The 124,877-nt window shown below is 44.8% G+C and overlaps 2 protein-coding genes and 1 long non-coding RNA gene across 17 annotated transcripts; 2 read left to right on the top strand and 1 right to left on the bottom strand.

Moving 5' to 3' along the window:
* Positions 1-25,420: 25,420 nt before the first annotated feature.
* LOC146352452 (uncharacterized) lies at positions 25,421-32,029 on the bottom strand. The gene is made up of 3 exons (XR_014787729.1): positions 30,819-32,029; positions 27,158-27,236; positions 25,421-26,214 (listed from the first exon to the last, which is right to left on the bottom strand). It is a non-coding gene; the product is annotated as an uncharacterized LOC146352452 (long non-coding RNA).
* On the top strand, positions 31,345-83,051 carry SPIN1 (spindlin 1). Of its 15 annotated transcripts, none has more exons than XM_084834068.1 (7): positions 31,345-31,420; positions 62,318-62,532; positions 66,089-66,183; positions 67,539-67,587; positions 69,229-69,482; positions 72,861-73,094; positions 76,405-83,051. In XM_084834068.1, the coding sequence occupies exons 4-7, from the start codon at positions 67,562-67,564 to the stop codon at positions 76,602-76,604; spliced, it is 714 nt and encodes a 237-aa protein (XP_084690194.1). In that variant the 5' UTR covers positions 31,345-31,420; positions 62,318-62,532; positions 66,089-66,183; positions 67,539-67,561; the 3' UTR covers positions 76,605-83,051. The 15 variants fall into 15 exon arrangements, with proteins under 15 accessions (XP_084690194.1, XP_084690193.1, XP_084690179.1 ...); XM_084834067.1 differs by having other exon boundaries at positions 31,345-31,566; XM_084834053.1 differs by having other exon boundaries at positions 31,345-31,566; positions 66,044-66,183.
* Positions 83,052-94,881: 11,830 nt separating this feature from the next.
* Positions 94,882-106,018, top strand: NXNL2 (nucleoredoxin like 2). Its single transcript, XM_084832114.1, has 2 exons — positions 94,882-96,146; positions 105,398-106,018. Exons 1-2 carry the CDS (start codon positions 95,848-95,850, stop codon positions 105,564-105,566), a joined length of 468 nt encoding a protein of 155 aa, XP_084688240.1. The 5' UTR covers positions 94,882-95,847; the 3' UTR covers positions 105,567-106,018.
* Positions 106,019-124,877: the final 18,859 nt, after the last annotated feature.

Here is a 124,877-nt window from a genome sequence, read left to right as displayed (position 1 = left end):
GGCGCAATGTAGATCTGCCCCCTGTGGTATAGTCAATGTCTGGAGTCATTTTTCCAACATGATGCCCTCCAGAGTACAACTTCCATCAGCCCCATGTAGTATGGCCAAAGACCAGAGATTATGGCAGTTGCAGTCCAGAACAACTGGAAGGCACCAGATTGGGGATGACTGTTCTAGGGACCCTGAAGGAGGAAGCTGAACCTCAAAGAATGACAATTCTAACAATCTACCCAAAACAACTTAACAAGGCATCCCAAAAGGTGAAAATAGAGATAGTCTTTTACCAGGAACAAGGTAACTCTAAACAGGGTCAGTTTGTCACAATAATGAAAAATATGGGTTTGACTGACTTTTGGCCTAGTTAATGTTTGCCTTATTTGCCCTTGCACTCCTAGTTACCTCTTGACTTGGTTTTCCTGCTATCAGAAAAATATGAACAATGTCCACCTGTATCTCAGTGAGTTTAAAGAAAGAACAATGTCTTAGATAAGAGGGAGCTGGTAAGTGGTCTCCGTGGAAGAAGAAGAAGAAGAAAAAGAATAGTCCTGTTTGGAAATAATGGTGCTGGAATGAATAGGGCAGAAAGAACTTGATTATAAATCTAAGCAAGCAATCCTAACCCCCTTGGATGCCATCTGAGGGGTGTTACGAGGGGACAGAAATGCCCTCTACCAGTGGAAAAGAGCTGTAATGAGTGGGCATCTCCATCACAGAGGGCCCCAGTATGCCCACCAGTGGTAGGTCCCAAAAGAGGCTTCCAGGGGGTGGGGCAGGGCAGAGGTATTCTCACATGAGGCACTAGGATCAAGCCCTACACTGGTGTGGTTATTTCCCTCCCACTTGTCAGGAGTGCCCTGGCGGCCTCTTTCAGTAGATTCCAATAGCCAACTCAAGACACAGATGGAAGGTTTCTTTTCAAGATTTTAATCCATTTACAACTTAATGACTCTTTCAGATGCTAATCACCAGCGACTAAAAGGAACAGCAGGGTAGCCTAAGCTTCAAGTAGTCAGTTGATCCCCGTTTGAAAGAGAGTCACTTGAAGACCCTGAACTTATGGGCTAGGGAGAGATCCTCCCTCTTTCTCTTGGGTCCATGGGAGGTGGCCGTTGCTTGCACGCCAAACGGACGCTACGCCTCCTTTCCGCCCCCTCTATCGCTTGTCGCTCTTTGCGTCTGCGTCGAGCATCCAGCAAGCCCCCCTCCCGCACTAGCTCACTGCCAGGGTCACTATCTCAGGAATGCTGGCAGGAGGAATCTGTGCCAGCTGCTGTGCCTGTGAGGGATGAGCTGGCTCCTCTCCCACAGATTGCTGATCCTCCTCAGAATCAGAACTGCTCTGGGGTTCCATCGGCTCAGTTTCCACCCTGACACCACTAAAAGCAATGGAAGCGATTAAGAATGCTTGTGATTATTTTTTTTTAACAGGTAAGCCCCCACGCCCTTGCCCTGGCACAGCACAAGCGGGCAGGGCTTTGGGAATGGCAGACAATTCCCCATTTCATCCCTCGCCCCCAATTTAGGATTGCTCTTCCCTTTAGGAAACCTATGGATCAAGGGTGCACAGCCTGCTGGGGTGGCAGGGGCTGCACATTTGTACACATATGCGCACACGTGCCTGCACATTCACATATAATTCTCCCTCACACACACACCCATTCACTTACTCACACTGTACTTGTGTTGTGTACATTCTGGTATTAAAAAACCTTCAGCTTAAGTCAGGCATGGTCAACTTGTGCTAAATTCCCTTGGGGGTATTCTGGAAGGGCTTGGGTTCCCCTATGCTCCCCACACACAGAGACTATCCCCACTCACATCCATTCACTTCTCCCCTCACTCACAGTCGCTTTGCCTCTCTCTCTCTCTCTCTCTCTCTCTCTCTCACACACACACACACACACACTGCTACTCACTCACAGCTTTAAACCTTCTCTTCCTTCTACCACCAAAAAAAGAAAAGAAAAAGAAAAGAAAAGAAAGAGAAAAAGAAAAGAAAAGAAAAAAGAAAAGAAAAAAAGAAAAGAAAAGAGAAAAAGAAAAGAAAAGGAAAGGAAAAAAGGAAAAAAGGAAAAGAAAAGAAAAGAAAAAAGGAAAAAGAAAGAAAAAGAAAGAAAAAGAAAATAAAAAAGAAAAGAAAACTCTCTCGGAATGGGCTCTATGGATCCTGCCATAGCAGCCTTGTTCTTAAAGCAGCTCCACAGCATCCTATGAATCAGGCAGGAATTCTAGGCTGCTCTAGGAATGAGGCTTCTATGGTAGGAACTTATGACCCTGTTCTGGAGCGGGGGGGGGGGGAGGGTTGTTTGTTTTTCCCTCCCCCGCTTTTTTTGGGGGGTGGCAGCAGATGCTGGGGATTTCGAGGGGCAGCATCAGGCAGGCTCAGAGGGCTGCCTGTGGCTCATGGGCTGCACTTTTTGCACCCCTACTATAAGTCAAAGTATATAATGTATACATTACCTCAAGTCATGAGTAGTTAGTGGAACTTTAAATAACATGGAACATAATTTGGAAAGGTGTATTGTTAAAAATCGATGGTGTAGTGGTAAATTTTGAAGTGCAGGTGCTCATCATGACAGTCCCTGGAGCAAGGGAGGAGAACCAAAAGTGTGTGGGGGCTAGATGACCCCTCACCCAGCCCTCCAGTGGCCTAATGATGTCAGTAGTGTGGCCACACCCCCTGACATCATTTGATTCTTGGCAGGCACAGCAGAACAATGATCCTCCTGACGCGACTGCCGGGAACCACCTTGGCTGCACATGGGCCTTCCCATTGGGGAAGGCCTGTGTACAATGAAGCTGCTTTGCCTGCCCTGCGCCCTCTCCCACTGAGGAGGGGATGAGGAGCAGGCAAAACCACCCAACTGAGCCGGAGGCTAGAGGAGCGCTGCCAGGTGGCTTTGCCAATGGTTTGGCGAAGCTCCCATGCGGGTGAAGCATCTGGTACTCTGTTCCAGACGCTTCAGCAATGCAGAGGCTTCCCCAGATGGGAGGTAACAGCTGGGGATCCTCCAGTGGGCAGGGCTCAGCCTCGAAGGGCCAAGGTGGGACAGATGGAGCAGGAGGAAATGTGCACCTTTGCTTCCCCTGACCTGATTCTGAGGCAGCTTTTAGCAGCCGTGGTAAGATTCTGAGATTACGCACCTTAAAATTGTTTCTTGTGTGTTGTGCTTTGATCCCCATACTATGTATTACTCTACTTGTGGTTCCCACCGTGCCCCCGGTACATGTTTGAGAGAGAGAGCACTAAAAGGGGCAAATTTAGCTTGAAAACATGCTAAATTTAACCCTTTTAGTGCTACAGAGCTGTTTTCCACCCAATCTTGGTGGCAACCTGCTGATTTCCCCCCAATTTTTCTTTTGGGGGTGCCCCGTGGGCTGTGCAGCCCCCAACGGAGTGTGGTGTGCCCCATGGAGTGTGGCCTGTGCGGGTGTCTGGGGGTATGTGAAAATGGCTCCTGAACCTCCCAAAGTTGCCCACCCCAGGTCTAAAAGAAAGTAAAATACTTGTTAAGAGGTTTGCCTTTTGAGTCTTGACAAATTTAATGTTAATATAATACCTTTGCTGAACTCCTGGGAATTGGTGTGTTCTCATGATAGGAACATGCGTCTAAGGTTCCCGAGCAACTTGAAGTACATGGGGGGTTCACATGTCACAATAAACTTATCATTTACAGTGTGCTAGTAATTGCTGCCTGATTATTCCTGCTGTAAGAGGGAGTAGCTAAAGAAACCATAGACCTATGGTTTGTTTAGCATGACATGTGAACCTGAACCTCTGGCTTGTTTCTCTCCCAACAAGCCAGAGAAATAACCCAGCAACAAGCCACTGGTTTGCATATCATGCTAAACAAATCATGGACTGAAGGTCTGTGCTTTGTTTAGCCATGCCCACTTGCAGTGGGACCAATTGGGCACCATGTACCAGCATGCTGGTCATATCAGGTCAATCTACATACTGTGAACCAGGTCAACCTAAATTTGGGGTGGGTGGGAGGACCTGCCAATAGGAGGAATCAGCCACAGGTTTATGCATGCGGAAGAAACCCAGGTTAATCCCTGCTCATTTACGAGGCTTAGTAAGTGTCTTCTTGTATGGGCTACTATCTCTTAGTCTAACCTACCTAAGAGTATTTTTGTGAGGCTAAAAATGTTTTGCTGAGCTCCTGGGAAGAAGAGTGGGATATAAATATAATGAACAAACAATAGTTGACATTCAGTCTGAACCTTAAAAAAAAGTATTGAAAATCTGGGGAAAATCTGACACTTCACTCGGTGCCTGATTTTCCTCTGCAGTTCTACACTTGTGTTCCGACAGTGCAACATTTTCTGTACTGTGATGTTCTATTATTATTATTATTATTATTATTATTATTATTATTATTATTACTTTGTCCACGTGGAGAGAACAAGATATGAAGTGCAAAAGGCTTGCTTAAGAAGTACAACTGTTGGTCACAGTATCAAGAGAAGTAGAGCAAGAAGAAAATCAGAGGCCCAGAAGGATATTACAAAAAATGAGTAATTACTTAATTTTAAGTAGTTGCCTTTAGGGTTGGCTTTGAATCCAGGAAGTGCGCAATGTAGGATTCTTGGAAGGTTGTGTGGCTTGGCCACACTCACAGCCAGACATGCTGATGGGCCCTGAGCTATTTCTTGTTAGCCAGCCATTCTGGAAAAGGTTGAATTAGACACAGGTATTGACTAGTTCTGTACAGGCCAAGTGCATAACTTTCCTTCCTTTGGAGACCCTTCCTAGATGGCTGTAGGAGACTACTTTATAAGGATCATTGAAAGCCTCTTGTGTAGCCCTATTTGATGCATGTCTATTCAGAAGTCATTCCCATTTCATTCAGTGGAGTTTTCCCAAGTAATGTACATAGGAGCCTTAATTCATGAGCACAGTGAGTGAATCATCCAAAACCACAACCCCTGTCCATGTTAAATATATTTATTATGGGGAAGACACAATAATCAGAAGTATATGAAATCCTAAAATTCATCTACCAGTATGTGGCCTGTGCATTGTTTTGATAGAATCCAGGGCACATTGCCTCATTACATATTTCAGCTTAAGTTATCTCATATATTTTAGTCTGCTGTGCTCAAAGGACCTGAAACCCTATCAGTTTATCTCCCTCAGGTGGAGACTTCCAATTATCTCAGCTTGGGGCTAGAGTACATAAAGGAACATTTCCTCCCATATGAACCTGCTCGGAACCTTATGTCACCTTCAGAGGCTGTCTTCTGATGCCCCCACTGAATGAAGTTAGGCGGATGGCTGCAAGAGAGAGGGCCATCTCAGTTGTGATGCCCCACTTATGGAATACCCTCCTCAAGCAGGCTTACCTGGCACCCACACTGCAAATTAATTCCTTTTCTCTCGGGAATTTTAGACTTTAGATACTAGAGCTTACTGTTTAGATTTACCCATAGAGTGCTGGAATGGCTGCTTAGATATAGATATATATTGTATTTCCTGTGCTGATTGTTGTGTAATGTTTTTATTTATTTTACTGTTTTTATTCTTTTATCGTGTAATCTGCTCAGAGAACATTTTGTTATTGGATGGACTTAAAGTATAAACAAACTAACTCTGAACCATTAGCTTCTATCAACCAACTTATTCTATGCAATTAAGCAGAATAGGTAACCCAACCTTTCCCAACCTGGTGCCCTCCAGGTATGTTGGACTACAATTCCCAATATCCCCACCCAGCATGGCATAAAGGAATGGCCAACTAGTAGCCATAACCATATAAAGAAGCCTTCTACTAAGCCAGACCATTGATTCAACCAGTAGCAGCAATCCAGGAACTCAGATAGAGGTCCTGGCAAGCCTTGCTGCCTGAGATTTAAACTGGAGATCCTGGGAATTGAACCTGGGATGTCTGTTTCCAAAGCATGATCTCGGAAGCTAAGCAGGGTCACCTTCAGAGGCTGTCTTCTGATGCCCCCACTGAATGAAGTTAGGCGGATGGCTGCAAGAGAGAGGGCCATCTCAGTTGTGATGCCCCACTTATGGAATACCCTCCTCAAGCCTGGTTAATACCTTCCTGGTTAGTACTTGGATGGGAAACCACCTGGGAATCAGGCTTCCTGCAGTCTGGGGTTCTAAAGGCTCCCTGGGCCCCTGGGTTTGTGGGGGTACACCTGGTGGCAATGCCTCAGCAGCAACGGAGCATGCACGTTTTCCGCGGTTTCCCAGGTTTGCTCACCTGGCCTGTACCCCTTCCAGTCCACTAGATATTGCAGGCAGCCGCGAGAGAGGCGGGAGTCCAGAATCTCCACGACCTCAAACTCCTCCTCCTCCACCACCAGCACTGGCGCTTGGTCTGACCGTCCATCTGTGGATGGTGGGCGGAGGAAAGATGGAGTGTCACATGGAGAAGCCCAAGTAGCTCCCTCCAGAAATGGGCAGTGAATTGGGCCCCCCTATCCGAAATGAGATCCTCGGGCCATCCGTGGAGCCAGAAAACATGCGCCAAAAACAGCTCCACTGTCTCCCTGGCTGTGGGCAACCCAGAGCAGGGGATGAAATGGGCCATCTTAGAAAACAAATCCACCACCACCAGAATGGTGGCCTTACCGTGTGAGGGAGTCAAGTCAGTGATGAAGTCAAGGGAGAGCAGCTTCCAAGGTCCTGAGGGAGTAGGCGGGGGGTGAAGCAAGCCTGTGGGCTTCCTGAGGGGGCCTTCACCCGCTGGCAGGTTGGACAAGAGGCGACATAGGTTTTGACATCCCAACACACATGAGGCCACCAAAAATCCTGCATCACTCCGTGCAGGGTCTTGGCGAAGCCAAAATACCCAGCGGTGGGGGAGTCGTGGCACTGATGGAGGACCTTCTTGCAGAGGGGTCTAGAAGGCACATAGACCCGACTGGAATGGTAAAGCAGGCCACCTCGCAAAGAGAAGGGGGTAGAGTGGGGGGGGCAGAGGCTAGCCCCAATTCCTCCACTTTTGTGTGAACAAAAACATCCTGAGCCTGTGCAGAGTGAAGGAGCTCCTCCCAAGAGCGAGGCACCGCAGCCACCGCCACGCTCTGGGGGGGAAGAATCAGAGAGGGGGGGATTTCCCTCACCCCCTGGCTGGAGGTCCGGCTTACGAGAAAGAGCATCTGCTTGTAGGTTGTCGGAGGCCTTCACATGTAGGGATGTCAGAGAATTCCCCCACAGATCTCGGTGAGGCCGAGCGCCAGTGCATTCGGCCCCCCAAAATCTGTGGCGGAACGGCCTGCCACTCCCCCGCCCCCCCCGCGGATCCCCCCCGGGATGAGACTTACCTGGGGCGGATGTTCCGGGAGGTGGTAGCTCCAGCAGTGGCTTCGGCGGCGGCGACTGGTCTTTCGACCAGCTGCCGCCGCCGCCATTTGCAGTCTTGTCATTTTGTGTGTTTTTTTCCCATAGACGTGATAGGCTATGTAAAGACTTACATAGCCTATCATGTCTGGGTAAAAAAAACCAAACGCGTACGCAAATGGCCACCGCCATTTGTGTTCCTTATTTTTAGCCATCTTAGTCTACGTAAATATTTACGTAGACTTACAGCGAAAATAAAGGGGAACACAAATAGCGTAGTGGGCGCTATTTGCATCCCTTTTTGATTCGCCGTTTTAGCCTACGTAAATATTTAAATGTAAATATGTAAATATTTATGTAGGCTAAAACGGCGAATCAAAAAGGACGCAAATCGCGCCCACTACGCTATTTGCGTTCCCCTTCATTTTCGCCGTAATAGTCTACATAAATATTTACGTAGACTAAGACGGTGAAAAATAAGGAACGCAAATGGCGGTGGCCATAGCCGCCGACATTTGCGTACGCTTTTTTTTTTTTTTTACCCAGAGCCCTCCGCGGCCGGAAATCCAGCTGCGGACGGCCCTGGCCTGGGCCTGGCCGGCTGCTCCGTGGAGCTGCCATGGAGCACAGCCGGCCAGGCAGGATTCTGGGGGGGAGGACTGGATCGCCTCCCCCCCCGTCGAGGATTTCGGGGGGAGGGATGGAGTGCCTCCCCCCCCATGAACATAATCCACGGAAAGGTAAGTGACTTTCGTACATCCCTATTCACATGGCAAATCTTAAGGTGGAACCGGGGGGAAAAAAGCAACCACCTAATCTGCCGCTGGTTTAAGGCATGGGCTGTCTGAAGATGTTCCAGGTTGCGATGGTCGGTTCTAACTTCGACTGGGTGCTGTGACCCCTCCAGCAGATGACACCAGGTCTCCAAAGCGGACTTGATGGCCAACAGTTCCTTCTCCCAGATGGTATAATTCCTCTCAGACATGTTCAGCTTCCTGGAGTGGTAGGTGCAGGGTTGCAACCCGCCACCTGCCCGATCTGGCTGAAAAAGCACCGCCTCCACCGCAAAGTCAAAGGCATCAGTTTGCACCACAAAAGGCTTCCTCGGGTCGGGATGTAACAGGATTGGCTTAGAACTAAAAAGCTTCTTAAGTTCCTCGAAAGCCTCATGGGCAGATGCCGTCCAATGAAAAGGAGATTTCCTGCCCTTAAGGAGGTCTGTAAGAGGAGATGTCAGCTGAGCAAAGCTGGGCAGAAATTTTCTGTAGAAATTAGCAAACCCCAGAAAATGTTGCAAGTCCTTCTTGGTGGATGGAGCCTGCCAGGAGAGGACAGCCTGGACCTTTGCAGGATCCATCCTGATACCATCAACTGAGATAATGTAGCCAAGATAGTCCAAAGAGGTTAGGTCAAACACACATTTCTCCAGCTTGGCATAAAGATGGTGCACGCAGAGGCACTGGAGGACGGCAGAGACATGGTGCTGATGGGCGTGGGGGTCCTCAGACAATATAAGTAAATCATCGAGATACACAATGAGGAAAGTGTCCAAATAGTCCTGGAAGATGGCATTCATAAAACGTGAAAACATGGGGGGGGGGGCCCCCGCAGGCGAGCCCAAACGGCATCACTAGTTATTCATACGCTCTGTACTGGGTGCCGAAACAGGTCTTCCACTCATCCCCCTCCCAGATGTGAATCAGATTGTAGGTGCCATGCAGGTCCAACTTCATGAAAATCTTGGCTCGCCTTGAGGCGCTCCAGCATCTCAGGGGGAGGGGGTACTTGTCAGGGATCGAGACCGAATTGAGGGCTCTATAGTCGTGCACTGGGCAGAGTTCTCCAGATTTCTTGGCCACAAAGATGGTAGAGGCGCAGTCGGGGGAGGAGGAAGGATGAATGAAGCCACATTTGAGGTTTGTGTCCAAAAATTCTCACAGAGCTCGAAGTTCCAGCTCCAACATCGAATACAGTTATCCAGTGGGGATGGTCGCCCCCAGAATGAGGTTAATAGCACAGTCAAATGGGTGGTGGGGGCGGGGAGATGGTCGGCCTCCTTCTTGTCGAAAACATCCCCAAAAGCTGCATACTTCTCTGGGAGGATCACAGTAGCTGAAGAACTGCCAGAAGCAGAAGCGAGGAGGGGGGGAAAGGGTTAAGGCCTGGGCTGGGACTGGCACCTCGGTTGGGAGGCAATGCTCCCGGCAGTAGGGAGATGCAAACTCCACTTGCTGAAGCTCCCAAGAAATCTGAGGATTATGCTTAGAGAGCCAGGAAACACCCAGAATTGGGTACTGGGGAACCTTGGCCAAGTGAAACTGAATCTGCTCAACGTGCGACTGGGCGCGCAGAGTGAGCAGAGCTGTAATCCGGGTCACCGCACCCGAAGAAAGAGGACACCCATCAATGGTCTCCACTGCCAAGGGAGACCATTGCAGGAAGAGGCAGGGTAGGAATCTTGTGGGAAAGGGCGAAGGTTTCATCCATGAAACAGGTCGTAACCCCCGAGTCCACTAAAGCCATGGCCTCCACCCCACCCCACTGGGAGGAGCGGAGGTGAACATGCAATAGGAGATGGGAGGGTGGGGGGGTTACAGAAGGCACCCACCAGGTGTGGAACCGCCCCCCACACTGGAGACCCCCAACAGGCTTGGGGGGCAGCCTAGTCAGGCCTGGGGGCGAGGAGGAGGGGGGGAGGAAGGAGAGGAGGGGGAGGCAGAGGAGCTGTGGGTCTAGCATGGCAGGTTTTGGCAAAATGTCCCAGTTTTCCACAACGAAAGCATCGGCGCTCAGCATGCTGCTGCTCTAGTTCCTCCGGCGGCAGTGGGGCTCGGGTAGCTCCCAGCTGCATTGGGGTCTCCTCCACCCCCACCGCAGGGGTGGGGGGTGGGGGAGGGGGCAGGAAATAGGGGGAAAGGGAGGAGGGAAATCTCGGCCCCTGGAGCCTGCCGGATCTGCTGGTGGTCTTCCAGCCAACTATCTATCTGGAGGCAGGTCTGGATGAGGTCCTCCAAAGTAGGCGGGCTAGGCATGTGCACCAACTCATCCAAGATCTCGTCTTTCAAACCGTCCAAAAACTGAGCCACCAGCACAGCATCATTCCACTGTAAATCCTGCATCAGCAAGCGAAAAGTTGTCGCATATCTGGAAACTGAGTCCTTGCCTTGCCTGAGGCAGCGAATCTCCCGAGAAGCTGTCTGCGTGCAGAGGGGGTCACTGAAAAATGTGGCCATAGCTGTCATGAAACCTTGATAGTCCCCGAGCAGGGGGTCATTAGCGAGAAGAAGTCCCGAAGCCCATTTAGCTGCCACGCCTGAAAGTAGGTTAATGATGAAGCCCACACGAACCTGTTCCATCAGGAAATCCCCAGGTCGAAGGAGCATGTACTGCTCCGATTGGGCCCGGAAAATCTGAAAAAGTCCTTTCTCACCAGAAAACTTCTCTGGCAAAGCCACCAGGCACTTGTGGTGGGGGTGTCAAGGGCTCCTTGGAGGTCTCTCTCTGTCTAAACCAGCAGCCAAGTCCAGACACAGACAAAGGAATTCCTTTCAAAGCTTTATTCTTCTTTTACAACTTAACAACTATACCGATTGCAACTAGATCTGAGCAGCACAGTACCTATGCCCTAAGTTGGAACAGTTGGTCCCCGTTTGAAAGGGAATTACTGGAAGACCCCTGAACTTAAGGACTAGGGAGAGTCCCTCCCCTTTTCCCTTGGAGCCTCTGGGTGCAGACGTTGTTTGTGCGCCAACCTGGCACTTCTCCTCCTTTCCGCGCCCTCCATCTGGCGCCGCTCTCTGCGTCTGCGTCGCGCATCCACCAAGTCTGCTATCTGTGCTTGGTCACTCCCTGGACTGCTAACTAAACTAGGAATGCTGGTGGGAGGAATCTCTGTCAGCTGTTGGTCCTGGGAAAGAGGAGCACGCTCCTCTCCCAGGAGCGACTGCTCTTCCTCAGAATCAGAACTACTCTGGGATTCTATGGGCTCAGTGTCCACCCTGACAGGGGGGGAATCGGAGGTGGTGGGGGTTGAACCGCAGCTTGTAGATTCTGTATGGCAGTCATCAGTTGAGCCACTAGATCACGGAGAATCTGGTTCTCTTGCACCAGACCTTGCACTGCTGGGTCCCTGGCACCCTCCATTCAGCAGTAGGAAAAGAGAGAGAGAGAGAGAAAAGGGGGGGGGAAAGAGTAACGGGGATCAAGCTGTCAGGAGTGCCGTGGCTGCCTCTCTCAGTAGACTCCAATAGCCAACTCAAGACACAGACGAAAGGTTTCTTTTCAAGACTTTAATCCTTTTACAACTTAATGATTCTTTCAAGTGCTAATCACCAGCGACTAAGCAAGGAACAGCAGAGTGGCCTATGCGCCGAGTAGGCAGTTGATCCCCATTTGAAGGAGAGTCACTTGAAGACCCTGAACTTATGGGCTAGGGAGAGATCCTCCCTCTTTCCCTTGGGTCCACGGGACACGGCTGTTGCTTGCACGCCAAATGGGCGCTACGCCTCCTTTCCGCGCCCTCCATCGCTTGTCGCTCTTTGCGTCTGCGTTGAGCATCCAGCAAGCCCCCCTCCCACACTTGCTCACTGCCAGGGGCACTATCTATCTCCGGAATGCCGGCAGGAGGAATCTGTGCCAGCTGCTGTACCTGTGAGGGATGAGCTGGCTCCTCTCCCACGGATTGCTGATCCTCCTCAGAATCAGAACTGCTCTGGGGTTCTAACGGCTCAGTTTCCACCCTGACACCTGCACTGAGCAGGGGTTTGGACTTGATGGTCTTGTAGGCCCCTTCCAGCCCTATGATTCTATGATCTATGTGCTTTACTACCAAGCTGTAGCTCTCCCTATTTACAGGACAAAATATAGCTGATAGGAAACATCTGATTCTATGCAGGAAATACCTCTCTGAAACAAAAAAGTCATCTAATAATAAGTGGAATCTTAAAGCATCTCCAACCCACTGAGCCAAGTGTTTTTAAAGAACATAATAAAATCAGAACAGTAGTGACAGAGAACATTTATTCAGAGATGGTACTGAGTTTGATACCATTAGGAACAATTTTTATAAATATGTCCAGATGTATAAAAACACAGGTGTACTTTTAAGACTTTGTATATCTAAAGTGTAAGTCACCAAACATCTGAAACAATAAAACATCTAAATTATATCAGACAAACCTGATTTAAAGAGGCTTGTGAAATGGGAAAGAAAGATCTAGCAGCAGTATACAGTGGTGCTGCCTCAATGAAGTTATAGGTTTGAGGTTGAGGAAGAGAATAAAATAGGAAGCAATGTTAATAGCTCTCAACACAGGAATCAAAATAGCTTACAAGACTAAATGCAAAAAAAACAACTGATTTGCCTCCTGAAATTGGTAAAAATACCATGTACGTGAATTCTCTCAGAGCACTAGACTTCATTAACTCTATATTGAGAAAACACAATATATTGACCCAGGTAAAAGTAGTTTATGACATCACTTATGCATTACCTTGAATCATAGAAGCAGAAATTGGAAACCTGTGGAGTCAGTATCTCCTTGTGCCACAGGAGTCTGATGCAACAACAAAACAACTTGTGTAGTGCCAATCAAAAGCAATTCTACTGAATCCAGAAGAAAAAAAGCAATGGCATCTCTACAGAACCCGCCTGCCCACCTCCCAAATGAAGAAATCAAATCCTACACGATGGAGATCTGATCAGTATTGATGATTCACAATGAAAATGCTGCATGTCCTCCAACCATAGCTTCTAGAAGTAATAGCATGAATGATATGGAAGAAATAATAGAAGAAGAGGTCAGAGTGAAAAGCTCTAGAAATGGTCAAACAACCAGAATTATTGGTGGAAACTTTTACAAAGTACTATGACAAACTGGTACGTCTGCACTTCTGGCCTTGTGAGGCAGAACAGGTTGTAAGACACCCTCTATATTCCTCAAAGGTAGTGTCACCACCACTCCTGTATATTTTTAATATCCCTTAGCCTGTGAATGTGAGAATAGGAGTTTATGCCTTTTCTGTGTGAAGGACAGATCCCACCACCCCACCCCTTTTTCTTTTTTTAGTCTTTATTTAATTATATAAAATAAAAATTAAAAATTAACATAAATACTCACCCAATAAATGTGTACATATCTTTCAACAACAAAAAATCAGAGTAGGGAAAATGGGCGAACATTGTCTCTAAAGGTATCGTTTCAAAACATGACAAAGATACCCCATCTTTCAATAAACCTATCTTCAAACATTTGGTCTTCTCTAGCCCTTATATAATAAGTTAGTAAGTCATTGGCACAATCCAGATCTGGAAAAAAAAATCAGACAAAGGAGGAACAGTACCTTTTTTCCAAATAAAGTTCTTGATTGCCATTGTCAAAAGATTCATTATTTATTTATCTCATTTCATTTCTATACTGCCCAATAGCAGAAGCTCTCTGGGTGGTTCACAAAAATTATTTATTATTATTAATGCCACATTCACCTTTTCCACACAGTCTTTTAAATAATTAAGGAGTATCTTAAGGTGATCCATTGGAAGCTTATAACTTGTTATCTGCTCAGTATAAAACACAACCAGATTCCAATAAGATTTAATTTTAGCACAGTGCCAAAACTGTGCATATAATCTGCTCCACAAGAAACACATCTCCAACATCTATCATGCCCTAAATCATATCCTAATTTTGTAAGGTGTTAAATATAATTGAAGTAATGTTTTAAAATAATGTTGTTTCAAATTCATTGTAATTAGGCTTTTTGCCATATTTTCACCAATCCATTGCCAAATGTCTGATGGTAATGCCAGCCCTCAATCCAATGGCAAAAATAGCAATTTATGGACACTTAATTTTGACCTAAGTAGAGGCACAAGACAGGGTTGTCCCCTATCTCCAGCTTTATTTGTTATGTGTATGGAACCTTTAACTGTTGCTATTAGAGAGCTATTCAAGGGCTACATTTTCAAAAGAAAACATCTAAGGTTATGCTATGTGCAGATGATATGGGAATTTCTTGTTTAAATTGAGGGTGGGGCCTTGTCTCATTTAGGGAGCAATCCTATGGCTGCTAGACAGTGGCTAGGTGGGCATAGGATATCTGGTTTTCTGGGAACTGACCTCGCAGCCCGCACTCCAATGTTGGTTCCTGGAGAATCGACCTCCCCCCACTTCCGTGCTGCCTCTAAGGCAGCACAGAACAGCCCTGTCCTCCGCGCTCACAGGAGGAGAGTGGAGCAGCTGAAAAGGGGCGTTCTGGCCTGGGGGGCGTTCTGGGGCAGGGAGGGTGGAAATGCCTGTATGACACATCCAATGTGTCGTACAGCAGCCTTCTCCTGCGCTCAGCCCACAATCAGCTGTTTAGCTGAAAATGCAGGGCAGGAGAAGCACAGATGGAACAATCCCCTCCATGCTTCTCCTGCCCGGCATTGGATAGGCAGTCGCCTCCAAGTTCGGAGGCGGCCGCCTATCTGAATAGGATTGCACCATTAGTTCATCTTTCAAATGCTTTTTCAGAGATTTTAGGTTATAAAGTTAATAATTCAAAATCAGTTTAGATGGGTTTTATCAGAACAAAGTAAGATCAAGCTATCTAAACAGTTTAATATACAACAGAAATCTATAGGAATTAAATATCTTGGAATCTAGGTAGCAGAGGACATAGAGGAAATACTAGAACTGAAACATAAGAAATTACTTCAACAAATGCAGGTGGATATGAAGAGGTGGTCAAAACTGATGTTGTCATGGATGGGGAAGGTTTCTGCAGTTAAAATGGATGTTCTGTCAAAAGTTATTTTCCTATTAGCTAATATTCTACTGCTCCAGCAAAGGAGATCGTTACCTTGTTGTGGTGCTGGAGCTTGAGCACCTCAGTGACGTCATGAGCTAAACCATGAAGGGAAGGTCATGGCACCCAAGACGGGAAGGTCATGGCAGAGAGGTCAGACTAAATACGATCCCTGGGGAAGGTAACGGCAACCCACCCCAGTATTCTTGCCATGAAAACTAAATGGATCAGTACAACCAGAGATATGTCGGTATACCATTGGAAGATGGGACTCCCAGGTCGGAAGATGGTCAAAATGCTACTGGGGAGGAACAGAGGATAAGTTCAACTAGCCCCAGATGTGATGACGCAGCTAGCTCAAAGCCAAAAGGACGGCTAGCAGCCGATGGTGCTGGTGGTGAACGACGAATCCGATGTTTTAAAGATCAACACTAGATTTAATAGATAGGGTCCTGGAAGAACTATGGACAGAAGTTTGCAACATTGTTCAGGAGGCGGCAACAAAAAACATCCCAAAGAAAAAGAAAACCAAGAAGGCAAGATGACTGTCTGCTGAGACACTGGAAACAGCCCAAGAAAGAAGGAAAGCAGAAGGCAACAGTGATCGGGGGAGATATGCCCAATTAAATGCAAAATTCCAGAGGTTAGCCAGAAGAGATAAGGAATTATTTTTAAACAAGCAGAAGCGGAAGAAGATAATAGAATAGGAAGGACAAGAGACCTCTTCCAGAAAATTAGAAACATCGGAGGTCAATTCCAGGCAAAAATGGGTACGATCAAAAACAAAGATGGCAAGGACCTAACAGAAGCAGAAGAGATCAAGAAAAGGTGGCAAGAATATAGGGAAGATCTGTATAGGAAGGATAATAATATCAGGGATAGATTTGACGGTGTGGTCAGTGAGGTACAGCCAGACATCCTGAAGAGTGAGGTTGAATGGGCCTTAAGAAGCATTGCTAATAACAAGGCAGCAGGAGATGATGGTATCCCAGCTGAACGGTTTAAAATCTAGATGATGCTGTCAAGGTGATGCATGCCATATGCCAGCAAATTTGGAAAACACAAGAATGGCCAACCAATTGGAAAAGATCAACTTATATCCCCATACCAAAAAAGGGAAGCACCAAAGAATGTTCAAACTATTGAACAGTGGCACTTATTTCACATGCCAGTAAGGTAATGCTCAAGATCTTGCAAGGTAGACTCCAGCAATTCATGGAACGAGAATTGCCAGATGTACAAGCTGGGTTTCGAAAAGGCAGAGGAACTAGAGACCAAATTGCCAATATCCACTGGATAATGGAGAAAGCCAGGGAGTTTCAGAAAAACATCTATTTCTGTTTTATTGACTATTCTAAAGCCTTTGACTGTGTGGATCATCACAAATTGTGGCAAGTTCTTGGTGGAATGGGGATACCAAGTCATCTTGTCTGCCTCCTGAGGAATCTGTATAACGACCCAGTAGCAATGGTAAGAACAGACCACGGAACAATGACCTGGTTTAAGATTGGGAAAGGAGTATGGCAGGGTTGTATACTCTCAACCTACCTATTCAACCTGTATGCAGAACACATCATGCGAAGTGCTGGGCTTGATGAAGCCAAGGCTGGAGTTAAAAGCGCTGGAAGAAACATTAACAATCTCCGATATGCAGATGATACCACTTTGATGGCTGAAAGCGAGGAGGAGCTGAGGAACCTCATGACAAAGGTGAAAGAAGAACGTGCACAAGTTGGGTTGCAGTTAAACCTCAAAAAAACCAAGATTATGGCAACCAGCTTGATTGAGAACTGGCAAATAGAGGGAGAAAATGTGGAGGCAGTGACAGACTTTGTCTTTCTAGGCGCAAAGATTACTGCAGACACTGACTGCAGCCAGGAAATCAGAAGACGTTTACTTCTTGGGAGGAGAGCAATGACAAATCTTGATAAAATAGTGAAGAGCAGAGACATCACACTGACAACAAAGGTCCTCATAGTTCAAGCAATGGTATTCCTCGTAGTAACCTATGGCTGCGAGAGCTGGACCATAAGGAAGGCTGAGCGAAGGAAGATAGATGCTTTTGAACTGTGGTGCTGGACGAAAATGCGGAGAGTGACTTGGACTGCAAGAAAATCAAACCAGTCCATACTCGAGGAAATAAAGCCAGACTGCTCACTTGAAGGAAGGATATTAAAGGCAAAACTGAAGTATTTTGGCTACATCATGAGAAGACAGGATACCCTGGAGAAGATGCTGCTGCTAGGGAAAGTGGAAGGCAAAAGGAAGAGGGGCTGACCAAGGGCAAGGTGGATGGATGATATTCTGGAGGTGATGGACTCGACGTTGGGGGAGCTGGGGGTGGTGACGGCCGACAGGAAGCTCTGGCTGGTCTGGTCCATGAAGTCACGAAGAGTCGGAAGCGACTGACCGAATAAACAACAACAAAATATTCTACTGAAGGTTAAAAGTTCTGGTCTGAAGGAATGGCAAAATCTGTGTAACAGGTTTATTTGGTCAAATAGTCTGCTACAATTGCATTAAGTACTATGAATTATCCTTGGAAGAGGGGATAAATTAATCTACTTTTATTTTCCGAGTATTATGATGCCTGGCAAAAAAATTGGGATTGGATCAATAAACCTCTATACAAAAATAAGAAGTTAAATGATTGCTAATAGAATAAATCACTTGAGCACCAGCAACAGGGAACAGATATGGTTGTATGGTTGTAAAGGTCAATTTAGGGCTGATGATGTAATCTTAAAGAACACTCAAGTAAGAAAATGGCATCGCAGTACCATATATTGACTAACAGAAGCCCTTTGAACCATTCTCCATGCTACTTCAAGTAAGTTGCAAGTAGAAAGTGAAACCCTCTATTATAGCACTGCTAGAAATTGAATTGGCAAAATAGACCAGTAATATAAAACTGGACAACAGGAGCATAGATAATATTCAGATAAAGAGGAGCATTTATCAGAGGGATCCCGGAGCCCTCTATGATTTTGTTTAGCTCTTCCACCATTCTATTAAAAGGATCTAGCTCTGGGTACCTCCTTCAAAAATCAGAGAAATAATTTGAATCGCACACTTTCATATATGGATGAATACATACAAATATTCACTGAATCTCATAAGACCATAAGAAGAACTCTCCTGGACCAGACAAAGTCCTATTTAAGTCCAGTATCCTGAATTCCCCAAGCAGATCCCTATGGGAAGCCCACAAGCAGGACATGATGACAATAGCCCTCTTCTTCCATTGTTCCCAAGCAACTGGTGTGGAGAGGAACTCTGCCTCTGATCCTGGAGGTAGCATATACTAGGGGTAAGTGAGCAGACTTTAGACTTGTGGGATCTACTTCGTTTTTCATTAGATGCCTGAGGTCCACCAACCAGATCCAGGTGGAAAATAGTGGCTCAGGAAGGCAGACATAGAATTGCAGAATAAGGTGCCCCTGAGCATATGCTCAGCCCAGAAATTAGTTTTCAGTACCAGAACTGAAGCTTGCACACCCATCCTTTCACACACAAATCTACTCCTGTTTTGCCTCAAGCTCTCTCGATTTCAGCAGCCTGTTTTAGGAGGGGAATAAAGGCTTTTTCGTTGTTGCTATTGTTAAACTGTTGGGAGTTGAAAACCCTTTCTGAGCTACTGCAGATTACTTGGAGACCTACCAGTTGATCCAGGTCTACATTCTTCCCACCCCTAGCATATAGCCATCATGCCTTGTAAGCATCAATAACCTCATCCACCAAGAATTTGTCTATTCCCCATTTAAAGCCATCTAAATTGGTAGCCATCACCACATCTTGAGCAAGCAAATTCTGTAGTTAAACTATGCACTGTTGAAATAAGTACTTCCTTTTGTCTGTCCTTAATCTCCCACCATTCAGCTTCATTGGATGATCTGAAGTTCTAGTATTCTGCAAAATGGAGAAAAAATATCTCTCTTATCCTCTCATTATCCGCTAATCTTTCTCTATCCATCTCATCTCCAATTAGACTGATAACCTCATAACAAATACAAACATTTTCAGTGAAGACGTTATTTGTAGGGCTGTGCACTGCCTCTCTATGAAGTCTGAATAACAAGGTGGGCAGATTCGGAGCAGCCTCCTCATGATACGAAGCGGATCAGAGCAGAAACGAGGTGACCTGAGGCGAAGCGCCTCCCCCACAAAGCACCTCCTCTGCCTCATATATTCGGAGTTCTACTTAATTCCTGAGCAGTCCAGACAGGCTGTCTCCAAAATGTATCAACTTCTGAAAGCTCATGTGGAGGGGCAGGAGGAGGAGAAGGGGGGGAAGGCGAGCAGATGCGGGGGGAGGCAGGAAGGTGAACGCAGGAGGAGGAGGGAATGTGCTTTGGCGAATAGGAACTCTTGGCCAGAACCAATGCCAGCAGTCTCCAATCAGAGAGAGTAGTGGAGGAAGGGGGTATATACTTTGGGGGAAAGCCTGCATTAGGTTATTGTGCTAGCTGTGTCTTTGGGAGAGGTCTGGTATATAGGTAGATGATCTGATGTGTGTGTGCATATGTGCATTCCTTGCAGTTTCTCCTTCTATGTCTTTGTTCTCGATCACCATTAGGCTTTCTTTGATATTTAAAAGGAAACAAACAGCTAGGTTGTAGTGGGATCATGCCCTCATTCCTTGTGTGAGCTGCCCCTTTGGGACTGTGTCTTTGCACCTATTGCGTCCGCCTTCTCCTATTTCTTTCTACCTCCAGCTCGTTTGTTCCGTGTATTATTCATATTCATTTCTCCTTTCAATATTTTTTCAAACAAACATAGCTTTTCTTCACTTGTTGCTGCTACGCTCCCCCCTCCCCCACCATTCCATTGTTCATGTCGCTTGTGGACTCCCGAAAAGGCTGCGTTGGTTTTTTAAAATTGACCCTCACTTCTGCTTTCTCCATTTGTTTCCTTATCATTTTTGTCTTTCAACTCTGTCTCTTCTAGATTTTTAAAAACCCAGTCTTATTTCAATTTTTAAAAACAAACATTGACTTTTGGGCATGTTCCTCCTTCCCCCACCCCTTTTAAAGTCATATTCAGCCATTTAGTTTTTTCTTGCTTTCTAAATTCTTAAAGAAAGGCATATTATAGCAGCCTACATGTTTAGTGTTTGGATCCCCCCCTTGCTGAAGTGAACCATCTGTTTCTTTTCTGTGTTGATCCTCCCAAAACAGAAATTAAAGAAAGTTTGTTTTATCGTTTGCTTGCTCTTGGCTCTTATCTTATCGCCTCTGCTGTCTTCCTGTATTTCTTCAACTTAACCTGCCTTCCATAAAATAACATGAAATATTAAACAATAAATTAAAGAAACACGTTATTTGCTTAGGTAGTTCTGCTTTTCTTTTGCTCTTGTGTGTCCGTGTCCATGTGTGTGCTAGGTGGTTGTTCCACCAATGCTACACATCCCAATTTAAAGACACTGTTGAAAAAGCACTAGATAGACACATACTATTTATATTAATTACCTTCTTGTTCCAATAACACTCCACTGTGTGGCAAAGCAATCTAGTGCAATATGAGGCATCTTTGGGGTGTTGGTGGGGGCAGAGGTGGGCAAGGTACTGCTGTCGCTAGCAGCGCCATTAGGCAAGCTGTATGTTCTCTAGTCCAGATAGTGCATCCCAGTGGAGTAGGGCAGCAGAGTGTGGAGGCCAGTTGCAGTTCTCGGAGGTCACTGTTCAAGGAGGCTGGCATGGGCAGGTGTAGTAGTCGCACTCTTGCCCAAGGTGGAACAGCATCTCCTTCTGAAGTGGAACAGGGGAGCCCACTGATGGACATTAGGTGAGATGTGTCTGACATCCTCAGCATGATGGAGGGCGAAGAGGAGGAGATCCTCCAGGTTGTGTTGGAGGAGGAGCAGCAGGCAGAGGCTCCAGCACCCGACCCCTCTTCCATTGTTCCCCCCGCTTTTGTGGCACGCCCCCAGACTCAAGGCAGGCAGTTGGCATCTCCTCCTCCCCCAAAATGTCAGAGCAGCATTGTGTGGGACCACTTTTGAGTTGAGAGCAGATCCCAGCACTGCTGTCTGCTGCCACTGCAAGGCATCTGAGAGCAGGGGGAAACAGCCAGGGCACTACAGCACCAGCAGCCTGCTCCTGCACTTAAGGAGACAGCACCAATTGGTCTTGTTTGGGGAAGAGGCCCCCACAGGCCAGCAGCAGGGGCAAACATAAGGCTGGAAGTGCTGCCAGAACTCCTGCAAGCTCTCCGTCTCTCACCCCCAAGAGGCTTAGGCAGGTCACCATGGAGGAGATGGGGTGGGGGAAGTTTGGGTCCACCAGGTGGAGGTTTCCAGCATTCAAAATTCAGTGGCCCTTCTAGGCTAGGCACCGTCCACTTTCAAAAATCAATGGCCCTTCTGGGCTAGGCATTGACGGCTTTCAAAAATCAGTGCTCCTTCTGGGCTACGCACTGACCATGTTCATTCAAGATACATTCAAAATAGTCATTTAGTGTGTGCTAGAAATAAACAAAAGCAGATTAAAAAATAACCTCTTCCAACCTGCCTGCCAGGTAATGTGTGTATTCAGCCAAAGAGAGGCTGAGATGGTGAATCTTCTCAATAGGGGTTGTTTTGCAATTCAAAGAATCCCGCAGCAGAGATTAGGGATAGTGACCTCTGCTTCAACACACTTTCCCTTCTGAGTTTGGTCTGAGTTTCTAGGAATATCAAATTCAACCTGCACCTAGCACAAGCCAGTGGGCCAAAGTGACTGGACTTTGGCCAGTGGGATGCCCTCAAGGGGGGCTGGGAGGGGCCAAGGTTTCATGCACATCTGTGGACACAGGGAAAAGTTTGTTTTGAGAGTTTTTGTGGAAAACATCAAATTTCACCTGCACCTACCACTAAAACCACTAAGCCAAAATGGCTGAAATTTGGCAGATGGAGTTGCCTCCAGGGGGGCTGTAAGTTCTCCAAATTTGATGACTGTATCATAAAAACTGAAAGTTATTACTGTGTTTTTCCATGCAAGTCAACGGGAAAATGCCCAAAACAGGTGATCCAGATATCCTAATCTCACTTCGGATTCGGATCCAAGTCAAAGTGGAGGGGGTCCGAATCAGTCCGAGGCAGATAGGGGTTGCTAAGGAGTATCTGAAGCAACATCAGAAGGGGAACGTGGGGACTGTGCACAGCCCTAGTTATTTGACTTAGAAAAACATGGAACTCTCCATGTAGTGAAAGGTAAATGCAATGATGCACCACAAAAGGAACTCCTGGTAATGCCAATAGGCTGTTTCACACGCCAATTCCTGGGTTGTTTAACTTGCTCACTGCTGCATGGCCCCACCAGTTCCTAGGTTAAATAACCCAGGAATTTGTGTATCATGTGAACTGGGTCAATATTTTAACCAACACTTTTATTTTCATCTATTAGATCTGAGAATTTGTCAGAATATTCAGATAGTTCACTCAGTTTTAAAATCTTCTTGCCAGCAAGTGTTCAGACAAAAGCTCTTTAAGGGTGCAATCCTATGCATGTTTAGACAGAAAAAAGGCCTACACCTCCTAGCATGCTGGGAGGTGTAGGCCTTTTCTCTGTCTAAACATGAATAGGATTGCACCCTAAGCTACTGAAAACTGAGGCTATAGGTAAGAATAAAGCAATTGCAATTAACACATGACAGTGCCAGTTCTGTCTTATTTCATGGATATCATTAAGCGGTCTGATCTGATACTGATTTGAATTATCACATTGATTAAGCTGCACATTTGTGGCAAAGTTCAGAAGTCACCATTCAGCAGTGTCAATGGAAAGGCTATACATCCCCAAATCTGATGAGAAAGTAGAGGATTAGCACCTATATATACTTTCTGCGAATTCAGGGCATCCAGTCAAGGCTTATATGGACTTCACTCCCCCCAACCTTCAGTAGTGAATCATTCCAACCACCTTCAGTATTGGAAGGAACAAAGAACTGAAACATCGAAATACAATTTCTGCGTGGGAAATACCCAGAAAGCCATAAAACTTACTGTGAAACATTTACCCTGTCTTTCTGTGCAAATGCACAAAGTCAGAGAGGTCCTCCCCCTCTGTTTGTTACTCACCTGCTTTCAGGATGTGTTTATGTCTGGGAGAGGGTGGTCTGAAAGTTCTCAACCACCATCTCACAGCCCACCCGGGCTCAGGATCTCCATCAAACAGACCTTCTGATCACTTGAGAAGGATTGAGGATAAAGAGAGGTGGTGGCTCCTAACATCTCAGAACCCCTCTGGTTGCTGTTGGTGTGACAAACCATGTCATTGGGTCGCACACACTGGAGAGAGTAGAGATGGATAACAATGTCCATTGGAATAATAACCAGCAGGCTTTGGCAACTGGTGGTTTCCTGCTTCGTTGCATTCTAAAAGGTTGAAATGCGTCTCCTACAGCATTGCTACTGACAGTAAGAGGTGTAAGCTAAAATATGCTGGTATTCTTGGTCCTGCTCCTTTTGCCGTCAGCCCCACCTAGTGCTGGAATGCAGCCCCCAAGAGCTTCTCTGAAATGGGATTTGGCCCCTGGGCTGAAAGAGGTTCTTCACCCACGTTTAGCCACTTGGGCTGTGTTTGGGCTTTGTATAGCAACTTTTTCTGTTGCTTGACCTTTTGCCCCCACATTGTTACAACATACGCCCTCCCCTTTATGCTTGTAGTCACTGGGTTGGATCCAGACTTTGTTAGAGCCTAGAGTAGACCCATTGAAATCATTGGGACTTAAATCAGTCACTTAAGTCCAATTGATTTAAACGAAGCATGACTATGTTGGGATCCAACCCACTGTATACATAGTTGCTCACTGAGATTACTAATTCATGTGTCTGTCGCAGTAGCCTGAACCCAGTTTGTGTACTGATATATTTTGCTAGTCTTTAAGGTGCCACATTATTCTTCATTGTTTTTGTAGCAACAGATTAGTACAGTTAATCCCTTTGGAATTCTTCTATGTATATGTTATTATGGCAAGTCACCTAGAATGGGTCACTGGAGGAAACAAATATGCCCCTGGGTCTGTAAAAAGCAGGTGGGTACCTTAGGTTTCCAGAACATTTGTGTCAACTGGCCTGAGTCCAAAGGGACATTCAGAAGATAACAACACAGATTAAGGCCTGCTCTCTTAACATAATTTTCAAGTTCTGTTAGAGTACTCAAAGCCAGTAACAGAACAGACTGTCTCCATTTTTTTCAATGAGTTTGAAAGGGTAGAGCTATTCGTTATTCTAATTCTCTTTAGTAACTCCGATGACAATCATAGTAAATCGGTTTTGAATTAGAAACGGAGATTAGCGTTTAAAATATAGTCATATTATGTAAGAATAAGAAATAATTTTTATTATTGTTTAGCTATTCTGATTCTGTCAACAAGAGAGGCACACTAAAGAATAATTAGGAAGTGTTCATAGGTTAAGTTGTCCTATCCAGGTGATAATTGCTGTCAGTGCTTGATAATTAGAACATATAAAACTGCTATCATACATTATCACAAGATGAGTCATGGATCATTGTCTCTTATCACCTCAGGCAATTACTCAAAAAAGGAAGCCAAGCTTGGTGCTGATAAGCTATCATGGGTTGATGGCCAAGTGCCATATTATGGCTTTCACCTGAACATGTGAACTTGCCCTAAAGATATGTTAAAAGTACATGACATCAAATGTGTAATGGAGGGGGTCAGACCCAGATTTAGTCATTCTTAGAACAGACCCATTGAAATCAATGGGACTTCGGGTGCAATCCTATGTATGTTTAGACAGAAAAACGTCCTACAACTCCCAGCATGCCTCAGTCAGCATGGTTGGCTGGAGAGATGCTGGGAGTTATAGGACTTTTTTCTGTCTAAATATGCATAGGATTGTGCCTTTAACATAGTAATAGCTTGTCCCACTTCATTAGGTCTACTCTAATCATGACTAAGTTTGGATCCAAGCCAAGATAAACCTATGTTAGGTTTTGTTTACACATTTGGCCCCTGCCAAAGGAAGTGAGGCGGGTGGCTACCAGGAGGATGGCCTTTTCTGCTGTGGCACCACAGCTGTGGAATGAGCTCCCTAGAGAGGTTCACCTGGCGCCTACATTGTACTCCTTCCAGTGCCATGTGAAGACCTTTTTATTCTCCCAGGATTTCAGCATTTTAACTTCCTAGTCTTTTAGCTCTGGTGTTTTAAATCTGTATTTTAAATCTCTGCATTGCTGCTGGTTTTATTCGGGTTGTACTGTTATATTGTGGTTTTAAGCTTTCATTTTTTATATTGGTTTTTGCTGCACTTTGTGGTCTTAATTTTTGTGAACGGCCCAGAGAGCTTCAGCTATTGGGTGGAATAGAAATTAAATAAATAAATAAATATCATCACTATCTCTTGATTTATTTGTATGCTGCTTTTCCACAAAATTGTGTCCAAAGTGGTTCATAGCATAACAAACGAAGAACAGGAAATTTAATTTACATCCTATCAAATGAACAGTAGTAAATGTAAGAGCGTTATTCAAAGAATACAATAGGAACAATTACAAATAGCCATATTGCTGGTAGATAAATACATAATAAAAATATCAATACATACTGGAACAGATTTGTCCTCATCTACAGATATTATGATATGGAATTCCTGTATTTAGCTTGATCATGGATCAGCAGGTAACATATCCTATGCCACATTCCAGGAACAAAGTGTCACTGTAAGTTTAGTTTACAAAATGCCTGGTATTAACAGACAGAGTTCTTAAATAGAGAATTCTGAGATCAGGCATGTGTTTTCCTCTTTTAATTCAAAGTTGTAAACAGTTCTTACATTTGATATACGAGCATTAAAAATGCAAAATGCAAAATGGTTGCAAACAAAACATATTTTTAAAGTATTCTAAGTTTAGTTCTAGGAGCATTGCCTTTAAAGATTGAAGTTTCTTGCCCAATGACATTTCTGAGCTTGGAGCAAAAAGGAGCATAGAGCATAGAGAAGTCAATGAGGACAGGACTGGTGTCATTGTCCTTCTGAAGACAGGTGGAATGTCCTGATGAGAACTGATGTTAGGTTTTAAAGTCCATGTGCTCTGGCTCTCATATTTATTTGATTTCTTATTAGCACTGCTTATGTGATACAGTTCATAACAAGGAGCTATTATTTTTCCCAAAATTCCCAGCTATGATTTGGAGAGAGAGAGAGAGAGAGAGAGATCATTTATATCCCATCTTTTTTCATCTTGCAAGGAACCCAAGGCAGCTTACATTATCATCCTCCTCTCCATTTTATCCTCACAACAACCCTGTGAGGTAGGTTGGGCTGAGAGCCTGTGACTGGCCCAAAGTCACCCAGTGAGCTTCCATGGCTGAGTGAACTGGAACCCGGATCTCCTGGCTCCCAGTCCAACACTCTCACCACTATACCACACTGGTATTTACCTCATACCTCATCACCAATGCTGCAACACATTTCCCTACAAGACAGGATTCTCTTTTATGGGTCCTGTTTACTTCTTACAATATTTTATGTTCACTTATTTGTGTCATAACCTGAACACATGGGAACAGTAGCTCAGTAAGCAGTTATCCTTCTCCCCAACTTTCTTATCTGAATCACCTGCTGGCCTTTCCTGAGTTCAGCTGGGAAAAAAATGCCTTTCCCATAGCAGGTTCCCAGGTCAGTGAACAGTCACAGCATGTCAACATGAATGCTTCTGTTAGAATCAAACTGATTCAAATGTAATACAGAAATATAATTTAATATTTCATTTGTTTCATTATAAAAAGTATAGCTTAGAAGAGTGCAGCAATTTATGAGAATGCTGTGGAAGACCAATAACTATTTTGGATAAACATTTGCAAAGTAGCCTATTATGCAGGTTGATGCAGGAGTCTTGCAAGATGCAAAGGTTTCTGGAGCAAATATTTGTCACAATATATCAAATAGAACATTACAAATAAACTAACCTAATCCAACAACTTAGTGTTCAACAGGAGAGAGAATAAAGTATAATGCAGAAATATAAAAAAAACACTCCCTACAAAGATGAATAAATCTCCATTCCACAAAGGCAATATGTGGTCCTCCACAATTAACACATAAACACTGATTGGAAGCCATACCTCTCACTTGTGGCAGCCTTCCTCCCAGCTCCCAGCTCCCACCTAGGTCTCTTCTCACAGTCTGTTCTCCATCTCTCACCTGGGGAGGAAACCATTGTCAGTCCTCTTTCAAGTCCCACATACCACTCAGGCTAAATCTATACTAGTGCTTTTTATTGGGATTGAAGTGCACTGATAACTGTTGGAACACATTATGTATTCTGTATACCACTTTTCTAGTGTTATTTCCCACTTCTTATTCCGTATTATCCAAAATCCCACAACAGATGTCATTGTGTGTGCTATTAAGTATAAATGCACAAGAGGGATGCGCATGCCCTCACCATGATGGGATTGAATCAAGAGGATATGAAATGGAGATCTGGCCTCAGTTACTCTCCAGCAAACACCCCTTGCAGCACTTATTTTCAGGAAGCAGACTTTATCAAGCTCCAAGATGGTGGAGAGGAACAGGTGGAAATGCTCGACCCCTTGATGTTAGTATCACTGCTTCCACATGGGCAATCTCTCTCACACACACATGCCACCTCTTGCACAATTTGCCATTAATTTTGAGAGATTTCTCGCCAACACTAATATAACACCAATTCTTGTCCGCTTACACTGGCTGCCTGTATGTTGCTGAGCCCAATTCAAGATGCTGGTTTAAACTGATAAAGCCTTACATGGCTTGGGACCACAATATCTGACAGAACACCTCTCCTCTTGATATGAACAATCAACATCTGAGGCCCTCCTCCAAGTGTCATTTCTGAGAGAGGTTCAGAAGATGGCAACAAGGGAGAGGGCCTTTTTGGTGGTGGCCCCCCAATTGTGGCATGTTCTCCCCACTGAGGTCTGCCTCGTGCCAATGTTCTCATCTTTTTGGTGCCAGGTTGAGACCTACCCCTACTCCAAGATATTTGATGGCATATAATGAGGTTTTAATGTCTGTGTTTTATCAGGTCCCGGTATTTTATTGTAACTGTTTTTTCACTGTTTTAAACGGTTTTTAATTTTTTGTATGTTAAAGATTTAATATTATGTTTCTATGTATGTTGAACTGTAACTTTTGTGAACTGTCCAGAGAGTTTGGCTATTGGGCAGTACAGAAATAAAATGAATGAATGAACACCAGGTGTTCTTGAGAACTCTGTCACTGGTGTGAGAACTCACCATGCAGTTCAGAGTCTTCACATGGCAAGCTTCATGAGATGTAACAGCAAGGCCAGGAATGCTGTAATGTAGGAATTTGTTATGGGTAAGGTATAAATTATCCCAAAAGAAAAATGTTAAAATCCCTATTAGCATAATACCTTATTAAGCCAACTTAGAAATCACAAAATTCTGTGCAAGTTTTCAAGTTCTTCAGAATCTACATCAGGCAAGATGTTAAACAAAGCAAAAAGGGATGGGGAAAAAAGTGTCTGACATTAAAGCCATTAAGTCTGCATTTAATAGCTTGTACAGTATTTTGTGACCTTTTAGTTGGTCTAATAAAGGTACAATGATAATATGGATTTTAGCATTTTTCTTTTGAAAGTTTTCCTTTGGCCAACAGAGCTATCTTTGCTTTTTGTATAAATTATTGTAAATGTGACTTTGTGACACATTATGTGGTATGTATGAATGTATACAATAAAGTGTCATGTTGCTCTGTGACTGCAGTGTTGAAAGTAAGCACACTCTGGCCAGGAAACCCAGGGCCACTGGGAGGCTGCACTCTCTTCCTCCAGGAAGAACCTTGTGGCAAGGGTAAGACCAGCCTGGCCCATTGGCCAGAAAAGAAACAACAGCAGGGAGGTTGCTTCCTTTCTCCCTGTGAGAAAGAACACTTTGCACCAACTGCCAGTTGCCTGGGACTGTGGAAATGAAGCACATTTTGGCCCCACCTTAGGCCAGAGGTTGAAGGGTGTGTGTGTGGTATTTAAAGTCTTATTGAAATCTGTTGTAAGGATATTTCAGTTAAAAGGGGGGTATAAATCTTCAAAATAAATGTATGCATGATGTAGAACATTGTTGGAATGGGAGGCCAGATTGCCCTCCATGGGCCAGCTGACATCTTTGGGCACGGCCATGACATCACCCTGCCCCCACACCCATTTTCGTTTTCTCCATGCTGAAGAGAGGAATAGAGTTCCATGTCTCTCCTCAACATGTAGAAAAGGGACTTGGCTGGTACTAGGGGGAAAAGCCCCTATTCCCAGCACTGTCCGAGTCCCCCACTGCTCGCATCCCCCACTGCCAGCTCCATGTTTCTGTGGGCCCTTGGCAAGACACCCTCAAAGGGCCTGCTCCCCCAGGGATTAGTCTATCTTCTCACTGCCATTGTCACCAGCTGCTATTGCCCCTCCTCCACTTTCTTTTCATTGCTCCCACTTGCTTAGGCAGAGAGCCAGCGAGCAAGTAGGCAAAGGCATGTACTGCCCATCTTCTCACCACCGCTGTTGTCTGGTTCAGAGCAAGAGGTCGGTGAACTAGGGATGTACGAAAGTCACTTACCTTTTCGAAGGGTGACATTCGCGGTGGGGGGAGGCACTCTGTCTCTCCCCCCGAAATTCTCCCCGGCTGGCTCTGCTCCGCGGCAACTCTGCGGAGCCGCTGGCCGGGGCCGCCTGCAGCCGGACATCCGGCCGCTGGGCAACCTGCACAAGGACGCAAATGGCGGCCGCCGTAGCTGCCGCCATTTGCGTCCCTGTATTTTGCCATGATAGGCTATTACATAGCCTATCACAGCAAAAAACAAAAACAGCGAACGCAAATGGCGGTGGCTACGGCAGCCGCCATTTGCATTCCCTTTTTTTTCTGCCGTGATAGGCTAAGTAAATATTTATGTATTTACATATATTTACATAGCCTATCACGGCGGGAAAAAAAGGGAACGCAAACGGTGGCTGCCGTAGCTGCCGCCATTTGCGTTCTCTTAGTTTTGCCGTGATAGGCTACGTAAATACTTATGTAGCCTATCACGGCTTCTGCAGGGATGCAAATGGCGTCCCTGCATTAGCCATGATAGGCTACGTATTTACGTAGCCTATCACGGCTATATGGAAGAAGCGAATGGCGGCCACAGATGCGGCCGCCATTCACGATGCAGCGCAGATGGCAACAGGTAGGTGCTCCGTTCTGGACCCATTTCGTGGGGGGGGGGGCTTCATTCCACCATGGATTTCGGGGGGCCGAATGCACTGGCATTCGGCCTCACCGAGATCCGTGGCGGAATTCTCTGACATCCCTACGGTGAACAAGCATATTGCAATGGTGAAGAGGAGGTCAGTGGGCCCCTGCAGGGGTACAGGTCCTCGGCAGGTGCCCAAGTATGCTTACCCTTGACACCCAGCCTTGCCATCCCTGCTGTTATCTCCAGTCTGAGATAAGAAATAACAGCAGCAATTCCTCCAGGGGGTGGGGTTTGGCTCCAGGAATCTGACTGGGGAGTCTTGGCAGGCTGGAGGTTCTGCAGCTCTGGTGTACACGGAGCATGTATGCACCTGCACAGTCATCACGTCAGCTTTCATAGAGATTTCACTTTATTTCCTAAACATACTGAAAAATGTGTGCTATGCCAAGTGAGCCTTTAGATTATTTATGCAAATGATCTACTCTGGAGATGGGATCCAGCCTTTCTAGAGGAAAGGCAGATTATACAAAACAGGTCTTGTGATACAGATAGAAAGCTTACATTTGGTTAACTTGTTTTTTCTTCACGGGATCAACTACGCTTTAAAAGCAGCAATACAACCTAGGAAGCTAACGTGAAGTGAAATCGGTTTTTTAAACAAATTCTGGGGTGCAGGAGTAGCGTCTCCCACAGGAACATCGGGGCAAGCTTATACGCAGCTCCAGAGAGGCTTCCCCGCCCCTGTAAGGGATGGAGACCGAAGTTACGTTCCCCTCATCCTCAGACAACCGAGGTACCAGGCTGCGCCCGCGCAAGCGTACTGGGGCTTCTGAGCCGAGGACGGCAGGAGGGAGGGAGGCGAGCGCGAGAGCTCGAGGCTTCAGCTCTCCTGTCGCAGTTCAATAGGCGGAGTGCGGCTGCGCGCCGCAGCACGGGGGGAGGCGGGGCCGCGTGTTTGGAGCGGCTCACTATTTGGCAGGAAGGTGCGGAGGCCTCTCTCCTGGCAGCGGCTCCCGCGCGGGCAGAAGGGCGGCTCCCAATGTGGCAAGCGAGAGGAGGGCTAAGCGGCGGCGGCGGAGGAGGAGGCGGCGGAGGAGGGGGCCAAGCGAGACAAGGGGAGCCGCCGCAGCAACCGCCGCCGAGGAGCTGAGCGGCCTGGCCGGGTAAGCGGGGCTGGCGAAGCCTCTGCAGCACTGGCCCCCCCGCCGACGCCACCCCCCCGCCGGGCACCGCACGCCCGCCCGGGTGGAGGCGGAGGCGGCGGAGGAGCAGGAGGCGGCGGCGGCGAGGAAGGAGGCTCGGGCAGCAGGTGAGAGAGCGCGAGGAAAGGAGGGAAGGGAGGCGGAGGGGGAGCGCCGGAGCCGCCGCGCCGCCCTTGGCCTGGCCAGCCAGTACCGGCCGCGGCCGGAGGGAGTCGCTGTGGGGGAGTCGCCGCCGCTCCCCTCCCCTCCCCTCCCCTCCCCTCCCTTGGGGCTGGCGTTATTTATTATTCATTCGCGGCGGGCCCGCGCTGCTCCTCCCCGCTTCTTTTCTCCGCCACCCCCACCCCTCCCGGAAGCTGTTGCCATGAAGAAAGAGGGAGCGAAGCCGGAGGGGAGCTCCCTCAGTAACCTGGCGGGGGAGCGGCAGGCGACCCTCCTCCTCGCCCCTCCCCTCCCCTCCCCTCCCCTCACACGACTCTCTAATTGCTCCTCCTCTGGGGGGGGAGGGGACGAGAGGGAGGCGCCAGGCTCTGCTCACCCCCCCCAATCTTTCGCATGAATGTTCTGGTCCCTCCCTCCCCGCCATTGTGTGTCAGGCTGGGGCCCCTGCAGGGGTTCCCAGATCCCCCCAGGTCTTCTTTCTTCCTTCTCCCGACCCCCGTTCTCCGTCACCTTTATTCTCTCCCCCCCCCCGTCACAGGAATTGAGTATCCCTCAACGCCACTGGGGAATTGTGGGGCCGGGGCTTGGGGGGGGGGAGGAGATGAGGGAAGGTTGCGTTGTAAGTGGTGGTGGTGAAACTGTTGCTACTGGTGCCTGTGAGAACGTGCGTCCCCTCCTCTCCCCCCACCCCAAGCAGTCGAATGTGTAGGAAAGAGCAACATCCACAGCGCCGGGCACAGCAGCTGTGTGTGTGTGTCTGTCAGGCTTTGCTGGGTTCCTTTGTCTGCTGTTGCTGCCTATCTCTCCTCCCTTCTCTCCTTTCTTTCTGCTTTTCTCCCTTCCTTCCTTGTCGTTCTCCCCCCCTTCTCTCTCTCTCTCCCTCCCTCCCACCCTTCTCTTCCTTCACAGTCTCCAAGAGCTGCTGCAGCTGCAGGTTTGTAAATACTGGGGACACGGACACACACACACACACAAAAGCAAAACATGGCTGACGCTCTGCTTTTTCCTCCGTGGAGCTCATTTTGTCTCTGCTTCTTAGCCTTTCATCCACTTGTGTCGTTCTCTCTTTTTATCCCCCCCCCCCCGGAAGGAAAGGCAGTTCACCCACCCTGGTGTGTTGTGTTTCTGTGTGGTTGCATATCAGGGGCAAGGATCTTTGATCTGGAGCGTTCTCCTTTTCGGTTTGTTGTGTACAGAATGATGAACTAAAAGTCCAAAAGATTCTGGAAGCTTAGCTGAGGCCTTGTAGAGGGGGAGGGGTTGAGTGGGGCGACCTCTGCTGAGAAGCTTTACTGGAATGTGCGTATCTTCCTAGGTGTGGGGGAAGGGAGACGGATGCACTAAAACATTGGCGGTGGTTAAATAGGTATTACATTAAAAATATGTTCAGGGCTATTCCTTTTATTTTGGGACATGCCTTACCTGGTATCAGGCCGTATGTTAGGTCTGAACGTGGTGGCAAAACTATACATTTTTTCCAGCCTGATCCACCCCTCCTAGCAATATGCCAGTACCTTAAATAGCTGTTGTGCTATAAGAAATAAAACTTTGAATCACCTTTACTGTAGTTTAATAAAATAATTTGCGCTCCTAACAACCCTATCATGGCTGAAATATTTACATACAATGAAGGATTGTGCCTGGTTCTTCAGTGTTTCAGCGAGTACCCAAATTTAAGGTTCTTCACTATCCAATGTTGGGTAGCAAAAATAACTTTTCTTACCACTGAAGACTTTTCACCCCTCAAGATCCTGGTCAGCTACCAGCACACCCTTCTGGCTTCTACAAAACTTAATAAAACAGTTTTGAACTGGATACATACACATCTTTAGCTGACAGGATTTTTCCCCCTTGCACATTCTTCTGTTGTAAAATGACCTTGAGTATAATTGCATGTTTTTCCTTAAAAGATGATAACGTACAAGAGTTTTCTCTGATTCTGTGCTGCTTGTGGATGGCTGTGGCTGCTAAAAAAACTGTTTTGCTATTGTACATTTTACTTACAGATCTTATTTGGAGTGTATTGTTATTGCTTATAATACAGCTTTTATTCTAATCTCCTTTTATACCGATGTTTAAATACTTTTATGGTTTTTCTGTAATTCATCATCAATAAAATTAGTAGTATCTTTCAAAAAAATAAAGGATAATAACCAATGGAAATTGAAACTCTTGAATTGTGACTGGTAAAATTGCTTTGAAATTGCAGCGCAGGTTGGTGCGATAATGAAAGTTTTAGCTAAGGTTTAAGAATTGGAACTCATGGATTAGTTGTCACATGACAGTGTTGTATGAATGCTTAATCAGGAGCCTTTGTTCGAAATCATTATTACATGTTAGTATACATAATAAAATGCTTTCAAGGTGCAGAGGCTGGATAAGGGAGGTTCCCAAAATGAAGGGTTGCACCACTACTGAAAAGGATTCATTAGTCTCGGTCTACCAGTGGGGGCAATGTGAATTTTGTTCTAACCTAGGGCTGCAATAGGGAGCCTTTGGTTCAGTTCTTGTTGGGCTTTTTCCTCAGCACTTTTGATACAGTTCCATCAGCCACTTGCTGAGATCAGAGGATTATGTCCTGCACCCTGTTCTTCTCCTAAAGGTGGGTGAATCTATTAATTCAACAAGCATGGCATTCTCTGTGACGGCACCACAGTTTGAAGCATTCCACTTGAGAGATATCGTCTTATCTTCTAAAAGGATCTAACAGGTGGGTGTTCACACCTGACAAGACCCTGACAAGAATTAAAGGATGTTTTAACCTGTGGATGTGCATGAGAGCTGATTTCTGAGAAGGGGATTTAACCTCAACTCTTAAAACATTAGAGAAGAGACTGGCCTCAAAGCTTAAAACACTGGGTCAGAAAGGACTTTAAAATAAAAATCCTGTTGTAGGAACACTGTCAACCCCTACAGGCAAAAAACAGTGGAACTTCAGAGGAGTCTTGCTTGAGTTGAGAGTCGTACATGAGCACAAACCCACAAGAAAAATAAGGTTAAGATCTTTAGGATCCTTCTATAATGGGCTATTTTCTGCTGTTACAAATCTGATGTGTTTGAAGAAGCTATGATTTCTAGCATTAGAAGAATGTTTATGGTAAGCCAGCTTTTGCTGGAGGGGAAAGACAGAAGGGTGGACTTGAAATGCTAAAATAAAGTTTAGGTTGGAGGTTGCTGGATTTCTGGGCAGGGTTCATCAGCAAAAGGAAGGACCAAACTGGGAAGCTATATTATCTACTGTTTCCACTGGCACTTAGATCATTAGAAGGGATGGCTGTAAACAGGAACTTGGGGCCAAGCAGACACAACTGTTTTTGGGGGTATATCTTGTAAGCGACCCTAAGACCTGTGACCATAACTTGTATGCTTGTCCAGAAGGTGCTGCATGGGAATTTCACTTGACTCAGGAATCTTAATATGGGAAAGGCAAGAAAGAACTTGTAACAATGCAAACTTGACTACTAGCTTGAGTGTTGCAAGCTGATTTGAGAGTACAGTCTTAGTCACTTAAGGATTTTATTTTGCTCCTGTCGTGTTTTGTGAAAATGCCATTTAGGTGGCACTGTGCAGCACATCTACTTCGGATTAAACTTGGTGTGACTTCTGAATAAATTTATAGATCAGCTTATTTGCAGACTAGGTTCCATTTGCCAGTCTAAGTCAAATTTTCAGTTGAACAAGTTAGCCCTATAATTACCTAGTGCTGGTTCCATCTGATATGCAGTTTGAGTCAGTACTCAGGAATATTACAAGCAAACTTCCAAGATTACCCATTGTATGCAGCATTATGCTTAGCCAAGCTTGGAGCATTCACAATGGACAGAGATGTGTGTCTCCTCTATACTACTGTCAGTATTCTTTGTCACTCCACTGCTTGAATGTAACCTGAAGTGACCTAGCTGTGCACACTCCCCTCCCCCAACCTGTTATGTACTGTGCCAGAGTGTTGAGGGAAGGTGTTCAGAGCTGTCATTTCTTGGTGCAGCCTAGGTAGTGTTGCTTTGTGCAGGTGGTCAGTCATTTAGGGCTCAATGTTATCAGGATAGGCTGCCGCCTCTGAACTCAGAGGCAATCACCTATCCAGTGCGGGACAGAAGAAGCGAGGAGGGGATTGTCCCCTCCATGTTTCAGCTGCCCTACATTTGCTGCTAGACAGAAGATTTCAGATGTCTAGCCACGGGAAGGCGGAGCGGGCGAAGCAGCTGCCGGACGACACATACAGTGCATCGTACCGGCATTTCTGCCTTCCCTGCCCCGGAATGCCCTCAGGATCGCCCCATTTTGGCCGCTCTGTGCTCCTCTTCCAAGTGTGGAGTGTGGGGCCATTTCGAGCTGCCTGCAAGACAGCGCGGGGTGGGGGGGTTGGTTCTTAGGGAACCGACCTCGGAGCGTGGGCTCTGAGGTCGGTTCCTGGAAACTGGTGTATCCTATGGCCATCTAGCTGCTGACTAGTGGCCATAGGATTGCTCCCTTAGAGAGTTTGGTGCTCATCTTCATTATGACTTTGCTATTAGAAATAGTCCTGAATATGGAATGTTGAGGGGGATGAGTCCTCTCAAGAAAAGAACTTGACAATTTTTCAGAGTTGGTAGGATTCATTGCAAAAGTTTCAGTGTTACATAGGTCCATCTCACACTATCAGCTGATGTATTCTCAACAAGGGGGAAAAATTAGTATATAATTGGCACATTAGATCAACCTGGGACCATTATGGAATCAAGCACTGGTTCAAGGCAGTGTTAAAGTTAGACCTTTCAATATTATAAGTTGACTGATACCACATACCTTAGCCAGGGGGTTTGAGAAATGTTTGTAGTTACTGTCAATAAAATAGGGGTGGAACACTGGCTGGAAAGCCCTCTTAGGAGTAATTCCCTGGGGTATATGTTTAATGGGGGCTAGTAAGTCAAGTCTATGATGTTCTGGTGAACTGAGACAAGATCTGATCTAATCTTTGAAATATACATATGGCAATCTATTCATTATTTTCTAACTTAAGTATTAACTCATTATCTCCATTTGTTATCTTGGATATGTCCTTGCCTTGGATAATTTCCTCATTTGAGTTATACTTTTTGTAACTTGTCAGTTTCTGTAAATTATTTATAAGAAATAACCTACCATTCATCATTGTTCTCTTGATTGATGCACTTCAAAATAATCAGTAAAGTTTGTTAAACTCTAGCCTGATTTTTGGTGTTCTGACAGTAGGCCAATAATATACTGGGAAAGAGAGCAAATTGGATGTTTTGAATGATACTAGGAAGGGTGGAGTCCCTTAAATCAGGGGTTTCTCAAATGTGGTGCCACTGGGCCCGCAAGCCAGGCTCAGGTGCTCACCAAGCTATTTTCCCCGCTCTGCAGGTGAATGGAATGATTCCTTCCTTCACTTGTATTTGGGGGGGGGGAGTCCTCCCTCCCCCCAAAAAAGGCTGGAGAGGGGGTGAATTCCACCCACCACCCAGGACCTTTGGGGCACCAGAGTCCTTGGCGGGGGACAATCTTTGCCCCCCTGCATCTGATTTTCAGCAGGGGGGCTTTCCCCCTCTATTCAAGCCAATGGACTGATCTATCCATTAGCTTAAATAGGGAGAGGGGAAGTCCTCTGTGCTGAAAAACAGCTGTGGGGGCCATGAAGTGCACCCCACACTATGGGGACCTGTTTTCCTAAGTTTCCTTGGTGTGTGGGGGGGTGAACTTTGCCCCCCTCCGTCATTTTTTGTCAGGAAAGACTTTTCCCACCCTATTTTAACTAATGGAACGAAGGAAAGAGGCGTAAGAGACAGAAAAAGGGTGGGGGGAGAAAAAGCAAAGAGAGAAAATAGATGAGCTACAGAGAAAGAGAGAAGCCAGAATGAGTAGCAGCATACACAGGGTGTGTAATCAAATGCTCATGCACAAATATAGATAAAGGGATGCTCCCATCATTTTTGTGATTGCTCCCCCCATAGCATTCCATTTGTGGTGGTGCCCAGGGCAGTTTTTCAAAATGCCAAATGTGCCCATGGGTCCAAAAAGGTTGGAGACCCTTGCCTTAAATTAACAGCAGAGGTGAAAAGGACACTTTATTATGGAAAACACCAGTGTTTTGAAACAAAATGACCCTCACTGAGAAAGTGGTGAAACTAATGCAGTTCTGGGTATTTTGTGCACTTTAATGATTAAGATGTAAAAACTGCCTTTATCCTATGAGCTCATATTCATGAATGACTGTGTGTGAGGAATCTCCTTACTTAGGGCACAGCCCTAATGGGATAGTCAGCCGCCTCCAAATTTGGAGGTGGCCGACTATCCAATGAAGAGTGGGAGGAGCATGGAGGCGATCCTCTCCTCCCCACTCTGTCTGCCCTGCATTTGCAGCTAGACAGCCAATTTTGGCTGTCTAGCTGTGGACGCCAAACTGGGGAGTGGGGTGGGGGCTGGAAAGCGCATAGGAAGCATTGTGAAGCATCATAACAACACTTCCCCTCCCCACCGCTGGGAATACCCCCTTTTTGCCCACTCTGCACTGCAGTTACAAGAGTGTAGATAGGTAAGAACCATGCTGCCTATGAAGCGGCGGGGGAAGGGTTGGGGAACATGATTCCCAGAAGCCGAAAAATCCTACAGCCATCTAGACACTGTCTAGCGACCATAGGATTGCTCTCTGAGTTTAAACAGCCCCAAAGATGTAATGGGCTGGATCCAGCCTTTTATTTTGGCAGCGGGAGCATCCCTGGAGCAGAGTTCCACTTAGGATGCTCTTGCTGGTGGAAAGAGAAGGGAGAGGTGATTTTTTTGCTGAATTCCCTCCTCCTGCAGCCCCCAGTGCAGATGTGTGAATGCAATCAGTAAATGAACTGCTACTTCAGTATAAAACTCCTGTTGTCCACTGACACTGGTATAACTACTATGATATTGGTTCACCTACACCTGTAGTTTGAATAAATAAATGCATGAGCTGCAATAGAACCCTGATTCTAGTAACAAGTTCCATTGATTTCAGCAGAAGTTATTTACTAGTTCACTTAAGCTGTATTCCATAAGCAACAGTTATCCTGGAATTTGCTCAAAGTCTGCATTGTCTGTTAATTCCTCTGAGTGTAGTAATACGGATAAGTATTATCCACTTGTACGGTCACCATTAACCTGCCAAATTATTCTCAGCATTCAGAGGTGAGTGCTATTGCTAATATAGTCAAAGCAGCGCCATCATGCACAAGAGGTTCTGCAGGTTTGGGGGATCCTCAACATAACCTTAAGGTGGGGAGGACATAAAACCCCCCAGTGGGTATGATGGGCCTGTTGGTAATATGTTGCTGAGATATGGATTGTGCAACTATTGTCAGCATCAGGGGTAGTGGTGGGATGAGATATGCAGCAGGTCCAGGTCGCTCGCAGTGGTGCAGTAGTCCTGGAGCGTGAATTCTAATTGGGCTTGGAGATGGTTGCACTAGGCAGGCTAGTACAAGTTCGGCAGTGGCCGTACCCACTCATGGCCCCTTACAGACTTCATCAGCTGGCTCCCTTACTGAAACATTCCATCCGCTTTGCACTGTTCACTTGGGGCTGATGTTTCCATGGCACCCTAATCTCACCAGTCTTGCCCAGTTTCCCATAGGAGGATGAGCAGCAACAGATGTTCTCCTAGGGTATGGGGGCAGTGAGCCAAAGTACTGCTATCTCCAATTTGCCCTCTGGTTCATACCAGCGCTACTCAGTGCTGCCTGCTTTATTATCTGTCTGTGTTTCTGCTGTGTGCTGTGGACAGGGCATTTGGCAAGGCCTCCCCCCTGGGGGCAACAGCTAGTTCTGAGCTCCCAAGGGATGAAGAAAAAGAGGAAACCGAACTGGAAAGAGAAGTGTTTGCTACCATCTTGTGGCTGCATACAAGGAGTAGTGGGAGGGAGCTGGGCAGCAACGTGTCAAGCAGCCTGGTGTCCAAACACTGCTAAGAAGGTGTCTCTCCTGGGTTTCCATGACAGAGCAAGGAAAGCCACCTGCAGGAGATAGAATGACACCTCTGGGGGCCAGAGTTCAATCCTGCTGTATTTGACAAAATAACCTTTAGCTATAAAGCAACAAAAGAGCTTGGACTTTCAGGGTGCCCAAAAGGACAAATACCGGTGGCATGCATTTACCACTATAGAACATATGGATTTGGTTTCCTGACTTGATTTTATATCTTACATTTGTCTTTCTACAACCTCTCTATTCTAGACAGAAGTATAGAACTGGCTGAAGTATCTTCCTGAAACAAGGAATGTAGAGAAAATGGATATGCTGCTCCGCACACTGGTTTTGGTATTTCTTTTGACAATAGCATAGTCATATTGTGTGTAACCAGAGCCGTAGTTTAATGGAAAACTATCAAGGGCAAGAGGCGGAACCTCTATGAGACTTGACTTACTGTCTATTACAGACTTCCCTAACCTGGTACCCTCCAGATGTTTCGGATTTCAGCTCCCATCAGGCCTGGCCAGCATGGCCAATGGTGAGGGGTGATTTGAGTTGTCTGGGGGGTACCTGGTTGGGGAAGGTTGGTCTGTTATATAGATTCCACATTATGCAAACTTGTTGTTAGACTAACTGAGCCAGGAAGATATTTCCTGATCAGTATTATCAACTACTCTTCTTTATTTGTATTACATTTATATCTTGCCCTTATTTCAGGGAGCTCATAACATGATTGTTCCTTTGCTTGTTGTAGTCTTGCAACAACCCTGTGAGGTAGTTTAGGCTGAGAGGATACATGCAGCAGAAATCTCCTCAGGAATCCGGACTGTATGAATATGTCCTGCTCACGTTTGGTTTCACTTTCTATTCCCCTCCCTTGTATTTATATCCAGACTCCTCCTCCTTGTTCAGATCTACTCCATCTCCTGAAATCCTTTATTCATTGGCCTTCTCTATCTTTGGACTTAGAGAGGCAAGGCAGAGAGAGAGAGAGAGTATGCACACACTTCTGTACAACACCTGCAGTGCGGAATAGGACTGATCAGGTTATCTCCATAAACTGCTGTTAACATATCCAGAGAATATAATTAGAAGTTGTATAATTAGTATTTATGATGATATCTTTGACCGAAATTTAAAAATAAATGAGCTAAAGTCACGGCTGCTCCCCAAAAGTGACATATGAGCACTGGCTAGTGTTTGCCCTTTGTGTGTGTGCCAAGTCAAGGACAGACAGGAGGTAATTCTATATCTACTGGTAGCTCTCTGAGTGATTTGTACATCAGCAAGGATTGACTCCCAGTTTTTTAAAATAGCAGCAACAATGGGCCGGTTTGCACAGTCAAAACAGCCCACTCTGGATTGTTTAAGCTACGGTAAGCCATAGCATGTGCCTGCTGGCATTTTGCATACTTAACCCCCAACCAGCGAGTGTTGTTGCATCTGAACCCAGTCACTGTGTGGTATGTGGGGGTTAAACAACCTTCACGTAACCCATGGTTTGTTGTAGGGTTATGAGAGTTTAACCCTCTCATAACCCACAGTGGCCAGGTGCACACAACATGGCAAGCTGCAGCCAGGTGTCAAATATTCAAAATGGTCTCCCACACATGCTGCAGCCTATTGTGGGGATGTTTGATCATGTGAACCTTCCCCCACGCTAAATTATACTACTGAAATGAAGAAAGCTTGGGCTAATCAGGAGTGGATTTTTGTGTGGAATAACTGAGTTGCATTCGGTGCTGGTACTCAAAACAAATTCCTGGGCTCAGAATTCTTTAATTCTAAGTGTGTATCTTTTGCACCAAGCTTTGGTTGGTGGATCTTGGGGTTCTAGTTAAAAGAAAGTTGATCCTATAAGCCTGATGCCTGCCCACCCCTGTGCTAAGTTATTTCTGGGCAGCATCGTAGTGTAAAATTGTTCAAAGTTGAAGGAAATAACCAAATATAGTAAAGGAGACCAATCCTCATTCACTCTCTCCACTCCTGCCTTTGTGCCTTGCACTGACACTCATACAAAACTAGGAAAAAGAGGTTTCTTTTGAATATTTTGTTAATATTCCATATAAATCCCCCTTTCCCAGTTTTGTATGAGTGACAGTGCAAGACACGAAGGCAGGAGTGGTGGGTGGTAAAGGAGACTAGTATTGTATTCTCAATAATATGCTTTCCTGGCTTCAATGTTGGAACGCTGGGTGACAGAGCAAAATGTTTTGATATGGATGGCAAGAAAGGGACTAGCTTCTAAACACTCTTCCTTCATATCCTTCTCAAAATATGCCTGCTATTAGCTAACCACATCCTGTCATTTTCCATGCCTCATTCTGTTCATTTAATGTAAGCTACAAACATTAAGCTCTTCCAAAGAATTATCCTGGAAACTGTCAAGAATGTGGGTTAGAAGTCCTTTGGGCCAAATCTGGTCCTCAAAACTCTTTGTACAAGTCTTTTCCCCAACATTTATCCCTGCCCATTTTTTGCTAAGGGCTGTTCTACAGTTACAATATGTGGTAGAAAAGTCTGCTTTGAGGATAAGAGCTTGCAGTGAAAAGCAGAAATGTGAGTCAGTCACATACCTGCTTTTTCACTACACATTATAACATATATGTAAGAGTCCTTTGATTTGGTTAAGCTTTCACATTCTTAGTTACAAGTGGATGTGCCTTATATGCAACTATAATGCAAATTTGTGATAGACTTCCAAATATGATCATGAATGCAAGCTGAGAAGGCTGCTTGTGCATATATGTAGAACACAGGTTCTAGTATCTCTCTAGAAATATTGTTTATACTCCTTTCCATGTTTAAAACTACTCTAGGCAGCTTACAACACTACAAAAATAATAAAAATGTTAAGACAGCAGCACAGCAGATAAAAACAATAAAATCATTCTTCAAGGGATCAACAAAATAGTTTCAACTTGGCAAATGAAAACCTTGTTTTAAAGGTTTTTGCAAGATGCCAGCACATTAGAGATACAGCAAGACAAACCTCCCTAGGTGGGTAGTTCCGTAGCCTAGGCCAGCCAGCCTTAACTTGTGTCCCCCAGATGTTTTGGAACAACTCCCATCAGCCCCAGCCACTGTGGCTAATGGTAAGGAATGCTGGAAGTTGTAGTCCAAAACATCTGGAGGGTACTAGGTTGGGGAAGGCTGGCGAGGCACTGCCACAGAGAAGGCTGTCTCCCATCTCCCCAGGGCCAAATTAAACATTCTTTAAAGCACGCATAGTGGGGCTATGCATGTTAACTTTCTCCACTCTCCAGTAAGCATGCACAGTCCCGATTCAGTTTGGGACCTTGGCTCCCTGGGGGAGGAGGATTTAAACCTTTCCCCACCTATTTTTTCCTGAAATTCCACTGGAGACACTTTTCTTTTATTAACCCCCCTACGGGGGTGAGCATTAGAATTTCACAGAAAAAAGGAGTGGAGGGAAGCTTAAATCCTCTTCTCCTGGAGCACCATAGTTCTGATCTGCATTGAGACCACATGTGCTTGCAGGAGAGTAGAGAAAGCTAGCACGCATAACTCCACTATATGTGCTTTATCGAACATTTACTTTGGTCCTCAGGTAGTGATGCATGTGGATAAGAGCCTCTCTGGTAGATCCTGATGAGCTGGCAGAGACAGCCCTTTAGGAGTTGTGATCCAAGTTGTTTAGGGTGTTACCCAGCAATTTGAATTTTACCCATAAATAGATTGGCACCCACTGGAGCTGTTGTAATAATATGCTCCCCAAAACTGGTTCCAGTCACCTCTGTAGTGGCTGCATTCCGGACCAGCTGAAATTTTGTGGCTGTTTCAGAGTGGAGAGATCATTGCAGTAATCCAGTCTAGATTGCAAGTAAGGCATGTTATCATGGCCAGATTGATCTCTAGGAATGGATGCAACTGGCACAGCAGCCTGAACTTGACAAAAGCACTGTTGGCTATGGCTGCTACCTGAGAGTCCAGGAGCAAAGCCAGATGCAGGAATATGAACCTGAGTTTTCAAGGGGAGTGCTATTTCATGTAAGATAGCCTGATTTCCTAACCCATGCATCTATCCCTTTTATTTTAATGGAAATACTTACGAATTTGTCAGTTTGGGATGCGAAGGAATGAATAACATACTTACAGTTTGAGTTTGGCTTCTTCTGGTTGAATTATAAGAATTCATATGTAGAGAATTGGGTTTGACAGCAGTTACTTCTCATGTAGACAGGGTAGACCTCAAAAGTGAGATAATCTGTGGGAATGTGGTGTATAGGCCTTTAGGCTGGAGCCAAGCTGCATCCTAAATATGTAACATGGAAAACAACAAGTGGGTGTCTTCTGCTAAAGCTGATAGGATGAGAGTAATGTCTCTTATGTAAATGTATCCGGAGTTAGCCCTCACTCAGCCAGCAATATGGCACGACAGCGGCGGCCAGCTGTATCGCCAGCAATGCAGAGCCGGCGGCCAGCTCTGCGGAATCATCGTGGAGCGGAGCCAGCTCCTAAGGATTCTGGGGGGAGGGACGGATCGCCTCCCCCCACGGGCGGATTCCCACCCAGACCAGCAGGCAGGGAATCCATCCATCCCCACTGTGAACACACTATATTTGGGTTTCTTTTCTGCAGTTGTGATTCCTTTAATCTGGGAGGTTGCAGGTCATATCTACAAAGACAAAGGAAAAAAGGCCATGTCTGCAAAGGAAAGACCTTGCCTTGGTAAGGTGCTTCAGCCCCATCAACATTTTAATTCTTCTTTCCCAGCTCTAAAATATCATCTTGAGATGGAGTGAACAGAACTGTAGACAGTATTCTAAATGTGACCACACCATATTTTTCTGTGATGTTGTTATGGTATTGCTAATTTTACTTACAATCCATTTTCTAATTCGCAGTATTGGGGGCCAAAGTACATATGACATTCGTTCTGTGTTTATAAAAGTGTGCTTAATTGGAGAGCAAGCAGCTGCAGGGCCCTGATACAGAATGTGCTCTCAGTTGGGACCCCTAACCAGTTTTCCTGGCTGCTTTTTATCCCCAAAAGTGCTGTTCTACTGTGAACAGCACCTTCAATGGCAAATACCCACTATATAGGGAGCGGTCTTTAGCAGAAAACTAACGTAGGGCCCCAGTGGAGGTCCCATAGCTGCTTCTCTAAAAAAAAAAAAAAGTAGTCAGGATGAATATGCTAGTTTTAAATATATGACTAATATCATATCATTTGGCCCTGAGTTCACTTTCTTTACTTCTACAGCTCAGTGATTTGCCCATCATGACCCCAAATACCTTTCCTGCATAGTTGCAGATAGTTCTGACCCTGTCATTGTGAATTTTATTATGTTACCTATTCACCTAGTTTGGATAGTTCTTCCTGGAGTACTTAAACCTTCATTATTCTGAATGGTAGATAAAAAATAAAGATAGCTGCGCTGGCCCGTGAGTACAAAAAAATTCCAAAATCCATAGTTGCGCAATGTCTTTTGTTAGGACCACAGAGTAGCAACTCTGAAAAGGCTACTTATGTTCATACTTTCTGATCCTTGATGACATTTTGTAGGTTGGGAATTTTTATTTCCCTAACCTTACTAAGTAAGGATTGTAGCATTAGCCTCTTGTTTACAAACTTAAGGATTAAGTGTCAAACACATATAGACTAACTTCTTGTTCAGATGTTTTAATAAATTTGCATGAGCTTTTGTAGGCTACAACCCACTTCATCAGATGCTATAACTAGAACTGGAGGCTGAGTCTGAAAAGACAGTTAAACAGGCAGAACTGCAGCAAACATTCTGTTCTCTTAAAGCAACAGTTACAAACAACAAAACACATTAAAAGTCTTTAATGTGCATAGGAGTCATAGTCCCTACTGATTACCTGATTAACACAATAAAATTAAGTTGGGATCGTCACTTATTCTAGGACTAAACAGGGGCCATTCTCTTTTATCTTTTTTTATCCAACCTTCAAAGCAGCTTGCAATTGAAAAATATATAAAAGCAGATATGCAATGGATAGAGATGTGAAGGCCTAGAAAAACCCCAGAACAATTAAGAAAAAATGTGTTTTTTTCTTTGTTTTTTTCCAAGGACCGTCTCTCCCCCCCCCCCCCCCGCCGCCAATTGAACAGCTTTGGATTATGAAAAATTTCTTTTAGAATTTAAGACAAAGTATTTATATATTGGTACCCAGCCTTTTCTCCCCCCAAAATGAATTCTAAAAACTATGTAATAAGAACACTTTTATAGAAAGACTAGAGATGTAAAATGTCTGGATATAATAAAGCCATGGGGGAAAACATTTTTTTAATCTTCTCTGTAAGATTCCCAGCATAGTTAGTACTTTCATTCTTTATTAAAATTATGGATACGTCATGCCCAGCCAGCATGGTTAGGGATGATTTGAGTTGTAGTTGAACAAAATCTGGTGTCCCAAGGTTAGGAGAGACTGCTCTAAAGGCTCTGAGAGTTTGTCTGTGCCTCCCTGAATAGAGAGTTCCCACAGGGTAGGCTCTAATGAGAATACCCTCAACTTCGTACTCACCTGCTGAATCCCAGACAGCACCTGGAGTAGGGCCTCCTTGGAAGATCTTAAATGGACGGCCATAGGGTTGGTCAGTTCCCGGAGTACTGCCTCCCTGCCCCTCCCCCTTGTAGGCAGCACAGAATGTCCTTGGGCTCCATGCTCATAAGAGCAGCATGGAGCAGGGCAAAAGGGGGTGTTCCTGGAGACGAGGAGGGGCGGGGATGGCAGGAGCCTCTTTACAAGGCTTCCTATGCGCCATCTGTCCTCTCCTCCCTCTCTCCAGCTAGACAGCCAAAATCGGCTGTCAAGCAGGCAATGCAGGGCAGCCGGAGTGCGGAGGAGAAGGTTCCCTCCCTGCTCCACCCACCCTGCATTGCATAGGTGGTCGCCTCTGAGTTTGGAGGTGGCCGCCTATCCACATAAGATTGCTCCCTTAAATATTTAGCACCTAGACTGTTCATGGCGTTCAGGTCAAAAACAGCTCGCAAGCAGAGTAGAGAACATTTATAACCAGCCCTGCTCACAAGCCAGGGAGTTGTGTTCTAAACTAGTTGCAGTTTTAGTGTAACAATATAGCCAATCAGTCATGCACTCTCCTAAAAGTACCAAATTTACACTATTCATGGACTATTCCATTGTGATTATTTTCAGATATTGGGTCGTGTCGACTGAGTATGGTATCCCACACAGTGACTCATATATGACACAGTGGACCTGTTCACATGATCAAACAGCCCATTGTGGCTTGTGCTGGCAGCCATCTTGGATATTCAAGCCACGACCACAGCTTGTGTTGTCCAAACCTGGCAGGGGTGGATTGTGCGAGGGTTAAACCCTTGCAGAACCCATGGCTCGTTCTAAGGTTATGTGAGTATTGTTTAATCCTTGCACAATCCACCCTTGCCAGGTTGGAATAACACAACAAGCTTTAGTTGCAGCTTGAATTTTCAGGAGGGTGCTGCAGCTTGACTTGTGGATCATACAAACCCAGTCAGTGATATGAGCCATGCACACTGTAGGTCTGCTCCTTTAAGGTGAAATTAACTCATGAAGTGCAGGCCAGACTCCAATCATAGGGCAACTAGTCCATCCACTGTTATCTGTCTTGTCTTGATTAAACTTGTTTACTGGCCTTCATCTAGCCCATTACTGGCTTGGGGCATCTGTTCAGGTATCACACTTCCTCCCCAGGATTTAAGAAAAAAAGAGAAATAATTGCATGTAATATTGATGGCGCTAAACTCCTCCATCCTCTATCAGGTAAAAGCAGAACCGGTGTGGTGCCCTCCTATCCATGATAAGCAATGTCGAGGGGTTGGTATTAAAAGCACTAAGATGTTTAGTCCATCAACAGGGATGGACATGCTCTTCTTTCCACGCCCCCCCCCCATACACAGTCCGTCTCCCAGAAGATGTCATCTGTGAACACAGTGCAGTTTCCCACAAGCCAAGTTGAAATGGGTCCAGATAATCAATTTCCACCACCATCTTGCCCAAGTCTGGCAAATCTGAGATGACAATTGCCCAAATCTGAACACTTAAAAAAAGTGTTTTTACCATAACCTCTTTCAGAGGTTCTGGGTAAAACTCTCCTTTTTTTCACTGCTCTTATGTGCTTGACTGGTCCCTCCTAGAAGGCAAACCCAGCCAGGTTAGTCAACGATCATGTGGGCGTAGGTGGTCACCAAACTTCCCAGTGGCCATATCCACATCCATGGGCTGCAATATCTGAAATTAATCTGTGCATTAGCGGTGCTAGCTATATATATTCCATACAAAGAAGAAATAATTTGAGAGAGGTTTATGACTGGGTGAGAGGATTGAGGAGCTTTAATACTGTTCCAGGAAGAGGTAATGGAAGTCCTCTTGCTGTCCAGGATTCTGCACCTACTTTTTAACTTGTGCTACTTTGAATTGAGCAAGTTCTGAAGAGCCAGCAACACTCTTGTGCAAGCCAAGATGCAGCTGACAGAGAGCTTTCTAACTCCTTTGCTATCTAACTTGAAAAGAAGGTCTTCTGTCATAAACCTCAACTGTGTGCTCAGTCCTGTTTGTATCTTAGCAAATGGACAGGAGTGGGCAGCTGAGGTACGCAAAAGAAGAGCTCTGTCAAAGCCTTTGCTGCTGTTCAAGCTGAGGTTAAAGAGCCTTTTGTGTGTCTGCTTCATAGAAAACGTCTGAGAGAAATAATAATGTAGTGGTGGGGGTTGGGATCAGGGGCTGTGCTGGGAATGGAGAGGGTTGGCCTCCAGTTGCCATATGAATGCCCTTGTACGCCTATTACATTGCCTCTAAGTACTTGAGTTCTGTAATTCCATTTATTTATTTAATAGGTTTCTATACCACTGAACATATTTAAAATATCTCTAAGCACTTCTGGTAATGTGTTCTGGCCTCAAATTATGACAGTTTGTCACTCTACCAAAGAGCGTGGTCCCTTTCTATCTGCGAGAGAAAATATTTTCCCTAGTAACTTCAATTCCTTGTTTCTGCAAAGTGGTGGACTCGACACTTGTTAACTGCTCAATCTTATGCGTGTTTAGCTGGAAGTAAGTCCCACTTCTAAATGTGTATATATAGAATTGTAGCATTAAGTAATTGCTCCTGCAAAGTGTTGTTGCATGTTTACAAATGTTTTGGATTATGCTCCTAGGTTACATAAAGGTTCTTTCTTAATTGTAAACCAATATTTATGTGATAGTTTAAGGTATAATAACCAGTCCACATGCTTGTTTGGGAAGTGTATGACTTTCCAAATGGGAAATCATTGATTTAAATCATTGATTTTTAAATTGTTCTCCCTTCTTAGTGATTTAAACGGCCTTGATTTAATCTGCTCTGCTGTATAGACAGACTAAAATTCTCTACTTTAACTAATGTATTTTGCCGACACTGAGATAAGACATGACTGGTCGACATTTGGTTTGGGGCATAGGATATTGGTGCATTTCAGGTTTTCTGAGACCACAGAGTGAGGTCTCCTTGCACTCTCTTCTTTGGCAAGACACTGTGCCATTAAAAACAAACCCTCACATTTCCTCTCCTAAGAGGCTAGTATCCAATGGGGCGATTCACATGCACCCAGCCCTACCAGTCCAGGTCCGTGTGCAGGCACGATACAATGCTTCTGGGGGAAAGCCCCAAGCTGCACGAAAGCACTGGTTTCTGGAAGAGGCCAGTTGTAGCCCTTCCAGAAACCAGCATTTTTACGCGTTTTGAGGCTTGCCCCTGGAAGCACTATATAGGGGCCACACATAGACCTGGACTAGTTGCGTGTGGACCAGGACCGGCGGGGCTGGCAGCGCACGCACCATCCCTGTTAGATACTACCCTTGTTTTCAGCTCAGTCCTGTAGATTTTTACTTAGATGTAGGTTCTGCTACATTTGATGAGAGTTACTAATAAGTGTGTTTAGGACTACAGTGTTACTTTGATTGGATCAGGCTGCACTTGACATTTGTAGAAGTGTGTTTAAAGTAGTATTTCGACTTAGTGTTGTAAATCTGATTAAATTGCTAATTTTAATCTAGAAGGAAGAACTAGAACTTTACTACAAGAAATATAAAATTAATGAACTGAAATCTTATATGCATAAATGAAATTTGAAATTTTCTCAAAGATTAAAGGACAGTAAAGCAAATGTTTCCTCCAGTGGTTTGTGTTTCTTTTCTTGGCAGTTCCTACTTCTAAAACTCACTCTACCATCTAGATGAGCCTTCACAACAAGCTCATGAACTTTATGTACCCAAGTGCTTTCATGTGCTTGGACTTCTTTTGAACCATAGCACTCCATGCCACAAAGTAGTTTTAAATAATATATGGCACAGAGGCTTTTCTCTGGTTGTGGTGAGCAGTCAGTTGGCCCAGTGTGTGTGCATAGAGCCTATTTAGTGGTCATATAAACCAATCCCAGCAACTCTTCTATAGTAGTTGTATCTATATATATGTGACCATTTCTCATTTTGTTCAGTAGAATTGGCTTTTCCCATTTGCCAAAACTTTAAAAAATATTCCTGTTTCATGTTAACAGCTAGTATCAGATGCCATGCTGAATTGAAGTAAATTGTCAAGCTCCTCACCCACTTGGTCAAAGCAAATCTGAGAAACCAGTATGAGGATCAAGGCATCATAGACTTAACCCAAAGTTCCAGGTGTGGATTTAGATGCATGAAGATAGTGCCTGTTGTATACTAGAAGAGAGTGTTTCCCAGTGCTGTACATCTCTTTGATCCAAAGAATTAATTCAGTTTTATATTTGATTGGTTGGTTGCACAGTAGTACTTGCTGTATACCATGTTGACAAAACCCGAATACTGTATGTAGTTTATGCTGTATTTGTCATGCTGTGTGTCCTACGAATCTTTCAGGTTTTCGTTTTCTTTCAGACAGAAGATAAATCAATTGAGGTGACATATAAAGGCATTTACAGATGAAGGATTGGTGTAAATATTTGAATAGGACTTCCCATACAAATTAAACATAAACATATTTGAAAAATGTTTTCTAACCTAGTAGTGAAATAACATTATTTCTGTGTTTCCTGTCTTGAAGAGAAAGTTATTAACTTTTATCCATTTATTCTAATATAACTTTATTGGATGAATAAGAGAACCGCAGCCTCTTTCAAGTGATAGCAAAGCAGCAGCTCAACACTTGCAATGATTTCACAATTTTGGAAACCAGCTTGAAGAATGTAAGCTCAGGTAGCTAACAACATTTTAAGGGTAGGAAGCAAAATCCTTATTCTAGATACCCATATTGATACACCATTTTGGCAATGCTTCTGACACAATGGACTGGTTTTTGTGGTGATCTCCTGAGGCTTGGATACCTCATACTCCCAGTATGTTCTTTCTTGGACAAAGTAAGCACACATACATGGTTTAATAAACAATGGGCCTGTTGAGATGTCACGCTAAGCCACCATGGTTAGCGTTTTTGAGTGAACCATGGTGGCTTAACGTGTCGTGTGTGGGGTCAGAATCCTGACCATGATGGCTAGGAAACCACCCCTCTGCAGTGAGGTTAAGGGGGGACGGACTGGCTTACTGTTTCATGTGGCAGGAACTCCATTGTTAAAAATGGCCACTCCATGCAAAAACACAGCAACCATAGAGATGGCTGCCTAGACTGTCTAATTCCAGTGATGCTCTAGGCAGCACAGCTGGACTCTATGGTTGCTGTTCCATAGCAACGACTGGAGCGGCCGGCATGCACCATTTCCCAGTGCACCAGCTGCTGGGATAACCGATGGCAATGGGAGGATGATACGGTAACCACGGAGCGGGGATGGGTAAGTAAACCATGGCACGCTGCATGCTTCCTGGTCATGTGATGGGCGCACGTGTCGTGGTTAGCCTAATGCTCTCCGCTCCATAGTTACCCTAACCACTCTTCCCTTTTTTGCATGTGAACATGGCCAATGTCTTTATTTTTCTCTTCTCACGTAGTCAATAAAATTATTTTGTAATAGGAGACCAATTGCATAGTACAGGGGTAGGCAACTTTGTGCCCTCCAGATGTTTAGTAATATAACTCCCATAATCTCAGGCAGGCAGCACAAAAGATATCAAGCCCATATGTGACTGGGCAGCATTTGACTTGGTAGGATACAAATACAGCAGGCCTGATATTAACTAAGTCATCTAACACTTTTTTTTCCTTAGGCACACCTCTTTCTGTGGTTTCAACTTCTCATAACTGAATTTATACACGGTAAACTGTTACAGACAACGTCTTCCTCATTGCCTACATAGTTTTATACTTGGATGTACCAAAACGATGTGTTTGTAAATCCTCTGAGATTTAAATCCTCCACATTACTCAATGTAGCAATTCCAAAACTTAATGGTTTAAAGCAAGAGTAGGCAACCTTTTTGAGCCCATGGACATGTTTGGCAATTTGAAAAATTGCCTGGTCGCCACCAGAAAATGGCTGCCATTGGAGGTGTAGCTAGTCAAAGGACAATTAACCTGCTCCAAAGATTGAGTAAAGTCAATTGGGGGGGGGGGGTGAACCCGTACACTTTAAGCAATTCCTTTGAACCCACAGTTTTCTGTGGTAACAAACCTATTTCACAGAAGGCAGATGTCAGGGTGGACACTGAGCCCATAGAATCCCAGAGTAGTTCTGATTCTGAGGAAGAGCAGTCGCTCCTGGGAGAGGAGCGCGCTCCTCTTTCCCAGGACCAACAGCTGACGGAGATTCCTCCCACCAGCATTCCTAGTTTAGTTAGCAGTCCAGGGAGTGACCAAGCACAGATAGCAGACTTGGTGGATGCACGACGCAGACGCAGAGAGCGGCGCCAGATGGAGGGCGCGGAAAGGAGGCGAAGTGCCAGGTTGGCGTGCAAACAACGTCTGCGCCCAGAGGCTCCAAGGGAAAAGGGGAGGGACTCTCCCTAGTCCTTAAGTTCAGGGGTCTGCCAGTAATTCCCTTTCAAACGGGGACCAACTGTTCCAATTTAGGGCATAGGTACTGTGCTGCTCAGATCTAGTTGCAATCGGTATAGTTGTTAAGTTGTAAAAGAAGAATAAAGCTTTGAAAGGAATTCCTTTGTCTGTGTCTGGATTTGGCTACTGGTTTAGACATAGAGAGACCTCCAAGGATCCCTTGACAGCAAACTTTTTTCCCCCTCCCTCTGCTAGCCAGCTCATTTCCCCCTATCTTTCGTGCTCTTGCGTGTGTACACACAGCTATCCTCCCATCCATTTTCACATGTGCTCCCACCCCCTGTGTCCGTCCATCCATCTATGAATACACAAACGGTCCTCCCTTCTCACTGCAAGCACAAGAAAACTACATTCACTGTTTTTCAGGATCCCTCCAAAATCTCCTAAGCCATTTCTATTTCTCACACATATGCAGCCCCCATCCATTCAAGCATACAAGTGCACAACTGTCTCCAACTACACAGGTTCCTTGCAGCTGGTTCTACCATCCTTTCTGGCTTCCTGCTGCACTTCCTACCCCCCTTCTTGCTGGCTTTCTCTTGGCTTCCCTCATCAGAAGCCAGCAGGCCTATGTTACCACTGCCCTTCCTAGCACTCCACCTGCTCTTTAGCCCCCCGCCCACAGTTTACCAGACAGAAGTCCCTTTTTTTCTGGGTCGTTGGATGCACTGCAGAGGAAAACATTGGCCTGCAGCCACTGGCTGTGTTTGGATGTCACTTTAAGCCATTATGGCTTTTAAAATAATCCACGATGCCCCGCCACACCAGCGGTCTAATAAGCTACTCTGCGTAGTTTATTAAGCTTTGGTGTGTAATCTGAGTCCATCCATCCCGCACACACCTTGTACTGCTGCAGTCCTCCTGCCTGAGCAGTGGCATTGTTTCACCCATTGACACAGGAGTGAAAATCCTGGATGCACCAAAAGGGCCTCCCCTAGTCAGGAGGCACCCAATCAAAACCCTGTGTGATCACTCACCAAGGAGTGAAAATCCTGTGTGCACAAAAAGGGGGTGGCAGCTATAAAACCCTGGGGGTTTGAAGGATTGGAACCAAACCTCATACAGAGCTGTAGCGCTCATTCGCTATAGTGTTTTCTTGCTAAAACAGAATTGTGCATTCCTCCCCATAGGCATTACTGGCATAGAGGCTATAACATTCCCAATAATGCAATTGCGAAAATTCGCAAATGTGGAAAAAGTGAAAAGGAAAATAAAGAGGAACAGAGGAAACTGTGGGATAAGGGAATATAGGAGAATAGGGGGAAAATGTGCTCACTTTTCACCCCATCCCAGCAAACTGTCAGGGAGTTTCCATTATACAGAGAACTCCCACAAAAAACAGCGATGGCAGCAATCTGAACCGCTCTTGCTGTGCAACTCTGTAGGCAAGCAAATTAACCCATGGTGTCCAACAAATGACATAACCCACAGTGGATTAAATAACCCCTACTGCAGACTGTGAGTTATCAGAGTAGCTTATTTTGGCCAAATAAGCCATCATGAAGTTAAAAATCCCTGACAGACATAACCCACAATGGGGTAAATAAACTCTTGTGGCTTATTTAACCCAGAGTGGCTTATCGTGTTGTCTGAACCCTGTCACTGAGTATCTTCATTTCTTAAGAATGTCTCTGAGCCCCACATGTGGCCCAGAAGTATTAATAGGAAATGAAGGTGGCACTGGTGGGAAGGCCTCACTTTGATTTGACTTGCTCCCAGGGGCCAATAAGAAAATTCATTAATTAAAAAAAAAAAAGGTGAGAAGGGTAGGCCATCTCAGTGGGCACCAAGAAGAATAAATGGCCCAGATTACACATCACAATAACCCACAATTCTTTTAAATTGTTATTAATGAGGCAGCCTTCTTCTGTGGCTTGTTTAGCATGATATGTGTCAAGAAATCCATTCTTCTGTGTTTAGCAGCCTGTACTAAGGCTGTACTCAGTAGGCCACCTGGGTGAGTTACCTTGTTGCAGAACTGCTACAATGGCTGCTACAATCTCATGCCATCCCTGGCTTCAAGGCTGAAGCAGAGCCCTCAATGATTGGGCTGAATGAGTTCAGCTGAGTGTTGGTGAGAATGTTGTGCTCCCAGAAGACTTGGGCAGATTGTTTTCTGCTAGCTTGTGATTGGCTAAAAGGGATCACCTCAGGTTTGCTAAAGGCATGTGGGTATAAAACTAGGGGGGGGGGTGTATAGAAAGATGCTGGGGTCTTGGCTTGCTTTCGTTTTGCCATGTCCAGTGTTTGCTTTGGAGGGTTTGCATTCTGAGGTCCTGTTGTTGAAGACCCATGCTGCTGGTATGTATAGACAGGTTTAGTTAGTTTTGTTATTTTGCCGTGTAAGTATTGTTTCCAAATATTGCTCTGTTCTTTTTGTATGTTATTCCCTTTTCTCTTTTTGTAAATAAACTTACCACCTATCATAATTGAATGTGTGCTTTATTCCGATTGGCTTTGGCACTAAGTCCAGAGCTTTCCCCTTGGCTATTGCTACTATTTAAGGTATCAGGCCCCTTCATGGATCACTGCCTTGTTGTGGCGAAGGGGCTTGCATAACTCAGTGAAGCCATAAGCTATGCCATGCAGGGCCACCCAAGACGGACAGGTCATGCTGGAGAGTTCTGACAAAATGTGGTCCACTGGAGAAGGAAATGGCAACCCACTCCAGTATTCTTGCCAAGAAAACCCCATGGAACGTATCACAAGGCTAAAAGATACGACACCGGAAGATGAGCCCCTCAGGTCGAAAGGTGTCCAATATACTCCTGGGGAAGAGCAGAGGGAATTTCCAAGTAGCGCCAGAAAGAGTGAACCAGCTGGGCCGAAGCCGAAAGGACACTCAGCTGTGGATGTGTCTGGTGGGGAAAGGAAGTCCGATGCTGTAAAGAACAATATTGTCTAGGAACCTGGAATGTAAGATCAGTGAATCAAGGTAAGCTGGAGGTGGTCAAACATGAGATGGCAAGATTGAACATTGACATCTTGGGAATCAGCGAACTAAAATGGACAAGCATGGGTGAATTTAATTCAGGTGACCATTATATCTACTACTGTGGGCAAGAATCCCTTAGAAGAAGTGGAGTAGCACTCATAGTCAACAAAAGGGTGGGAAAAGCAGTACTGGGGTACCATCTCAAAAATGATAGAATGATCTCAGTACGAATCCAAGGCAAACCATTCAACATCACAGTAATTCAAGTCTATGCCCCAACCACTGAGGCCGAAGAAGCTGAGGTTGGTCGGTTCTAAGAAGACCTACAACACCTTCTAGAACTAACACCAAAAAAAGATGTCCTCTTCATCAAAGGGGATTAGAATGCTAAAATAGGAAGTCAACAAATCACCGGGATAACAGGCAAGCATGGCCTTGGTGTACAAAATGAAGCAGGACAAAGGCTAATAGAGTTTTGCCAAGAGAACACGCTGATCATAGCAAACACTCTTTTCCGACAGCACAAGAGGTGACTCTACGCATGGACATCACCAGATGGTCAATATTGAAATCAGATTGATTACGTGCTTTGCAGCCAAAGATGGAGAAGGTCTATACAGTAAGTGAAAACAAGACCTGGGGCTCAGATCATGAGCTGCTTCTTGCAAAATTTCGGCTGAAATTGAAGAAGGTAGGGAAAACCACTAAACGATTCAGGTATGACCTAAATCCTATCCCTTATGAATATACAGTGGAGGTGATGAATAGATTTCAGGGATTAGACCTGATAGACAGAGTCCCTGAGGAACTATGGATGGAGGTCCATAACATTGTTCAGGAGGCAGCAACTCAATCCATCCCAAAGGAAAAGAAATGCAAGAAAGCCAAGTGGCTGTCTGATGAGGCTTTACAAGTAGCTGAGGAAAGAAGGGAAGCAAACAGCAAGGGAGAAAGGTGAAGATATATCCAACTGAATGCAGAGTTCCAGAGAATAGCAAGGAGAGACAAGAAGGCCTTCTTAAATGAACAATGCAAAGAAATCGAAGAAAACAATAGAACGGGAAAGACTAAAGATCTCGTCAAGAAAATCGGAGATCTCAAGGGAACGTTTTGTGCAAAGACGGGCATGATAAAGGACAAAGAAGGCAGGGACCTAACAGAAGCAGATGAGATGAAGAAGAGGTGGAAAGAATACACAGAAGAACTATACAGGAAAGATCTGAACGTCCCTGATAGCCATGATAGTGCGGTCACTGAACTTGAGCCGGACATCCTAGAGAGTGAAGTCAAGTGGGCCTTAGGAAGCATTACTAACAACAAAGCTAGCAGAGGTGACAGTATTCCAGCTGAGCTATTTAAGATCCTAAAAGATGATGCTGTTAAAGTGTTGCACTCAATATGCCCACAAATTTGGAACACTCAACAGTGGCGACAAGACTGGAAAAGGTCAGTTTACATTCCAATTCCAAAGAAGGGCAATGCCAGAGAGTGTTCAAACTACCATACAATTGCGCTCATTTCACATGCCAGCAAGGTGATGCTCCAAATCCTACAAGCTAGGCTTCAGCAGTATGTGAACCGAGAACTACCAGAAGTACAAGCTGGGTTTTGAAGAGGCAGAGGAACTAGAGATCAAATTGCCAACGTTTGCTAGATCATGGAGAAAGCAAGAGAATTCCAGAAAAACGTCTATTTCTGCTTCATTGACTACGCTAAAGCCTTTGATTGTGTGGATCACAACAAACTGTGGCAAATTCTTAAAGAGATGGGAGTACCAGACCACCTTACCTGTCTCCTGAGAAACTTGTACGAGGGTCAAGAAGCAACAGTAAGAACCGGACATGGAACAACCGATTGGTTTAAAATTGGGAAAGGAGTACGACAAGGCTGTATATTGTCGCCCTGCTTATTTAATTTATATGCAGAGTACATCATGAGAAACTCTGGGTTGGATGAATCACAGGTGGGAATTAAGATTGCCGGGAGAATTATCAACAACCTCAGATACGCAGACGATACCACCCTAATGGCAGAAAGCGAAGAGGATCTCAAGAGCCTCTTGTTGAGGGTGAAAGAGGAGAGTGCAAAAGCTGGTTTGAAACTCAACATTCAAAAAACGAAGATCATGGCATCTGACCCCATCACTTCCTGGCATATAGAACGGGAAGAAATGGAAGCAGTGACAGATTTTATTTCCTTGGGCTCCAAGATCACCACAGTCAGTGACTGTAGCCATGAAATTAAAAGACGCTTGCTCCTTGGGAGGAAAGCTATGGCAAACCTAGACAGCATAGTAAGAAGCAGAGACATCACCTTGCCGACAAAGGTCCGTCTAATCAAAGCTATGGTTTTCCCAGTAGTAATGTATGGCTGTGAGAGCTCGATTATAAGGAAGGCTGAGCGCTGAAGAACCGATGTTTTCGAACTGTGGTGCTAGAGAGGACTCTTAGGAGTCCCCTGGACTGCAAGGAGATCAAATCAGTCAATCCTAAAGGAAATCAACCCTGACTGCTCATTGGAAGGACAGCTACTGAAACTGAAGCTCAAATATTTTGGCCACCTAATGTGACGAGAAAAGTCACTGGAAAAGACCCTGATGCTGGGAAAGATTGAAGGCAAAAGGAGAAGGGGACGGCAGAGGATGAGATGGCTAGATAGCTTCACTGATGCAATGAATATGGACTTGAGCACGCTCCGGGAGAGAGCGCAGGACAAGAAGGCCTGGCGTGCTATGGTCCATGGGGTCACGAAAAGTCGGACACGACTGAGCGACTGAAGAACAACAACAAGGTATCAGGCCTCAGACTTTGACATAAACGGTGCTGGCTTGGGTCCTTGTTTCATACCACTTAGGGGTATCTCCTGTAAGGTCTGAGAGTTCCTTGGCTCAGGCTGAATTGGATGTAAGGGGTGGTGGCAGCCTATCTTGCTGGGTTGGTGTTCAGTCCCAGCAGCCTTTTGACCCTGCCTGCATTGCTGGGAGTTAGGGGACCCCCTTCCTCCCTTCACAACATGCAGACCTGGAACTCTGGTTTGTCCGGGGAGAGATAAGCCAGAGTTCCTGGTTCACATGTCACACTAAGCAAACCAGGAATACTTGCAGTGGGACTGATCCCACAGCATGCACCAGCACTCTGCCTTGACCACAATAACCCACAACTTTTTAAATTGTGTGGTATCGTGACATGTGAACTGGGCCAGTGTTGTGAACTGGCAAATGTAGCCATTTGTGGTGTGTATGTTTTCTCTAGCTGCTGTAGGATGTCTTGGGTTGTTGTTGTTGCTTTGCAAGGGGCAAAAGCTCATTTCAATGTCTCCCTCTAAGAGTAACCTGGGATCCATGGCAGTTGGTTGTGCTTGCATGAAAAAACGCTGGTCCACCAGACAGAATTCACATAAACATTGCACTCTGTATGATAGCTGTGGCTGGAAGTTCATAAAGGAGATATGGCTGCCATATGCGAGAAAGAACTACAAGGATTTACTGTTAGTGAAATAGCTTTGAGGGGTTCTAGCCCACTTCCATTATGCCACAAGAGGTAGTTGTGTCACTTTGTGGTGACTGGCAGAAGTGCATAAGAAACCATCAGACAAAAGCTTCTTGTTTGTTGTCCGTTACATAACACATGGGGAATGCTTTTTGACAAAAATGAAGTGCAGATGCGGGAGGGAGATTTGAAATGGATGATTCACAAAATGTTGAAGGTTTTGTGTGACTCTTTGCAGTGCTGCACGGGGATTGCTACAAAGGGCCACAATGAAGGCAATCTTGCTTGTGCAGATCAGTATAGAGAAGGTCTGATTATTTGCAGTTTGAATCTTACTGTTTGACAATGCTCTTCTATGAGACGCGCAGTTAAGTACTGGCTCAAAAGAACAAGGCTTCTAGACAGCTCAGATGTACCTCTTGAACAGCTCAAAGTAAATAGAATGAAAAGCACACATGCAACATGGTGAACTTCTTGGGTGGCTAGCCATTCTCTCCCAGCCATAAAGGACCCAGAGAGCCATGGGGATGAGGAAATAGGTGCATGAAGATCTAAGAGAAGCATGTCAGAGGAGCTATGGGATGCTCATCACCATGTGGAAAGGGGAAGCAGTTGGGAGGGGTCTGACTTTAAAAGGTTTAAGTAGGATAGGTGCAGAAAGTCAACCACAAGAGAGTGCTAAAATGCTTGTTTCTAAAGATACTTCATGTATTAAGCATACTTCTGGTATGTAGAGTCTATGACTTAGTCACCTTTTGAGGAGGTTTGGCAATGTCATTATGAATTACCATAATATGATGTCTATTACAAGACATTCTGGTAGTTGAATTTTCCTCTAGCAGAAGTTTCCAGACTACCTTTAAAGGGAGTCCTCTGTAGAGAGCACCATAGTAGTCTACTTAGGATGTTAGCAGTGCATTTGTAACTAAAAGTAGGTCCACTCTCTCCAGATAGGCAGATTTGCCAACTACGACCCTGAACTGTTAAAAGGCATTCCTTGCCACTGATGTCTCTTGTGTCTCCATAGATAACACTGGGTGTAGGAGCACCGCCAAACTGCTTACCTGATTCTTCAGGAGGATGTAATTCTGTTTAAAACAGGTTGCAGACTTTCCTTCAGATCAGCAGTCTTTCCAATCAACAATACGTCTACTTTATCTGGATTTCATCTATTCCAGAGCTCCTTCAGACACTTGTTTAAGGTTTCCACTGCTTCCCTAAGATTAGGAGATGGAAATGAGAAGCAGAGCTGCCTGTTGTCTGTATTTTTGTGACATTTCAATCCAAACCTCTGGACGACAGATGCAAATAATTGGTGTAATTCAAAACTGGAGTTGAAACAGCACCACCCATTCTGGCACCCTGCCTCAGAATGGGAAGTTTGGCATTGAATGGTAATGATTAAATCTGCTGGATCCAATTTGGCTCTCTTTAAAAGGGGTTGAACCACCACTCTTCTAGGGTGGCAGGAACCACAGCTTCCCTTAAGGAGGCATTGACCTCATCTGAGGTCCAGAATGAGAATCCAGATCTGGATGTTCTTAACCAGGAAGGACAAGGATCCAGAAAACAGGGAGTAGGCATTAAACCTCCAAACAGCTTGCCAACATCCTCCAGTTGTGCAAACTGAAAGTTATCTATTACAGTCCAATGTGACAGTGTTCTGGCTTCATCAGTCTCTGATATAACTGTGAACTCCACGTTGGAGTGGATAGGCATGGTTTTCATTTGTAAAATAATAATGCAAACTGGTTCCAGCAGTTGGTTCTCTGGGCTTGTTTGAAATCAGCCTCAAACCATTTGAAAGAGCTCCACTGGCTGACATTGAGTAGATGCAATAGCGGCAGAGACATTTCGTTATCATCACCACGCTAGTCCCTAAGATGGGATCTAGCCTAGGTTCACTCATATCCATTTATGGTCTTTATGCTCTAGTTGTTGAGCCAGCCTTGTCCTTGTCCTCCGTACAGCAGGGAGCTGAGCAGGTCCTGCACTTTGGGCAAGGTTGTTTGGGAGCAATTGTATTGATGGCCTGGGTCATCTCATTCCAAAGAAACAGTAGGGTCTTGGCAGGACCGCTGGCCATATCTGAAATAAAGTCTGCTGGAAATGTCAGGAAACCGTCCAGATCCACAAGACTCCAAGGGCAGACCATCATAATAGGTGATGCAGAAGTCTGTGGCAGCACAAAGCCAAGCCTAACTAGATAGTGAGTTGTTCACGACAATGGAGTCATAACAAGTTCTCCCATCCACAGATTACCTCTCTCCCGTCAATTAGAACAGAAAACCAAGGCTAGCATATGTCCGGATCATGTGACAGAACTAGATATATTCTGCAGTAGGCCCATGAAATCCCAAACCATCCCAAACAAGGTGTCCTTATCATGCATGTTAAAGACTTCCAAGATGATCAACCTTGGGGTCCTTAACGCCATGGGAGCAGCTCTGCCAGCTCGGGCAGCGAGACAGGTAGTGGAGTGGGCAGTATGCTAACAGAATCCCAATCTTAGATGCAGATACCCCATTAAGCAGTCTTCCAGTTTTGAGTATTTGGACATAGAGATGGAATCCTTATGGACTTCTTCCCTACCTGTGGTTCATCCAGTTGTCCTTAATTGATATATTGCCAAGTAATGTGGAATAAAACTGTGCCTACCTCTCCATTTCTACAGCACTGCAGCAACTGCACTTCTTAAAGGATTATATAGTGAACAAATTGAGGAATGGTGGGCTATATTTCCTACCTTTTGGCTACCCCTTTTCCCTATTGTGTTCTGATAACCTTCCACTTGCTACCTTTACTTTATACCCCAGTTCAATTTCCCCTCCTCTCTGATTACCAGTGGTGAAAGCCGTGTGGAGCTTTAAAACCTCAGCCACTAATAAATCTGTCATTTCTGGTGAACTCTGTTCTCTCCCACCTCCATCCTCCTTTACAATCCAGGGATTTTGATTGTCTGAGGTTTTAAGAATTAAGCAATTTTCAAGCAGTTTGAACTGGGAAGGGATTGTGTGAACAGGAGACACCGAGCCAGGTGAGGGGGATGAAGAAGATACACTGTTGCTACCTGGACACCAAGGAAGATGAGAGGTATTGCTTTCCTCAGGCAGATAGGTGAAATCTGATTAAATACTCTGTTCAACCCAAACAAGAAAGAGTAAGAGTGAGAGCAGCACTGCAGTGCCACCAGTGAAGTGACCCTTTTTATTGGTGCTAGAATGTGGATGGTGGGGTAAGAGGTTGGTGGGAGGTTGTACTGCCTAGTGAGGAGGGGAAAGGCAGGCAGGAAGCTCTTTGTTGGCCCTGTTGGACACACAGGGTTTCTGTTTATCATCCTGCAGATTGGTGATTAGCAGTCCTTGATTTGGCTATCTCTTTCTCTTGCAGAATATTATAACTGAATGAGCGTCTGTGGGGTGAAGATAATCCTGGTTTAGATTTTGGATTGTTACACTTACTATTCCAAGACTGAGGAGAAATTCACAACGCCACCTAGAACTGGATTTTCACCCTAGTTCAGCAGCTTTGCTGCTCACTTAAATACAGATGAATGAAGACCCCATTTGGAAAGGCACCAGGTCAGCGATCCAGAGCTGATGCAGGTAGGTAATGGTTCCATGCATCCCACCAGTAGTTGACAAATATTAGTGGCTGCAGATCCATATGTGGCATGGTGGTGCTTCTAGGTGTTGGAGACCAGATCCCTGTACCTAAGAGTTCTGCTAGTTTCTTGTACTTGTCACACTAAACTTCTACAGCAAGTATATACACTGGCACATTCATACTGGAGTGCTCAACATGGCGAGAGGGACATAAGAACCACTAAAACAAAGGGTAGGTGATGCTCCTGCTGTTCTTTAGAATTGTTAGCTTCTAAAGAGAATCCATACCAGCTGCTCAGAAAGTTTTTGAGAAAACTGTCAGCTGTTTAAGACATACGCTTAATCACCCTAATATTTTTGCACATAATTTCCAGTAATAAGGCTTTAATTAGATGACTGTTGACTGTGTTGCTCTTCTTTTTTGATGTCCTCCAGTGTGAGACTCCCCTGTAGGTCAGATGTGCCCTTAATCTTGCTTCATTCTGCTGAGAACTTGGCTTGGATTCTACAAAAGCCCTATACAGAGAAGTTCTCATGTTAGAAGTAGAAGGTGGAAGATGGCAATCGTGCTGTCTGACCCTGCCCCCTTTGCACACCTGACATCTTTATGTAGGGCACTACATGTGCATAGAAGCCTGTACGTCACCTATTTCTGTGGTGTCTAAGGGCACAATCCTGTGGGGAAAGTCGGCTGCCTTCTTACTTGGAAGCGGCCGACTATCCAATGCAGGGTGGATGGAGCACGGAGGGGATCTTCTCCTCTGCACTCCGGCCACCCTGCATTTGTGGCTAGATAGCCGATTTCAGCTGTCTAGCCAAGGTGTGTAGAGGGGTGGGTGGGCAGACGGCGCATAGGAAGCGTTGTAACGGTGATTCCGTGGTCCCTTGCCTTTCCTACCCCCAGGAATGCCTCTTTTTTTGCCCGCTTATGAGCATGGAGGCAGGGACAAATCACCCTGCCTATGGGGCAGTGGGGGAGAGGGTGGGAGTTGGGTTTCTGAGAACCAAACTCAGAGTGCTGGCTCCAAGCTTGGTTCCCAGAAACCAAAAGATCCTATGGCCATCTAGACGCTGTCTAGCGGCCATAAGATTGCACCCTATACAAGCTTTAGCTACACACAGGCCACTATGCACTTGTATATGTATGTTGGGCATGATGAGAGAAGCGGGCTCAGTTGACACAATTGTGATTTATCCACACAAACGCCACCATGCACAGTTAAGAATGACTCCATATACCTGAAGAATATCTGCTTTTAATTCATCCTTTGTTCCCGGAAAGGATATAATTTGGCTGGCATGGCATGTCTTGATACTTGTTATTTATACATTGCCTCAGAAGCACTTTATGTAGATGGTAATGAGATATGCCCTGCCCACAGGGTGGCTTATGTACATAAATAAATAATAGAATGTAATATTCTTAATGTGAGGAATGTTGCATATTAGCATTAGAAATGGAACATACATGATTGGCTGCTTCATTAGTCAGGGTGGTCAAACATTAATTTATTAGGACAGCTAGACTGCTTTTGCAGTTGGACTGCAGTCTAGTTTTGACTTTAGCTGATATAAAGCATTCATAGTATTCCCATGATCAGAATATTTCTTCAGATAAGGTTAAAGCCACTTAGTTCCAAAGATAACTATTTGTGTTGAGACAAATCTACAGTATTGCATTACCTGTACATATCAAATTTAAGTCCGGGAAATTGCGTAGATGGTAAGCAAACATACCAAAGGAGGTCTGAAAATGCATTGGCAGTCAAAATGGGGAGAGGTTGTGATCTGAGAGAGAAGAATGCAAGGTTGGGTTCCCTAACTTTCCAGAAATGACTTAGTATGGAAACATATATGCTGAAGCTACCAATTGTCAAAGTACAATTAGAATATGCCTGGATAGACTAAAGCAGGCACAGAACATAGAGTTAGGAATCACAGTTCAACCCAAACAATGGAAAAAGGCATTAGTCCATCATTCCCAGCCAGCATAGCCATTTGCCATGCTGGCTGGGAGTAATGGGAGTCACAGTCTGACACATCAGGAGGGCATCAGGTTGGGGAAGGCTGTAATAACTTGTGAAGAGAAACAGCTTGCTGATTCTCAAGGTTAGAAATCTGAATTGGCATCACCTCCTTCTCAAAGACCTTCAGCCTGAAGTCAGTAAAACATAGATAAGTGTGTCTCTTCATAGGGGAAGTGCTGTGAGAATTTAATGTCAAGGTGATGGATATCATCAGCATTTTTTCTGAAATTTCAGGGACTGTTCATAAAGCTGGACTTAATTGTGATGGTGTCGCATGTGTTATAAATGTGGAGATAAGACTTTAATAGTTTTTCATAAAATTTTATGAAAAACGGTAGTTGATTATTCCAGTTCAACTAATTAACCTGTTCAGTGGAGGATGTATGACTACACCTTTTTCAGTAGGATCTTTCAAGTTGTGTCTAAAATATTCTCCCTCTGCATTTTACCACAGAAATATTTTGCTGCCTCTATATCCCTATAGGCTCGTTCTGTTCCAAGGTGGTATTACCATGTGTCCCAATCACATTACAGCCAACATGCAAGTGTATGCTGTCACACATCTGGGACTGCCTTGTCCTGGTTATGCAGTTAGGAAATTCGATAATCAGATGCCTCTAAGCAGATTCTGAATAAAAATATTTTGATGTGATTCCAAGACCCAATGTCACACAGCTTTGTTTTTTAAAAAATGAAGAACATACCTTTTCTCTGATCCTTTCCAGATGGAGACAGAGGTACCAGGGTATAGCCAATAGATAATTAGCTTTCTGTACTGTTATCTAATAGAAGATACCAGAGCAGAGGATGTAAACTAAAACAGTTACACTGCCATTAAAGTCAGAAAAGAACCATAAAATTGGGAATGTGATCACATAGGGGATCAAGAGTTTCTCAGATTGTAAATAGAAGGGATTTGTTTTGGGAGACACAAAAACACAAGCAGTGTGTGGTAGGAGAAATAATTCTTTTGTCACATACATGCGTGTAACGTTATGAGGTTCAGAAATGTTATTATAAGTATGTTTTTATAGTAATAGGTATTATTAAGGGGTCTGGATTTTAGTTATATTGTTTAGACATAGTTATTTAGGAAGAGAAATGTACCCTTAGGAATGTATCTTAATGGCAAAGGCAAACTATTAATAGGACATCAGTGAATGAATGAAAGGAAAACATTCTAGACATGTTTAAGAGTTTGAAAAGGTATAAAAAGGCAATTCAGGGACAGTGGAGCTGTCTTACATAGAGAGAGCTTACCCCCCTTTTAATTGCCTGTAGGGAGAAGACTGGTAAGCCTGAATTGGTTTTGCTCTGCTTAAGCCTGAACTTAGTGGGATTTTGAATGTATCATGTGTTTGAATCTATGCACCTATAAGCCTTGTACTGAGTATTTTTATGCAGATATTTTAACAGTAAAAGGAAGACAAGCCTGGTGTGAGTGATTCATGGCAAATATAAAAAGTGTGTACGTCTATATCTAGGGTTTGAATCTTTTTCTATGCTGAGATGACATTTTGTTCTTGGAGGAATCTGAATAGGCTGTTGGTGATCAAGGGTCTCCTCCATACAGAAAGCACATTTGAAAGAACCTCTGAACAAAGACCTCTTTGTCATAACACATGTGAGTGACCTACGTATGTAAATATAGATCTTGGGCTTAGAGATGATATAACTGCGAGGAGGTTGTGTTTCATATTTAACCAAGGGGATATTAGCTATTGATCACAAACCAAGGCTTGAATCAGAGAATATAGACTTTATTATAAAATATACTAGAATATCAAAGAGATGGCTTTGATACAGAGTGGACATTGGTTGTTGTTGTTGTTCAGTCGTTCAGTCGTGTCCGACTCTTCGTGACCCCATGGACCATAGCACGCCAGGCCTTCCTGTCCTGCGCTCTCTCCCGGAGTGTGCTCAAGTTCATATTCATTGCATCGGTGATACTATCTAGCCATCTCATCCTCTGCCGTCCCCTTCTCCTTTTGCCTTCAGTCTTTCCCAGCATCAGGGTCTTTTCCAGAGAGTTTTCTCTTCGCATTAGGTGGCCAAAATATTTGAGCTTCAGCTTCAGTATCTGTCCTTCCAATGAGCACTCAGGGTTGATTTCCTTTAGTATGGACTGATTTGACCTCCTTGCAGTCCAGGGGACTCGTAAGAGTCTTACGTTTGGACCATTGGGTTACCACGTTCTCTCTCTCTCTCTCTCTCTCTCTCTCTCTCTGGGCTAGTTTGCATGATCGCTGCAGCCCACCATGGTTTATTTAAGCCATGGTGGGTTGCAGCATGAATACTGGTTTCTTCTGTAACAAGAAATTGGACAAAAGCAAGGCCAGATATGTAGCTGGATTCAGACTCAGTCATGCTTAGAGAGTAGTTCCATTGAAATCAGTGGGACAAGTTAGTCATTACTAACTTAAGTCCCATTCATTTCAGTGGGTCTACTCTAAGCATGTCAAAGTTTGGATCCCACCCTTGGACTTTTGTCTCATGTCATGAGATTATCAGTGCCCAGGATAAGAACAAAGAATGCCACCACCACCACTAGATATGGACTCTATCCAAATGGCCATCAAACTGCAATAAACAATGTTTGGTGTCTTATTTGAGGTATATAAAAGATGTCCTGAGCTGTGACATTGGACAGAAACCCCCAAAGGACAGAGAATACACCCCCTACTCTACCCAGGTGAGCCTGCTAAGGGAACTGCACAGCCCAGATGTCTGAACCTGGTCTTCTGGTGGCAGTAATGCTCTTACAAGTGAAATGTAAAGCTTGGTTGACCAGAGCTGATTAAATTAGGTTTTAATTAGGTTTTAATAGTATTTCATTGGACTTAATCCATGTGCTGTGTTAAAGTGAGAATTTTGTAACCACAGCAAGCAGATACTGTGTGAGATAAGAAAAAATTTTGAGCTTAAACCTGCATGTACCTATGCCTGCTAGTGTAGTCACTGTTGACCTCTTTCTTGCAGGGCATGCAGGTGTGTCTGCCAGCATGATGAAGAAGAGAGCTTCCCACAAGTAAGTGGTTTTGTAAACCTTAATCTGAGGTTTTGCAACTTTTGTGGTAGATCTGTAGTTTTAAAAGTGTCAATTTTATTGAGGCTTGCTATTTTGTTTCAGAAGCTGTGTGAATGTTTTGTTCCTAAAGACCTAGTGAAGGTCAATCGGGTTGCAGCCCTAATATGTAATTAAGAATTTTAAGACCTTGCATTGTGTAGCACTTGATGATGATTTATGTTTAAAAAATGGAACAAAGAATTTTGAAAATAAAGCACATGTGTAGAACATTTCTTGGACCCTAGAAGTAAAGATACCATCTTTTATGATTCTATAGTACATCAACTTCAGCTTGCACAAGCCTCATTCAGAGGGACTTGTTCACTCTTATCATTCACGTGAGAGCTCCCAGCCTTTTCCCAAATGTGCACTTCAGTGAGCTGGGAAAAACAAATCTGGGCAATGTAAACTGCAGTGATCTTTCCATTACCAGCCTAGGATCACAGACCTTCCACAGCCAAGGTCTGTGATCTCTTCAGGCTTTATGTTGTATTCCACTTGTGAAAGTACATGGATAGGAGACAAGAAGTGAAAACTATTGTGTAAACTAACGTGAGGTTCCCTGTGAAATACAGAAAATCCTCTGAAGTGCAATGGAAATACCCTGCGTCGGACTTGGGGAAATTATTTGAGCTAAAAGGAAATATCATAATCACATTTTCAATACTCCAGTACACACTTAGCCTTAAGACTTCCTGACAATGACTTAACTAGCCAGACATCAAATATTTCCTTAGTAGAGCTTACCCTAAGTAGCCCTTTACCTGTTTTCCTGTGGTTTGCCTCCCAAGTCCCATATGCATGAGCAGAAGGCAATCGTTGAGTGCCTGCATGGGAGATCCAGTTCTTCCAGAACCCCTGGCTGCTGCCCCTCATGCAGACAAAGCTGTTCTAGAGGAAGAAGGTTTTGGGGGTTAGGTTCAGAAGCGGGGAAACAGAAAATCCCTGTTGCATGAGGAGAAGCAACTTCGTGCCTCTTGCAATCCAAGCCAGAGTAAAGAGTCTCCTTTACCTTTGTGGGAAATGAAGAGGCCGAGATATATCTGTGTATCTTTCTAGCTATAGATATATAACTCTATTTCTAGAGATGGGCTAGAGTACAGGTAGGCAACCTGGTGGCCTTTCAGAAGTCCCACTCAGCATGGCCACTGGTCAGGGATTATGGGAGCTCTCCAAAACATCTGGAGAGCACCAGGTAACCTACCCCTGGGCTAGAACTTCTCTGGTCCAAACCATAGTCCCCGAATTAGGGTAGAAGCATTTCTGGGAGTTGATCCAGGGCTCATTTCTTCCGTGGGTTCTGGGACAATTCTGGAAATACATGAAGTAGCTGTCACGTGGTCTAGGATGTCTCCACTTTCCATTTCTGGAGACATTTGACATGAGAGAGAGCTTCAGTGCCATCCCTCAGTGTGTCACACTGCTCACAGAGAGGTCTAGTGTGGCCTGGACATGTTCCTGAAAATAAGTTTGTATAATTTTGGTTAAGGAATTAAGGTGACTTGTGTAAAAGCCTACTCTGGTTTGAGGTGCTTCATTCTATAGAATATATTGGAATCGTTCAACTGACTTTAAAGCTTATGGCTTTATATTTAAATACAGAAAGCATCGAAACAACGTGGGACCAAGCAAACCTATTTCTCAACCCAGAAGGAATATTGTAGGCTGCAGAATACAGCATGGATGGAAAGAAGGGAGTGGACCTGTGACACAGTGGAAAGGCACAGTCCTAGACCAGGTTCCTGTAAATCCCTCTCTCTACCTTATTAAATATGATGGATTTGATTGTGTCTATGGACTAGAACTGCACAAAGATGAGAGGGTTTCAGCACTTGAAGTCCTTCCAGACAGAGTTGGTAAGTGTCTTGATGGGGCCTGAATGTGTTGGTTTGTAAGCATCAAGGTTGGCTTTCGTTGCCAAAGACTGAAGAAGGGAATGATTCTCTGCAATATGGCAATATAGGTGGGAAGTTTACATATTTTAACATTACTCTGCAAACATGGTTTCACAGAGCTCTCAGGTCAGCCAACATCATAATATAAACAATAAAACAAACTACCAATTTAAAGTACAAGAACATTTTCATAAACTACAAAGCAGCAGATCAAAACATAAAAACCTGTCTGGCAGATTACAGAGTATATACAAATGTTCATCAATTCATTAAATAATTCATTCAACGCCTATCCATCCCCCAAAGTCCACTGAAACAGACTTACCAAGCTGGCCTGGTAGGCCTTGTTGGGGAGGGGATTGTGTAATGAGTGCACCACTACAGGAAAGACCCTGCCTCTTGTCAATAAGACAAGAGGCCCCCGCAGTGGCCCCCGCAGTTGGTGTCACTGTACTGGATGGGGTAGGGGAAGAATGCTCTGAGGTAAGCTCAACCAAGACCATTTAGGGCTTTAAAGGTAATGACAAGCATTTTGAATTGTACTCAGAAATCAGTTGGGAGCTATTGCAAATATCTTAGCACAGATGTAACATGCTCCCAATGTGTCTCACATTAATAAGCAGGTTACTACATTTGAACTAATTGGAGTTTCTAAGTGGGCTTTTAAGGACAGCCATTAAGGTTTTCAGCCTGGAGGTTATCAGATGCCTGGTATTGCTGGTATTGCAGGCTCTCAAAGCAGACAAGAGCTGGGGAGAATCCAGCTCAGGGCAAATCAGGGAGTATATTTCCTTGGATGTGACCATCAATAGTGTGCCCACAGAGGGTAGAGAATTCAATAAACTAGAAAATATAAGAGCAATAGATTCCTCCACAGAACTGCTGTGGGTGGCACCACCAGGTATAAAAAGTAATTTAGTGTTGTCATCATATTTCTGTACCCCCACACACACACACGACACACCTCAACATTGAGGTTGATTTAGAAATGAGGAAAAATCAGGAAGGCATCCAAAGAAGAAAATATTGTAACAATGCAGGAATAGGAAACCTCAGGCCTGGAGGCAAATCCATCCCTTCTGGGGTTCCAGTCCAGCCCTCTGAGATTTCCCAGATAGCCACACACCCTTCCCCTGGCCCTACCCCCTTCCCCTAACCACTAATCGTTTGGTCCAGAGATTATTTATTATAGATACTCTTATACTGCTGTTCAATAAATTCCCAGGGTGGTTTACATAAAAAGTGCAAAAATAATTAAAATACAAATAGTGCAAATCCAAATAGGTATAAAAACACAAACTAAAAGGCAACAGGATGTTGAAAGCCAGATCAACAATCAGCAGGGCTAAAAATATGTCTAAAAGAGCAGGGCAAATAGAAAGGTCACAGTGCCAAAAGGACAAAACTGTAGGAACAAGGCAGACCTTTCTGGAGAGAGCATTCTATAATTGGGGCACCACTACTGGAAAGGCCCTCTCCGTGGTAGCAACCTGCCTTGCATCAGACAGCAGGGGCACCCACAAAAGGTCCTCTACCAAAGATCAGCATATAGAGATGGGCAGTCCCTAAGTCATCAAGGACTTTAAAGGTCAAAGCCAGCACTTTGAATTGACTCACAAACAGACTGGGTACCAGCACAACTGGCATAGCATTGGTGTAATATGATAATGCCCCATTCCAGTTAGTTCAGATGTGTTGACTAGCTTACTTAGCTTACTGGGTCTAGTTTCTGACCTGTCTTCAAAGGGAGCCGTCCCATAGAGCACATAGAGTAGTCTAGTCTAGTCTAGTCTAATGGAGGTTACTAGAGCAGGGTTCTGTCCAGGTAGGGTCTCAGCTGGTACTCCAGCATAAGTGGCAAGTGGTAGCAGTTTGTGCCTTGAGTCATAAAGATGGATCAAGGAGCATCCCATGCAGCCAGCTTCTTTCAGGGGGATGTGACAGAGCTTTGAAAAAAATTATGCATGGCGTGGAGAAAGTGAATAGAGAATTCTTTTCTCTCTCTCATAAAACTAGAACTTGGTCATCCAGTAAAACTGATTTGTCTGTCTGAGAAATTAGTTCTTCACACAACAGAACATTTATGGAATTCTTTGCCATAAAATGTGGTAGTGACCACTAGCTTAGGTGTATTTAAAAAGAGACCATGGAAATACACGGAGGAGATACCTGTCACTGGCTACTAGTCATGATGGCTATATGCATATTTCAGATTCAGAGGCAGTATGCCTTGAATACCTTTTGTTGGAGAGCAAAAACAAGAGAGGGTTGTTATACTTTCATGCCCCCTTGTGGACTTCCTGGAGGCATCTGGTTGACCACTTTGGGAAACAGGATGCAAGGTTTGATGGATTTTTAATATGATCCAGCAGAGCTACTTTGGTGTTGAGGCATATATCATACAAGGTAAAATTAGATTTGGATTTTGAGAAAACAGCTGCCTAACCGTGGAGACAGATTTGAATGGAGTTGTATGCAGTGGTCTCATTATGAGCCTAGTAAAGCATTCCTACTTTATTCCTCACTGGCAAACATTTGCTGAATAAGATACAGCACTGAGACCCCTTGCTTTATTAGGCTATGCCCTGTGGGACCTAATATGCTTGTGTGTTTCCTTAGATATTGATATGCTAAGCTGGTTAGAAAAATTGGTTAATGTCTTTCAAACTCAATTGACTTTCTCTTTTATTTCCTTTTGTGCTCCAAATAAGTAATGGCTATTCCTAACTGACATACCCCACACGATAAAATATTTATCAGGCCTTTATTTATTAATACTGGAACCAGAACCTAGCAAAACCACTTGAGGTGCTCCCTAGGACTTGAGCATGTCATATACCATTTTATTTGAATCGCAGACCATATTACCACATTTCTAGTGTTTCATCTCTTTTCAGTTGGCAATTAATGTCTAACATCAAGTTCTAGACCAGGTTGTTCTAAACAGTGAGTTCAATATTCTCCATAACATTAACAATTCAGTAAAGGTTTTGTGGCCACTCCCTCCTTGTTATGGTCATCTCTAAAAACAGAGGCTCATTCAGTTCCCAATGCATTTGTTTTCTTCAGTATGTCTAATCAGAATTATCTCCTTTAGTCTCTGCAGTATGATTATTGAAATAATTTCCTCACCTGAATATGATGGCACGCGATCGTTCATTATGTAAACATGGATAGAAGCTTGTACCTCAGCCTGGATAAACCAGAAGAATGATTTAACTTTGAATTCAGGGAAATTTCTTTAGTCTGTTGCATTAAGAATACTATTTTTCTGGCATCTTAAGATGTAGCAGCCATGCTTCTAGCAAAATGTTAAGCAGCTATTGGTCTATTTTTCAGCTTCGTCTCGAATCAGTGATGCCCACCTGGCAGACACGATGATTGGCAAAGCAGTAGAACATATGTTTGAGACAGAAGATGGCTCAAAAGATGAATGGAGGGGAATGGTCTTGGCTCGAGCACCTATAATGAACACATGGTTTTATATTACCTATGAGAAGGATCCTGTCTTGTACATGTACCAACTTTTAGATGACTATAAAGAAGGTGATCTCCGTATTATGCCTGATTCCAGTAAGTTGACCATGGTTTTATACTCTATATAAAGAAAGAAAATGCTGAAAATGCTTGAGGTTTGAACAATGAGGGTTTGTAGATGAATTGGAGTACTAACATGAGAAACCATTCTTGTTATAAACCACCCTGATAACTTGATATAATGTGTTCATATGCTTTAGACAGACAGAAAGCAGAGAAGAACAGAGAATGCTCTGTACAACTAATGATTTTAATGTGATGTTGAATGTTCTGCATGTAATAGGAAGTTCCAGGTTTCAGTGGCAGCTTGCCATTTGGAGAGATGTGTCTTTGTTATGAGAGGGAAGGAGAGAAAGAATTGACCACTGATGTTAGCTATGTAGCCTATGCAGAGCTACCTAGGTTGTGGTCTAAGTCCTCGTGTTCCTAATATTCCTTATCATTGTGTAATTATACCACCCCATGAGTTCTACAGATCTTGCATCCAGCTACAGGAAAAATCATATCCCACTATTTGCCATTGTAACTGCCAGTGTTTTGGTATCCCAGAACAAAGAGGGGGTTCACTTAGACTCTAATACATAGTTAAGGTGTTCGTACTTGGGTTGTTTGTACATATTAAAGTAATAAACAGTTTTTCTTATTTGTCAGTGTGACTTCACTTGTGATTTCCTCTGGCTACAGTTGTAATCTTCAAGTGTATGGGTTGTTGGGTTTGACCATCAGAGTGCTTTCAAGTCATAGATACATGGACATCTCATATGTCTGAAGTTGTCTTCTGCAGCTTTCTAGAGAGCATTTTGTGGTACTTCCTTTCCAGTGTGATCCTCCAATGCAAAAGGGGGTGGTAGAAAAGACATATTTCCTCTTCTGTGACCATCCAAGTTATGTATAAATGTGCCTTCATTACTGCAAAGCATACGGCTAAAAAAGAAGTATTATGCTAGTTTGACACTAGCCAGAAATGTTAGGTGTTTCTGAAGGTTTACATGTGATCAGAACAATTGTTTATCAAATGGCTACTTAGAATCTAGGGCAAGGATGGGCAGCTTGTGGTGTTCTAGATGTTTTGGCCTACAACTCCCATTATCCCTCACTATTGGCTGTTCTAATTAGGGCTGATGGGAGTTGTAGGCCAAAACACAAGTTGGCTTGCCCTGGTCTAGGGATTTGAACAGAGATTTTAGGCTAATTATTCTTTTTGATAAGCAGCAGGGCAGTTCCAAGGGTAACAGAATTATTGTAGCCGTGAGCACAATTGTAAGTTGATCCTATATACACCCACAGGAAAGAACATATCCTCCTGCAAGGCCATATTTTTGGGAAACAGTTAAATATTATAGAGTTTGAAACTTTCAAAATACTTAAATAATGGAATGATCTTTTTTGGACATCCCTTTTTGCACTTAATACAATCATATGGGAATTCACCCCAGTCCACAATTTTGGGCAGTTGACTATTTTTCCCTCTTGTAAACTACATTTCATTTCATTTATTACATTTATATACCACCCAATGACCAAAGCTTTCTGGGCAGTTTACAAAGAATAAAGCTATAAAAATACAATAACATAATATAAATCATTAACATACAAAAATAAACAAACAGTGTAAAACAATCAACAATAAAATCCCAGGATCATTAAAAAGCCTTATCATATGCTGTCAAAAGCCTGGTAGTAGAGGAATGTCTTGACCTGGCACCGAAAAGATGACTATGATGCTGCCAGGTGGACCTCACTGATCATTCCACAGTAGGGGGGCCACCACCAAAAAGGCCGTCTCCCATGTTGCCATCCTATGAACCTCCCTTGAAGGACGCACCTGGAGACAAGCCTCAGATGATGGTTGTAGTGAACAGGCAGGTTCATACTAGGAGAGGCATTCCATCAGGTATTGGGGTTCTGAGCCATGTGCATTCATTATTCAGGGTTTTGCACATATTTGTTTTTCTCTACATGGTCTAATTTAATCAGAAGATAAACAGACATACAGGTAGCAGTCCTTTTGTAGTGTTGCTTGCTAGCCAAGAACATAATTTATATAGTATACTTACAAGTAGACCCACTGTAGCTCAGTGCAGAATACTGGCTATGGGCTTGTGATTGATGGTCAAATACTGACCACTTTCTGTTGGACCGTGCACAGAATAAGCTCAAGCCAAAGACGAAGCTGATTTCCATTGCTGAGGTTGTGGTGATTCTTTCACTATGAAAAATTATTCTGTTACCATTAACAGAGACATTAAAGTAATACATGCACATATTGTGGTAAGGTAAGATCATTAAAATTGTCTTTGCTTAATAACTTGGGAGGTTTTTGTTGCACATGTTACTATTTAAAAAAAAAAACCAGCACATTTTATGGTAATAGAATCACAATTTACTTACAGAATACATAGTACTCATCCCTCTAATTTTCATTTTTTAAAACTTACTGATTGGAGGAAACAAAGCCCTAAGTTCCCTCTTTAGGATACATTATGCACATTTCGTATAACATTTCTCTTTTACTACCTACATTTTAATAAGTTGGTTCTTTGTCCATGAAGACTGTATTTTTGTTAGTCATTTCACACTTTCTGGTTGATGATATGAGCAAGGCACAGGTTAAACAAGCATGAATTATTGATCTACAAAAAATTCTCTATAAAACCACACCAACTTTACTCAGTTTGCAGCATTTTTAAATCTTCACCTCTGTGTCATTGTCTTCATGGAATTGTCCAGAACAAGCTATGGGTATGAAGTTGTTCGTTTTTTAAAACAGTGAATTGTGGTACTTAAGAACATTTTGTACAGCAAATACACATTAACAAGCGAAAGAAACCCAGGCATGGGTTTCCCATTTTTTTTTCATCCTAGACTGGCACTTAATTCAGGTTAAACATGGAATTTGTTAAACTAGCTATCTGTGTGTGGGAGGGGGGAGGTATGTAGTCAAACTAGTTTTCTATTTGTTTTCTGAATTGTAATCAGTAGTATACCCAACATCTGATAAACCGCCAGGAATGAGGTTATACAACACCAGTTCAATGTATTCCTGCCTTAACTGTATCTTTATTTGTCACAGTTCTTGAAATGGTTTTGTGACCTACAGATAAATTAGATAAGAGTAATGCCATTACTATCAAACATGCATATCCAGTGGTTTATTTTCCTTGGGATAGGAGGCAAAAACTGTTGTGACTGAAGCATGTTGCCATACACATCCTGCTAATGTTGAAGCAATCACTAAATTGCTTGCTTGTAACCAAGCATGGATTACTAGTCAACTTCTTGACAATGATTGTGAGACTGTTTTGTAAAATTATCTTGTATCGTAACTCAAACTTTGTATTCTCAGATGATTCGCCTCCAGCAGAACGGGAACCTGGTGAAGTTGTGGACAGCCTAGTGGGGAAACAAGTGGAATATGCCAAAGAAGATGGCTCAAAAAGGACTGGCATGGTCATTCATCAAGTTGAAGCCAAACCCTCTGTCTATTTCATCAAGTTTGATGATGATTTCCATATTTATGTCTATGATTTGGTGAAGACATCCTAGACACCACTCTGCGAACTTTTGCCAAACTTGTGGAACTTCAGTGTAAAATTTGTAGACATAAAGACTTAACTGCTTTCCAGTTTATTTGAAAGCTTAAATGTCCCTGCGAGCTCACAATCTCTGCCAGGAAAACTATTCCATTGTGAACTATACAAATAGACTTTTATGTGAACATGACACATTTTGTGTAGGGAAATTCCTTTTCTTGAAGGATGTCTTTGGGGGGGAGGGGGGATGTGGATGAAGTTAGAGAAAACAGCAGCTGCAAATTCAAGCTGTGTAAGTGGATCTAGCAATGTAATCATTAATCTGATTTTTCCCCAATTATAACTTTCCCTCAGCTTCTCACTTAACTGTTCAACTGCCACATGCAAGTGTAGCTTGATATTATATTGCTTTCATGTATGTAACATTAAGTTTTCTTGTCTGGCAGTTCTTGTTTCTAGGGTTTGGGCAGAGATGATTACAAAGTGTTTTAAGCAGTGTTAAGGAGTGCCTAACCCAATTAACATCAGTGTACTGTGTTCAGGTTAGCTGTTAAGCTACAATTACATGAGACTTTTGTACATTTTAGTTGCAGGAAAATAGAACATGACATACATGTAACACAGTTGATGAGAAAATGCAGAGCAAAAGCCCATATTTGCAAATGTAGGACCTGGTCAAAGTATTTAGAACAAGAATGCCTTCAGTTCTCGTTGTTGTAGGGATTTTTGTTAACTTCTAGCAGAACCCAGGTGCTTGGTGCCATAGCAGTCTAGTAATTCATGTTAACGTTAAAGAATACTACACAGCAACTACTGGGTGTCTCAATATCAAAACTAGCAACCTAGATACTTGTGTGTGGACTGAAATCTGTTACATGTAAAGACAAACCTTACGAAAGAAGAGTCCTCATACATTAAAGGCTTGTGTTGCAGAGAAGGAAAATAATTTGTTGCCTTCTATTTTGATCTGCTGCATTCCTTCTCCTGTTACTGTTTTTTGTTGAAGAAGACATCTACTTTTTTTTCCCTGGCCTTCTTGGGGCGCATCCAGACAAGACATGCATCCTGTTGTCGCCTTTTGTGCTGTACATTGTATTTGCTTGAGGTATGCTGTTTAATGTGAACTTCATTAAAAGAACACTAGGGTTCTGCATGCTAATGGTGCACTGCCTAACGAAAGCTAGGCAGTCTCCATGGTTCAGTCATCTGCAGCAGATTGTGGATGTAAATAAGCAGTGCACAGCCACAGAATTCACTCTTGTTTTTTTATTTCTGTTTTTGTAAAGTGGTAGGTTGATGTGGCAGCTTTTTAAAGTAATCAGTGGAAAAATATCGGAACAGCAACAAAGTTGAGGCAGGGCATTGCAGTTATTGAAGAACTGCTTTGCACAAGTAAATGAGAACTAAACACCACTGTTTATATACAGTTTAGAGAAGGAGTAAAAAGTGTTGCTGATCAGCTTTCTGAGGTCCAGATTACCTCCAGTGTGAGTATACATATTAAAACTTCATGTGGTTTAAACCCTTTTTATTTTTGCCTGAATTCATATTGTAGCCTTAAGGCTTGTGCCTCATTATGCTCTTTAATGGTAATAAATACTCACCGTATAAATACAGTATCTTAAAATCTCTTGTCCATTGCTACTGTTGCATTATGTCCAGTATTTCAACATGGGCAACCAAAGGCAGGCTATTGTCTTTTCCATGAAGAGCTTCTCAAATGCAGTCCTTAAGCCCTGAGTACCTGAGTCATAAATGTTCCTGTGTTCTTGAACAAAGTGAGCAGATTTGCAACCCAGTGTTTTTCATCCTGCAGATCTGTATGTTTTCTATTGACTCTTTAGAGTCCTGCATGTAAATCTCAAAGCTGAGCCTGGCTCCATGAGCCCAAGTTGATATTTGTGGCACAAGAATGAGTGAGTGTATTGAACACACACAAGATACACATAAACATACTTTTGAATTATGGGCTACATAAACAATGAGTCCAAGGTATTTCTCAAGATACTTGCCGAGGATTAAGTAGACCGAAAACGTCGCGTTCTAAGAGCTTGCGATTGCGAGGGAGAGGGGTGTTCTGCAAGTCTCTTAATACACCACATTCTGCCAGTTTAGAGTAAACTATATTCTGTATAAATTTTATGGTTTTTTAAGTGTCCACATTGTCTGCTTTTTTGATAGCTTAGACCACTTTCTTTTTTAGACTTGAGACTAATTCTACACCCTGCCCATCTGCTTTGGGCTTTGTTTTAGGCTCATGTTTCAGATCTGCATGCAGTGCTTGTTACCCTGGTAACTAAATGTTGGTTCCTTGTTCTAAGGGTTCGACATGGTTTTCCAAGTTATCATGGGGCTTGTGGTAGCACAAGCTATGGATCTGTGTATAAAAGTTACTGGCCTTTCTCCATTTACCTGCTGTAGTATTGTATATTGTGTGTTTTGCGTGATGTCAGGCTGCCCTGTAAAAATTTAAAAGACAAACTTAAATTCAGACCATCCCTTTTTTGCATGCTTAGAAAGTAGAATGTTCAGTGTAACAAACTTAAAAGTTGCATGTTTAAAAATGTTTAGGTTTTTAGGTTTTTTATTTTGTGTTTTTTGTGAATTTGCTTATTGTGCTGTTTTAATGGTGGTTAGTAGGATTAAATGCACTGGTGAGGCAAACATAGTGCCAACAGGAGGTAACTTTCCAGTTGTATGTGTCATGCAGCGTTTGAAGGGACCATGTACTCCGCTCAAAATGAAATAAAAAAATCAATTGAATTCAACACTATGCTTTTTTGTGCCAAATCCTAAATTAAGTTGAAGTAGAGTCATATTAAAAGCCCCAAACAATAATGGAAAAGAGCCGTTTTTGCTGGATACATTTTAACCTTCTTAAATTGGTACACTTTAAAAATAAAGGCTTCTCCACAGATCTAATTGCAACCATTTCAGAGAACCAAAAAAAAAAAAAGTTTGTGGTTCCTTGGAAATGCTGTGCTTTTTGTATTTTACATCATTAGTGCAATTTGGATGGTTCTTGGTATGTGTATAGTTCAAAGGTCTTCGTGTTCACATTTTAAAATTAGGTAAATGACTTCATCTCTAGAGCTTGGTTTAATTTTTTTTATTTTTTAACAATGTAGACAGTTCCCTGTTCTCTGCATTTAGAAGTATAAACACTTTAAAGCTGTTACTTAATTCTGTAAGTAATTTTTATAATTATGATGTAACTCTATCCTTAAAACATTTAAAATAAACCCTTTATGTGCAACTTATGACTGTAAATCTTGTTCTCACAAGGCAAATGTAGTGATGTGTTTAAAACTGAAGAGGAATTTCTTTGATTTTATAATTAAAATTATTTTAACAATGAGCATTTATGCTGATATATATCTTGCCTAAGCAAATATGCTTATTAGGCAATATCTTTTGACAAGAATGACAACTGTAAACATCCTTTTAAATTGGATAGAATTGTTTGGCAGTCGAACAGCCTTGAAATTCCAAAAAACAAATGAGTGACTTCTAAGAAAGCAGGCGAATATGTGAAGCAGCCTGAAATATTTTAGTGTGTGCTCCCAGTAGTTTAGAAATAGTGGTCATGGGGAAGTATCCAGTGCTGCCTCCATGCTAGCAGGACCCACCGCTAGCGCTACGGGAAGCTACCAATTCCAAAAACAATCAAATGAGCTGAAACACTAGTTTTCAGAACAAGGGAGGTCAGCGGAGCTCGCAGGAAGGACCTCTGCTGACCTACCCTGCTTTTGAAACGAGCATTTTGGCTCATTTCCAGAGTTATTTTAGGACGCGGGCCGCGGTGGCTTAACGGTTAAGGCGCTAAACTGCAGACTGGAAGGTCGGCAGGTCAGCAGTTCGAGACCCGAGTGCTGCGTGACGGAGTGAGCTCCCGTCTTCAGTCCCAGCTCCTGCCAACCTAGCAGTTCGAAAGCAAGAAATTGCAAGTAGATAAATAGGTACCGCCTCGGCAGGAAAGGTAACAGCATTCCGTGCACCTCGGTGTTCATTCATGCCGGCCACATGACCACGGAAGCATCTTCGGACAGCGCTGGCTCTTCGGCTTAGAAACGGGGATGAGTACCGCACCCTAGAGTCGGACACGACTGGTTGGGGACACCTTTACCTTTTTTTAGCTTTCTTTTGCGTTCACAATGGGTCCCGCGGGCCCAAGAGAGAGCATGCAGGCTCAACGACAGCACTGGATACGCATTGGCTGGACTATAATGTGCTATATCTGGGACTGCCTTAAATGGTTCTGAAACTTCAGTTGGGGCAGAGTATGGTCCCCTGGATATTGGTAGGGGCTGGCTGGCTGGCTCGCTCATGTGCCACCAATATTTTGCCAGCTGCACTGGTTGCCAGTGTGTGCTTTTGAGCCCAATTTTAAAGTTTTTAAAAGGTTTTTAACCTTTAAAGCCTTAAACAGTTTGGGCCCAAGTTATCTGAAACACTGCTACCTTCAGCCGATGCAGCCTACCTGCACTCTGAGATCAGCAACACAGGCTGTTCTCATTTGCATGCCACCAAGGGCAGTTAGAATGGTGAGTACAAGGGAGAGGGCCTTCTTGGAAATGGTTTTCATCAGGGATTCATCGGGCCCTTTCTTTTTGCAGGTCTTCAGGAAACCACTGAAGATCCATCCCTTTTTGCTGTCCTTTTCTTAATTTGGGGGCTGCTAGTTTTATTCATAATCACTGTTTTTATTGAATTTTATTGTTTTGCATTTGCTTTTGTATGATAGGGTTCCACCCTTAAAGGTGGGCTAAAAATAATTTTAAATAAATAAATTCGGCACTTAGTGTCTGCTTTGAATCCATGATGAAAGTGCAGATGTGAAAGCTGTTGAATGTGGTGACAACTGACAGGATATATTTTTTGCCTATTGTGTTTCTTCAGAGGTGTCAAGTTTTTATATATACTCCACTTTTTGCCTTTTAAAGTTAATAGACTTCTTCCCCCGGGCAGGGGGAGGATAGAACAAGGAATATCAAATGAAGCCTTGAAAGCCCAACTGCTTGCAGAGAAGTTTACTTTGCATAGTAGTTGTGCTTGATATGGGGTTGTTGGTGAAGCTGGGGTTTCATCCCATTGTTCTAAATAGCTGAAGGAATTGAGATCCAATATTTCTTCAGCGCTTTTGGAGAAACTGAGTCAGTGGATCTTTTCTGTTAATTCCACACTTAGCATGTATCATAGAGAATACAGCAGTTCTGCTTATAATCAAGTAATTCAATTTCCTTGCCACTTGAAATATGAATACTGATTTTTTTCCTCCTTGTTAATATGGTCACTTCTAAATTTTATTCTAAATACTTCTGTCCTGCCTTTCTACCAACAGTGCCCAACAGCTCATAAAGAAAAATGCAATCTCCTTTTAATTAGTAGCTAAGGGAACTATCCTATGGCCCCTAGACAGCGTCTGGGGGCCGTAGGATAGTTCAGATTCCCAGATCCAAGGTCAGAGCTAGGAAACAAATCTCCAGTCCCCCTCCCCCTCGCAGCCAGTGCAGAAAGAACCATGCCAGCTGCCTCTCCAAAGTTGGGAATGCCACCTTGGAGAGGGGGGAAAGGGGGTGTTCGAGGGGAGGGGAGGAAATGGGGGAGGCCAGGATATGAGCTATCCTGAGGCCTCTCCAGCCTCCTTCCCTCCCCCTCCAAAGTGCCCCAGCTATAAGAGCAAAAAAGCCCATCTAGCTGTAATGCGGGGCAGGAGGATGGGGAGGTAAAAATTGCCTCCACTCCTTCCTGCATGGGATGACTGCAAGCCTCTGGTTTGGAGGCTTGTGATCATTGCAATAGAATTCTGCCCTAACAGAGTTAAAATTCATAATAAAATGTTACCTAAAATTCATCAGTAAAACAACTAAAAAAAAATTATGAGACCAAATACCTGTCAAAAGAGATTGTGGCATGACAACAAAAATGGTGTGGGGGCAAGGTGAGTGTCTTGGGAGGACAGTACAAAGCTGGGGTGTAGCCATAGAAAGGCCTTTACCATTTCCCAGCCAAATGCAACTCTGATGTTGGCCTGTGGTAGGCCAACATGCCGTACGGCCTCACCAGAAGCTCTGAAGTTCCTCTTTCTGAGTTGTTATGGGTGACAAAGGAAGCAACAGTTCTGTTGGGGCTTTTTAAAATGATTCTTTCCACTTGTTCTGTAACCAAAAGAAAAAGGGTCTTTTTGCAAAGTGGCCACCTGCATGTGCGCACGCACACACTGTTGCTTCCACTCTTTAGAAGACTAATGATGATCTACAGCAGACTTCCCTAACCTGATGCCCTCCAGATGTGTTGGACTACAACTCCCATCATCTCCAGGCAGCATGGAGGAGGAAGGCTGATCTACAGGATACAAGGTGAGTTTCATGCTACAAATAGGTTACAATAGACCATGTAGACTTGAGCTCATCCTGAAATGCAGCATTTGCACGTAGTGCAGAAACCATACATCAGTAATACAATCCTTCTGTTAGTAGTTTTCCTTTAAAACCATAAAGGGTTCAGAAGTATCACATGATCAACTGACCACTAAAAACCAAACAGGAACTGGTGCATTTAAGGGTGGGAGGAACAGTTCAACAGTCCAACTGACTGTCAAAAACACCAGTCTGGGATTATGGGGTGGTGTTACTGAAGCTTTGGGATCAGACAATCAAAAGGATATGAGTTGACTTTATTAAACAATAGGTATGTGGCTATGGGGCTCACTAACACAACCTTCCCCAACCTGGTGCCCTCCAGATAATTTGGACTTCAACTCCCATCAGCCCCAGCCAGTATGGCCAGTGGAATGCTGGGAGTTGTGGTCCAAAATGTTGGAGAGCACCAGGTTGGGGAAGGCTGCACTAATGGGTCAATGATGTGCTACGGCAGAGTGATATTGGTTCAGTTGTATTGAAATGCAAGCCATGGGCAGCTCTGGACACTCATAGAAACAGTGAGAGAAGAACTGTAAACTGTATTTCCTCTGCATGTTTCTGAGTCCTATACAAAAGGGAAAGATGCATGTTCTATCCCAGCATCTGGACAATGTACTTTGTCCCCTCCTCTCCCCACCCCCTCCTTTTGTATTGGTTGAGGTCTTGGCTCTCTTTCAGGCTAAGTGGCTCAAAACAATTAAAATGGCTGGCCATTACTAAAATGAATGGATAGAGTACTAGCTAGCAGACTTTAGTAGTAATATAATTTGTCATATTCAGCTCTATTTACATTTCCTCCAGATAATACAAACTGGAAAGTTATTTCAGATCCTGAACAACAGGACCCTTAGTGTTTCCTCCTTTGAACAGTTACTTATTGCTATTTTTTCTTCTGGCTTTCCAAAACATTTGCTCAAAGTGACTTATAGTAATTAAAAAATAAATATCCATAAGATGAAACAATTTCAACAGAATGCAAACTGTTTTAAGTACATTAATGAATTGCTGTGTAAACTACCAGACAGACCAATCACTTTTAGGACTGAGTGTTTAACAGACTGCCAAGAGAAATTTTATACTGTCTTCTAACCTGTATGTTTTAAAGCATTAATTATCCAATGCAACAGGAGTGCTAACATAAATTATGTTGCGCTAGGGTAAGGGACCTGTAGTGCAATGCCAATAGCATTAGCTGGCGCAACAGGATTCCCTGGCGCAACACGTTAGTGCTCGTGTTGCACTGGATACTGCCCATAGTTTATCTCCTGTATAAATTCTCTCTGACTTGAGGCTCTGATGTTGTCTTCGACATGGGCATAGAATAGTCATAGAATAGTAGGGTTGGAAGGGGCCTACAAGACCATCGAGTCCAACCCCCTGGCAATTGATATCTTTCTGGATTCTCAGTTAAAACTTTTCCCACATCTAAAAGTATTTTACAAAGCTTCTCTTACCAATTGCTCCCCCAAAGTATTTAATGCATATGTAGCATGTTTGTTGGATCTAATGGTACATTGTTACTACTTGGCATTTCTGATAGCACACTTCAAACAAGTTAATTCCTGTAGGCAGAGTACTTTTAAAGCAAAAGAGGAATCAGAACTCTGGATTAGACTGCAGTCCTATAAATGCTGTCCTGGGAGTACGTCCCACTGAACACAATGGGACTTCATTCTGAGTAGACATGTCTTGCATTGCACTTTTAGCCTTTCAATGGAGTTTGTCAGCCATTTCTGTCTTTCCTAGTGATTTCATTTTTATCTACTGTAGTCTGATGCTAACATATTTCTGTGCTGTTTCATCAGAGGGAAATCCCTAATCATACGTGGAGATCAGACAAAGAATATGAACAAAACCACACTTGAAGTGTTTTTTAAAAATATTCTTCATCAAAGGAAAAATGCAGGTTTTACCCCATTTGAAGATGTTCATGAATTTTGTTTCCTGTTAATTGTCTGTTTGAAAGATGTGACTCCTCCTTACCTTGTCTACACCAGGCATTTTCAGCAATGACTTTTTAATTTGAAAAGATCTCAAAACCTCATGTTGATTCACCATGCTGTATAGCTTGTTCACATAACCATGCGCTAGAAGTGTATAATTGTGCAAATGCTACAAATTGTTCATCAGCTTTTAGTGTGCAGCAGATTCATGCAGAAGCTGTCCAGTTCCTACTCGGCATGATGGTGTACTGCACAACCAGATGCCTGGAAGGTATCCCTGGAAAAGGCAGCTACTGTTCATGAAGGCCACTCCCTCAGCAGCAGAAAGTAGACCCTTGAAAGCTGCATGTCATCCAACTTTCTCACATTAGTTAGGGGAAAGGTCCCATCAGCAAATGGGATGAAGACCTTGGCCTGCATGGACTGTGAATATCAGATGTGCTGCACTAAAAACATGTGCACATTTCAGGGACTAGCATGTCAAATACTCGTATGGACCATAACCCTGGTAAAGTGCTCTAAGCTCCACACAATATCCCATGGAAAGAGAGCAGAGCTGCATGTGCTGGCCCCACCATCACATTTCTTCCCCACGTAAGAAGAGCCATGCTGAATCAGACCAAGGGTCCATCTAGTCCAGCATTCTGTTCACACAGTGACCATCCAGCTGCCCATGGGATACCCACAAGTAGGACAGGAGTGCAACAGCACTCTCCCACCCATGTTCCCCAGCAACTGGTGTACGTAGGCTCACTGCCTCTGGTACTGGAAGTAGCATAGAGCCATCAGAAGTAGTAGCCATTGATAGCCTTCTCAGTGAAGTTGTCTAATGCCCACCACCACCAACTTGCTGCCCATGTGTTGGGGGAAGTCAAAGGGGGAAGGCTACCAAGCGCATGTAGACTCCCTCCAGGAACTGGAGCCCCGCAGACTCCCCCCCCCCTTCAGAGCTTCCCCCAATGCACAGACAATGTGGGGCAGGGGATGCAAGGATGTGGGACAGGGGATGTGTGCTCCTACTCTGCAATGTTGATTTCATGGAGCATAGAACACCTGAATGGGGCTTATATTTTTGCATTGCAAAGTGACCGACAGGAAATGTCTGTCATGCCCTGCCCCATTAATGCTGCTAGTCAGGCATGATTTTGAGATTGCTGAACTAGAGGACAGTAACGGAACGTTAAAAGTTCAGTTCTGTAGTGCCTGGGTTTCTCTTACTGTTTCCTAGCAGCATTTTCTCTTTTTCTTAGCTAAGAAGATGCAACTTCACCATTTGGGGCCATGCCACTGAGAAGATGTAAAGGCACAGCACAACCAAAAAGTATATATTCCATATATGCAAAATAGTCATCTCCTGATTTATTGCTCTTATCACTTGCCAAGAAAACCTTAGTCAAACCTAGAAAGAGCCTTTTTGATTCAAAAATAGCCCCCAACCATAGGTATAGTATAGGTGATCTGTCACTTTACTGGGTTAGTACCACTCTGGAAAGTTGCCTTGGAGCATGTCTAAATCAGAGTCATGTTTATTATAACAATACAGTCCACTACTCTTGATGTACTAGCAGATGGCTAATCCCAGATTCTTCTTGTGCCTGAAAATACCCTCAGCTGAGCATCCACTGATTATCTTGAACTGGACAGATGCAGACCTGGAGTTTGATGAAAGCTCTGATAACCCTGGATGTGCCAACTTACCCAGATAGTCACCCAAATATGGATGTAACTTTTTTTATGAGCAATCAGGCAAGATGACCAAAAGACCCAGTAAATCTGATATCCTGAGCCACAACCAGACCAGATTCCAGAAATCAGAAGGTATGGCCTGGGCATGCTGTGCTTTGAGGATCCGTTTGGATGTGTTTACAAGAATACCGTAATGACGTAAGAGGAGTTTGTATAAATGGAATTGAAAGGCAGGATTTGGAGTCATTAGCTTAGTCTGAATTTAAGAGACATATGACACACACCACATCCAGATGTGGGTTTCAATGCCTTGCTCAACCTCAGAGAATCAAGACTGCTGGAGAATTTGTAGCAAGAGTAGCTATCTCTTCTTAGTAGAGATAGCTTACTCTTAGTAAAGAGTAGTTAGTAAGAGTAGCTATCTCAGCTTAGTTACCATAAACGTAGGAATGTGAGGGCTGTGTATGTGTGTTTTGTATGCAACGTTAACCTCAAATTATCTGTGTGAGATAATTTGGCCCTGAAAACCCCTTGCCACCTACTTAGGCTCACTCTAGATACTATTCTTAACAGAAGGACAAGGCACATGCATCTGTCTTTAAGGGATTCCTCTTCATTCAAGAAGAGGCCAGCAATGCCCTTCATAGGCAAAGTATACCAAAACATATTGGCTCAATAACCTGCTGGCCTCACCATCTAAACCTGCAAAGGATAAAGTGGGATCCATCTGACTACCTTCCTGTTTAAAAATAAAATGTAGCAATTTAATAAAAATCAAATTTTTATCCCATCCATCTTACATGGCATTCATGGTAGCATCCATTGGATTATTCAATTTCCTCCCACTCACAAACAAATTTTTGTGGTAGCTTAGGCTTGAGGTAGAAGGGTGGTCCTAGAAGATTTTATGGCTGAGCAGAGATCTGAACCTAGTTCTTCTCAATCCAATACTCAATTGTACTGTACTTGATCTCCTAATGCTTCATTCTTAATAAGTCTAAGGCTGCAATTCTAAAACCCACATACTCCAGAGGAAGTCCCATTGAACATAGTAGGACTTGCTTCCCAGGAAACATACAAAGAATTGTGCTAGACCTGAAATAATATGGATAAGAGGATAGAGCTTGTTTTGGATCTAGCAAATCTGCTTTCAGGCATTGCCTATTCTGTGTTAGATTCTTTTTATGGTCTAAAAAGTCAACATTTGGCTCCTTAACAGTAAAATGAGAATGACAGTAACCTACCCCACAGAGTAGACTAAGCAAACACTGTAGAGAACTTTGCAAAGTATAAGTGCTGTAATTACTCATAAACTACAGCTTCTAATGATTGGTAGATAAATGAATCCAAAGGTCCCATGTCCCTTAAGTAATCTGCCAAGCAAGACTTGCTCAGAGTCTTTGTAGGTGGAGGCAGCTGATGAGAGTATTCTATTCGCAGCTACTGGTTTGAGTTCCCAGGAGGATCCTCCCTACCACAGGGGAAAGGGAGGCTGGGTCTTTAGCTTTAGAAACAGCCCATAGTTCATAGCAAAACACATGTTATGCAGGGAAGAAACCTGAAGATCAATTCCTGGCATCTCCAGGCAGGCCTCCAAAATACTCCTGCCTGAATCTCTGGAGAGCAACTGCCACTCAGTGTAGACCAGCAATCCCCAACCTGATGCCCTCCAGAAGGTTTGTACTACAGCTCCCATCAGTCCCAGATGCCATGGCTAATGATCATAAATCCTGGGAGCTGTAGTCCAAAACATCCAGAGGGCACCAAGCTGGTAAAGGCTGTTTGCGGACAGTACTGACAGAGGTGGATGACAGGTTTGACTCTGTATAAGGTGGCTTCCTATATTCCTATCTAGAACTGTGGTCTTCCTTCGTCAGTTGCTGGCAAGTAAAAGACTTTCTCATTATAGTAAAATAAACAATTCAGCAGTGAGACAGACATGTATGAGAACATATATTGGCTTTATCAAAATATAAAGGGGTTGTGTTTGGATTTTAAAAAATACCTTCTTGTTGATCAAAGCAATCGACATGTGGCAGTAACCAAGTAATGTTTGCCAGCTTTCCAGCAGGGAGTAGGCAATGTCACCTCAGTCTCAAACTAAAGCTAATTTGCTCTCTTGGGAAAGGAGCTCAAACTCTTTATAAATAGTGGCATGATAAGCCTCAGAGAAGCTTAGGAAACTTAACACGAGACCAAATAAAAAATAAACACACACACAATGTTTACTATGAACAAAAGAGCTGTATCTCCAAACTATAACATTCTCCTTACATTGTCTCTATGAACTTTGAGCACTATTTACTTAATATCGTGCTCTCTCGGTAATTCAAAGAAGGCTAAAAGGTGTAACAGTAAGATAAGTTTTCATGGTAGCGAGCGTATCGCTAGGAACTTTGCAAAGCAATGTTTACCATTTAAGAACATTTATAGGGATTCCCTGTCACTGCCCATCTGTGTTTCAGATTAAATGCACACAAGGTTGCACCACAAACTGACCCTAAAGGTAGAAAACGCAAGACATGACAATCAATGGAAACGATGATTAAAGTAAGGTGCAAAATTGGCACTTTTTATAACATACAAGGACCAGTTTCATAGGATTGTTTATTTAAAAGGGGTGGGGGGAGATTGCATTACATCACAGATTATGCAGAAAATCTCTGGTTTATTTTATACATGGTAATATCCCAAAGATATTTGAAAGTCCACGAAGTTCAAAGAAGACTGTATTCAATCATGGCTGGGTCAATGGACCTGTCTCCACAAAATCTTCAGCAGGAACCAAATTAAAATGAACCTCAGTCTTTACAAATCATCTGCATTTTGGTATATGATTAAATATATACAATAACAGTTTATCTGTGCTGCAGGCAGTCAGTATGAAGGGGCAGAAGCAAATCTCATGCAAATGGAAATCCAAACACTTGAACAGACTTTCTCCTTCTCTCCTCCTACTAGCAGCCCCCATAAATTTGCTCTGGAGAGTCCTTCAACCCTCCAGAGTAGATTCTGAGGATGCACAGGAGCTACAGGGTAGAAGGAGAATTGCCCTTCTCTCTCCATTAACAGAAGCAGTTCCATCAGCAGAAAACCATCAGATTTACCCAAAGGTCTGTAATCTATGCAACATTTCTTAAGGCATTTCGGGGAGAGGGAGAGTTCACAACCCAATCCAGAGTTCACAACATGACAACAAACCACAGGTTCTCTTCCTAGGTTGATCATGGTTAACAACCCATAGTTAAACCATAGTCCAGGGTTCACACATAACAATCCATGATTCAAGAACAACCCACAATTCAGTGACAACCCATACACTGGGTTGTTACGTGCAAACCAGGCCTGTGACTCTCTCCACTTTGGACCTGACAAAAAAGGTCTTAAAAATGATCTATGACACTAAGGTTAACAGTAGTCATTAATTCATCGGGACAACTAAATCAATGTGCAATATTTTCCAAACAGTGCATTCTTCACCCATTACTCCTCCAAACAAGCCACTACTTTGATTAATAATCTACAGCCAGCATATCAAAAGTAGCCTTTGATTAATAGTCAGATATAGTATTCTCATCCCAATATGTACCCAAGGTGGCTTACAACCAATTAAAAATATTAAAAAGTATTACTAGCACAATTAAAATTAAATGCAGATCTACACTCACAAATAGTTACAAACAAAGACTGCAATCCTAAACACACTTACTAGGGAGTAAACCCCACTTGAATCCAATAGAATGTACCACCAAATTAAACATGTAACGGAGTGTTCTATCAAACCAAGGGTGAAGAACCTGTGGGTTTCCAAAAGTTATTGGACTACAACTCCCATACACCCCAACCAGCATGGTCAATGGCCAGGAATGCAATCCAACAACATCTGGAGGGCCACAGGTTTCCCAGTCCTGTTTTACACAGTTTCATTAGCATTAAACACATAGCAGTATCAAAGAGAACATAGCGCATGTCCATTAATCAAAGTAAAGGGATCAGGGATGGGTTATGGGATCCCATGGGTCCTCCACACTTCTCCAGTTTCTCTCTTCTTGACCTCAGTTTTCTCTTACTGGCTGAAGCAGGTTTAAGGATTACACTGGTACCACAATGATTAATACTAACTAGTGCTCTATTTTAATCAGGATTTAAAAGCAGCCTCAAACTCTGGTTTCAAAATCCCAGTTAGGGATAATGTTCATTTGTTTTTTTAAAAGGAGCCTTAGCTAGTCTAAAAATGATTTGGCACGCATAGAAGACCTTTCTGATTTCTACAAGCATGTCCGGACTAGACATTTAAACAAGTTTCAAACCTGTTTAAACATTCATGAATTCTAAACAATGACCCTGGTAACCCTAATTCTCTGGAGAAGCCAGGGCATCTTAAAAAGTCTTGCATTCACAATACTAAAATTTCCAGTTTTTGAGGAAGCTCATAACAATTGCACTGGTTTAAAACTGTAATGTAAATACCCCAGAGCACTGTCTGAAGGTACATGAGGCAGCCACCTTGCTGAAGCTAAGCTGTCTGGGTCTAGTTGGTGCTTGTAGGGGAGACCACCTGGGAACCACATGTAACCACCTTGAATTCCATGATGGAAAAAAGGTGGGATATAAATGAAATAAATATGGCGCAAGAATTCAGGTGGTCTATTGGACAGATTGCTGGGTTTTGAATGAAGGGAGTTGGATTAAAATATGGAGATAGGTTGCTTCAATATATTCAATTAGGACAGGGTGGGGGGAACCTCTTTCAGCCTGAGGGCTGAATCACATTTTGGAGAAGCTCTTGTTGATCGCATTCCAGCAGTGGGCTGGAATTCAGTTAGACACCCCAAAGTGAAATCTGTCCTGTTGGTTTCACAGGAGAATGAAACAATACTCCTGTAAATACAAAAAAAATAAAAATAAAAATGGGGGGGGGATACAAAAAATGGGGCTAACATACAAAAAAACCCCATCATATTGTAGCTTAAAGCTCTCACTGCCAGTAACTATGTCTTAGGATAGGCATTTCAACATTTTAGCATGGAGGGAAAACTTCACAAAAGTTGAGAAAGCACCCAAAGATCAGCGATTGGGTGGAATGGGGGTGTAGCCATCTGGGGAATCATGGTGGGCTGGATTTGGCCCCCAGGCCTGAGTTCCCCACTCCTGAGATAGGATATAGAACTATCTGCAGCATGAACTTTGATGTCAAATATGTAGGTTGCTTTGTGCAAAAAGGAATAAGATTAAAAGCATCTGTAATCAAGTTACAATTATCTGGTTTTCAAAAGGTAGGTGTGAAGAAATACCATATAAATAACTGTTGTTCTGTAATGATTAAATGCTTTGGGTAGCCTCTGTGAGACTGTAACGTATCTGAGTAGGCCTGTGGCCTAGCGTTGTTACTGTGATGAAGACCTATTGTAGTAGAAGCTGCTTGGTCACAAGTTCAGAATGGGGAGAGATGATAGCTTTTAATATTTAAAGATGGGGCCTGGATCAGGTAAACACAATTTTGATAGGTCTAGGAAACATCAGATTCTGATTGGCTGGGGGTTCTAACCAGGTGGAAGAGGGCAGTTGGCAGTTGACATTTAAGGAGTTGATGGTTAGAGTTGAGTTAATCAGCTTTTTGGAAGGGGAGAATCTGGAAGAACTAGAGAAAGGCTGAGAAGGTAGATAGTTGAGGCCTGCATATTAAGCTATTCCTTCTCTATGTGATAACCATACATGGCTGGTGAAGGTCAGGAGTAGGGAGCAGGTGGTTGTGTTATGCCAGGGGGCTGCCCTAAGATCTTACCAGAAGAAGGTTACACAAACAGGCATAAAAAACCGGGTAATTGTCCGGGCAGCTGGTATTACAACAGAAGAGGCTTTGGTGTCAGAGGCAGACTGTACCCCTAAACTGGACCTGGTTGTGAGTTTATTTGGTTGGTGGAGATTTAGGGAATACCTGAAGTAACAGAAGTCATTGAGAGAGCAATCCTATGCCCCCCAGGCAGAACCACGCCAGCTACCTCTCCATGCTCGGAAAATGGAGTGCAGAGATGGAGTAAAGGGCCCTTCCCCGGGGCGAGGAGGGGATGAGATTGGGGCGGATGTGGTACACCATTTCTGAAGGCCACCCCAGCCACCTTCCCTCCCCCTCTGAGGCACCCCTGCTAGATGGGCAAAATCGCTTGTCTAGCAGAAATGCAGGGCGGCTGGAGCACAGAGGCGAAAATTGCCTCCGCTGTCCTCCCTCCCTGCATTGGATACTCAGCAGCCTCTGAGTTTGGAGGCTGCCATCTGTCCATATAGGATTGCACCCTAAGAGGCTTGTATTAGCAGCAGTGTTTCTTGAGTCCTTAAGAAGTGGCAGTTAGCAATCTTTTCAACCCCCCGAAGTAACTATTAGCATTCCCTTATGTATAAAACAACCCTTTAATAAACCAATTGGTTAATAGCTCATCTTGTCTGTAGTGGTGCTGCCCATCTTAAACCTAAGCCTCTTATACCAAGCTACTAGGAGGTTTTAAAGCATTCTAAGAGAATTGGTGACAACAGAAAGGGCCTGCTTGTCGAACTCTGAGTTATGGTGGCAGGGAATTCCTTAGATTACAAAAAAGAGGAACAGCTTCTCAGGATACAAGATAGAATTTATTGCAAGAAGCCCAACGTGTTTTGGCCATTTTTCTTATTTTCGGCCTTCTTCAAGGCATAAAGAAAAAAGTCTGCAGAATTTTTAAAGCAAAATATTGTCTCCTGTGTCAATCTACTGGCCAGTTTCTCTTCTTTGTGATCTACTTTGGATGCTCATCTCCTTCTGTTTTCTGGGGAATTCCTTAGGCCCTGAAGTATAAGCATGTGCTAAGAAAAAATAAGAAACCCAGTAGGTGGGATTGCCCAGTGAAGGAGCAGTTCCCCCAGAAAGGGCTATAAATAAACAAAAGCCCTCTTTTGGAAAATCTGCTGTATTACAGTTATCATCATAATTAGTCATAAATATTTTAGTCCTAGACTTCTTTCATTGTCCCCATAGAGTTTTGTCAAACAGAGAAATCAGCTGTCTCCCAGAAGCACAGTACAGGAGTGCTGTTTCATTCTCCTGTGAAACCAACAGGACAGATTTCACTTTGGGATGTCTAACGGAAAGATTCTAATAACAATAAACACAGAGATATGTGTGCCTTCTTCTCTGTGTCACTAGAGATGGTGGGTGTCTTGTACACTATTTAAACTTTGTTGCATATAATTATCAAATCATTATAACTATAACGTCAAATCCCAGAAAGTTCATATAGTCTGGATAAGCACAATCCAGCCAAGTTAAGCATTTTAGAGTGCAATCCTACAGTCCCTGGGAGAGTGTCCCAGGAGCCATAGCATACTGTGGGCATCCCCCTCTGTGGGTGGAGAGGGAGGTCCACTGCAGAAGTGGTCCAGAGAAAACTAAGGACAAAAAGGGGCATTCTGGCAGGGAGTGTGTGTGTGTGTGTGTGTGTGTGAGGGACAGATCAGGGAGGCTTTAGATGCACCAAAGCCTCATTTCCTGGACTTGCCCCTGAGACAAGGGCAAAACTACACCAGCCCTGGAGCTAGCATAATTATTTCCCCTCCCACTGGAACCAATAGAAAGGGGGGAGGATAAAATAGAGGGGGGGAAAGAAGCTAGAAAAGTGAAAAAGAAAAAGAAAAAAAGCCACTCTCACACACCTTCTGCCCTGGCTTGTATGAATCTGGCAGTGTTAAGGAAGCGGTGGTTGCTGTGCCACAGATAGGTGTATGTATATGTGTTATACACAAACACCTGTCTACCATAGGATTGCTCTGCTGCAGTTCCATTTATTTCAACGGGACAGTTAAGCATAACTGCTTGAAACCAAATGTGGTTTAAAAGTGCTTAATTTTGGCTAGATTGTGCCTGGTGAACTTACTTTCTAGCCTTCAGTTTCGGAAAAAGTAAACTCTGGGCTCCAGGCTTCAGAAAGAATCTGAAATGCCATTTCATTGATGCCTAAAATATTAATGCTGACTCCTGAGAATTCGATATTGGTGTCCTGGAATTTGGCATGTCTTTTTTTCATCATGTACGTTGACACAGAAGGAATCTCCTTAACGATTTCCATAATCGGGAAACAGGGAACGAAGTTCTGGTACATCTCCCCCGCCCCCCTTTCCCGCCCCTTCATTAGGCTTAAGAAAAATTCTGGTGAACTCGAAAGCTCGCCCATTACTTTCTGACGTTCTACTTGCTCCTGAGTGTTCTTGCGCTACCCTTGCTTGAGGAATGGAGGCGAAGGGAGAGAAGGGGAGAGGCGCTCATGGGGAGAAAGAGACCAAGAAGCCGTGTGTGTTAGTTTGCAGCCAGCAGAGCAGAGACTTTACTTCCGCCCCAACAAGATATTTTCTTCCTTCCCTTTCCTCTTTCCTTCTGCAGCGTGAGCGCCTCCGCCTCGCGTTCGCCTGTCAGTTTGCGGGGAAGATGCGAGCGAGAGGATCCCGATCGGGCCTTCTCGTCCGAGGCGGAGACACGCCCCGCCACGGCGCAAGCAGATCCAGGGCTAGCCTCGCTGGAGAGACCCGGCCTTCCAAACACGCCTCTTAAGGCTGGCTTCCGAGGGCTGTTTTTGGAGGCGCGCGTTCCATTTATAGCACTCGCCAACAAAGGCGGCAGCCTGACGGCGCCCCTTGGCCCCCGCGCCGCCGACTGAATAGCCTTGGGCCCCGCGCGCCCGGTCTCTCTGCCACATCACCAGCCCTCGCCGGCCTGCTCGCTCTCCCGTCGAGGGTTTTCTCAGCGAAGTTTTGACCCGCCATCCGATTTGGCCACGCTCGTGGCTGGCTTCACGTCGCGCCCCCGTTCGCATCCCGGGGAGAGTCCACGTTACAGTGGAGAACCGCGGCTCCCCCCCCCCCCCCCGGGAAGCCAGCGGCGGGGTTAGAGTAAGAACGGTTTGGTGTTGATTCCTCCCATTCCGTCCCCCCACCCCCCCGCTGCCGCTTTGCCCCTCTAGAAAAGGATCCTCGCCGCCGTCCGGAGTTTGGACGCTGTGCGGAGATCCGCTTAGGAATTCAAACTCAGCGCAGGCACACGCGGCTCCCTTTTTCCACAGCAGCCGCGGGTTCGGGCGATCGGGGCTCGTACGAGAGAAAAGCCGGCCGCCTCGCTCCTGCTGGAGGCGTGCGCGTGGCCTGGCGTGGCCTCTCCGCCTCCGTGTCTCCCGCAGCCCCGCTCAGGATGGACGTGTTCAGCGGGCGGCTCCTGGTCAACAGGGACGGACGCGCGGTGGATCCCGAGCAAGCCCTGGAGAACAAGATCGTGGGCTTGTACTTCTCGGCCGCGTGGTGCTCCCTCTGCCGGGACTTCACCCCCACCCTGTGCGACTTCTACGGCGAGTTGGTGGAGGACGCGCACCCGGCGGCCCCTTTCGAGATCGTGTTCATCTCCTCCGACCGCAGCCCCGAGGAGATGGTGGATTACATGCACGACATGCACGGGGGCTGGCTGGCGCTGCCCTTCCACGACCCCTTGAAGCAGTGAGTATCGCGGGGATGGCCGGCGCCCGGTTGCCACGTGCGTGTCGGTAGGAAGGCTCCTGCAGAGCTGGGGAAGCGGATCTCCCCAACACGCGGGGGGGGGGGGGCAGATGTCATTTCCACCCTTCACTCAGATCAGTTTGCTAGGATTGAAAACACCGTTTAAACCCTAATTCCAGGAAAGGGGGGGTGGGGATTCACCAAGGACCTTCGGTGCGGGGAAGGGGCAAGCTGTGTCTCATATTATGGTTGATTCACACGTGCCTGAACCTAAGCTGACATAGCGTCGTTTAAGGAATGTACCTCTTGATGACTTCCTCCAGTTGGTATGAACGACATTCAGTTGAAAAGTATTCTGTTTGAAATAACATGAGCTGGTGAGGAAAGCACCCCATGATAGCTCACTGGTAAAGAACAGCATTTGCAGTTAGATGGAAGCACTTCTGCATGTGACCATGGGGACCCGATGCCAGCCACAATAGACAACACTGAGCAGATGGCCTGTTAGCCTAGCGGCCCAAGGCAGCTTCCCCTACCCGTGAGTAACTTTTGAGCAGTGAAGGCTGCTTTATAATCTGAGCCAAGTCATACTTAACCTCATCCGATGTTGAATTTGTGTATATAAACTCTCAATCTCCCAATACCTGCCTTAAATTCACAATGCATCCTAAACATGTTTATTTTATCACACACCTTTATCCATCCTTCTTCCAAGGAGCAGCATACGTGAGGGTTGTCTCATTTAATCCTCACAGCAGTCTTCTGATGTAGACTTACATCAAAATGTCTTGATGTAGACACTTTAGCTTAAGGTGAGCTGTCCAGTGTACTTGATACATAAGCAAGGATTTGAATCCAGGTCTCCATGGCCCAGTTCCAACATTCTAACCACTACACCACCACTTTGGCTCTCAGAAGTATTCACACCCCATTTCCCCCTCAGTGCGATTTGCATCCAAGTGAATACATTTATGATTTCAGATTTTTAAAAATACAGTCGAGGTCTGTCTTTGAGGGTGATGAGGGGCAGAGCTCTGCTTCCACTTGTACTCCCACTGGCATCAAACCCCCTACTGAAAATGTAAAAATAACGTCTTCTCCTCTTTCCTGTGTTCCACACCTTCTCCTGCCAGCCAGCAGCTTATCCAGTCTCTCGGATCAGATCCAAGAGATTTTTTTTTCCGATCTCTCTGCAGCCGGAGCGTGCACAGAGGAGAGCTTGCTTAAAGAGAGGAGTTTTGCTTTGTGCAAGCTCTGTTGTCCTCCGCACTCAGCAGGGTGGCGCAAATGCAGCAACTAGAACCAGGCAGGAAGTTTGCCAGTACCAACTTGCCTGGATGCTGGAGAAAGTGTCTTAAATTGCCTCTGCCCCCAAGGTGACCTGATGTGGCCAAGCAAAGGATGAGAAATGGGCAGGAAAGTAAGCACCCCCAGCCAATAATTTATTTTAAACATATCGCTCATAGGCAATCACAATTTTTTTAAAAAAAAATCTTTCTGTGCAGTGCTGTTATAATTGGAAATAATTTGGTAGCCATTTCTACTCCCTTCTTGAGAGCATGAAGTGACAAGCAGAGCAGGCAGCAGCAGCAGGATCAGTGTGCATTGTTACATTTTTTGCCAAGTCCACTCCTGGGAGTGTGATGCAGATGCAGTATAAGTGTATTTTTTAAAAAAATCTGTGTGTGATTAATCTGTGAGAGCAAAACTACACATTGCAATGCTAATCATAGAACAGTAGGGTTGGAAGGGGCCTACAAGACCATCGAGTCCAACCCCCTGCTGAATGCAGGAATCCAAGTCAGAGCATCCCTGACAGATGGCTGTCCAGCCTCCAGTGTGGGAGAGCCCACCACCTCCCTAGGTCATTGGTTCCATTGTTGTATTGCTCCAACATTCAGAAAGTTTCTCCTGATGTTCAGCCGGAATCTGGCTTCCTGTAACTTGAGCCCATTATTCCATGTCCTGCATCAAGAAGAGATCCTGGCCTTCCTGTCTGTGACAACCTTTCAAGTACTTGAAGAGTGCTATCATATCTCTCCTCAATCTTCTCTTCTCAAGGCTAAACATGCCCAGTTCTTTCAGTCTCTCTTCATAGGGCTTTGTTTCCAGTCCCCTGATCATCTAACTGGGGATCTCAAAACTAAACATTTGTCCAATCATGCTTTGGATTATTTACTTTGGTGCAAGCATGTGTGGACCCAATTTGGATTGGGACCATGGCGTTCTGGGAGCGGGGCTTTAAGCTTTCCACCCTCCCGTTTTCACCCCAGTTGTACCCCTTCTGTCAATGGGGGGGGGGGTTAAAAAAAAGAAAAAACATGGATTCCAATTAAGTTTTTCTTTTCTTTAAACCCCCAATGGGAGGTGTGTACAATTTCAGGATGAAAATGGGGTGGGGAAAGCTTAGAGCCATCCCCAGCCCTGGAGTGTCATGGTCCTGATCTGAATCAGGGCTGTGTGTACTTGCAGGAGAGTAAGAAAAGCTATTTAGTTTGGCCTAGCATGGCAGCCAGCAGGAGAAGGCACCACAGCTTAGCTCATTGAATCAATCCAGACCTAAACGTTAGGTATGCTTGCTTCGGGGGGGGGGGGGGGTGACTGAGGGTTTTTTTTTTTAGGTTTTTTTAAATGCTGTTTTCCTTCCCCCCACCCTCCCATTCCTTCCTCTGTTTTTGGTTGCTCTCTTAAAAAAAATCAGCTGTGATTGGGCAATTTTGGTTCCATTAAAAAAAATGCTTATGGGTGCTTTTTATCTCTCATTTTTCTTTTAAAGGAAAATGCTTGTGGGTGCTTGGGGTGGCAACGGCTTCATTTAAAGAAAATGGGTTGTGGGTGCTTGGGCTGCTTCTTTTTCTAGGTGTTTGGAGCAAATTCTGATTTTTATTTTTTGTGTTGTTCTGCTTTGCTTTGCCCATGAACTGCACAGTCTTGCTGGGTGCTATAAATAAGAATAATTTATGTGTTGGCCCTTGAATATCATCATTGTTATTATTATAATCACCATCATTATTATCATCATAATCACCATCACCTTCTCCCCCCCCCCTTGCTTTGCAGGCATGATGTAGAATTTAGGCTGTGTTCCCAAGCTTACCCTTTCTGTGTCCCCTCTCTAATTTCCCTCTCTGGGTTGCTGGCAAGTTAAGACTGTTTCTTCCCCCTTCCCCCTGCTTTGCAGGCATGATTTTAGGGCCAGTCTACATGGCTGATTTACTGTGGAGGGAGAGCACAACAGGGTTGTTTGCAACAGATGATGCTGTCTCCAATCTGCAGGCAACCAGCACCTTCCTCTTGAAAAGTACTTTGGGGAAAGTACTTTTAGTCTGTATTTACTTAAAGTGGCTCCCAGGTAGTTCCTCTGCAGCATGCCCTGTCCCCCTGCATTAAATCCTGGGCATGACTCTGTGGTGTGGCTGCGACCTGGCAGTGATGTGGTCAAGGGGTGGGGCTGCCCCTTCCCCATCCTCTCTTTTTCCACATTGGCAGTAGGACATAGTCTGCAGAGTATGTTTCCCATTCAGAATACTGCAGTTGTGCATTTTCAAGGAGTCAGGATAGCAAAGTAGTTGCTTTGGCCAGTCAGAGTAACTAGTCTGCCTTTCCCATTCATAAAGGTGCTACAGTGCTGTTTTTAGCCTTCACAATTGCACTGTAGTAGCGTTCACCATTCACAGTAGCTAGCCCCTATTTCCCATTCATAAAAGTGCACTTCCTGTCCTCCTCCAATCAGCCTCCAGTCAGTTAAGTTTGAATGTGATCCTGGTATGAGATTGAGCAACATCACACATGCCCAACAATCCCAAGCTATACAGAAAATGGTCGAGTGGGGCAGGGGGCGGGGGAATCATGGTATGTAAAGTTCCGCCATGGAAAAGGAATGCTGACAGAACAAGGCTGCGATCCTCTGCACTCTTCCCAGGGGGTTAGAGTGCACTGAATACAATGGGACTTACTCCTGATTAAAAAGGCATAGGATGAGACTTCGTGGCTGCAAAAGTCAGGCACACTGCCTCCCCTGAATGGTGTGCGGTTTACTTCCAAGTAGCCACACACATAGAACTGAGCCTCATGGAACTGAAGAGGGGGGGGCTCCTGGTGCCATCTGCCCCTCCTCCTTCTGTTCCCTGTATTGTTTACTTTTCAGCAGATTGCAGTAACACTACTGTGAAATGCTGCTACTGGAGGATCCTGCTACTAGCTGCCCCATCGCCTTCCAGGCTGTGTATTCTTTATTGTGCACGACATATTGTGAATAGCAGCCGCAGGACAGCCGTCCTGCATGGAGGGAAAAGGCTGGAGTTACCTCCTGCTGCTTGCCTCTGCTTCCCCAGCCCTGAACTCTTGTTTCTCCACAAAGCCTCCTCCTCCTCACCCCCCCCCTCCACACACACACACACACACACACACACACACGGAGGAGAGTGTGGACAAGGGCGGGAAACAAGCCTCCCTCACTTGCTGAGCAGGGTTGATGGGGCTGATGACATTCAGTTCTACTCTGCCCACCCGAAATGAGAAGCGCTTTCATGTGACCCGTGAAAGCAGGTTTTTAGGTGCTGTATACTCGGCTTCTCCTGCTTTGTGTGCCCCTGACAGACTAAAGCAATTTCAAGAAAATCTGGATATAACCAAAGAGCGCTTCTCATTCTGTTTCCATGCAGATCTCCCCCCCCCCGCCCCACTCTAAGTTCATGTGTCCCAGTTTCCCCTTTTGATATGGCTTGTTGGCGCCTGTGGATTAAAAGTACTTGTTCTGTGAATTACTGTGAAATTTATTCCCATCCCACCACTCACTTTGCTTTTTAGCCATGACTTTAAAGTTAACGGCCCTCAGTTTCTCCTTTCTTTGAAATGGGTTCCTGCTCCAGAGCAGTGAGATGCGGGCTCAAAGTACTGCATGACTATGTTGTGGGGATCAGACCCAAACACTCCTTTGCAGTGTGCCTTTGTGTGAAATGGGCTTCTGATTGAGCCTTTGCCCCGCCCCCATTCTTTACTTTAGTTACATGCAAAAGTACTTGCAACGTTGCTTAAGGGTGCAATCCTGTGCATGTTTAGACAGAAAAAAGTCCTACAACTCCCAGCATTCCCCAGCCAGGATAGCTGGCTGGGGCATGCTGGGAGTTGTAGGACTTTTTTCTGTCTGAACACTCATAGGATTGCACCTTTAGTGGCCTTCGCATCTTTGCAAGAGAGGAGGATGGGTGGCAAATTACATATAGTTGGCTCCACCTCTGGTGACCTGCCCTCCACCCCACCAGTTCCAGTGGGGACCAGTCACCACTGCCAGGCTAGTAATGCATTCTGTTCTTACTGAGACAGGGTGAAGTAGCTTTGCTTCGCGGAAATATGTGTGCTCATCGGGTTTAAAGGCTGCTGCTGGAATGGGACAGGAGAGAATGCTTAGCCACCAGGAAAACAAAAGAAAACTTGAAAAGTTTTTAAAATGGGCAGTGGAGGGACAACCAGTGATGTCACTGGCACTCTAACCAAGAAGGGCCCATTACTCTCACATGAGCACATAACTCCAACAGGTAGTAGATTGGTTAACAGTTGTGAAAAGATTTTAGATATATAAATTACTGTGTGGAGAGAAGCTATTTTGCTTGCAGCTGTAGCAGAGCACTAGCAATCAGGATGATTAATCTCACCCTTGCAGAAGGTCTTATCAGGGATAATAGCTTCTGAGCTCATTTTAGCTTCCAGTGTGTCTGTACAATCCAGGGGTCATCTTGAGGTTGTAGCAAGTTCACAGCATGGAGATAAAGGTAGAAAGACCAAAGTATTATTTATACTTTATTTAGCTCACTGTTCATCTTGAGATAAATGAGCATGTAAACAGCAGCTTGAAATATTATCTCTGATGTTCACTGTTCTACCCAGGCTGAATCCCCTGTTAACGTGCTTAAGCCTTAATGTGAGTACTTTATTGAATGATTTTTACATGATGAATATTTCTTATATTTACCTAGTGTGGGAGCCTATTCAGCTGTTTTCAGAAGTAATGCTGAAATCACTTGTCACACTTCATATGTCTGTAATTTCACTAGGGAAACCTGCAATGGCAGAATGTGCATTTATTCTGTTCTCAAAAACTACCACCACCATTCAAAAAAACAAGCCCCTAGTGTGAGTAAAGAATTAAGACCCTTACAATTCACTCGTGCTCCAAAAAGCACGGAACCTGTACATTAAGATTCCTGCCTTAACTTGCACACCATAAGAGTCTTTCAGCCCAGCCATCTTCTTCTGCAGGTTAAGGGTAACACTGATGCTGACCCAAGAGTCAGTCAGCTTACCATGCCCATCGAGCATGCTCAGTCCTTGGGGGATTTCTCCCCCCACCATTACTTTTACTAAAAAAAAAAATGTGCTTCAGCAAACCTTGGGGTTCTCCTTATCCTGCTGTTTTGTGTGGATGGTGTCGTTTTGGCTACATAAGGATCCAGACTCAGAAAATGATTTCTCTCTCAGGATACAGAATTTTTAAAAAATTAAAAACAAATTAAAATACAACCAGATCAGGTTCAAAAGTTCATACAATCAGCAAACAGCACCAGAATGAAAGACTGAAAGCATTTTGTTAAGTCTGCGTAAATAAAAAGGTCTTTATCTAAAACATTAAATTTGGTGCCAGCTGCCAGGTGAGCCTCCGCAGGGGGTAGACCTAGTTTTGTGTAATAGAGTGTTGGACTAGGATTGAGGTGACCCAAGTTCAAATCCCCACTTAGCCATGAATGTCACTAGGTGACTTTAAGCTAGTCCTATGTGTTAGTCTAGCCTACCTCACAGGGTTGTTTTGAGGACAAATTGCAAGGGGGAGAAACGTGTATGTTGCATTGATCTCCTTGAAGGGAAGGTGGGATGTAAATTTGATTTTTAAGATATATAAATGGCTCATCATAGCTGACAAGACCCTTTCCCCAGATATGTCTTACCTAATCCCTGATAGGAGGCATAACCCAGAGGAGAGCCTCAGAGGATATCTATCAGGCCAGTTGTATATTATTTTTCTTTTCTTCCACATAGGATGTATCTATACTGAGGAAACCAATTTGGTTTAATCTTGTACCGAACTACTCTAACAGGCTTAATTCTTGTCTGAAAATCTCCCTGAGGTAAACTTGCACTTCTGCAGCTCCATATAGGCCTCTCCCAGCAGTGCTAGCAACAACAAGTTATATAACTCCCAGTCACTTGATTTTTTAGCAGCTTCATTTTACAGTTGGTGCTTTCAGGATCTACTTTTGAGCTCAGCAGGTAGGGAGAAGGACAAACATGAAGCAATGAAGAAAACAGAGTAAGAGAAATTGATTAGGAACAGCAAGTAGCAAATGATGGTCCATTCCACACTGTTACCTGTATAGGTAATTGGAATTGACATCATTGGGGCTGCATGGGTCTGAAGCAATACACAATTGCAAGTCACAGCCCTTAGTTTAGATGGAGGCTCTTCACCTAACTTCATGTGGCTCTTGGCCTAATTTCAAAAGCCCTGCACAAGTGATCAGCTCAGACCTCTGACACAGGCAATTGGTCCCTTTGCTGGCAGCCTGCTGAGCAGGGAAGAAGGTGCAGGGGTGGGGGAGAGAAGGGGGTGTCAAAAAGAGAAAGAGAAGGGTGCCCTCATCCTACTCAGTTTTGACTCCACCCCTGCTCACTGCTGGCATGCAGACCTGGACAGATTTAGCATCCCCTTCGAGGAAATGCAGCCCTCAACAGGAACAAGGTTCCCCAACACTGATTTAAACTGTTGGTCCTAGCATGGATTTGCCCAAAGCAACCATTCTTTACATGGTTGCTTTCCACTTTGGAGTCTCACCACTTTGGAGACAAACTATTCCACACTATCCCTTTACTAAGGAGCATGTCGCCATGTGGTATTTTTTTTACTGAGAACATAGAAAGCTAAAGAGAGGCAGATTTATTTTTTTTTTTAAAACCCACAAATATTTTCATGCTGTGACCTGGGAGAACATAACATGGAGTACTGGTGTCTGGATTGTGTAAGGTGTAATCATATGACCTTTAACTAAACATGGAACACATGAAGCTGCATTTTGCCAAATTGGACCATTGGTCCGTCAGTATTGTCTGCATTGACTGGTGGTGGCTCTCTGGGGTTTCAGCCAGGAGTATTTCCCAGATTGAAACCTTTTGCATGCACAGTATGCGCTCTCCCACTGAACTACAACCATACACCAAGATGTATTCAAGCAGCCAGAAGTGCTTAACCTGGCGAGAAAGCTAGTCTCACACAGTTTCCTTACAGTAGAATTGTAATTATTTATCTCCTTACTGACATGCATGGATGTTTTTTGGGTGTCACATGCTGCCTGTATTCATTTTCTTTTATCTCCTATTCACTTCACAGGCATGCCACCTCATCACATTATAAGCTGCCAATGATGTGAGGTGGCAGAATGTAGTGTTGTGATGTGAGGATATGGATAAGTTTTGCTTTCATGTTACAGAGGCATTAAACAGGTGGAATTCAAGAAGAAGATGGGTGCCCCACAAGTGACAGGAGTCCACTGCTACCAATCTGCCATAATAATCCAAGTCTAGTATCATGTGCACTAGCACAAACAAGAACTAAAAATAGGTGCAGAGCACATAATCTTATACACAGAGTACACATCAAGTCATAAAACATATAACATGCAAATATGCAGCGCATTATCAAGAATTAAGTATTTGTAAAATGAGTAGAAGATAGAAAGATTTACTCATTTTAAAGGGGGAGCAGACCTAAAAAAAAAAAAAAAAAGTAAAGTACTGAGGTCCCAAGGTGATAACTAGGTAGACTAGACCAACCCTTTTAAAATAAATAAGCTGGGAAATCCCCACCCCAAATTCCACCCCTGGGAATTAAACACACAGCTGCTGGTTTTGTCTGCAGCTGCACATTTAAGATGCCATGTAATGCACACTTACCGGGGATTGAGCCCCACTAAATGCAGTGGGAATTACATCTGAATAAAATGTATAGGAAGGTGTTTTAATGTAACATCTAGTCCTGGCCTTAAAAGAGTGCTGAAAACTTTGAAGAACATTGCCTGTGGGCTGCTATTTGTTGAAGGAATCCAAATTGTCATTTTAAACCAAGTTTTCTTCTAAAAAGACCCTTACTCTGGGTTGTTGTTTTAGAAAACCCAATATGTTTTTTTTAATTGCTTTGTATCTACCTTATTTAATTATGTGTTTCACACAAGTGTGCTGAACTTTCCCCCTCTTTTTCTTTACAGTGAGTTGAAGAAGAAATATAACATCACAGCCATTCCTAAACTTGTGATTGTTAAGCAAACCGGAGAAGTAATTACTGATAAAGGAAGAAAACAGATACGGGAGAGAGGGCTCAATTGCTTCCAAAACTGGCTTGAAGGGGCAAATGTCTTTCAGAATTTCTGTAGCTGAACCAAGATGGGGCTTACAGAGAAGATAGCTTTGCTACACCTTTTGTATGTCCAGAGTACCCATTATCACAAGTAGGCTAAAAGGGTAATGACATTCTTTGTTCTAGTATTGTTTTGCTTTGTTTCAAATTCTGTGCAGCTGGAGTAGTTAAAAATAGTTGGTCTTAATGCACTTCTCCGTCTGCTCTGTATTATTGCTATTTGTGTTTTTATTACATAGAAGATAACCAAAGCAGTCATAATACAATACTACTGAAGAATTTGATAGCGGTCAGCTAGTAGGGCCTTCAAAAGAGTTCCACCTCAAATCTATGCAAGCACTTTATTTTTGCAAGGCTAAAAACCTTACGGGGAAAACTTTATATTCTTGACAGAAATACTTTTTTAAAGTTCTGGTCTATATATTACTAACATAAGAGAGAGTCTCTGCTTTAATAAACCTGTTTCTAGCTGACCTGTCTTTCCTTGTCTCCTTTCATAATATGCAAAATTGAAAACGAAAATGGCAGACTCCCTACCTAATGTTTCTCTTGCTTAAGTTCATGCTTTAAGAGTACCTCTCTTTCTGTTTATACGTGACCCTATTGTTCTCTGTTGCTTCATACTCCGCTTTGTTCACTTCAGTGTTAACTTGTGTACGCCTGGTGTGTGCAAATGCTATACAGCTTAAGAACATCAGAAGAGCCACGCTGGCTTAGACCAATGGCCTATCTAGTTCAGCATTCTGTTCCCCGCAATGGGCAATGAGAAGCCTGTGGGACGCCCACAAGCAAGACATGAGCACAATAGCACCCTCCTGCTCATGTCCCCTAGCAACTGGTATTGAGAGGTAATACATAGCCATCATGACTGGTAGCCATTGGTGGCCTTATTCTCCATTAATTTGTTTAGTCACTCTTTTAAGCTTTAAAACTGCCCCAGTTAGTGGTCATCACAACGTCTTGTGGTAGCAAATTCCTTTCTTTTAACTATATGCTGTGTGAAGAAGTACGTTCTTGTGATCCACCAAGCCAATCACAGTCCACCAGGCATGTATGGCCACATATAGATGGCTTGATAAACCTATTTTTGCTGCCTGCCTGGGACTGCAAAACATCTAGATGTTGTGAAACATCTAGCAGGCTACAGTTCATCGCTGGGGGCTATGGTCACCTTGACAGGTCACGTTACACAGGCCTGGTGCACACAATGCTGGTGAGTTTTAGCTGTTTTTCTCTAGATGTCCTAGTGCCACCCCACACCCCCAATAAAAACCTGATGCTGAGAGAAACATAGTTGGCATCTTCTTCCTTGCAGTGAGTCAAACAGCAAAGGAAGAGGATGATCTTGCATTTGAAAAGCACATTCTATCTCAATTCTTATCGTCTGGGAAGACAGAAGTAGTTGTTCTAAATCCCAGAATCTTCTGCACTGTTTCATCTGCAAGATTTCCCCTTCAGTGTTTGGTGCTTGTCACAGAAAGCTTAGAGGACGCACTGCTTAGAAAGCAAGACAAAAACTTTATTGTCACTAACACAAGACAGAACAAGGAAACTCCTGACTCTACCCAAATACAAGGAAGCCCAGTGTCATCTAGTGACTAACCATGCACTAGTGTTCCTGGGTCCTCTTTGGCCTACATTTCAGGGTTTCCTCAAGCTTTCTTTTGCACTTCATCGCACCTTATCTCCAGAACTTTTTCTAGCAAAGGAAACAAAGAAAAGAACAGGAAAGGGGAGGGAAATTGAGCATGAACACAGAGGGGGAAAAAAGGAAAGAAGCAGCAGAGGCTGGTTGCTCTGATGCCAGTGGGGCTGCGAATACACTCTGGGTTTCAGTCAGAACTCTAAAGGAGCTATCCAAGGTCCTGAACCCATTTGGGGGATAGGGTTCAGCACCTTTGACAGTTCCTTTAGAGTTCTGACTGGTTCTGCTTGAAACGCAGAGCGGATTCACAGCCGCACTGACATCGAAGACATTAGCCTCCAATGGAAAGAAGGAAGTGGAAAATGAGAGACAAAAGAAAACAGGAGATGCCTTGAAAGGGCTGGAGGGGTAAAGGAAGGATATAATATACGACTAGTATAAGGTTGTGAAAATTGGAAAACAGTATTCATTTGTATTTTCTATTTTTACTTATTTTTATTATCTCTTTTTTAAAAGTCTAGCTCTTAAACATATGTCCTCACTATACAAAATCTCAGTTCCTAAAGCACAAGGTTTCCCCACTGCCCACTGCACAAAATGTGTCTAGCTGCATGTTGGAATAAATTCCGCTGCACTAAATAGAAAACAGGCTGTAGTAAAGAAGCAGTAAAATACTCTTGCAAGTTACAACTTCTGTTTCAGCCTTGTAGGAGCCATGGAAGATACCTAGGTTGCAGTAAATGAAGAGTATTTTTCACCCAGGTGGCTTTTGTTAGGCATTCTTCTGGTTCTCATATTTGTCTCTGTCTAAGAAAATGGAGGAAAATACTTGGCAGGTACCATTCCTTATCGATCCTTTGCCTAAGGCAGGGGTGAGCAACTTCTGGAGGCCATTTTCACACCCCAGACGACCCCAGTAGGCTATGCACCTACTGCCATCGGCAAAACAAATTGCTAGTTTGCTACCGATTTTCAGTGGTAAACAGCTATAGAATGCTATAGTGGCCAAAACAAATCATGACAAATCAGCTTTTTTGTTGTTGCCGCTGCAACAACAATTTTGGTGGCATAGTGGGGGGCTGTTGGAGCCCCGCTGGGGGTGGCAGGAGCCATATGCAGGCTGTTACACCTAAAGGATCTGGGTCCTCAAAACCTTTGTTGAAGTAGATTAGATCGAGAGCTGCTTTTAGCATTTTGTAGTCTTGACTTTGTGCTGAGCACAAAATACTATATAGGTGTTCAAATGACCGCGCCCCCCATGTGTTCACTGAACTTATGAGGCAGCACTAGAATTGCATCCACTCCTGCAAATGCTGACATGCTTGCTGGCCACACATCTGGTGCCCATGTGTTCAGTGTTAGTGTGAAAGGGCCCTGTGCTCACACAGATGTTTGAGTGTTGAGGCTCCTCTATGCAGGTGGGAATGCATACAGCTGAACTCCAGGGACAGACAGGTGCCCCAGTAGGTGTTCCTGTACTCCAGCTGGGTGCAAACAGATTGCAGAGTGGTTGCCCTCCATGTCAGAGTCCAGCTTGCCACCTTGAGTAGAGGAGTGACTCCATTGCTATCCCTTGCTCCAGCATTTTGGAACCAAGTCTGGAGAGAACTTCAGGCCCTCTGGTTGAACAGGGAACTTCCTGGCTCAAACATTTTGATGTGCATCCACTTTATGCCTTTGTTTCTTGCTCCATCAAGAGACACATATATGTACATACACACATTTGCTGGAGCATTACTTGGATTTTGGCAAGCAAACGGGTGGGGTGGGGATAGAGAGGGAGGGTGAGCAAATGTCCTCTTTGCTCAGCCCCTCTCTTTCTGTGAATTTTATTCCTTCCAAAGGGTGGGGGCATTGTGAGTGGGGGGAATAGACGGCAAGCGGTGAGATGAGGAAGGGAGCAGGAGGCAGCAGGGAAGAGAAAGACCACATGCCTTCCTATCTTGGCATCTCATTCTTCCACCGTGTACACTTTTTTCCCAGGCCCCACTCAGAAGTATAACAGCAAAGGTAGGGCTACTGTAACTCTGCTGTGAAATATTTTTCCCATGTGTACACATGTTGCTCTTTATTGGAACTGACTGTCTTAGGAATCACACTTGCAGCCTATCAAACAATATCTTGCAGTATTTTTATGAGACATAGCAAATCTTCTCACTGGAATAAAAATGCATAAAGAGCAGTCTTGCATGCTGATGCCTGATTAACATAACACCACCACACAGCTGAAAGGAAGGTGAACTACTCTTTTTAAAGTTGAAGTCTACAATTGCTAGGAACTCTCTTGGGATCTCTGAGCACGTCATCTGAGAAGACACAAATCACAGAGGACAACAAAAGATCATCTGGCTAAAAAACAGCATAAAAAATGCTAACTTTTGCCTTGGAGACAGGAAGGCATCTGTTAACTCCTCTTTTTATTATATGAATTTTCTTCCTCCAACTTTGCTCTTGTTTGTACATGAACCTTAATCTATTGAGCTTCACTTCAGTATGAGAACTTATTGTAAGAATACTTTTCTTAAAGATGCAGTGCTGGTTTTGACTAAAAGATTAATCTATTTTGATTGTAAACGGGGGGGTTTCTCCACAACAGTGGAAGGAGAATAGAATGGAGGATTACCCAGATTTTTTTCAAGGGATCAGTTTTGGTGTGCTTGTGTCCGTGCAGGGCTCCATGAGTTAGTGCGCTTCACCAGTATAAGTCGCTTCATAGAACATACTGGGGGGGGGGGGTTTGTAGTGAATGTCATGTCACTGGCAGGGGCTGCTCAACTAATAAGAGAGGCTCCCCCCCATCCAGGCTCTCCCCCCTTTCTCCTTCGATAAAATCCTGAGGCTTCCTCCAGTGTCTTGCCAAAAATCACTTCCCTTCTCTCTTCCTCACCCTCAAATTAAGTACTTCCTTAAACCAACAATCACAGGAACACAGCATCCCCCGCCCAACCTGGAAGCTGCCAAAGCTGTAAACAATCCCCTTCTCTCCCCCTACCACATTGCTTCCTTAAATAAACAATCATTATAGGAACACAGTGTTCTCACTGCTCTGCTGTGATCAATCCATGCTTCGAAGCTTTGACATTAAGGCTCTCTAAATGCATTATTTTGACTCATGGCACTCTAGTAACTTCAGGAGTGCGCATTTCGGGAACAAGCCTCATTGACCACAATGGGAGTTACTTCTGAGTAGACACACATATGTTTGTGCTGGGAAAGACAGGGAAGGGAAAGAAAGAGATGGGGAACCAGCCCCCTTTCTAACCCGATGCTGGTCAGGAACGACGGTGTGAATTAGTTACTTCCAAAGGCGATAAACCACATAATGGAAAATCGCAGCTTTGGGAAAGCACTTTACAGCCGTTAGGGAATTGGCGCTTTAAAATGTGCTATTTCAATTGAGGGGGATCTCTGTAAATGTTGGTGTGCGCATTCAGGGGACAAGCCTCACTGAGCACAATGGGAGTTACTTCTGACTAGACACTAATTGGTTTATGCTGGGAAACACAGGAACAGGAAACAACCCTTGACCGGGGTCATGGTAAAAGGCACACCCCTGGGCAGGGCTAGCATACCCAAGGTAAATGCAGGGGTTGGGGCACACAGCAACCATACTGCAGCGAACCCGACATTAGGAAAAGAATCAGACTTTAAGCATTCTCAAGAAAACAGATTTTTCTGTGATAAACTTTGGGGTGGCTGCTGGATGGCCATGACATCATGTATCCCTAACAACCTCCAAATGTAGCCAGCTCAGAGTAAATTGCTGGTGGAGACACCCCCCTGGTGAATATGACATCCTCTTAACAAATCTAGGCTGCAATCCTATATTCACCGAGTAAGCCTCACCGAACATTATTGTAGGACTTACTTTCAAATAAGGATGCCTAGAATTGGGTTCCATAGCAATCACACCATGATCACTTTTGAAGGCTCTTGGACAAGTTGATAATTTTCTCTTTCTTAGTACTCCAATGCAGTGGTTCTTCTGTGACTAGAGGACATGGAATGCCAGCATATAAATTCTGGCAAGGCTGAATTGCACATGGCACAGATTTGCAGAAAACTCTCCAGGAGCCATTGATATGAGTACAAAACTCGTGTCAGCAGATTGCTTGGGAGCAGCCACTTCTTTACCTCCTCTTGCCGATTTGGCATTGTCACATGAATGGCGCTGCTAATAAGTGATTTGCAGCTCACATTAGAGACCTCAGAATTTTCTCTACTACATCCTCTGTCATAAAGGACTGGCATCCAAAGTAGTATACAACAGAGCCCTAAACCAACAAAATGTGAAAATGATAATAAAATAGCTTTAAGAACAAAATAGCCAAATTTAAAATCACATAACAGAATAAAAGCACAGCTATATAAAATTCTGCATTTTAACAACAACAACAGAAACAGATTCTTCAGACACTTTGCCAGTTTAAGGGCACAATCATAAGTAGATGGGTGGCCACCTCTGACGCAACCGCCTATCCAAAGCAAGGCAGGAGAGGCACGGGGGGGGGGGGGAATCATTCCCTCCGCGCCTCTCCTGCCTTGCTTTTTTTCACTAGACAGCCATTTTCGGCTGTCTAACGGCAGGGGGGCCGACCTGGAGAGGAAGCTGCCAGTATGACACACAGGGAAGCTGCCGGTACCCACCCAATCTACAACCCCACCCTATAATTCATGACATGCAGTTGGGGTTACAGGTTGAGTACAAAGCCACCCCCACAGCACCGCATGGTGGGTTTGCACCACATGCCAACCCACACTGCAGCGCAGGTAATTACGTAAACAATGGATGCACACTTGGGGGGAGAAGCCACAATGGCTTCTCCCCTCCCCTCCAGGTGTGATCATCTGAACCTGGACATTGTCTCAGTATAAGTCATACAGATTCATACAGATTGTGACAGAGCAGGAGCTCACTTGAGCCCCCTTATGCAGCAAATCCCCCCTTCCAAGGCTCAAATCAGATGCCTTGGTAGTGTTCCTCAGTGGTTCAGCCCTGTGGGGAGAGAAAACTCTTCCTGGGGGTTTGGGTCAGAAACTTCAATCACACATTTCCCATTCAAATTAGAAGAAGAAAAATACATGTATTATTCCCCCCCACCGCCCCATAAGCTTTTACACAGACTAAAGGAGAACAGAGGATACATAAAGTAGGAAAAAAAAACCTAAGCCTTTAAACTATCCAATCTGCACAGACTCCCAACTTACTCCCACATGACAGTCACTGGGTAATGTCTTGCACCCCAGTGCCAACCCCCCTTACAGGGTGAGGAGCCAGGGTCCAGAACAAGAACACATCCAGCTAACACCCCCCACCCCCATCTCAAGCAAATTCACATCCTTTTCTCAGGGCTAACCCAAGGAGGAGGGCAAAGGAGTCATACACCTTCTCCTGATAAGGCTGGAACAAGAAAGGGGCCTGCTGCTAACTAAGGGAAAGAGACTTGGCCCTGTTCCAATGAGCCAACTCTCTCAAAAGAGACTTGATAGAAGAACCCAGGCATGGGAAGACAACCCCATGCCACATAGGCCTTGATGGGACCTTGAAGCAAGAACGTAAACTAAACATGGCCCTTGCTGTTCTGGCCTTTCTAGCTTTAGGTATTATGAGGTGTGTATGCAGAATAACATGCAATATGAATTGAAGGAGCCCCCAGGGATAAGGGTGTCTCTACATTAAGCAAAAAACCTGCAGAAAAACATCCTCTCCAGAGCTTCCTGCTTTGGGTTAGTTTGTAGGATTAGGAAGGGCTTCTTTAGATGGCAGCCACCTGGTTTGAACTGAGGGTGTGCCTTCTTCCTTCCCTGGCATGTGTGCAAAGGGGGGGGGGGAGTCTTGTTTTCATAGCATAACTTCTGCTGTACTGTTTTCTCAAAGCCCCCAGGAAACCTCTGACTTACTTCTGAGCAGAGATAATACCACAGTATAAGTCTGCAACCCTCGGCCCACTTACTTGGGAGTAAGCCGCATTGAACTTAATAGGGTGCTCTGAAACAACAGAGGCCGTTGCTTCTGAGCTTGGTGGGGTGGGGAATCAGATGTGTCTCCCTTCTTTGCAGGGAGGCATTTTACCATCTTCTCCCTCCAACTGAGAAATGCGGAGGCAGGAGTCTCAATCAGCAGGCAATTCTTGCCCTCACACCTGTCAAATCTCTTTGGGTCTCCTTCTGTGCAACCCCGCTCCCATCCTCAATGCCTTCATCATCCTGACCACACCCTCAACAACTGAAAACAAATTCCCACAGCAGGCAGACACAGCTGTTTTTTCTGCTATTGGAAAATTTCACGCGGAGGTCATGGCGCTCCTGTTCCCTGGGCTGGGAAAAGCTCCACATTTTTTGCATTTGAGGAAAACATGAGATAGGCTGGGGAAAATGGTGGGAGATGCCGTGGATGTTAACGGTGTCATGTAAAGAGCCTGCAAACTTCTGAGAGAGAGCCATTTCAATAGCAGGATAAAAGCTCCATGTGATGAACCCCTAAATCTCTCTCCACGGTTGGTGTTTTTTTCCAAAATACAGGATTCAGCTATAGCTCTCTGCAATATTTCCCCCCACACTGTCTTTCTTCAAGGGCAATGTAAATTGATGCAGCGGAGTAAGGAATGCTCTGCCCATTTTCACCATCTTCGTTTCTTTATCACGGAATGTCCGACAAGCAATTCACATTTACAACCAGCAAGCTTTGTAATTGGTAAATAAAAGCCTTGTTCAAGAGGCTCTCTCCTCCTCACTGATCGGAACCTCTGGAGGTTTAATTGATGTGGATGTGGCTTCTGGTTAGCAACAGCCATCTGTGCTGTGGGAACCAAAGGCTCATATTTCTCTTGTAAAATTCATGTCTGGTGCCTTACACTCACGCCTTACAACCAGATATTCAATGCGAGCAAACTAAATGACCTTCTGTGTCAAAAGATGTCCCTAACTATTTAGATCCTTGAAATGAATCCTTGAAAGAGCCAGGGCCTGCAGGAGAAGCCACCACCACCACCGTGGAAGAGGCACGCCTGCTGCTGCTGGGCCTGCAGCTGCTGCTGCCGCCACCACCACCACCACCAGGCCTTCCCTGTGGACTTCTGCCTGGCAGACTGCCAGTCCCTGCAGGACCAGGCCCCCAGGTACCAAGCCAGCTGTGCTGCTCCACCTGCCCCTCCCTGGAGGGGCTACATAAGCTGGCTGGCTGAGGTGGCCTGGGAGAGCCAGGGCCTGCAGGAGAAGCCACCACCACTACCGGGAAGAGGCGCGCCTGCTGCTGCTGGGCCTGCGGCCGCCACCACCACCACCACCAGGCCTTCCCTGTGGATTTCTGCCTGGCAGACTGCCCCTCCCTGGAGGGGCTACATAAGCTGGCTGGCTGAGGTGGCCTGGGAGAGCCAGGGCCTGCAGGAGAGGCCACCATCACCACTGGGGAAGAGGTGCGCCTGCTGCTGCTGCTGGGCCTGCTGCCGCCGCCGCCACCGCCGCCGCCACCACCACCACCACCACCACCAGGCCTTCCCTGTGGACTCCGGCCTGGCATTATTTTTAAGGGGATTTTAATTGTTTTTTTGGTGTGTGTGTTTGTGTGTGTGTGTGTTTCTGTGGGATTTTGTTGTGATTTTAGGGGTGGGTAGCCTGCCTGATAGGCGGGAGCGAGGGGGCATGTGTCCAGCTGATGGAGGCAGTGGGAGGAGTGTTGGGGGCGGCAGGCGCTGGCGGAGCGCTAGGGGCAGGCCATGCCAGGTAAGGGGAATGAGGGAGAGATGTGTAGTATCTGTCCCCTGCTCTGGGCCTGTCCAGAGCCAAAGGATGGCTGGGGGAGGCGTGACCTCATCTTCTGGCCTTCATTTGCTGCTCTGCAATGCCAGGTCTGTTACCCAGAAAACCTCCCTCATCCATGACATGATCCTGGATGAGGGTGCAGACCTGGCATGTATTATGGAGACCTGGCTGGCCGAGGCTGCTGCTCCAACCCTTGTAGCCATGTGTCCAGCCGGATTTTCGTGTGCACAGCAGCTGAGGGCTGGGGATCGGGGAGGGGGAGTGGCTGTTATGTACCGAGAGTCCTTGGTCTTCACCAGACCCCCTCTCCGGGAGACCAAGGTTGCTGAGTGCATGTCCTGGAGGTTGGGCCCGAAGGGCAGTCTGGGGATTCTGCTCGTGTACCGTCCACCCCGCTGCACGACTGACTCCCTGGCCGAGGTGCTTGAGGTGGTCTCTGATGTGCGTGTACAGTCCCCTAACTTATTGGTGTTGGGGGACTTCAACGTACATTCAGAGGCCATCCTCACAGGAGCACCTCGGGACTTCATGGAGACCTTGGCCTCCTGGGAGCTGCACCATATTCTAACTGGGCCCACCCATGTAGCCGGTCATGCACTAGATCTTGTGTTTGTTCTGGAGAAGTGGGGAGTGATCTGGAAGTCGGGGGTATATCCACCACCCCCTTGTCATGGTCAGATCACTATCTGGTGACGTTGGACTTCTCGGTTCCACAACCCCTCCGCAGGGGTGGAGGACCCATTAAAATGGTCCGCCCCAGGCGTCTTATGGATCCAAATGGATTCCTGAACGCGCTTGGGGATTCTCTGGGGCACGCCAACGGCCACTCGGTCGAGACCCTGGTGGGTGGCTGGAATGCCGCAATCACTGGGGCATTAGATCAGGTGGCTCCGAAACGCCCTCTCCCGCAGAACAGGGCTTGGACTGCACCATGGTTCAATCCGTGGTTACGAGCTCTGAAACAGGAGGTGAGACGGCTAGAGCGCCGGTGGCGGAAGTCTCGCTCCAAAGACGATCAGACACGGGCTAGAGCTGTATCTTCAGCCTATCATGTGGCGGTGAAGGCAGCAAAAAAGGAATATTATGCTGCCTCCATCACGTCTGCAGAGTGCTGTCCCAGGGGGCTGTTCCAAGTGGTCCGGAGCCTGGTCGGTCCTGTGGCTCCGGAACCACTGGAGCATTCTAAGGCCTCCTGTGAGGCCTTGGCAAGGCACTTTGCAGATAAAATTGATCAGATTAGGTGTGTTACTCTGCATGCTGTGGATGCAGTTAGTGAGCAAGAGGCGGCCTGTGGCAAACCGGTTTTGTGGGATCGGTTCCAGCTTCGTCCTCCTGATGAAGTGGACAAGGTGCTTTCATCGGTATGGCCGGCCACCTGCTTACTTGATCCTTGCCCATCTTGGCTCATTATGAGCTGCAGAGAGAGACTGGGTGAGGGGATCAAGGCGGTGGTGAACGCCTCCCTTGAGGAGGGAGTGATGCCATCAGCCCTCAAGGAGGCAGTGATAAGACCGTTCTTAAAGAAGCACTCCTTGGATCCTCAAGTTCTGAACAACTTTCGCCCAGTCTCAAATCTGCCATTTTTGGGCAAGGTGATTGAGCGGGTGGTGGCAGTGCAGTTGAAGGCACACTTGGAAGAAACTGATTATCTAGACCCATTTCAGCCGGGCTTCAGGCCTGGGCATGGGACAGAAACGGCCTTGGTCGCCTTGGTAGATGATATGAGGAGGGCTCTGGATAGGGGTGAATGCTCCTTCCTTGTTCTCCTCGACCTCTCAGCGGCTTTTGATACCGTTGACCACGGTATCCTCCTGGACCGCCTGGAGGGGTTGGGCATTGGGGACACCGTATTGTGGTCCTTCCTCTCCAGCAGGTACCAGAGGGTAGCACTGGGAGAGGAGGTTTCGGACCCATGGCCAGTTACTTGTGGGGTGCCACAGGGTTCCATCCTCTCCCCGATGCTATTTAACATCTATGTGAAGCCGCTGGGGGCTATCATCAGGAGGTTTGGGGTGCAGTGTCATCAATATGCGGATGACACGCAGCTCTACCTCTCGTTCAAATCTTCACCAAGGTTGGCCGTAGAATCCCTGTCCAAATGTCTGGAGACGGTGAGTGGCTGGATGGGGGAGGAATAAGCTGAAGCTGAACCCTGACGAGACAGAGGTACTTTTGGTGGGAGACAAGAGGAGGCTGGGGGATGTTGACCTGGTGTTGAATGGGGTACGGCTACCCGTGAAAGACCAGGTCCGCAGCCTGGGGGTCATTTTGGACTCCCAGCTGTCCATGGAGGCTCAGGTGTCAGCTGTGAGCCAGACAGCGCTGTATCAACTCCATCTGATACGGCGGCTGCGCCCCTTCCTTCCCGACCATCTGCTCCCATCGGTAGTACATGCCCTGGTCTCCTCTCGTTTAGACTACTGTAATGCGCTCTATGTGGGGTTACCCTTGAAGACAGTTCGGAAACTGCAGCTGGTACAGAACGCGGCGGCTCGCCTGATTAAAGGCAGCCGCCGGCGAGATCACATCACTCCAGTGCTGAAGGAGTTGCACTGGTTGCCAGTTGTTTTCCGGGCCAAATTCAAGGTGTTGGTTTTGACCTTTAAAACCCTACATGGTTCCGGCCCAGCCTATCGTAAGGAGCGCCTCCAGCAGCACCAGACAGGCCGCTTAACAAGATCAGCCTCGGATGGCTTCTGTCTGTCCCATCAGCCAGGACAGCTAGACTGGTGGGGACGAGGGAGAGGGCCTTTTCTGTGGTGGCCCCCACTCTGTGGAATTCCCTCCCTAGGGAACTCCATCATGCCCCCTCTTTAATGAGCTTCCGTTGTGCATTAAAAATGTGTTTGTTCAGGCAGGCATTTGGGGTGGGTTAGGGTATTTTAGGAAATGTTTTTATTGTAGAATTTTATTGTTTTAAACTGTTTTTATTGTATGTTGTACATCGCCCAGAGTAGCTGGGTGACCAGCCAGATGGGCAATTAATAAATTTAATAATAAATAAATATAAATAAATAAATAAATGTTACGAAACTAAAGACTGAATCAATAAAGCTAACATTTTTAAGCATTCTACAAAGCAAATTAAGTTGTTGGTACTGAAGAAGGACAGATTTATATCCGACTTCATTGCCTATTATCTATGGCCAAGATCCAAAGAGTTGCTTGGACTCATGGATGAGGTTTTCCCTAGTGCAATGGAAATTTTGACCTTTTTTCTTTGACAGCTGACCTCCATGTCATATCGCAAGCTACTTTTAAAACTCTCTTCTGTTTCAAAAGCAGTTTTACCATTCAGCAGTTTGCTACTCACCCACTAACTTCAGACTCACTGAACTATTTTTATAGTCACTGGTTCCTGCCTATATAAACACTGTTCACCTTTTAAAAGTATTTCACTCATTAAGTTTCCCCCATTCTATTGACACAGAAGACAACAATGGGAAACATTGACAAGGTTTCCAGGCTCACAATCTTTTTTTTTTCTATTTTAATCTCACTGTAAGCATAAAACAACCATGAAGAGAGGGAATATAATAAAGCATGAAAAACAACATGCACGTGCTTTATCAAATTGGAATGTTGAGAATGTGGCATGTGCTGATCTGTGCAGAATTCATCATATTTACTTATTTATTAAATTTATTAATTGCCCATCTGGCTGGTCACCCAACCACTCTGGGCAATTTACAAAGTATATAATAAAACAGTTTAAAACAATAAAATTCTACAGTAAAAACATTTTATAAAATACCCTAACCCACCCAAAATGCCTGCCTGAACAACCACATTTTTAATGTGTGGCGGAAGCTCATTAAAGAGGGTGCATGGCGGAGTTATATCATGGCGTATGATTATCAAATTGGAATGTCGAAAATGTGGCAGGCGCTGATCTGTGCAGAATTCATCATATGATTAGTGGTCATATGATTGCTTCACCGTGTGACTATCACGACCTTTTATATTCCCAGCTGGAGTAGAAAACTGGGAGCAAGTGGGGTTATACATTGCTATCAATGTCTATCGGGGTGGGAAACCTCAGGCCCTTGGGTCAAATCTGCCCTGCTAGAAATCCCAAAAGGCCACACCTCCTTTCCCTGGCCACACCTTTCCCTCGTCCACTGCTCATTCAATGGCTAATTTATTTGGTGGCTTACCAGCTTTTGCACATTTTCCCCGCATTCTAAAAGGTTGAAATGCCTCTCCTAAGGCTTAGTTACTGGCAATAAGAGATTTAAGGCGCAATCCTATGCATGTTTAGACAGAGAAAAGGCCTACAACTCCCAGCATGCATAGGATTGCACCCTTAAGCTAAAATATGCTAGTAATTTTGTTAGTTTGGCCCCCTCCTGCCTTCGGTCCTGCCTGTCACTGGAATGCAACCCCTGAGAGCTTTTCCAAAAGTGAATTTGGCCCTCAGGCTGAAAGAGGTTCTCCCCACTACCACTCCTGGTCTAAATAATTCTAGAGTAGTCTGAGGGGACGTGATACTATGATATTAACAAGCAGGATTCATTCTGGTCAGTGCCTGGATGGGACACTGCCTGGGAGCTCCGTGTGGGCAAATTACTCATTCCAGTCAATGCAGGAAAGATTGCCAACCAAACCAGCCTCTCTATATCAAGTTCATCCCCTTTGTCCGCACTAGCTGCTGCCAATAATGTGAAAGGGGACCTGGGAATCACAAGGTTATGACATCTGGACGGCATACATTTTACTACACGTTACAGAGGGAAGAATGAGAACTGAACATGGGGCTCTTGTATTCAGTGGCAGCTTTGTGTTTTATCATGCCATGTAATTCCACCTCCAGCTTCCCAAAAAAAGAACGGTAGTAGTAGTACTGTTATTAAATGTAGTAGTAATTATTATTAACAAAATAATATTTATTATTAATATAATAATATAATTCTTATATTTGACTGTTATGCCTTGGCATTCAAACTGAGAAGAGAATGCGTTCTTCTTGGCTTCCTATTGCCTTTTGCAAAAAGAAAACTTTTGTTGTCAGTATAACTTTCAGATTGTACATATTGGGGGTTTTTTATTTGCAGAATGGAGTTACTTGTCAGCTGCAAGCATTAAAGAGAGTTAATTCAGACAGATATTTGTAGCAAGCATAGGTTAAAGTTGAGGCTTTTCCCTAGTACATAAATGTGTGGGCGGCTGCAGATTCTCTGCTGTCAGCTGCTATGAAGACAAATATACAGATGACTGGATCCTACTCGCAGAAAGATTTATTGTAGTCATCTTTCTCCTTGTTTTACTGTGTAATATATGTAACACAAACGTCTTGGACATAAAACATGTTTATGATTATTTTCTTTGGCTTTAAGAAAAGATGGATGTATTTCTGAGGGGAAGGTAAAAGCCAGAGTGGAGAGGTTGCTATGGTAAATGGCCCCCTCTCATAAGCTGAAGCACACCAGGCTGTTCTTTCGTCATGTAAATGCTAAATTATTCCAGAGGGGTAGCCCTGTTGGTTTTTGGAAGCACAATGAACAAAGAGTCCTGGGGCACCTTAAGAATATGGCATAAGACTAGGGCATAATAAAATTGCAAGTCTTGAAAATGCCACTGGTCTCTTTGTTGTTGTTCTCTTAAATTATGAGTCTCATGGATATTTTTGGTGTCTTGCAATTGATAGAATCCAGACATGAACCTTCCAGGAGGATGTCATAGACGGGGCTGGGCAGGCAGGCTGTGTGGTGATCTGTGTATCCTGTTCATATTACAACACATGCCACTGAACCTTACAAGGTAGTTGCTGCAAATTTTGTTTAAATACTAGATAACCCGAGAAGACAATAAAAGAGCTTGGTTCAGTAAAAATTCTGATCTGTTCCACAAAACACAGTTTGAAAAGTGATAATGCCCAAGTCCTGTGCATACATATTCATGGTGGGTAGGGGGTAGATACAGCTACAACATGCGTGCATTTAGATAGGGAACCTCTGGACTATGGGCCAAATTTGGCCCAGTAGGCCAGCTCATCTGGCCTGCAGAGCCTCAGGCCCATCCCCAAAGACCCACCCCCTGAAAGGGGAGAGGAGGCAAGAGAGCATTGGCAGTGAAGTCAGCACCTTGGTAACCTTAGTAACCTTAGTTGTGAGGCGTAGGCACCCATGGGAACAGAACCCAGGACCTTTAAGTGTCCGAAAGAGTCAGCACAGAAAGGAAGCAGTAGATGAGTAGAGCCTTTTAATCATGCTTGGTTCATCCAGGAATCTCTAGTGCTGTGACTGGATCCCAGCTCAGCCTTCCAGTTGGCTTGGAGCATTATATAACCCTCCTGGGTCAGCTCAGCTCCTGAGCTGGACTGTGACATATTGAATGAACAAGGTCTGGTAGAGGACTAAGGGTGCTTCCAGACAGACATCTCCTAATGATACCAATCAAGAAGCATCGTGGAGCTATTTTCCTCCTTAACAGATTTGTTTGCAGGTGAAAAGTGGGGGGGATGATGAGATGACACAAGCAGATTTGGAATAAAATTGGGCCACATTTATTGACATATTACAATCTGCAAAGGAAGCACCGGAGGGCACATCACAAAACCAGCCAATCCCGACAGGTTTAGAGTATGACATTGGTCGTCTGGGGCATGGTATCTACCGTTGCCACCCCACAAATCTGCCCAATTCTGGGCTGGGAGACCTTCCCCTGTCACACACCCCTCGGGCCACAGAACTCGAGTGGGTGAGAAGAGTCGGCCTCAGAGGTAAGCCATATCTCCTGACTCGGGCCACAAAACCCCGAGCTGAAAGCCTCGGGCCTTACCAGTCTCCTGAAACAGTGCCTACGAATGCTCACCGGTCCTCTCCCCCAGCGGAGTGCCCGCCTGGAACTGCCACAGGAGGGCAACAAGCCTCTGCTTAGTCGTCCTCCTCCCACCCCCCGCGCAGTAAAAACTCCAGGATGCCCCTTCACAGATCCGTCAAAAAGAAATCATTGCCTAAGTCGGTCAGATCAACACCATCTTCCCTATAGAGCTCCCTCCAGGTATGAGAAATGTCAGGGTGGATGATAGTCCGGTCACCATGTTTGATTAGATAGTTCCCGATTTCCCTGTTCACCTTCTTACAGCCCCTATCCAAAGTGCAGGGATCCAAACCATCTTTCCATGACACTCTTGGCAGCAGGTTGGACCAAATTATAGCAATTCCAGGCCAGAGATGCTGGATAAGCTGTAAATTGTCCCAAGCTTGAAGAATCAGTGCCTTGCCCTTCATCAGGCCTAAATCATTTCCCCCTAGGTGTAGAACCAGAACCTGCAGAGGAAGCTTCACCAGCCCTTGCTGGAATAACGTGGGCAGGAGGCTCTCCCAACGCATGCCACGTCTGCCCAACCACTGAATGGTGGCATACCAGCCGAGCCCCAGCTGGGATCTGCAGCTCGAGGAGGCCTTCCAACCAGCCCAGAAAACCATGCTGCGCCCGCAGATGAGGACCTGCACCAGTTCACGCACACTCTGGCCATCTAAAAGAACAAGAGACAAGCATGTGAACATCAGCGTCCTCACATCGTTAGAGCCCTGGCAGCGGCCTTACGTAGGCCTAGGGATGTCAGAGAATTCTGCCATGGATCTCAGTGAGGCCGAATGCCAGTGCATTCGGCCCCCCGAAATCTGTGGCAGAACGAAGCCCCCGCCCCGCCCCACCCCATGAAAGGCACGCGAAACGGAGCACTTACCTGCTGCCGTCTGCGCTGACTTGCGAATGGCAGCTGCATCTGCAGCCGCCATTAGCTTCCTCATTATAGCTGTGATAGACTACATAAATAATTACGTAGCCTATCATGGCTAATGCAAGGACACCATTTGTAGTGGTAATAGTGCTAACGCAGGGACACCATTTTCGCCATAATAGCCTACGTAAATATTTACGTAGGCTAAAATGGCAGGAAAAGAAGGGAACTCAAATGGCGGCCGCCGTAGCCGCCACCATTTGCGTCCACTGTTGTTGTTTTTCTGCTTGCCGTGATAGGCTATGTAAATATTTATGACGCCTATCATGGCAAAATACAGGGATGCAAACGGCGGCGGCTACAGCAGCCGCCATTTACGTCCCTGCAGGCTGCCCAGCGGCCGGATGTCTGGCTGCGGGCAGCCCCGGCTGGCAGCTCCGCAGAATCTCCGCGGAGCGGAGCCAGCCGGACAGAATTTTGGGGGGAGGGACGGAGCGCCTCCCCCCCCCCACAAATATCACCTTTCGAAAAGGTAAGTGACTTTCGTACATCCCTACGTAGGCCCGATATGCCTTGGAGCACCACCTGCCGATGGACTGAACTTTGTCCGTTGTGAACCCCAATGACGCAGCCGTGGAAGCGGCCCTGATCCAGAATGAATGTGTACCAAAATGAAGCATTCTTAAACCCAATGCCTTCAAAGCCCGCTGCGTGACCACTCAGAATTGATATTTGGTTAAGGGAGAGGAGTCGCTATGGCAGAACAAGGGTTCAGAACAAGGGGAGACTCCCCCGGACCTTGAGAAATGCCCCCAAGGTGGTGACTGGGCAAAGGTCCTGCACTGGGGCTGGGAACAGTGACACCCTAACCCCCCTCCCAGCCTGGTCAGTCTTGGACTTCCTCAGCTGAATAAGGACCACCTGCTGAGAAAATACCACCTTCTTTGGTACTATGCCCAAAGGAAGAGACCCTGAGGTCAGGGAAGGGGTGGGAGTTGAATGGGCCAATGACCCTCCCAGTGGCCACCTCCTTGTCAATCTTTTCTTTGACTAAATGTTAAAAACCGACAATAGATTTCTGATTCCGGGAAATTTGGGCCCAGCACTGGCCAAGAAACAGGATCCTAAAAGCATGGGAAAATCCATCTTCCAGATAATGGGCGTCATCCTGACACTCCAATGGATCCAACGTAATTGGATTGGGCCCCTTTTGGCGGAGTGTGAGCCACCCCCAGACTTTCTGCTGCCCTGCCATTCCCGATTTGGGCCCTGAGGACCTTTGGCCTTTGGGCAACCAATGAAGGCATGCTCACCCCTGCAAATGGAACATGCATGGCGAAATCTGTATGGGTTTTTGGAGCAGACACCCTTGGAGCTGAACTCCCAACGGAGTACGTGGTATTGAAGCACCTGCCCCGCTCCAGCCTTAGGAGCTGAGGCGAGCATCTGCTTTGCTATAATGTGTCTGCTGTCAGACCGATCTCCAAAGCCCGGCCTGGCCGGTGTCATAAACTGGAGCCATAGGTCCTGGTCCTTGGCATCCCAGCGCAATGCAAGGTCAAAAGTGGCCTGCGTACAGAAAGATTCATCGTAGGCCAGCCAAGCTCCACCCTCGTATTCAATGTAGGCCCTGTATATAATGTCTAAATACTTAGTCAGGATCCAACCCCGCTCTGGGTAGGGATTACAAAAGTCACTTACCTTTTCGAAGGGTGACATTTGCAGTGGGGGTGAGGCACTCTGTGTCCCCCCCCCCTGAAATTGTGTCGCTAGCCGGGACCGCCCGCAGCCGGACATCCAGCCACTGGGCAGCCTGCAGGGATGCAAATGGTGGCAGCCGTAGCCGCCGCCATTTGCGTTCGCTGTTTGTTTTGTTTTTTTGCCATGATAGGCTACGTAATTATTTACGTAGCCTATCACGGCTATGATGAGGAAGCGAATGGTGGCCACAGACGCGGCTGCCATTCGCAAGTCAGCGCAGACAGCAGCAGGTAAGTGCTCTGTTTCGCACACCTTTCATGGGGTGGGGGGCGGGGGGCTTCGTTCCACCACGGATTTCGGGGGGCTGAATGCACTGGCATTCAGTCTCACCGAGATCCGTGGCAGAATTCTCTAACATCCCTAGCTCTGGGTGCTTCTGTTGTATGACGCTCATGTAGATTAAGAAACTGGGCGTCATACAATTGGCCCAAGTGTGGGCCTTCCTACACCTAACCCTCTCCTGATCCCTGTCGCTAG

Source organism: Heloderma suspectum, chromosome 2, assembly GCF_057233095.1.
Source record: "Heloderma suspectum isolate Gila_16-S chromosome 2, 16-S_ref, whole genome shotgun sequence".
In the NCBI taxonomy this organism is placed as follows: domain Eukaryota; kingdom Metazoa; phylum Chordata; class Lepidosauria; order Squamata; family Helodermatidae; genus Heloderma; species Heloderma suspectum.
Note: the sequence above shows the minus strand (reverse complement) of the source record. Positions and strands in the feature narration are given on the sequence as shown.

Excerpts from the sequence above, each read along its gene's own strand:
- SPIN1 (XM_084834058.1), top strand. The coding sequence starts at position 66,069 with ATGACATTTTGTTCTTGGAGGAATCTGAATAGGCTGTTGGTGATCAAG. Across the intron at positions 66,184-67,538 it reads ACCTCTTTGTCATAACACAT|GGCATGCAGGTGTGTCTGCC; the intron begins GTGAGTGACCTA and ends TCTTTCTTGCAG. Across the intron at positions 67,588-69,228 it reads AAGAAGAGAGCTTCCCACAA|AAAGCATCGAAACAACGTGG; the intron begins GTAAGTGGTTTT and ends ATTTAAATACAG.
- NXNL2 (XM_084832114.1), top strand. The coding sequence starts at position 95,848 with ATGGACGTGTTCAGCGGGCGGCTCCTGGTCAACAGGGACGGACGCGCG. Across the intron at positions 96,147-105,397 it reads TTCCACGACCCCTTGAAGCA|TGAGTTGAAGAAGAAATATA; the intron begins GTGAGTATCGCG and ends TTTTCTTTACAG.